The sequence below is a fragment of the Citrus sinensis genome, chromosome 6 (genome assembly GCF_022201045.2).
Source record: "Citrus sinensis cultivar Valencia sweet orange chromosome 6, DVS_A1.0, whole genome shotgun sequence".
Classification (NCBI taxonomy): Eukaryota; Viridiplantae; Streptophyta; class Magnoliopsida; order Sapindales; family Rutaceae; genus Citrus; species Citrus sinensis.
The window spans coordinates 10,987,346-11,095,885 of NC_068561.1; the positions used below are offsets into that span (position 1 = coordinate 10,987,346).

The 108,540-nt window shown below is 31.6% G+C and overlaps 3 protein-coding genes and 2 pseudogenes across 22 annotated transcripts; 4 read left to right on the top strand and 1 right to left on the bottom strand.

Annotated features, from left to right (window-relative positions):
* The first annotated feature begins 36,989 nt into the window (after positions 1–36,989).
* On the top strand, positions 36,990–47,160 carry LOC102625175 (NAC transcription factor 29-like; annotated as a pseudogene).
* A 1,683-nt stretch (positions 47,161–48,843) lies between these two features.
* LOC102607068 (syntaxin-71) lies at positions 48,844–52,774 on the bottom strand. Of its 2 annotated transcripts, XR_008055841.1 has the most exons (10): positions 52,428–52,774; positions 51,940–52,065; positions 51,341–51,500; positions 50,794–50,879; positions 50,593–50,661; positions 50,477–50,521; positions 50,320–50,382; positions 50,149–50,225; positions 49,279–49,346; positions 48,844–49,112 (listed from the first exon to the last, which is right to left on the bottom strand). XR_008055841.1 is itself a non-coding variant. In XM_006480555.4 (9 exons), exons 1-9 carry the CDS (start codon positions 52,581–52,583, stop codon positions 49,331–49,333), a joined length of 798 nt encoding a protein of 265 aa, XP_006480618.1. In that variant the 5' UTR covers positions 52,584–52,773; the 3' UTR covers positions 49,120–49,330. The 2 variants fall into 2 exon arrangements, 1 of the variants encoding a protein (XP_006480618.1); XM_006480555.4 differs by lacking the exon at positions 48,844–49,112 and having other exon boundaries at positions 49,120–49,346; positions 52,428–52,773.
* Positions 52,775–69,325: 16,551 nt separating this feature from the next.
* Positions 69,326–77,273, top strand: LOC102607362 (probable E3 ubiquitin-protein ligase ZFP1). Of its 18 annotated transcripts, none has more exons than XM_052443710.1 (12): positions 69,326–69,496; positions 70,155–70,556; positions 70,637–71,328; positions 72,234–72,347; positions 73,110–73,262; positions 73,343–73,439; positions 74,063–74,209; positions 74,851–75,600; positions 75,677–76,089; positions 76,343–76,441; positions 76,532–76,669; positions 76,945–77,273. In XM_052443710.1, the coding sequence occupies exons 7-12, from the start codon at positions 74,110–74,112 to the stop codon at positions 77,089–77,091; spliced, it is 1,647 nt and encodes a 548-aa protein (XP_052299670.1). In that variant the 5' UTR covers positions 69,326–69,496; positions 70,155–70,556; positions 70,637–71,328; positions 72,234–72,347; positions 73,110–73,262; positions 73,343–73,439; positions 74,063–74,109; the 3' UTR covers positions 77,092–77,273. The 18 variants fall into 18 exon arrangements, with proteins under 18 accessions (XP_052299670.1, XP_052299671.1, XP_052299668.1 ...); XM_052443711.1 differs by having other exon boundaries at positions 72,238–72,347; XM_052443708.1 differs by having other exon boundaries at positions 72,238–73,262.
* Positions 77,274–78,734: 1,461 nt separating this feature from the next.
* Positions 78,735–80,341, top strand: LOC102609575 (polyubiquitin). 2 transcript variants are annotated; one of them, XM_052443045.1, is made up of 2 exons: positions 78,735–78,986; positions 79,215–80,341. In XM_052443045.1, exons 1-2 carry the CDS (start codon positions 78,823–78,825, stop codon positions 80,197–80,199), a joined length of 1,149 nt encoding a protein of 382 aa, XP_052299005.1. In that variant the 5' UTR covers positions 78,735–78,822; the 3' UTR covers positions 80,200–80,341. The 2 variants fall into 2 exon arrangements, with proteins under 2 accessions (XP_052299005.1, XP_006480630.1); XM_006480567.4 differs by having other exon boundaries at positions 78,736–80,341.
* Positions 80,342–80,496: 155 nt separating this feature from the next.
* LOC112498618 (polyubiquitin-like) lies at positions 80,497–83,776 on the top strand (annotated as a pseudogene).
* Positions 83,777–108,540: the final 24,764 nt, after the last annotated feature.

Here is a 108,540-nt window from a genome sequence, read left to right on the forward strand (position 1 = left end):
TCGAAATTAAAGTGGGTTTTGTTGCAAATGTTGTTATTTTTCATTCATAAAATAATGTAATTTGTTAAAGTACTTAGTTTGAGTTGAGAAATGAAAAAAAAAATCATTGAAAACACAGAAAAATCGGATAAAAAATGAAGTACAAAACAAGTGAGAAAGACAGTGGGACATGTGCATGTCTCACATAAATGCAAACCCACTGATTTTATGGAGTATATGATTTTGGATTTGATTTGTCTCATCGTAAGTTTCGAAACGATATATTATACGCCTAAAACGGACACATGTAGCCCAAGTTATGGCTTTCGAAACATATCTGAAATTTAGTGCGACATGCACCTGTCCCACTGCTTGTCTCACTAAATTTAGTGAGACAGGTGCCTGTCTCACTAAATTTCAGATATGTTTCGAAAGCCATAACTTGGGCTACATGTGTCCGTTTTAGGCGTATAATATATCGTTTCGAAACTTACGATGAGACAAATCAAATCCAAAATCATATACTCCATAAAATCAGTGGGTTTATGTGCGACAGGAAGTGGGACAGGTGCCTGTCGCACATAAACACAGTGCGTTTATGTGAGACATGCGCCTGTCCCATTGTCTGTCTCACTTGTTCTGGACTTCATTTTTTGCCCAATTTTTCTGTGTTTTCAATGATTTTTCTTCATTTCTTAACTCAAACTAAGTACTTTAACAAATCACATTGTTTTATAAATGAAAAATAACAACATTTGCAACAACACCCACTTTAATTTCGAACTTAGTTGATAAAATCAATAGATTAAAGGTTTACATTGTGTAAGAGCAAAAACTAAGTTTAAGAAGCTCTCCAATTGATGATTATATCTTCAATTATGTAATGTTTGTTTGATGGAATTTGTTGATTTATTGAGAGTGATGAAGTTTGTGAGAGTGATGAATGTTTGTTAAGTTGTTGAGGAAGATCCATATTTAGTTGTGCTGGAATTGAAAAAGTGGCATGCCTTTGTAAATTTGATGAAAGTGATGAGGGTAATCTAGTCCAAAAATAGGGTGTTTGGCTAGTTATGATAGAAAAAACTTTGGGGAGTTAAAGTTGAGTTTGGGAAATTTACAAAAATGGCCATAAAACTTTTGCATTTTTGTATTTAGTTGTGCTGGAATTGAAAAAGTGGCATGCTTTTGTAAATTTGATGAAAGTGATGAGGGTAATCTAGTAAAAAAAAAATAGGGCGTTTGGCTAGTTATGATAGAAAAAACTTTGGGGGGTTAAAGTTAAAAAACGCAAAAGTTTTATGGCCGTTTTTGCAAATTTCCCATATTATGAGTATTATTTGTTAAATAGTTAATAATATCTTTTAGAGTTGATATCTAGCCTTATATCAGCTCTATCATGATGTCATATGTCAGATATTTAGACTTAAAACAAAAGAAAATTAACTCCCAAAATATACATCGAAAAACTCGAATCAGTGGTTTATCACTACGTCATTAACTGGTTCCCATAGTATAGGTTAATTTTTTTAAAAAATAACTAATAAAAAGGGAACTTAATTTTGAAATGCTTTTGTAGAAAATATAAAAGAGCTAGTATTTCTAACTTCTAATATAGCGTGGTAAATTTACATTACACAATTTGGCCTTTCCATGCATGAAATGAGGGATGCTACTGCATAAAAGTTATCAACTTAACTTATACAAAAAGCAGAGGCGACTTTAGCACTAAGTGAACAAAGTGGTCACCTAAGGTCCCATATTTAGGAAGGCCACAAATTTTAGGTATTTATTTATTAATACAATAATAATTATTATTCTAAAATTCTAATTTTTTAAGTTAGGAAAATCTAATTTTTAGGCATCTCCCTATTATTACTCCCCTTCATAATTATCCCTACATTTGATGAAATACTTTGTTTTAATAAAAATATGATTTTTACCATATGATAATGATTTTAATCCATTGAAACTTTTATTCTATTATTAATTACTCTATTACAAATTCAATACTTTCCCTTTCCAAAAAAAAAAATTTACTCTATTAACTCTATTTAAAACCTCAAAACTAATAGATATTAATTTAACGGTACTCAATTAAAAAAATTTTACTCTCAAATGTACAAAGAAAATTCTCCTGATCCTCTCTATAAAATTCATTACTATCATATGATCATCATATTCATCTCAACTAGTCAACTTTGTATCTGTTATTAGGGGTGGGCAAATTCGGTTTGGATCGGTTTGAGACATATTCTCAAACCGATCCAAACTTATCGGTTTGAAATATTTTCAAACCGATATCAATTTAAAATTTTTTCAAACCGAACTGATCCAAACCGACTGGATCGGTTTGAATCCTCGGTTTAAGTTTATTAACTAAAAGTCCACTTTTTTATATTATTTTACCTAAATTATTTGTTTTTTTTTTTTTTTTGTGTCCGTAATCCAAATTGATATCTCTTTTATATTATTCATATCTACTTTGATATCTACATAACAATTCAAAGATATATCCATACAAGTTTATAGCCTGTTCATTCAAAACAAACTCATAAAATTAAAATAAACTTGAACAACATTTGACAATTCAAATATTGTGCATCTTGTCCGTCAAAACTTATGGCCCAATTACTTTTGATTTGTCAAAATCTATATAAAATGATAAATATAATTAGTTAGATTACTTAACTTAGAATATAATGTAATTATATAATATTTTTGGATTGGATCGGTTTGAATCGGTTTGGAATCCTTCCAAACCGAAATCCAAACCGAGTGATGTCGGTTTGCAATCCAATAAACCGAAACCAATTTTTTTACTAATGAAACCGATCCAAATGGTCGGTTTGGATCGGTTCGGTTAAAATATGCCCACCCCTATCTGTTATCATTCCAATTATTTTATTTTAAATTATTATAACTCTTATTTTTAAATATATTGTATTTTTTATTTGTTGTATTAATATATGACTTGAATTAACTGTGAATTTTGTGATTTAAATAGTGCAACCGCAAATATTGATAATTGAATCAAATTTAATAAACATGGTGAACTCAGTGAATGTTCTTTTGAGAACATGTAGAAATCTTTTTGTTATTCGTTTTTTTTTTGGGATCTTATAATGTTGTTGATAATCGTTGAAATTCAAGATATTATTAAAGATAGTTAAATTTTTAAGTTATTTAATTTTTTTTAGAGTCATATTATTTAATGCAAGAAGGCCTCAAAAGAAAAATAAAATTGCAAAAGGCCTCCAAACTATTAGAGCCGGCCCTGGCTTAAGAATTAAAAGTTAACTAAATAATTGATCTCAATGGACGTCAAAGATTTTTCCTATCACTTGATTAACTTCTGATCTTCTTGTAAAATAATCATTCGACTTGGAACAATAAGCATAAGGCCAGTTGACTTCATCTTACAAAAAAGTAACCCTTTCATCGCGTGACCCATCAAACCATTTCAACATGCACCCACTATTTGATCTTTTATACATTTAAAATTCATAACAGAATTAAAATGTGTACATCAACATATGGGATATGTACAAACAATATAGTAATAGAATATTCAACCGCTTTTGGCTGCATGCATTCGGATCTTCTTCTACATAATTGATGCTTCCTCATCTTCCGGTTGGTATCCAAAGCTTATCACACAAACAACAAGAACCCATCGCGTGCACCCATGTTTTTTTTATTATTGTTTAATTTCATTTTTTTTATATCGAAAGAAATTAAAGAAACTCTAATTCCTAGATTTTGATTTGAGCAAGAGAATGAATATATTTCATTTTATATTTTATTAATTATTTTTATTTTCTATATCCGACCAGATACGACATCCCATTACATAGATTCCCTCCCATCTGCCCCCACAATGCACGTATTGAGAAAACCCATCTTCTTTCTTTATTATTACTTGTTGTTGTGTGATATTAAAATAGGAAGAATTATTTAAATAAATGTTGATGATTATTGAAGTTGTTGAAGAAATTTATCAGTGCCACAAATTGCGCTGTTTTGTTAGATATTCTTCAAATGGACTAGTACTTAGGCAGAATTTTCAGTTTGATAAGCAAGATATTTTGGTATCTATGAGTCTTGTCACAATTTTGTAAGCTGTGCAGTCTAATTAATCTGATTTTAAATTAATAAAATTGACTCTTGACGCAATAAAAATTTAAGCTAATAGGTTGGACTGGGATTAGATAAATGAACCAATTAGTTTTATTAGCTCATTTTACATGCAAAATACATAGATACTCAGTTTAAATTTAAGCTAATTCACTCTTGATGCAATAAAAATTTATGCTAACTTTACATGTATTAGCTCATTTAGGGTCGTGCTATACATTCTAAATTAAATTTTAAGTGACTTGTGAATATAGTAAATAGCAGTAATAGTGTGATGACATGATAAATTAACTTGAAACTTACAAAAATTTTGAGTAATGGAACCATAAATACTATTCCAAAAAATTTTGAGGCATATGATATATCGTTCATTGTGAATAACAATTTAAAGAAGTTTCATAGTAATTTTTTGTATCATTTCAAAATTCACTAAACAATAATATTTTAAAACTCAACATTTGAATTGGTTTTTATAAATGTTTGTTTAGTCCATATATTTTGATTTTAAGTGTTTGTTTAGTCTCTATAACTTAAAAAAAAAAATACTCCAAAACACTCTTGCAATTAAATATATTAAGTAACCAATGCATTTTTGAATCCAAAACAGACGCCATCTTTATTTTTAGAAATTAAAATTATAAAACACCGTTTAACAAACTAACTAAATGCGCCCAAGTAGTCTTGATTACATATGGTGTATAAACTCACGGAGAATATTATTTTAGTGGACTAAATTGTTCATCTATTCTCTGTAAGAGAATGAAGGATGTGATCATGTGAGAGAACGAAAAGAACGAAAAGATTAAAAGAAAAAGGAATATATTGAGCCTTTAATTATCTTTAAAAAAAAAAGGAAACTAAAGATTATCATAAATACATATAAATCTTGATTATTTCAGAATTATATCTTACAGATTACAAAGATTATGGAAATTTTATTTCAACATTTCTTTCCTTTTTGACACACCAAATCTTCTCTATTCACTTGCTTGAGTGAATTTTTTTTTGAAAGTAAAACCCTCACAGAAAGTGTTATTTATGTAGTTGTTCATTTTATAAGCTGCATTAAGAAATAATCATCTACTAACCTTAAAAAATTATCGTCAAAAATTAAAAAAAAATTATAAAATAAGTAGATATTAATTTATTTTTTTAAGGATAGATATATGAAAATATTTTAACAAACATTTTTCGCCAAAATTTGTAAGATAAGTTACTTTTAACATTTCAACCACAATCCTCAATAAATACCAACAGATCCTTAAATTTAAAATTATTTCAACCAACTCAAAAATACCGATCCTAATAATGAGTGAAAAATAACTAGCTTCACATAAAATGCGTGTTCAATTTATACTCATAACTTTACTGTTTGTTAATGTTACTATTTTTCCTTTAAAATTTTATATACCTCATTCTTTATGTTTGTTGATGCAGGAATGTGGCCAGGACACACTTGGCCTGAAGCTGTCGGTGCATAAATTATTGTCTTAACTTCATGTATATTCTCGTAATTCATTAATAAGAGAGGTATATATTAGTTAATTCAATTGGGAGGACAAAATTAATTATAATCTCTTGCTTATTGGTTTTGCAAACGAATATTGAATTCTATAAATTTTCGCCAACACAATATATTATAATATATTCTGAAATTGATAAATGTCTGTAAGATTTTTTATTAGAGAAGCTCAAAATTGAACCATGAACTAAAAGGAAAGACGCCACCACAGCTACATTTTAATAGAACAAAACTAAAATTTAATTTAATTTATGCAAATTGAATCATGCATGCACATACCCACTTCTTATTGGGAAAACGGGCCAAATCCTCCATTATTTGACAAAATTAATCAAAACCCTTTAATGTTTTAAAACAGATTCAAATCTATTTCGATATCAATATTTATAGTAATCTTATTCTTTTATTCTCGATGGTTGCTTGATGTTGGGAATAAGAATACCATTAATTAGTTCATTAATTAAATAATTTTTATTATAATTAATTGAAAAATTAAATTAAAAAAGTGTATGTATATATATGTATATATATATATATATTAAAAAATATTCAATTAATTATTTATGAATAAAAATTATTCAATTAATCAAATAATTAAAGTTACTCATATTGCCAACCTAAAACAACTACTAAAGATAAAATGATGAGATTAACAAACAAAAAAATTGACGCTTAAGGGAATTTAGATGTGTTTTAAAACATTACAAAAAAATTCGATTAATTTTATTAAACAACAGGGGCTTTCGCTATTTTTCCCGATACTTATTCTTCTAAAATATTTAAGATAACATATCAGGTATGATTCATGTTCACGTGTTAATCATAATGTTTTCCGTGATTAATTCATGGTGATATTTTAATCCACATTTTATTATAAAATAATAATTTCAAATTCAAAGACTCTGCATTTAGAAATAAAACATATTACAGCTAGAAGAGCACTTCTTTTTATTTCACTAGCAAAGTCCTGGAATATCCGGGTCATCTTCTTTCTTGATGTCGGTTAATTAGGTCGCTGTGCATGGATGAGATAAAATTGAGCATAATTAAAAAAAATTAAATTGGATTATAAATTAATGATCCAAAGCCACTATTAAATAATAAAAAAACTAAAACAATGATGCTGTGTATTAGTACGGACATTGACATATTTTTTTTTTTTTTTTTTACCTAGGACAATGACATACTTTAAATACTGAATTTAACTTGATTTGGGTTTCCCGCATTTCTGTTCTATGTATTTTATAATATGAGTAATGATAAATACTCTAAATTTTTTATTCTAAATTTTATCTCAAATGATATGTCATTTATTAAGTGATTGATAATTATTTATAAAATTTAAGTGAATTAATTGTACTGTCTCACTAATCAATTAATGAATATCACATTATTTGAAATAATTTTTTGAAATAAAAAATTTAAGATGTGCAGCAATACCGATATTTTCAATGATTAATATGTCAAAGTCTTATGTGATATGTTTTCACTATATCATGTGTCAGACTGTCTAAGAAATATTATGACATATATTCCAAATTTTCTCCAATAATTTTTATTTCGATCAGTATTGTGATCAATTGATTTTATTAAAGTAAATGTATATGTACTAAGAAATATTATGTTAACTTCAAATCCTCATGATTTTTCCGGCTAACGTACCTAAATTGAGATATATGGATGTATATAATTATTATACAACTTTTAACAGCCGTTGCTTTTCAAAATTTCAACTACTATTTATTTATTTATTTGGTCATGCCTCCCATTTTTATTTTCTTTTCGAGTAAATGCTGCTCTTGCTTTTACATTTTACTGCTCTTATGATCTAGCATGTGCAATAATTGGCTTTAAAAAATGAACCAATATAAATATTTATATTATCACTATAAAAAAAAAGAGTAATTATTAATAATAAAGAATTAATTTCCTCAAGAAAAGCATAACAAAGTATGTAGAAAAGTTCATAAAACATTAAATAAAAGTTATTGTCATTGTCTATTGATTTGTTTCCCATAAATATTTGTCAAAATGTTGGCACAAAAAGTTCGCTGAAAGAGTGTGCCGGCTATGGGTGTTACGAGTAATAATATTATGGGTAAAAGCTTGTTTAGTCCCTATATTATGAGGTTAATGTCCATTTAGTCCATGTATTTTTAAAAACACCTCAAAACATCCCTGCTACTAAATATTGACCCTTATGCCATTATTTTTTATTATTTTTAACTTGCTTTTACAATATTATATTTTTACAATAATGTTTCTTTTTTGGATATTAATAAAAAATTAAATTATCAAATTAAACTCAAAAATAAAATAAAAACAAAAAAGGTATATATTAATTTTTGTGGAAGCTCACGTATGTCTAAAAAATTAATATCTTAAAAAATTACATTATCAATTTTTTTAGAAAAATAAATATTTTATCTCAAGAGTGTGTTCCACAAAAATTAATATATATTATTTTATTTTATTTTATTTTTTGGTGTTAAACTGGTAATTTATTTTTTTCTTTTTAATAATGTCTAAAAAAATTATTATAATAGGGTTATTTTTTTCTTTTTTTTAATATCTAAAAAATTATTATAATAGGGCAATATTATAAAAATAAGTTAAAAGGAACAAAAGATAATGGCAAAAGTGTCAATAATTTAATGGTAGGGATGATTTGAGGTATTTTTAAAAATATAGGGACTAAACGGGTACTAACTTCAAAATATAGGGACTAAACGAGCTTTTACCCTAATATTATTTATCAGTGATGGAATCAAACATTTTATTCAGAGAGGACTGCTTCTAATAAATCTAATAATATATAAATATTAGAATTTATTTCCTTAAAAACTTATCCCAAACAAATTCTTTCATTAGTTTAAAGAAAAAAAAATCATTGGGGGCTTAATTAACAATTTACTTAGATTTAATGATATTTTACATTGACTATAAGAATGTTTTACAGTAGTTCTATTGTGGACTGAAGCCCCCCACCGACTTGTTAAAATGAAAATAGCCTCACCCATTTGATGAAGCAACATCTTATCAGAAAAAAACTTTTTTGATAAAAGAATTTCTACCCTAAATATGAAAACAAGCATGTATGTCCAATCTTTTTGAGACGTGAAAGGAATAAACACCGATTCATGTTGAAAAAGACTTAAGCTTGGCCGAAAAAAATTTGTTGAGAAGGAAAATTCAATGAGGAAAAAACATATAATAGAATCTAAACTGTTGATTTTGGACTATTATGTCAATTTTTTTTTAAAAAAGGACTATTATGTCTCCATAATAATGTTCTATTTCTTGGAATTTCGCTAAATAAAGCTAAGGTATGGAAGAACCATAACCAACAATAGCATCTTCACCGCCATACCCATTATTCTACTTTGTTTTTTATGTTGAATTAATTTTCTTTGCCCGGAGAGTAGAAAACACTCAATTTGATCTATCATTATGATTTATCTAACGATTTTCATGCTCCTAAATTCTTAAGCTAATAATAATGCTTACCAACACTAGAAAATGACAACCAAGTGGATAGCATATAATAATATCACATAAATGGTGGGTTACAAGTAATGCTTAAAATAATCAAGGCAACAATAGTTAATTAAATTTATTATGGGCCTGATGTTCGTCAATTATTGACAATAATCACCGACCCTAGTTTTCTTTAATGTTTTTTCAAAATTTCTACTCTACAAAATCTTATGATATATTCCCAAAATTGACATTTTGTTTGGAATTTTTCTATCTAGGATTAGAAGCCAAATTTGGATATGGGCATCTTCTAAGCATTTGTCATATCTGAGGAGATTTCCACTTTTCCTCTTAATAAGATTTTTTTTTTTAATCATTTACTACTCTAATATTTTCATAATATCTCGTTACTAATTCTGCCGTTAGAATTTAAAACAAAAAGGGACAAATGGGAAATTTAACCTAATTCTTTTTATTGAAAACATAAAATCTAGAGCATAAGAAGATAAAATATTGAAAATATAAAAAATTATCTCATTATATTTTTTATAACCTAATATCTATAGTTTTTACTGCGTAATAAAATCTTAGTTATATGTTTACCGTTGTCAATCGTAGTGATGGCTATTGTTTTGCTTGTAATGTTGTATTTGTGGTTACTGTTGGCGGCAATTTTTATATTTTATGGATTAGTTGCAATGTATGCGAGAATAGAGATGCATTTAAAGTGGTAATTACTAAAGAAAAAAAAATTCAATTTATATAATATTATTTTATTTTATGAATAATTAAAGATAAAATTAGAATAATTAAATAAGAATAAATAATTTCTTCTTATTTTTTTAGTATGTAACTTTTTAAAATTTTATTTTATGTTTTATCCATCAAGTTATTTGATTTATATAATTTATGAGTAATTAGGAGTTAATTTTAAAATTATGATGTCAGAGAGATAATAATGTATTATGAAAATGCTAAAAGGTTGTTGATAAATGGTGATATCTGCGGGGAAGTGGCAATCTCCCCGTCTCTTTAACTTGAAGAATGTTTAGTGGGTAGGTAGAATATTCATTTTGAATTTCATGCTTTTATTATGAGTATTGCTATTAATGGACAAGGATTCCACGTTGATCTTATTTTTGTGTTAATTTTTAAAAAGTTACGACTAACAGTTATTAAATAAGAATATACATATATGTAATTAAATACTAATAGTAAAAATATAAAAAAATCACAAAAATATCATTCCCAAATCTAAGTTTATTTTAACACCTCCTCCAATACCCTAATAAAACCCCAATCTCTCATCATCATCATTATCATGATTATTGTTGTTGTTGTTGTTATTGTTTTATTATTATGAAAAAATTATAGATTCTCCCCTCAAATATATGTAACGCTTAGTCACTTAAACTCAAATTCAAAAGGCTATTACACTAACCTCCTTCAAATATAGAAATGTTAGACTTAATAGGTTATCCCTTAATACCAACAAAAGTTGATATATTTTGTTAAATTATGATAAAAAGTCTATATTACGCCTAATCAATTTAAGTTGTTTTAAAAACCATAAACATACAAGAAAATGAAATATTCTTAGCTTGTGATATTACAATAATATCCTTGATAGTGAAGTTATTTACCTAATTTATTTTCTTATTTAGAATTTTGGCATAAACATAAGCTATTTATAGACTGAATTTTCTTATAAAATTTTATTCCATGATAACAAGGGAAAAATACGATAAACCATAAATTAAGCTTCACCAAACCTTCGAATACCATATTGCCCAATTTGCTTACATTTTTCAGTTTTTAAGTGAATAAAATATTAAAAAAAAGATAAAAAAAGAAAAATTACTTAAAACTACATAATTAACTCAACTTATTAAGGACATTATTGTCATGAAACATACAAAATATTTTACTTCATGGATGTTTATAGTTTGTAAAATGACTAAAATTAATTAGAGGTAATGTGGACTTTTTATTATAATTCAATACAATATGTCAATTTCTAGGGGGTTAAGTGTGGCATATCAAAATCTAGAGGTGGTAAATATTACAATCTTGTTGAGTTTGTATGTAAATATTTCTTACTTATATTTAAGGGGAAATCTGAAATTTTTCCTTCTTATTATTATATTATCATTTATTCATATAACTTAAGAAAATTATATAAAAGGATATTAAATCTATTAAGGGTATAAGATCTACATATTTTCTTTGACTACATATATTTTTTATATTTATGATAAATAAACAACGTACTCTCTCTTTTCAATTATATTTTTAGTAATTACATTAATAATCATAAAGGTTAAAATTCCAAGGTAAAAGCCTAAAGAGTAGTACTTAAGTTCTAATAAATAATCTCTTTTGTATTGTTAGTTTTCTGTGGTCAATATTTTATTAACATGTTTAGACCTATCATTTAGTTTGGTGTTTCTCACCTTTTTTCTCCAAGCGTGTAGGAAATTATTCAAGTCTTCTTATAACTTAAGGAGTGAGAAATGGGCCTTATGTGGACATATACATTTGGGCTAGACTATATACTTATTTGAGAGAATTTAAAATTAAATTTAAATGCAACTTTGATAAGAAAATAGAGTAAAATAATAATAAATAGATATTAATGAAACTATCTAACAGCATTTACACACAAAAAAAAAAAGATTTTCTAGTAAAACTATAATTCAAGTTGAAAATGATTTTAAAGTAAAGCAAATATTTTTCTTAATAATACATTACCGTATACAATAAAACTTCTTTATAGTCATAATATTAGAATCAATTATTTTTTAATTATTAGCAGGATATAACTTAATATAGGTATAATTAGAAAATTATTGGTTTGACTTAATTATTCTTAATCCAAGTAATATATAAGTAAAATCATTTTGAAAGTCTAAACGTTTGCATTCTATATTTGGTTTTCTCTCGTTATACAATTATTTAGTAAAAACTCTAAAAAATAAAATTATTGTCCTAGGTAATTTTAGAAAAATATTTTATTTTATCTTTAATTTTTAAAATAATTTAAGACAATTTTTTTATATAATTATTATTATATGAAGGTAAATTTTTTAAGATAATATCTAAAAAAATTGTAATTCATTATAATGAAAAATTTATTTTAACTAATAATTAACCTAAATTAGGATCATAATTTTTTATGATTATATAGAAATCATATATATATATATATATATATATATATATATATATTGGACTTCCAAAGTTCCAATTGTTAAAAAGAGTTCTTATGATCTTACTGAGATTTTGGATAAGAAGAAAACAAAGAAAACTATCCCCAACATTCAAGACCTCCAAAAGGAGATCAAAGAAATCAAATATGAGATTAGAGAATTAAAAGAAAAACAAAAAGGTGATTCTGAAATTATCCAACTTCTTTTACAAAAATAATTATAGGATAAATCGGATAATGAATCCAATTCTGATGATGGTGATAACAATGATCAAAGCTTAGAAAACATTGAATCTGTACCCAATGATTTTCTATTTGTTTTAAAACAAATCACCATGAGAAAATATTTGATTAAAATCACTTTAATTTTTTCTGATGATTTTGCAATTGATGCCATTGCCCTTTTTGACACTGGTGCCGATTTGAATTGCATAAGAGAGGACATTGTCCCCAAGAGATTTCATGAAAAAACAAAAGAAAGACTTTCTGCCGCCAACAATTCAAAACTTAATGTTAATTCTAAAGTTGAAGCTTTAATTCATAATGATGGTTTTGAATTTAAAACTTCTTTTGTTCTTACAAATAACATACACCATGCTGTCATTTTAGGAACTCCTTTTATAAATCTTATCACTCCTTATACTGTCAATTATGATAGTATATCTTTCAAAGCAAAAGACAAAAGGTTTGTTTTCCCGTTTATTGAAAAGCCAAAAACAAGAAATTTAAATATTGTTAAAGCATGTTCTGTCTATCAGAATCAAATCAACAATCTCCTCAGATCAAGACAAAGTGATTTAATGTTTTTACAAAAGGATTTAATTTTAAAAAGAATTGAAAGCCAATTACAAAATGATTTCATCCAAAAGAAAATCTCTGATTTTAAAGAACTAATTGAGAAAGAAATTTGTGTTGATCTACCTTCAGCCTTTTGGAATAGGAAACACCATTTGGTAGATTTGCCTTATGAGAATTCTTTTGATGAAAAACAGATACCTACTAAAGCTCGTCTAATCCAAATGAATATGGATTTAGAACAACATTGTAGAACTGAAATAAAAGACTTAGAGTCTAAAGGACTCATTGTAAAATCTAGATCCCCATAGTCTTGTGCTACTTTCTATGTAAACAAAAATTCTGAAATTGAAAGAGGAACACCAAGACTAGTCATAAATTATAAACCCCTTAATAAAGCTTTGAAATGGATTAGGTATATATATATAACGTTTTCCCTCCAACAGTCTACAGTTGGAAGAAAAGGATCCTTCTCTTCCTGCTTTTGCTCATGTTGGCTGCTAATGTAAATAGGATGAGGAACTCTAGTTCCATAGTCAACAGAGCTAATAGATGAACTTGGTATATCCAACAGAATAATTTTATCAGGAAACTTATTAAATTGCAATTGCAAAGATACAGACTTAGAACAAATCAATAATCTGCATGTCCAGATTTTTCAGCCGATATACCACTTTAATTTTGCTTTACCGAGTAATTATTAGATTCTTTAAACGAGGATGGTCAAATTTTTAAAGATTCTTTACCAATTATTTATTAAATTCTTTAGCAAACCTAGCAACAAACATGCATCTAAAAGGCTTAGGTGCTAGAAGGAAATAGGATCGAAGGATGGATGTGCTTTCGTTGGATTTCGATTATTAAAACTCAAAATAAACAATTGCTTGAATTGGGTCGGCTTTATTAAATAAATTTGCTTTGGATCGCGGTTGGTCAATATTTTAATAATTAAAACGGTACGTGGCATTCGGTTCCCTAGTCAATGCTCGAATTAAAGCCGAGCCTATAGGATCCAGATCTGACTTAGAACAGATCAATAATCCGCATGTCCAGATTTTCCAGCCGATATACCACTTTAATTTTGCTTTACCGAGTAATTATTAGATTCTTTAAACGAGGTTGGTCAAATTTTTAAAGATTCTTTACCAATTATTTATTAAATTCTTTAGCAAACCTAGCAACAAACATGCATCTAAAAGGCTTGGGTGCATACACAGTATCAGATCTAGTTCCCAGAAATGGTGCTCTGAGGGAAATGAGGGAGAAAAGAAGATTTACAACTGAGGATTGAGATCTGGTCTCGTTGCCTCAGAGGAACGTAGCAGTTTTAAAGCAGATCTAATACAGATCAGTCTGCAGAGGATGCATAAAGTTAAATTGCTTTAAAGTAAATTGCTAAAATTAAAGTGCAGAAATTTAAACATGCAAGCAAAGCTTTAAATGAAATTACAAATGCTTTAATGCTTTAAAATAAATTGAAAATAAAATGCTTACATTGATTGATTTTTCTTTGTAAAGAAGAAAGGGAAATTAATCGTGAAGGTAAGGAACTATTCTGTGAACAGAAAAATTTTCTTGAACCCTTCTGATTCCAAATTCCCAGAGAGAGAGAGAGAAGAAAAGAAAGAAGAGAGAGAAGCTCTAAACTTCGAAATGAAAAACCTGAGGAGTCTAAGTCTTCCTTCAGATTTATATACAAAATGAGCTTTACACTGTAGACTGTAGCGGAGCTATAGCATACAGTAATCTTTGGAATTCTGCATTGTTCACTGTAGCGGAGTTTGAAGCAAACAGCAAGCTTTGAATCGTATGTAACAGTGATCTTTGGAGCGTATGTTGAAATAGTGACTTTGTAGAAATACAATACGGGTGAAGAGACATGTACGCTTTCACTTGTGTCCAGGGGACCACCGGAAGATATACAAAAAAAGTAATTACAAGAAAATGGTAAAATGGATTTACTCTTGTTTTTTTTTACATCAGGACGATCTTTATTTGGAATGCTTTAATGGAGAGAATATGCCGAAGCAGTCATCTTCATTTTCATCACCAAAAGAAATAAAAAGTTCTTCATCTCCGGAGGTGCTTGAGGAGGAACTTGCAACAGATGTTTCAGATCTCGTGGCGAGAAGTTGTTGCATAACTTTAAAATACTTATCTTCAGTTTTAGCACTGGCTAAGAGAGATTGGGCTTTGGATTTTTGGGTAAGGAATGTTTGTTGGGCTTTGGAGTGTTTAATGGTGGGTTGGGGAAAACCTTTGGCAGAGAGCCAATTTTGGACTAAGGCTTCAGTCAATTTTGACTGTTCATCAAACTTCGACCACCATTTTACTTTAAATGTTCTTTGTAGTACAAGTTGGGTTTCTTGGGTGTGATATCTGAGATTCCACATCCATACCCATGGGAGGAAAAAATTTGTACAGAAACAGAGAAATGGGGGAAACCTTTTCTCAGATTCAGAATGAGTATAATGGGCTTTGAACAAATTTAAACAGTGGATTGCATTTGGTGTTAGGATATCAGGGATTGGGCCAAAATGATTCCACCATTGTTTAAACCAATTTGGAAGGCTTTGAACAGTTATTTTTTAATTAAAGAAAAATAACCATGAATGGGATTTCTTTGGGTTTTGGATAAAAAATGTGTTAAACCAAGCTTATTGGTAATCCCAGTAGGAGAAAACCAAACAGTCTGGTAAACGTATTTGGAAATTGGAGGGAAAACGTTTTTGATTATGGAGTAAGTCACCCCATTGTTTTGGGCTCAGAACTTTTAAGATGGTGGCCGTGTAATAGGCCGATTCAGATTGGGTTTCACTGAGAAAGAAATGTTTAAACTTTACAGACTCAGTGGTTTCTAAAATACTTTGATAATAAGGCTGGGGTTTTGTTAAATCTCACGGTTTAAAAAACTAGCCTTTAGGGAAAAACTTTGAAATTGCTTGGAAAGGATCAGTGTGGTAAAAACCATCTTCCATTGTTAAAACGTTTTGAAAATGGGTTTTATCATACCAATCAGAGGTTTTCTTTGAAGAGGCTGGTTGGGAAAGTACAATCTGAGAAGATAAATTTTCGCCAGATAAAACAACATTTTGACTTTGGGAAGGAGGTTTTGAAATCTCTTTAGAGGATGGGTTATCTTCCTCGGGGATTTGAGAAAGGGCTTTAGATTTTGAAATGCCTTGTAAGGCAAGCATAAGCTCGGGGGACTTTGTAATGGATTCCATCCACTCTTTTACTTGTTATTCAGAGGAGATAGCTTTGTATTGGGTTTCTTGTTCTTCTTCAACCATTTCAATCCAGGATTTAATGGGTATAGCTGAAGAAAGTAATTTTTCTTTAGAGGGAGTAGATTGAGGTTCTTTGGGGGTTTTTGTAGGTTTGGTATCTTTGAGAACAACTTTACCTTTGTCTCTTTTCTTCGGCGGCATTATCTGTTTTGCAAAAATTCTTTGGTTAGAAAATCAGGAATAAAATTTGTATCACCTTTGATGAACTCAATATAAAAATAAAAAACACTTAAAATGGCTTACCATCGTGCAAAAATTTGTTTTGATGCAATGTTTTGAACATCCTTTTCTAAAACATGTTTTGCAGCTTTGCAATCGATTCTAAGTAGAAATTTTTGATTTAATAAGTCATGTTGGAATTTTGAAATGCATAAAACAATGGAAAGAATTTCTTTTTTGATGGTTGAATAATTCTTTTGGCATTCATTCCAATGTGCAGAAACATATTGAACTATCTGTTCCTTATCATTATCTTTTTGCTTTAATATGCCTCTATAACCTAAATCGGATGCATCAGTTTCAACAATTTTAGGTAATGCAGGATTTGCAAGAAATAAACATGGGATGCTTTTTACAGAATTCTTTATAAGTCTAACTACTTTAGTATGCTCATCGGTCCAGGCAACAGGATTCTTTTTTAACCTATCATGCAAAGGTTTGGACATCCTGTTGATATTTGGACAGAAATCAAGAACATAATTTAGACTTCCCAGAAATCTTTGCAATTGATTTTTATCAAGGATTTTATCAGGAAACTTGTCTGCAAAGACAAGAGAACGCTCAATAGGGGTAATGGTTCCTTTGGAAATATGGTGACCTAGGAACCTGATCTTTGTTTGAAACAAAGAGACTTTAGACTTAGAGATTGCTAAACCAGCTTTTCTGGTAGCAAGGTAAAAGGTCTTTAGATGTTTAAAATGTTGGTCGATGGTTTGAGAAAAAATCAAAATATCATCGATATAAACAATGCAAAATTCAGAATAAGGGTTATAAATATCATTCATAATTCTTTGAAATTCTGAAGGTGCATTTTTCAACCCAAATGGCATAACAGTCCACTCATACTGTCCAAAAGGAACAGTAAAAGAGGTTTTATAACGGTCTTTTAGATGAATTTGAATTTGCAAAAAACCTGATTTCATGTCAAATTTGGAAAATATGAAAGCAGAATGCAATTTTTGAAGCAAATCCTTTTTGTTAGGTATTGGGTACCTAATCCATTTCAAAGCTTTATTAAGGGGTTTATAATTTATGACTAGTCTTGGTGTTCGTCTTTCAATTTCAGAATTTTTATTTACATAGAAAGCAGCACAAGACCATGGGGATCTAGATTTTACAATGAGTCTTTTAGACTCCAAGTCTTTTATTTCAGTTCTACAATGTTGTTCCAAATCCATATTCATTTGGATTGGACGAGCTTTAGTAGGTATCTGTTTTTCATCAAAAGAATTCTCATAAGGCAAATCTACCAAATGTTGTTTCCTATTCCAAAAGGCTGAAGGTAGATCAGCACAAATTTCTTTCTCAATTAGTTCTTTAAAATCAGAGATTTTCTTTTGGATGAAATCATTTTGTAATTGGCTTTCAATTCTTTTTAAACTCAAATCCTTTTGTAAAAACATTAAATCACTTTGTCTTGATCTGAGGAGATTGTTGATTTGATTCTGATTGACAGAACATGCTTTAACAATATTTAAATTTCTTGTTTTTGGCTTTTCAATAAACGGGAAAACAAACCTTTTGTCTTTTGCTTTGAAAGATATACTATCATAATTGACAGTATAAGGAGTGATAAGATTTATAAAAGGAGTTCCTAAAATGACAGCATGGTGTATGTTATTTGTAAGAACAAAAGAAGTTTTAAATTCAAAACCATCATTATGAATTAAAGCTTCAACTTTAGAATTAACATTAAGTTTTGAATTGTTGGCGGCAGAAAGTCTTTCTTTTGTTTTTTCATGAAATCTCTTAGGGACAATGTCCTCTCTTATGCAATTCAAATCGGCACCAGTGTCAAAAAGGGCAATGGCATCAATTGCAAAATCATCAGAAAAAATTAAAGTGATTTTAATCAAATATTTTCTCATGGTGGTTTGTTTTAAAACAAATAGAAAATCATTGGGTACAGATTCAATGTTTTCTAAGCTTTGATCATTGTTATCACCATCATCAGAATTGGATTCATTATCCGATTTATCCTGTAATTGTTTTTGTAAAAGAAATTGGATAATTTCATAATCACCTTTTTGTTTTTCTTTTAATTCTCTAATCTCATATTTGATTTCTTTGATCTCCTTTTGGAGGTCTTGAATGTTGGGGATAGTTTTCTTTGTTTTCTTCTTATCTAAAATCTCAGTAAGATCATAAGAATTCTTTTTAACAATTGGAACTTTGGAAGTCTCTGCTTTATTAAAATCTAGGGTTTTCAAAAGCTTATCAAGATATTCTTTTTGAAGATTTGGATCAGAAATATGTTTTACGAGCTCAAGAAAGGTTTCTTGGTCTTTAGTCAAAACATTGATTTTCTTTAGATAAAAATCTTTTTCAGAATCCCTACTGCTAGATGCAGAGGTATCTGAGTCAATAAGCTCATCGACCTGAAGGGGATCACTATCTCCCGACATGGAAAACTCAGAGTCAGAAGACTCTATAAGAAGATGGGCAACTTTAGAGAGGATTTCTTCATCAAGGCCAAGTTCATGAAGCTTTCGATTCATTCTGCAATACTTTGCAGTATGGCTTTTTATACCACACTTATGGCATATGGCTTCTTTGTAGTTGAAAGGGGCTTTGTGTTTAGGTTTAAAATCTTTTTTCTTAGAGAAGTTGGGCTTCTTGTAAGGCCTCTGGGGTTTCTTATAAGAAGATTTTCTAAATTTCTGGAATGGCTTTCTATAGCTTTTGGATTTGTAATGTCTCTTGTGAGGTCTGGAAGAACACTCACCATTACAATCTTTGGAAGTTGAAGTTTTAAATGGGTCATAATTGAATTGTTTACAGAAACTGCCTAATTCTTGCTTAGATTTCCTAAGCTCCCATTTAAGTCGTTTCTATAATTTCAAATCTTGACAGATCTTTAAACCTCTTTCGTTGACGAAACTGACTAGTTCACCATAGGTGAGCTCATCATAAGGAATACGATTGTCATAAAGGGCTTTAATGGAATTTCTAGCATTTTCACCTAGAAGAGTAGGTAAACCTGCTAAGAACTTTTCTTTCCATGTTATATGATTTGCATCATCTCTGAGAAAGAGTCTGGTGAAGAAGGTGGTTTTGTAATCTTAGAATTCACTAAGTTTCCTACATCTTAAATTATGTAGTAACTCAGCAATTTTATCTCTAAGGTGAGAAGGGTCACCTATGAAATGGAGGGATATTGTTAGGATCAGGGTGGCTACGGCATCCTGAATTGGGTTATTAAATTCGTCAAGAATGAGGGCTCTATTTTCATCAATTTGGATAGCATTTAGGATTTCTAATTATTGCTGCTTGGTGAGAAGGTGATCCCACCAACCTTATAAGAAGATTCTCTAAATTTTTGGAATGGCTTTCTATAGCTTTTGGATTTGTAATGTCTCTTGTGAGGTTTGGAAGAACACTCACCATTACAATCTTTGAAAGTGGAAGTTTTAAAGGGGTCATAATTGAATTGTTTACAGAAACTGCCTAATTCTTGCTTAGATTTCCTAAGCTCCCATTTAAGTCGTTTCTATAATTTCAAATCTTGACAGATCTTTAAACCTCTTTCGTTGACGAAATTGACTAGTTCACCATAGGTGAGCTCATCATAAGGAATACGATTGTCATAAAGGGCTTTAATGGAATTTCTAGCATTTTCACTTAGAAGAGTAGGTAAACCTGCTAAGAACTTCTCTTTCCATGTTATATGATTTGCATCATCTCTGAGAAAGAGTCTGGTGAAGAAGGTGGTTTTGTAATCTTAGAATTCACTAAGTTTCCTACATCTTAAATTATGTAGTAACTCAGCAATTTTATCTCTAAGGTGAGAAGGGTCACCTATGAAATGGAGGGATATTGTTAGGATCAGGGTGGCTACGGCATCCTGAATTGGGTTATTAAATTCGTCAAGAATGGGGGTTCTATTTTCATCAATTTGGATAGCATTTAGGATTTCTAATTGTTGCTGCTTGGTGAGAAGGTGATCCCACCAACCTTTAAGTTGACCAATAAAACCCGCAATAAGAATCTCTACAATGGCTTTGTCAGAAGTTCCTGATTAGGTTTTATAGGCATTGGCTGGCATGGTCATCTGTTGCAACAATCCTAGGATGTTATACTCGGACATTCCATCTATATTCCACTCATAGACAGAGGATGCATTATATCGAGACTGATTTAATGCACTAGGCCTATTGTCTATGGTCAAATCAGGTGGAGACTTGACAGTGGGAAAGGCTAGTTCCCAATGGATTTTATTGGCTTTCGGGGTAGGTTATTCTTTAAAGGCTTCTAGATCAGAAGAGATTGTAGACATTTGGTCTTGTTCTAATACTCCAATCTTACTAGACTGAGGAGTATCAGGGGCTATTTGAATTTTGCTAGATGAGGAAGAAGCAGCTTCTATCCTATCTAGTTGTTCTCTAATGGCTTTAGCAAAATCTGATTTTGACTCCTGAACAAGCTTTTGACTCGTGTTCGAAACCTGAAAAGGTTTGAAAATAGGCTCCTTAAGCTTTTTGTCAGAATCCGATTTTGATGGAACAGGAGAAACAGAAGAAATGGCTATGGTTGACTTTTGGAATTGGTTTTCTATACGGGTCAATTGCTTTCCAATAGTATTTAAGTTAGTATTACAGAAATTATTCTGTTGGATAATACTACTTAAATTTTCATCTGTATCATTTGGCTTTGGGATTTTGTAAGGTGAGGCTCTAATTTGGATAGGAGGTTCACCATGATCGACGGTTAAACTTCAAAGAGGTGGATGCTCAGATTCTATGGTTCTATCACTATCAGAAAGTTTCCATTCAGGAATTTTCTTCCTAACAGTAATAGGGTTTGATTCTTTAAAGGGATAAGAAATGTTGTTCTCAGAAGAATATATCTCGAACCAATCAAAAAACAATATATGAACTTGATGTAGGTTTACGAATTCATAATAGATTTGTTGGATGTCTTTTCTTTGGTTTAAAAAATTCTTAAAAAACCAAAGTCTTTTGTCTTTATTAATGTCAGAGTAAAAATCATTGTGAAGAAGATTTTTATCCAATTCAAATTCTTTTTTAATGACATTAATTACATTCTCTGTGACTGCTGAAAATGTAGGAGAAGTTGGAGGAGAAGGATCCTTCTCTTCCTGCTTCTGCTCATATTGGCTGCTAATGTAAATAGGATGAGGAACTCTAGTTCCATAGTCAACAGAGCTAATAGATGAACTTGGTATATCTGAGGTGGAAAACCTCGGTTGACTTTTTACTGGCTGATCAGGGAGAGTTATAACAGAAGGGATTTTTATAAATTTCCTTTATAATGAAGGGATGCTTGAGCACGACTCTTTATCAGAAAATCTGGTTGAGTTAGACCTCTTGAAAGATAGTTTGACTCTACCATCAGAATACTGAGTCACATTTTGCAACTCTGTATTTGGCTCAAGTTGTTTTGGAATCGCTGGTGGAGCGGATCCTTCAAGAACCCATTCTTCTGGAAGATTGACATCTTTCCATTGGATTGGTTTTAGAATAACAGTATTGACTTTAGACAAATCAGTCTGCAAGAGAAGAGTCTCATCTCTTTTTGACTGGAATTTATGTTGCGTGCTAAATGCAGAAATCATGGCTTTATAAGAAATCTTAAAAATTAATGCAACTGGGACAGATCCCTCAATCATATTGTAATTGTGGGTCTTGATTTGTAAAATCATGCTTTTTAAAATATTTTTGTCTTTAAGAGAAATTGTTATGTTTGGATAACAATCAAAAGATATGGGGCCTTTACATAGACTTGATTCAATACTACTTAGTAAAGAATCATCAAAAGAGATGAATCGAGCATCTCTAAGGACAGCGAGGATGGAAGTATCCAAGCCCTCTTTGGTTAAGGGTTTTATTCCTACCTGGATTAGTCCTATATGAACATAATTAAAATTATTTATGAACATAATTAAAATTATTTTCTTTTAATTTCTTTAATGAATGCTCTGAAAATAATTGAATTGTTTCAAATGGCTTTGAAAGAGTTATATCTCGTTCTTCAGTCTTTATAACATAATCATTTTTGAAAAAATCAACCTTTTTTGTTTTATAAATCTTTTCTTTATAAACTTTTGGAAGTTCCCAACAATCAATTGCTTTATCGAAGTTCTCAATAACGAATTCTTCTGAACTCACAACATGCTTTGAATCACTAGTCTTCCCAGAAGAAAAGCTAGAAAAGGACGATGCTCTACAGAGCAAAGCATCCATGGATAAAGAACTTATGGTCTATCTATGGTCTTGTCGGAATGGCTACAGGTATGGTTTTACAGCCCTAAGCGGAAATCCTTTATCCTAAAGCGAGACTTACTACCAGTAAGGAATTCACTACTCAAACAAAATTAAAACAAAACACAAGTCTTTAGCACAAAACTCTGAACTGTATTACACTATCCTCCCCTTGGCTTTGATACCAGAAGGAAATAGGATAAAGGATTTCCACTTAGGGCTATAAAACCATACCTGTAGCCATTCCAACAAGACCATAGATAGACCATAAGTTCTTTATCCATGGATCCTCTGCTCTGTAGAGCATCGTCCTTTTCTAACTCTTCTTCTGGGAAGACTAGTGATTCAAAGCATGTTGTGAGTTCAGAAGAATTCGTTATTGAGAACTTCGATAAAGCAATTGATTGTTGGGAACTTCCAAAAGTTTCTAAAGAAAAGATTTATAAAACAAAAAAGCTTGATTTTTTCAAAAATAATTATGTTATAAAGACTGAAGAACGAGATATAACTCTTTCAAAGCCATTTGAAACAATTCAATTATTTTCAGAGCATTCATTAAAGAAATTAAAAGAAAAGAATTTTAATTATGTTCATATAAGACTAATCCAGGTAGGAATAAAACCCTTAACCAAAGAGGGCTTGGATACTTCCATCCTCGCTGTCCTTAGAGATGCTCGATTCATCTCTTTTGATGATTCTTTACTAAGTAGTATTGAATCAAGTCTATGTAAAGGCCCCATATCTTTTGATTGTTATCCAAACATAACAATTTCCCTTAAAGACAAAAATATTTTAAAAAGCATGATTTTGCAAATCAAGACCCACAATTACAATATGATTGAGGGATCTATCCCAGTTGGAATTCTGTAGACTGTAGCGGAACTGTAGCATACAGTAATATTTGGAATTCTGCACTGTTCACTGTAGCGGAATTTGAAGCAAACAGTAAGCTTTGGATCGTATGTAACAGTGATCTTTGGAGCGTATGTTGAAATAGTGACTTTGTAGAAATACAATACGGGTGAAGAGACATGTGCGCTCTCACTTGTGTCCAGGGGACCACCCGAAGATATACAAACAAAGTAATTACAAGAAAATGGTAAAATGGATTTACTCTTTTTTTTTTTTACATCAGGACGATCTTTATTTGGAATGCTTTAATGGAGAGAATATGCCGAAGCAGTCATCTTCATTTTCATCACCAAGGGAAATAAAAGGTTCTTCATCTCCGGAGGTGCTTGAGGAGGAACTTACAACAGATGTTTCAGATCTCATGGCGAGAAGCTGTTGCATAACTTTAAAATACTCATCTTCAGTTTTAGCACTGTCTAAGAGAGATTGGGTTTTGAATTTTTGGGTAAGGAATGTTTATTGGGCTTTGGAGTGTTTAATTGTGGGTTGGAGAAAACCTTTGGCAGAGAGCCAATTTTGGACTAAGGCTTCAGTCAATTTTGACTGTTCATCAAACTTCGACCACCATTTTACTTTAAATGTTCTTTGTAGTACAAGTTGGGTTTCTTGGGTGTGATATCTGAGATTCTACATCCATACCCATGGGAGGAAGAAATTTGTACAGAAACAGAGAAAGGGGGGAAACCTTTTCTCAGATTCAAAAGGAGTATAATGGGCTTTAAACAAATTTAAACAATGGATTGCATTTGGTGTTAGGATATCAGGGATTAGGCCAAAATGATTCCACCATTGTTTAAACCAATTTGGAAGGCTTTGAATAGTTATTTTTTAATTAAAGAAAAATAACCATGAATGGGATTTCTTTGGGTTTTGGATAAAAAATGTGTTAAATCAAGCTTGTTGGTAATCTCAGTAGGAGAAAACCAAACAGTGTGGTAAACGTATTTGGAAATTGGAGGGAAAACGTTTTTTATTATGGAGTAAGTCACCCCATTGTTTTGGGCTCAGAACTTTTAAGATGGTGGCCGTGAGATGCCGCAGCCACCCTGATCCTAACAATATCCCTCCATTTCATAGGTGACCCTTCTCACCTTAGAAATAAAAATGCTGAGTTACTACATAATTTAAGATGTAGGAAACTTAGTGAATTTCAAGATTACAAAACCACCTTCTTTACCAGACTCTTTCTCAGAGATGATGCAAATCATATAATATTTCCTACATATGATTTGGAATCGCTGTTCTTCTTCAACCATTTCAATCCAGGATTTAATGGGTATAGCTGAAGAAAGTAATTTTTCTTTAGAGGGAGTAGATTGAGGTTCTTTGGGGGTTTTTGTAGGTTCGGTATCTTTGAGAACAGCAGGTCGATGAGCTTATTGACTCATATACCTCTGCATCTAGCAGTAGGGATTCTGAAACAGATTTTTATTTAAAAAAAATCAATGTTTTGACTAAAGATCAAGAAACCTTTCTTGAGCTCGTAAAACATATTTCTGATCCAAATCTGCAAAAAAAATATCTTGATAAGCTTTTGAAAACCCTAGATTTTAATAAGGCAGAGACTTCCAAAGTTCTAATTGTTAAAAATAGTTCTTATGATCTTACTGAGATTTTGGATAAAAAGAATATATATATATTCCAATAAAGAGATTTATTCTTATAGTAATTTTAAGATGCAATTATAAACAATAGAAAGTAGATTAATTAAATTTAAAAAATGCTCTTTGTCCTTGAGTGCAGGACCCATAAGGTGACAGCAATAAATATTACAATGTGGGACCTGACTGCTGGGCAATAAAAAGTAGAAAACACAAAAAGAACAACTTGTTTTGGACTGGAGAAATGAAAATGCTACAGTAAAAGCTGCTACCAGACATATTTTCTCGTATTTTATTTATGGAAAACGAAAAACAGTGATTCCGAAAAGGGTACCAAACACCCCCTAGTTTTCCATTCTAAACATTCTAAAAGTTGTTTTTATCCTTTTTTTTTTTTAAAGTAGTTCTTATCTATTTTATACTGACAATAATACTGCACAAAAATAATTCCAAGGTATTTTTGACAAGCTACTTGCACTATGTATTTCTTAAAAGAAAGTTGAAAGCAACAAGTGAAGGCACTCTTCAGTATTCAAATCTGCTCACATTGAACAAAAAATCTTGGCTACTTTCATCTACTAGAGTTTATATCCTGAGCACCTCTCAACTAAATAAAAAAACCAATTTACACACATGATACAAGAATTAAATAAGGTACGATATTTTAATAGATTAATTTCGGATTCTTCCCCGTAAGATGATAATCTCAAAAATATTTTTGAAACTGTACGTTGTAAGCTTTAATTTACCCCTATTTTTGTTAAAAAATTAAAGAGAAAAATGAGGGGTGTTGATGAAAATTTTTCATTTTCTTAACAAAAATGGAGAGTAAGGTAAGGTGTAAAATAGTTTGAGGAGCATCTTAAAAATTGTTATTTCACGATAGACATAATCCGAACGTAATCATGTTTCAATTGCAAAGCATATGTAGTTAATATAACTAGTTATCGATAATTAATTTATTAGCTCAAATTTGTATTTTTCTCACCTCAAAAGAAAAAAAAACGATACAATTTCATTGATCAAGTATACAACTAGAGTGAGTAAAATAAGTATACAACTAGAGTGAGTAAAATAACAGTAACACCTACTCAATTAATTAAGAGTGTATTTAATACACTGTATTATATTGCACTAGGCTGAATTACATTATATTGTATTAAATTGTAATGTAATACAATTTTTAGCGTGGTATAGGTTGCATTATGTAAACCAATATTTTTTGTTCTAATATTTATATTTTATTATTATCTATAATTAATTAATAATTAAATTTTTTATAAATAAAATAAAAAATTTCCACCACCGACCGTTGTACTTTAATGTCATTTAAGTTATATTTTGACACCATTAGAATCATTATTGTTGAAGCTACTTCAGAGTGCAACTATTACCAATAAAGAAATCTTTATTTGCTGTAGATCTGCAGTCAAAGTTTCTTTTTCTCAAATTTTTTTTACAGTAAATTTACAACAAATAGAAGCATTTTTGCTAGAAATAATTGAACTATTGCGTAGCCTCAACAAAAAATATTCTAATAATGCCTAATCCTAATGCAAAACACGATATTATGCTGCAGTCATCAACACTTGCGTTGGCATATATGAGTTTTTTATTTTATTTAATATTATTTAGTTTTACCTATTTGTTATTATTTTAATTAAATTTTAAAAAACTAATATGAACAGTGCTGTATTACACAAACTCAACTCCTCTTAGGTTTATTTAATGTGGCACTGTTAGCATTATGGTGTATTACACTACTCCATAATGTGAATAAGAAAATTTACTAAACAGGAGATTGCATTGCATTAACTAATGCAATTCTATGAAACAAGGTGTGTCAAACACAGGGGAAGTGCATATTAACTTTATCACAGTACCGAATAGTGAATAATTATCTGTTGTCAATCAAAAGAAAATTGATTAACCGGCAAGACTTCGCTATATGAGCTTTATTAAAATCCTTCTTTTCTTTTCTTTTTTCAATTAGGTTTGCATAAAAATTCAATTTAGCCGAAATGATAGAAAAAAGTATGATGTGAACTTCAACCTAACGAGTCAACCTACCATGCAGCGCTGTATCTCATACAGCGCATGCATGCAACCGGTACAACCGGTTTTTAACCGGATAATATAATGAAAATTATATTTTTATTTGTTTTTAATGTAAAAAAAATTATGAAAAAATTTGGAAAAAAAAGAATAAAATTTTAATTAAATGAGGAAAAAGATTGTAATAATTTAAAATTTAAAAATAGTACAAAAAATATAAACATATCACAAAATGGTTACATTCCTATTTATTTTGTCACATTCCAATATTTATAATGTATATTTCAAGTTTACTTTTCAAATTCCTATTTCTAGTAATGATTTATCTAAATTTTTGTAAGTTGTTTCAACTCATTTTCCCACTAGCTTTTGGTTATGTATTTCCACTCTTTTCATCAACTTTCAGCTTTTTGGATAGATATTTCAAGTTTATTTTTATATCTCTACAATTTGTTAAACTTTATCTAGTTTTTGGTAAATTATTTCAATTTATTTTTTCACCACTTTTTCGTTCTATATTCCTACTCATTTGATTGAATTCCAACATTTTGTTTAGAAATTTCAAGTTCAATTTTTAGATCTTTATTTTCTGTTAAAATTTATCAAATTCTTGTTAAGTTATTCAACTTTTGGGTTAACTTCTTATACTCTTGTTTCCACTACTTTTTGGTTCTTTATTCCAATTCTTTTAATTGATTTCTAATATTTTGGTTAAATATTTCAAGTTCAGTTTATAGATCTCAACTTATTGTTAAACTTTATCATATTCTTGTTAAGTTTTTCAAACTTTTAGGTTATGCTCCTCAACTCTTGTTTCCACCATTTTTTTTTTGTTCTATATTTCTACTCTTTTCATTTAATTTAAGTATTTTTCGTGAATGTTTCAAGTTTATTTTTTGATCCCTACTTATTGTTGGATTTATCATATTCTTGGTAACTCTTACCGAATTTTAGGTTAACATCTTCAATTCTTTGTTCTACCACTTTTTGGTTCTATATTCCTACTCTTTTTATTGAATTCCAATATTTTGTTTGGAAATTTCAAGTTCAATTTCTAAATTCCCACTTTCAATTAAAATTTATCAAATTCTTAGTAAGTTGTTTCAATTCATTTTTCCACCGGTTACTCGTTTTATATTTCCACTCTTCTTATTGAATTCCAAATTTTTAGGTTGATATTTCAAGTTTATTTTTTATATCTCTATATCCTATTAGACTTTATCTAGTTATCGTTACGTTGTTCCAACTTATTTTTCCACCACTTTGTGGTTCATTATTTCTGCTCTTTTTATTGAATTTCAAATTTTGGGTAAATATGTCAAATTTACTTTTTAGATCCCTAATTCGCAAAGGAATTTATCAAATTCTTGTTAAGTTATTTCAACTTTTGGGTAACTTCTTCCACTCTTATTCCCACTACTTTTTGTTTTTGAATTCCAATTCTTTTAATTAATTTCTAATATTTTGGTTAAATATTTCAAGTTCATTTTATAGATCTCAACTTATTGTTAAACTTTATCATATTATTGTTACGTTTTTCAAACTTTTAGGTTATGCTCCTCAACTCTTGTTTCCACCAATTTTTTTGTTCTATATTTCTACTCTTTTCATTTAATTTAAGTATTTTTCGTGAATGTTTCAAGTTTATTTTTTGATCCCTACTTATTGTTGGATTTATCATATTCTTGGTAACTCTTTCCGAATTTTAGGTTAACCTCTTCAATTCTTTTTTCCACCACTTTTTGGTTCTATATTCCTACTCTTTTTATTGAATTCCAATATTTTGTTTGGAAATTTCAAGTTCAATTTCTAGATTCCCACTTTCAATTAAAATTTATCAAATTCTTAGTAAGTTGTTTCAATTCATTTTTCCACCGGTTATTCGTTCTATATTTCTACTCTTCTTATTGAATTCCAAATTTTTAGGTTGATATTTCAAGTTTATTTTTTATATCTCTATATCCTGTTAGACTTTATCTAGTTATCACTAAGTTGTTCCAACTTATTTTTTCACCACTTTTTGGTTCAATATTCCTACTCTTTTTATTGAATTTCAAATTTTGGGTAAATATGTCAAATTTACTTTTTAGATCCCTACTTCGCGTTTGAATTTATCAAATTCATGGTAAGTTATTTCAACTTTTAGGTTAACTTCTTCTACTCTTGTTCCCACTACTTTTTTGTTCTATATTCCAACTCTTTTCATTGATTTCTAACATTTTACTTAGATATTTCAAGTTCATTTTTTAGATCTCGACTTATGATTAAACTTTATCCTATTCTTGTTAAGTTCTTCAAACTTTTAAGTTATGCTCCTCAACTCTTGTTAAACTTTGATAATGGTTTTATGTTCCTATTATTTTTATTATATTCCAACACTACCAGTACATGTTTCAGGTCCTTTTTTTATTAATAATAAATTACTTGTTGAAAATAACAATAATATCAATAAGGCAAATTATGGTTGACCCCTTACTATTTTAACAAATATCAATTTACCACATAATACTAAGAATTTTTTTATTGCAACCCTTCATCATTTTCAACATTTTGAGTCTCCAAGGCCTTTTTTTTTTCATCTTCATTACTTCATGCAATCTTTTGAATTTGATTGTATGTATACTTCAACTTTTAATTTTTATACATATCTATTCTCATTGTAATCATTTTAATTAATAGCGTTTAATTATATTAAAAATAAATCTATGCATTTATTTTCATTTTCTCTTTACTTTTCAAATTAATTGCTTTAGTTTTTCATAATGTCAACGGTAAATAAATAAATAACAAGTAAGAAGGATTGCAATTGCTATGCTTCTAAAGCTATGATGATATAAGTTAAGTTACAAAAATACTTTAATTTACAAGATTAAAGCTTAGTTAATCTATTTTAGTTGAACATCTCTATTTTTTTTTTTTATGTGTGCTTGTTGGATATTACTACAGTTATTATTATTAATATCATATCCTGTGGGATTTATAATTAAATATAATAAGAATGTACATATGTCCTATGCTATTTTTGCACTCTTTTAGATTATTAAGATATCATTAACATTTTGATTATGCAATTGATTTTTGCAAGTTACAAAACTTTTAAGTGTTGAAATATTATTTTTTGGTCGAAATCATTACTCAACACCTCGCGAGATTCGATCATGAGTTTCATCATCTATATTTGAAATTTTGACCTTTGTTCACATTTATGCTCATTTATCACTTAAATAATTATAATTTGTTAACATCATTTTTGTCTCAACGAGTACCACCCTCTTTTAAAAAATTTTTCAAATTTTCAGGACTTAACTAAAATAAATTTTCAATGTTTAATATGACTAATGTATGGCATTATGAAAATATAACGATATAGTAACAACATTTATTATTATGATCTAGGCGTGTTTAAATTTTTTTTAAATGGTTTATTGGCATTTGTTTGTAAATGAAATTATAATGCACTATTAATTTATCCAGTGCTCTAAAAAGTAAAGGAAATCAAAATTTCCATTCATCTAAACATGTTTTAAAATTTTTTTACATCAAATAAAACCAATATAAAACTAAATCAATTTACAGCTTCCGAAAGCTAGACTTCAAATGCTGCTATATTTCAAGAGTCTCTGCATACAAAAAAAGAAAATAATAATAAATAAATAAATGATATTAGAAAACAAGGTTGGGAAAAAATAAATAATATTTAGAATTTCCAATGCATGTCCTAACTTCTTGGGTAGGATCAAATAAGTTTTATTTTCAATAGGAAAAAAATTAGCATACTTGTTCTATCCAACCTTTATGTCAATTTCAGTTTAATGACAAAGTTATCTTTCGAAGATAAATGGAGAATACATCCACAATGAACAAGAACAAACTTGATTGCATGAATAATATAAATCATCAAATAGCATCATCTAATATTAATAGCCCTTTTATCATTTGTATCAAAAACTACACATTGGTGAGCTTACTACAGAACAATAAGCATAAACCAAAATCTTAACATGTTTACAAATAATGATAGAGGACAGTAGAATTAAAAAAAAAAAAACAGCAGATTGCATATCATACCTTCAAGGAGAGCTCGAAATCAACCTCACCTTATAGGACACTACAATAGTCTTGAATAGGGTCACACATTTCAGTTTTTTGTTGGTGTTTTCAGTTTTCAGTTCAGATTACAACCAGTTTGGGTTCAAGAATTCAACCCAAAGGGGTTGAAAAGTTATTTCAGTTTGGTTTGGTTTCAAAGTCAGTTTGGTTTGGTTTCGATTCGCAGTTTTTCGAGTCGGTTTGGGTTACAAAGCAGTTTGGATTTCTAATTCAGGTCAGGTCACTGATTTGCATTGGAGCAAGTATTGTAGAAAATGAACTGAAAACAACAAATGATGAAATATTTGGTTTACTAAAACAACAAATTCAAAATATTCAATTATAAATTACAACGATAAACAATACCAAAGGAAACAACTTCAAACCTGAAAACTCTTTTTCTGGCTCGATTTTGGATACTTCTTGGATGGCTTCTACTACTTTTGAAGGTCGTTATGTTTTCCTTTGGGTTCATAGTCTCCGGCATTCCTTTCCCTCACGAAGAATTCTGTGGAAAATACATAACAAGATTCGTAAATAAATCTTTTGGGGGGCAAACAAACGTTTAACAATTATCTTTTATAAAAGGATTTAAAACTACAATACCAAGTTGACACAACTTCGCATTGGCCAAAAAAAGAAACGATATTAAGAATTATGAACTAGCAAGTTTTCAAAAGTTCATTCTAAATCCAAATGTTAAGATTTAAAAAATTCAGGCCGATTCCATTCCATCATCAGCTTTAAACACTTGGCTCTACCAAATAGAATTAAATAGATTATACAGAACAATGTTCACTTAGCCCCATACTAAAGCCAGGAAAAACAAGCTCATGGCTCAAATTTACATTGGCCTGCATGTACTGTACACTGTAGTATATTACTTGGTGCCAAAATCTATATAAAAATAGTTCATATAATTTTTAAAAAATAAAATAAATCATCGAACTTCGCTATGTTCACACTCTAGATAGAGAACTGATAACTTATTTTGCATTTACATATATAGCAGAAAATAAATAAATAAAGGTTTTCCTGCTTGGCTTTGGTTTCTTTCTGGGCTTTTTGTAGCTTTTCATCTTGCTGCAATCCCTACCCATGTTTTTAATTCTGGTTAGAGAATAAAACAATTTCAAATAATAAAATTCTTATTTTTACACCTATAAATAGAGAAATTAAAAATCCACCTGCTTGGCTAAGAATTCCTCGGGTTTGTGGCTTTAGAAAATTGGGAATCTAGGAATTAGGTTTAGGGATTCGGCTTTCACTGTTTTTGCCCTTTTTTTTTTATAAGTTATACCCGATCGGTTTTAATGAATTTGATCCCCAACCTTCTCCATGCTTTGGCAGCGCAAGAGATGATGACTCTTTTTAACGGTCAACGATGGCCTCTGATTGAAATCCACCACTTGATTCGGCTCGCAGGTCTAGGATTTGCATACAGAGAAAGTGAGATGCGGTGACGACTACTGGCTGATGGAAAGGACCGTAACGGGCATAGGATGAAGACGACGATGACTGCTTGCTTGCTGGCTTGTGAGGGTTTGACGTGAGTGAGTGTGTTTGACGATTTGAGAAGAGCGGCTAGGGTTTCCAAAACAAAAATGTCACAATGTGAGTATTTATATTTTCGGTAGAAATTAGAAAAAAATGTGAAAGTTTTCAAATTAATAAAAAGGATAACAAAAGAGTGATGATGTATGACAAAACTTGCACGGATAAATTTGTTGTGACCATTCAAAATCTAAAAATTCATTTTTGTAATTTGTAAATAATATTTTCATTGAGGCGGTAGTTTTACCTGCCAAGATGAAATTTTTCTATGTATAAATTTTACATAAAAAATATATATTTTAAACTTTTGTGCTAATATAAAATTAATTTTCTACAAATATATTGATAATTTAATATAAATGAGATATATTACTTTGTAAGTATATTAATAATCACGTTGTAGGTACTAATTAATGCAGTTGTAAATCATTTGAATTAAAAACAAAATAGTTGATGTTTGAATCCATGGGAGTAAATTTAGTTGTTATTAAGCTAAATTGGCCACTTAGGCTTTAGCCCAGTAGTGAACCATTGACCTTATAGTGCGTTTACGTCATGAAATGGGAATGTGGTAGAATAGGCATGGGCTGAGAATGAGAATGAGCTGGAATGATAATGAGATTTTAATGTTTGCTCGGCAAAAATAAATGGGAATGAGAATGTGCTGAAATGTCATTGATGTATTTACTTGACAAAATAAATGAGAATGAAGAATGGGAATGAAAATTAATTTACGAAAATACCCATAGTATTAATAATTAATAAAAATAATTAATTTATCATTATTAACAATATTATCATTGTTGTTGTTATTATTACTATTATTATTATTATTATTAAAAATAATATTAACAATAATTAATAATAACCAAAATAATAAAGTCAATAAAATTTAATAGTAATAATAATAATATTATTATTAAATTTTATTAACTTTATTATTTTAGTTATTATTAATTATTGTTAATATTATTTTTAATAATATTATCATTATTAACATTTATTATTATTATTAAATTTTATTGACTTTATTATTTTAGTTATTATTAATTATTGTTATTATTATTTTTATTAATATTATCATTATTAACATTTATTATTATTATTATTAAAATTTATTAACTTTATTATTTTAATTATTATTAATTATTGTTAATATTATTTTTATTAATATTATCATTATTAACATTTATTATTATTATTTTTAATTAATATCATTTTTATATCTAGATAATGAAAATTAGATTATTATTACTATTAAATTTTATTAACTTTATTATTTTAGTTATTATTAATTATTGTTATTATTATTTTTATTAAAAATAATAATAACAATAATTATAAATTAATTATTTTTATTAATTATTATTTTTATCATTATTTTTATTGTTAATAATGATAATATTAATAATAAAAATAATTAATAATAACTAAAATAATAAAGTTAATAAAATTTATTAATAATAATTATTATTATTATTAATGACATTTAAAATAATAATAAAAATTTTGATAAATTAAAATAATAAAATTAATTGTGATTTGAATGAGGGTAATTTGGAAAATATGAAAAAATTAGAGGAATACAAAAGTAAACATATATTTCATTTATATTCCATCATTTTCATTTCCAACCCCGGGAATGGGATTCCTATTCCTTATTCCCAAATTATGTGGGACCCACACATTTTATTCCCATTCTCAAATTACATTTTGCCAAGTAAACATAGGTTTCATTCTTATTCCTTCATTCTCATTCCCCATTCCATGAAGTAAACACACCATTAAAGTAAAACATGACTATGAGGGCAATAGTTCGAGTCCCCATGACTCAAACTCCCTTAATTAAACATAATTATATGGAGATTATTTGCAAAGTTTTTCTCTCTTACGAAATGTGAGTGGAGTGGAGACACTCCTCCTCTGTGAGGGTTATTTGTCTGGGCACTTACTTCATAGAATTTAAAATGTAATAATATAAGTCTCAGTTTATATATCTAATTGTAAATATCAGTGTAATAATTTACTGTTATAACAGTTGTAAATATCTGTGTAATACAGTACCATGATGCTTAATCAGTTAAAAAAACTAAATTGAAAAAATTATATTCAAATTCAATTTCTTTTACCACTAGAATAAAAGTATATAAATTAAATTTAGCGAGAATTACAATGAAAACATATTTCATGTGGCAAAGATTATAACAAGCTTAAGACGTATAAATAAAAATGAATTTAAAAGACTATATTTCTCCCCCATGGCATAAAATGTTTTAAAAGTAAATTTAGTAAAACATACTGCTTACTATGAAAATGAATTTATATTTTTCATATTTTTAAATAATTTAATTTTTTTTAGTCGTGATATAAATTAACTTAATTTAAAAAAAATATAGATATAAATGTAAGATTGAACATATTTTATAATACTTGCACATCATTTAGTAGACAAATCATGTACCCATATAGTGAGTGCAATGTTACTCAAATAATTTAATTTAATTTAGAAATATAATTGTCATGCTTAAATTATATAAATGTAAGTATAACATAATACAACATTATTCAATATTACTTGCATTCAAATTGTAATTATCCATGTTATGTACCATTATGAATTTGATTAATGTTTAACAAAAAAATTATTATAGCAAAAAGGATTAAATAAAATAATTAATCTCACTTAAGATAGTATGAATTAATTTGCACAAGAGATTGATTATGAGTTTTATTTAAAAATATCAAATATAATATGCTTTATATTTTTGTAATATATGAATATTTTTTTAGAGGGTATACATAAAACATACTAATATTGGCCACTAATAATAACAACAACAACATTTGAGGGGTAACTACGATGTTTGGAATGATAATTATTTGATAGTTGGATAAATATTGTCCTCATTTTAGTAGGTAGGGATTTAAGTCCCCGAATGTGTATCGTGAGATCCTAGAATTGATTTCTTCTAAATATCTAGAAATAAATCGATTTCATTATATGTTTAGATACTCGGATTCTAATGTAATTAAAAGTTGATAAAATTATTTTGATAATTTTGTAAGCAAAATATCATTACATTTATTACATAATATTAAAAATAGTGCAATTAATAAATTAAAAATTATTTAATTAATATATAATTATTTCCATTTATTATATTTAAATAGTATTCTCATTAGTACATAAGTTACAGTTTTTAAAGCAAAATATCATTAAATTTATAATGCAATATTAAGAAAAATAATATAATTATTTTTATTTAAATATATTAGTCCAATTAATTTTATTTAATTATGTTTCTTTTAGGATATAAGTTAAATATATTAACTATATTTTCCATGAATAAAAAGAAAAAGGAAGTATTTTTTTGGTGTAAAGTTGAGGGGGTCTTTAATAATTTACTAGTTTGAATTGATTATCTTAATATTTCCTAAAACGAGGGAGTTCTATGATAGTTTCTTTTAACATTTGCCGCTTTACGCTATTAAAAGGAGGGTATCGGTGGCCGGTTACATCCGCATTATTAAAAAAACAATAAAGGCAGCTGCACGACATGCAGCACTGCATTACAGCCCGACCCCAACCTAACACATTTCCTCGAACTTATCGAAATTGATGACATGTTTTGACGAGCTCATTCCAAGAAGTCATAGATCCGGACAATTCATTAATTAGTCCTCTCTCTTTGAACCTCCACTGATTTACCAATAAAAATAATTAATTAAGCTGTTTAATTGCACCGCCAACGTCTGCATGGGATTAACATCAATTCTTATTCTCCTATATAACCTATGCAAAATGCTGCACAGTGCTCCCGAATTTGCAACTCTAGCAAGGAGCTAATAATATTGTTTCGATAATATCAGTAGCCTTCTTGTTTTTCCAGCTGCATCACTAACAACAACAAGCATCAATTAATGTCTTATTCCATGGAGAAAAATAATAATCTAGCAGCTCCCCCACATATTCAACTCCCTCCTGGTTTTAGATTCCACCCTTCTGATGAAGAGCTCATTGTTCATTATTTAACAAACAAAGTTGCTTCAATTCCTCTCCCAGCTTCAATCATCGCTGAAATTGATTTATACAAATATAACCCGTGGGATCTACCAAGTATGTATATCTCTGTGTATCTGTGCGCGCGTGCGTGTTTTGTTAATTAAGTATGCAATACACACACACACACACAAAGCCGCTATTTATTTTTTATCTTTCTAAGCAGGGAAAGCTTTGTTTGGAGAGGAAGAATGGTATTTTTTTCACTCCAAGAGACAGGAAGTATCCGAATGGGGCAAGGCCGAACAGGGCAGCTGCTTCGGGTTTTTGGAAGGCCACGGGGACTGATAAACCGATTCTTACTTCGTTTGGAACGAAGAGTATTGGAGTCAAGAAAGCTCTTGTGTTCTACGAAGGACGCCCTCCGAAAGGATACAAGACAGATTGGATCATGCATGAATACAGATTACCCGATACCATCGCTTGGACACCCAAGCGAAAAGGATCTATGAGGGTAAGCTCTAGCTAGCTGCAAAGTTTATATTTGTTATTATTTATATCAATGTCCATCATGTTGGGGAAAAATCAGGTTTTTAAAATTTTTATAAAACCTTTTAAGGACCGCTCTCATATAATATATAGGAATACGTAATTCAGAAATCGTACCTTGAAAATCTGAGTTGGCTTTTTCCGCTGAAGTGATTTAGGCTCCTAGATCACGATCCGCCACCACCACTCCTGTTAGATCACGATCCGTCACCACCACGCTTGTTAGATCACGAACTGTCTCCAATGATCTTCCAGGTTATGACTCAGGTTCGATCTGCACTTGACGTGTGGGCGCCTTTATCACTACCAAAGCAACTAGCACGAGAAAATTTTTCTCTCAACAATGGAGAGAAAAATCTTTTTCTCTGATCTGTATAAAAAGTGGCTTCTCTACCTTTCTTTAGGGAAAAATAAGCCTTATATATCTCCCTTTAGTGAAAACCCTATGCTCCAAATAATGCCCTAAATAAAACTCACGTTTATTTACTTTTTCAATAGGGGACCCACCTTGTAAAATAACATAAGGCCCCTTATACAAAAGCTAATTAAATGGAGCCTCCCACTAAATGATATATTTAGGCTTTTGACCCAAATCGCTAGTTATCTTACTTATTAGTCCAGTAGTGGTGCAGTCAATTAAATGAGCTAACCCGGGGATCATTTGGGAACATATAATAGTGGCTACAATAATTAGGCCTGTAATTAAACTAGCCCAATTATTTAATTCCAAATCTACTCCACTAAAAGATTGGAACTGACTTCCATAATTGTATGCTCGAATAATAATTCGTCCCAAGCCACATTGATTTCTTTACTGCACAATCCTTTGTACCACATCGTTAATTAAATTGATATCTCAACTGTCCAATCAATTTAATAACATCTTATTCCTTGATCCTTACTGGTTTTCTCTAATGATCATTTTCAACATACTAAATATGTTGACACACTCTGGCCAGAGAATTCTATGATCAAGTGCCGAAAACCCATCAAGAGATGTGTTGTACAAATTCTATATTGTTAATCCATAACTCCAATACTCATAATTGCTCCCACCAAGATACCGGGTAATCTTGACCACAAGAATGTGTCGTGCCCATTGGTAACTCAAATGGAATAACAATTACAATCATGAAATCATAATTAACTCAAGATTAAGATTACAGTAAAATCAACGCCTATGAGATTTAATAAGTCTGACAGTTATTACAAAGTTAATTAAATCTCATATGTGATCATGTTCAATGTAGTTGTACTACATTAATAAATTCATACATGATTAAGACAAATCATTCAATGAATTTATTACAGTCTATACCTAAATAAAGTGCCCAACTTTATTTATCAACTGCGAACTAAATTTATTTAATCATAAGATAACTTGTATTTATGTCTTCTGTGAATCCACATGGTGATCACATAAATACATATAATATGATTAAATGGACTTTAATACAAATATTAATGCAATTAAGATATTTGAATAAAATACCTCATTTATTTTATTAATCAGAAAAATTGTTTATTACAATTAAATAAACACATATGCTTTTAAAGAGCATATTTTCCCAACAATCTCCCACTAGCTCTCAAAGCATATTTGGCATCTCACGCATGCCCATGGAATCTAAGTGCAAGTTAAAAGGTTTCCCAGGCATGGCCTTAGTAAAAGGATCTGCCAAGTTTTGCTGTGACGCAATCTGAGTAACCTCCACATCACCTCTCTGCACTATATCCCTTATAAGATGATACTTCCTCTCAATATGTTTTTGTTTCTTGTGGTTCCTTGGTTCCTTAGATTGAGCTACCGCACCACTATTATCGCAAAATAGTTTCAGGGGTGCAGTTACAGCAGGTACCACCTCAAGATCTTGTAGGAACTTGCGGAGCCATACAGCTTCTTTTGCAGCTTCGGATGCAGCCACATATTCAGCTTCAGTTGTCCGGAAGTTGATTTTCTGGAATCCTTATCTGACATAAAGTCAGAATCAGTATAACCCACTGGAATGAGTTCATCACCAGAATACACAAGCATATAATTTTTAGTTCTTTTCAGATACTTCATTATATGCTTGACCGCAGTCCAGTGTTCAGGTCCAGGATTAGATTGATATCTACTAACCATCCCTACCGCAAAACAGATGTCTGGCCTAGTGCAAAGCATGGCATACATAAGACTTCCCACAGCTTCTGCATAGGGAACTTGTCTCATTCTCTCTATCTCTTCAGATGTTTTAGGTGATTGATCCTTAGAGAATGTAATTCCATGTCTGAATGGTAATAAACCAGTCTTGGAATTTTCCATGCTAAATCTAGCCAATATCTTATCGATATAGACCGCTTGAGACAAGACTAAAGTTTTATTCTTCCGGTCTCGTAATAATTTGATACCAAGAATATAACTTGCCTCTCCCAGGTCTTTCATATCAAATTGTTTTGCTAACCAACTCTTTATTGTAGTCAATATTCTTATATCGTTTCCAATTAGGAGAATATCGTCTACATAAAGAATTAGGAAGGCTACAGATTTTTCTTGAATTTTCTTGTACACACATGGTTCATCAATGTTCTGAATGAATCCAAGCGATTTTATCGCTTGATCAAATCTGATGTTCCATGACCGGGATGCTTGCTTCAATCCATAAATGGATCTCTGCAACTTACATACCATGTGTTCTTGGCCTCTTTGTATAAATCCATCTGGTTGCTGCATGTAGATGTTTTCTTCAAGATGCCCGTTGAGAAAGGCAGTCTTGACATCCATTTGCCAAATTTCATAATCTAGCACTGCAGCAATGGAGAGCAGAATCCTGATGGATTTAAGCATAGCAACCGGAGAAAAAGTTTCCTCATAATCGATTCCCTCTTTCTGAGTAAACCCTTTGGCTACTAATCTTGCTTTAAATGTTTCCACCCTTCCGTCTACTCCTCTTTTTCTCTTGTAGATCCACTTGCATCCTATAGGTTTTACCCCATTTGGTGTCTCTACAAGTTCCCAGACTTTATTGGAATACATAGATTCCATTTCTTGATTCATGGCCTTTTTCCAAAATTCAGCATCTCTATCTATTAGAGCTTCGTTGTAACTAGTGGGATCTTGTACATGTTCATCTGAGATAGCCGTATAGGTTTCTCCCAAAAGCATGTATCTCGCAGGTAACCTAGTTACCCTCCCACTACGACGAGGTTCTAAAAGTGATGGTTGTTCAGGGTTAATCCTGTGTTGATCATCTGGTTGTTGCTGTTCTTCCTGTTCTGTAACAGGCATTGAAAGCTGAGCATCGACCTGATCACCTGACAGTTCTTCAAGTATTACCTTACTCTTAGGTTTGAAGTTATTCATATAGTCTTCCTCAAGGGAAGTGAAATGTGTGCTCACGATCACTTTCCTATCTTGAGGACTATAAAATAAACCTCCCCTTGTTCCTTTGGGATACCCCACAAACATACAAACCTCAGAACGTGAATCCATTTTGTCTGCCTTTGGTTTCAGCACATGTGCTGGTGATCCCCAAATACGGACATGTCGTAAACTTGGTTTGCGACCTGACCATAATTCTATTGGGGTTTTAGGCACTGACTTAGATGGAACTAAGTTCAAAAGGTAAACTGCAGTTTCCAGTGCTAGTCCCCAAAAAGAGATTGGTAATGACGAATAACTAAGCATAGATCTCATCATATCCAAAAGAGTTCTATTTCTTCTTTCAGCTACCCCATTTTGTTGTGGTGTTCCCGGGGCAGTCAATTGAGATATAATCCCATTTTCAACCAGATACTCTTTGAAATCTCCTGAGAGAAATTCACCACCTCGATCAGATCGAAGTTTCTTTATGTTCTTATCTAATTGCTTTTCTGTCTTAGCCCTATACTCTTTGAATTTCTCAAGAGCTTCAGACTTATGACGCATCAGATAAACATAACCGTATCTTGAGTAATCATCAGTAAAAGTGATGAAATACTCATAACCTCCTCGAGCTTGTACATTGATTGGTCCACATACATCTGTATGTACCAATTCAAGTGGTACTGTTGCACGTACTCCTTTGGCCGAGAATAGCCTTTTGGTCATTTTCCCTTCTAAACAGGATTCACAGAGTGGCAATGATTCATTTTCTAATGGACCCAAGAGCCCATCTTTGATCATTCTCTGTATCCTATTTTGGTTTATATGACCCAAGCGTAAATGCCAGAGGTAACATTGGTTGGAAGAAATATTTCTTTTCTTAGATAAATGTGTATGCTCATCATTATTTATCACTGTGTCATGCATAGAATGGATCATTGGACTTAAATGATATAAATTATCTTCCAATGTACCAGAACAAATAAGTCTCTTATTATGAAAAATAGAAACAGAGGATCCAAAATTTACAGTGTACCCTTGCTTTGACAAACAAGCTACTGAAATTAAATTCCTCTTAATGTCTGGAACATAAAGACAATTATTCAAAACTAAAGTCTCATTATTAAAAGATAATAAAACAGATCCAGTCTTTATTGCTGACACGAACTGTCCTGTCCCTAACTGCAGCTTGACGCTTCCTTCACTTATTTTCCTGGTTTCCTGAAACCAATAAAGTGAATTACAAATATGATTAGTTGCTCCTGAATCCAACACCCAAGTGTCAATAGGATTCTGAACTAAACAGGCCTCAATTACAAAAAGATTTCCCATACCTGATTTCACAATCTTAGGGCAATCCTTTTTCCAGTGACCTTTCTGTCCACACTTGAAGCATTTGCCTTTCGGCTTGCCATCTTGCTTGGTAGACGGTCTCTTTTTCCCAGCTTTCTTCTTACCTTTGCCTTTCGGTTTAGGCCCAGAAGATGAACCTTTTTCAGTAATATTTATGCTTCCTAGAGATTCCTCAGCACGATAGATCTCTTCAGCAGAATGGAGTTCGTTCATCAATTCAGTTAAGGTCATGTTTCTTTTGTTCATATTATAATTGACCTTAAACTCCTTGAATGTTTCTGGCAGAGATTCTAGCACCATGTCAATCTTTGAGTTATCATCGATTTGTGCTCCCTGAATCTCAGCCTCATTCAAATAGTCCATCATTTTGAGGACATGATCACGAACTCTTGTGCCCTTCCCCATTTTACTGTTCATAATTCCTTTCAGCGCTGCTTGTCTCGCAGAGCGAGTACTCTGCCCGAACATCTGTTGGAGACTATCCATTATTTCAGTGGCAGTCTCCAAGTTCTGATGTTTGGTCTGCAGAATATTAGAAATCGAGGCTAGAATGTAGCACTTTGCCATTTCATTGGCCTTTTGCCATTTCTCATAAAGCCTCCTCTGATTTCTATGAGCATCATCCGTTGGAACTGGGGGCATGGCTGGGTTAAGACATATTTATAATTTTCAGCAGTCAGGACAATGAATAGATTTCTTTTCCAATCTATGTAGTTTTCTCCAGTGAGTTTGTTTTGACTCAGAATAATAGTAAGTGGGCTTAGGGAAGACATTTTCTGAAAAATAAAACATCCATGCATAAATAATTTGAAATAATATTCACAATAAATGACAAAAATGCATAAAACCATAAATGCATTTTAATTTATTGTAACGATAATCTAGTTCCGCTTTGACAAGCTATCCGGTGGGGAAGTCATGTCTATACTTACTAGACCCAATTACCCATTGGATTATTTACTTTCATGTAGAGACATGATAAATAATTATCGTTATCTTTTTGGGCCTAAATTTGTTAACAGAGCTTCGTTGGGAAGGTTAATAACAAATTTCAGTTGAGTGTATAACCACTGTTTCAATCTACGTATTTTTCATATCAATAGTCACCGTTGGGGTGAACAATCGATTGAAAAATATTTCAATTTTATCTTTGAAGAAGTTCATCAAATAAAATATCTAACCTCCGAAGGGAGCATCACCGTATCATGAAGTCGAGGTATATATATAATTTTATTATTGAACTAACAATGGAACCCGTGGGAAAATTATCTTGAATTTTCCCTCTCCCACTCAATATTTTAAAATTGGTTTTTCCTTTTTAAAACATACATATTGTTAATTGCATGCTTCCTATAATATTATCTAGATGATATCAAATATTATTAAGCATGTACAAATTTCAAACAATATAATGAGATTCATTATTAATGAATGACATGTAACATTATGCATAGAGTGGCACTACCTATTCTATATGACATGTTATCATGGCATGTTATCATCCAAAACATAACATATAGAAAAACAATTAAATAATCTTAATTCATGGCTTTCCTAATAATGAAAAATACATTAACTCTAAGCCTAATCTTCATTGGGCTTCTTGTCAATATCCATCTTCCATAATCTTGTTTTTGTTAATGGACTAGGGGAAATTGGGCTTTTTAATTTATAATTGGTCCAATTTTTAATTTTAAAAAGAAATAAATAAATAGATATTTTTATTTTTATTTTTATTATTAAAATAAAACTTTTGGACCAAAAATAAATTTAATGTATTTAATTTTGTCTATGCATTTTTAATCCATTAAGCCCAATTGAAATTGGGCCTAAAACTAGGATTAATTAAGCCCAAAACTATGTTTGGACTTAAATGCAAAAAATTAAAATTTTCTGCCCACAAGAAACAAATATGAAACTATAGGGACCTCCATGGTAAAAACCATGGAACCCTAAAATCACATTTTTCTTTTCCTCTTCTTCCCCAGCCGCCACCAGCAGAAACGGCCACTGTTCAGGCCAATCTCACCGGACAGCCGCTATCAACGTCGAGTTTGCCGTCGCCGATACGCTAGAAACAAACTAACCTTGCGCGCGCTGCTTGCTGGAACGCACGCTGCTTCTGCGCACGCTGCTGCTGCGTGTGCAGCGCGCGCCGCTTGCTGCGCGCAGCGCGCGCTGCTGGCAGCGTGCTGCAGCTGCCAGCCACTGCGCACACAGCGCGCTTGCCGCGCGCATGCGGCAACTGCTGGGCGTGCAGCTACCCAGGCGAGCCGCGCGCGCTGCTGCCCTCGCTAGCCGCGCGCGCTGCTGTTGCTCGTGGCTGCTGGCAGCATGCTTCTGAAATTTTCGGCCTCTGTTTCCTCTGATCTGACATCCGTGATTATTTTCCGTTGATTTACAAATTTCCTAGGCCAATTTTTGGCTTACAAAAATTCTATAACAGAAAAAAAAAAATCAAGAGGGAAACATGGTGATAATAAACCACCCCTCTTGTTACAGATCCAAACGAAAAATACAGTAGAACATCTAACCATGAATTAAGACAAACCATAAACATGCTTTATTCATATATTAAACAAATAATATATATCTGAATAAAATGTGCCACTCTAATACATAAATTTCAAGAATGATTTCATACAATATTCTTATATATTAATATGAGATTGCTCTGATACCAATTGTTGGGGAAAAATCAGGTTTTTAAAATTTTTATAAAACCTTTTAAAGACCGCTCTCATATAATATATAGGAATACGTAATTCAGAAATCGTACCTTGAAAATCTGAGTTGGCTTTTTCCGCTGAAGTGATTTAGGCTCCTAGATCACGATCCGCCACCACCACTCCTGTTAGATCACGATCCGTCACCACCACGCTTGTTAGATCACGAACTGTCTCCAATGATCTTCCAGGTTATGACTCAGGTTCGATCTGCACTTGACGTGTGGGCGCCTTTATCACTACCAAAGCAACTAGCACGAGAAAATTTTTCTCTCAACAATGGAGAGAAAAATCTTTTTCTCTGATCTGTATAAAAAGTGGCTTCTCTACCTTTCTTTAGGGAAAAATAAGCCTTATATATCTCCCTTTAGTGAAAACCCTATGCTCCAAATAATGCCCTAAATAAAACTCACGTTTATTTACTTTTTCAATAGGGGACCCACCTTGTAAAATAACATAAGGCCCCTTATACAAAAGCTAATTAAATGGAGCCTCCCACTAAATGATATATTTAGGCTTTTGACCCAAATCGCTAGTTATCTTACTTATTAGTCCAGTAGTGGTGCAGTCAATTAAATGAGCTAACCCGGGGATCATTTGGGAACATATAATAGTGGCTACAATAATTAGGCCTGTAATTAAACTAGCCCAATTATTTAATTCCAAATCTACTCCACTAAAAGATTGGAACTGACTTCCATAATTGTATGCTCGAATAATAATTCGTCCCAAGCCACATTGATTTCTTTACTGCACAATCCTTTGTACCACATCGTTAATTAAATTGATATCTCAACTGTCCAATCAATTTAATAACATCTTATTCCTTGATCCTTACTGGTTTTCTCTAATGATCATTTTCAACATACTAAATATGTTGACACACTCTGGCCAGAGAATTCTATGATCAAGTGCCGAAAACCCATCAAGAGATGTGTTGTACAAATTCTATATTGTTAATCCATAACTCCAATACTCATAATTGCTCCCACCAAGATACCGGGTAATCTTGACCACAAGAATGTGTCGTGCCCATTGGTAACTCAAATGGAATAACAATTACAATCATGAAATCATAATTAACTCAAGATTAAGATTACAGTAAAATCAACGCCTATGAGATTTAATAAGTCTGACAGTTATTACAAAGTTAATTAAATCTCATATGTGATCATGTTCAATGTAGTTGTACTACATTAATAAATTCATACATGATTAAGACAAATCATTCAATGAATTTATTACAGTCTATACCTAAATAAAGTGCCCAACTTTATTTATCAACTGCGAACTAAATTTATTTAATCATAAGATAACTTGTATTTATGTCTTCTGTGAATCCACATGGTGATCACATAAATACATATAATATGATTAAATGGACTTTAATACAAATATTAATGCAATTAAGATATTTGAATAAAATACCTCATTTATTTTATTAATCAGAAAAATTGTTTATTACAATTAAATAAACACATATGCTTTTAAAGAGCATATTTTCCCAACACATCATCTTATTAGGGTTAATACTGAAACATGCATCTATTATTCATGTTGCAGTTGGATGATTGGGTGCTGTGTCGAGTGAGGCAAAAGAGCATCAACTACAGGAAAGCGTGGGATGATCGAAATGGTTATAGCTATGAAGCAGCGCCCGGTTTTATCTCAAAAGTGAATGAGTTGAAGCATATGAATAATACAAACCCTAATGTTGAGATGGTGAAAAGTTATTTATACAATGATTGCTCCATGTTACCTTATATCTTTGCTTCTCGAGATTTTACTAGCTGCTGCATCGATACAGACTCGAACATAAGCTTTCAAGGCGGTGATAAATCTTGTCTTGCAGCTCATGATGAAGATAGCTTGTTCAACCCACTGAAAAGAATTAAGCTTATGGAGAAAAATCAGCAAGACGATTGTGTTCCGCCGGGCAAAAAAATTAAAGAGGGATATGTTCATAAGGAGGAAGAAATTATATTATCTGTGAGTAATGAAAGCACTGGGGAAACGAACATTTACGAAACAGATCATTCTGAGGGTAACAATTTCAGTCATGATCATCATCAATGGAGTCATACCATGCAATATCATCAAGAGCTCAATAACTTGGTTTTCACAGGAAAGTGACTCGAATGAATCATGCATCAATTACAAAATAATACGACATTAATTTGTGAAAGAGATTGTATCTCTATTATTATTGAAGATTGATTAAGGAGTGTGAGCGTGCTACTAAATAAAAGTTTGAAAGACAGCATGAAGCGTGGTATTGTGTGCATTGCAGCCTGTATAATTAATTACTAGTGTTTGCGAGGCTCGACTTGCCTGTGAAGTACTTAGAATTTTGTATAGAAAGAATGGTAAAAATATGCGTACATATATATTTTCAATTCATATTAAAAATTAGGTATGATTTTTAGTTTAGATTATGATGTTATTAAACATGCAATCACTAATTGTATTATTGATTGTATTCTGATCATCTAATCGATAATTTTTATTGCTATTTTGAATAAACAAAATAACTATAATAATTTTTTTTTTGGGTTAAATTTTGATTGTATCCTATCCTCGGTTAATATTTTTCCAAGTTTTCTTAGCAAGGGCAGAAGACAAAATATTGATTAGCGAACGATGACTTCGAACTGGGTTTCAGATAAATCGTGTAATCAAGGAGCAGCTTTGTTTATTCTCTTAGGAATTTATGAATAGTAGCTTTTGGTTTGGTGGTTTATTAAACAAAAATGAGAGTTCAAATCTTGAATTGGGGTTTTGCATAACTGGGTATCATTTTATAATCTTGCTGGGGTTCCCAGAGAGTGGCACTTTAATCCCTTTTAGAAATTATTGTTATAACTTAGGGTACGTGATAAATTTTTTTTACGTTGTGTTATTCCCGATGTTAAAATCCTAACAGAAAAATAACAGTGTTCAAGAGTGAAAGAGACCTTTTAAGTTTTAACAAGCAAAATAACTAACACAGATTTCAAATAATCATTTTTCACGCGAAAATGTCACTTTACCATTTAACCGTGAATTTTCCTTTACTGTCTTAACACTAGTGATAATGCTAAACATTTATTAGCAACCTCAGTGGCTAAAATTATCAGGACCAAAGTGTTATCACCCTTTTGTTTAATTTTATTCGGTTATACCATTGTTAAGAATTTTTTTCACTTTTATTCATTTCTAAAACCTATCTGGTACTGAAATGCTGTAATTTTTTCAAAAAACTATGTTGACGAATAAAGTTATAGTAATTATTTTATTTGGTAAATCTTGGTTATATATATAGAATTTGATGATATTCATAAACATAATTATCAAAATTTATCAAATATTTTAATATTGGTAACAATTTGAGTTAAAATAAATTGAAAAAGCAGTTGGGCCAATTTTGAAAGCCCTGCTGACCCGTATGGTTTAGCAAGCGGGTGGGATCCTCGCTGCTTAACCAAACGGGCTCTTGTGTTGCAAATCAATAACAATGACCAATTTCAAAGCGACTCTTTTCATTTTCAGGAATTCAAAGACACCTCCCTTTCTTTTCCCAAGTCGAAATAGATGAGGAAATTTTTACAAGGAAATAGCATTGACCTTACAAATACAAGATATTAATTATTAATAACGCATTGGTGCACAAAATATCCAATGTTTGACTTGGGTTCAGAGCAATTTCTTATCTAGTCAAATTTTCAGAGCATTAAGTAAATACATTTTGAACAGCAGAAATGATATGTCAGTCGACCTTACTGATCCAAAATTTTGTTTCTTTATATATAACCCCTTCCCAGCTTAGAAACACAAAACTACAAGTTATATGCTCAATTTTGTTTCTGATTTTTGTTTTTCCTTTCTCTAGGATGTTTTGCAAACACTATACTGGCCATCAATCCGCACAACATCCTCCGTTTTATGCAATCAAAATTTATTTCACACAATAAAATATCTATTCTGAACTATCCTATGTTTGACATTCCACCAATTGTGTTGCCGAACGCCGGTATTCAAAACTCTTAATATATTAAAGTCGGAATCCAGAGAAAGAATATTGGCTTAGACTATGGATATAAGGTACACTACACAAGAGCGAAAAGTTATTCACATGGACATAGACAAGTGAATTAGCACATAAAAGACAACCATACATTTTTCAAATGTGAGCAGTAATCCCAAATATAAGAGAGACAAACCAAATAGAAAATCAAGCACCAAAAATCGTCCACAAAAGGCAAAAAATAATACCAAAAGCAAAAGCCAAAGTGAGGGAAATCAGCGAAGTAGCTTTCATATCATTTCACTTCTTCAGCACACTGCAAATAAATAAAGCACATTCCATCAGAATAAATTTTGGACAGTAAATCAAAATCTAATAACAATAGTAAAAGCATAGAGTAATGAATCTATTACATAAAAGTTTCAATGGGACAAATCTGAATCATGAAGGATCTGGGCAAATTAAATATGCCTCAACAAATGCATTTACCCCCGATTCTCCAAAGTAAATTCACTAGTTAATGAGTCCTCCCCCACACTTATCTATTTGGTAAATGGTGGACAGCAATCAGTTCAAAGGATTAATTCAAACTGGCAAATATAAACACATTATACTCTGCGCTGGTATATTTTGAGGACACTAGGATCAAAGCTTAAATGCAGTGACATCAAATTCTCTCTTTGCACTCAACATGAATTCATGGACCAATAATTTCTATCCCTCCTACTTTGTCAACTACCTCAACATCCAATAATCGAATTACTGAACATGCAACATGAGACTGACAACACCATTTAAAGTTATCCAACCAACTTGTCAACTTCACTACTTAAATACCTCAACCACAAAAATATCAATGACAGGAATTATAAATTTTTTCTACAGCTGCCAGAATGCCAGCATAAAACCATGCCATCAATTCTCAATCCTCAGACTTGGTTGTCCTTAGCAATAATAAAATTAGCATAAGAATTCCAAATCATGGAGATCTAACTGAATGGTCTGTTAAATTCTACATATTCCTCAACAAGGGCATATGGGGAAAGCTGACACACTTAAGTTGATAAAACAGTGGCGATGCATAAGTTTAAGCTTTTATGAAAGAGTAAAGTGCTTACTTGTATAAATAAGCAGCAATTCCCAGAATAATACACAGCAAAACTATGTCAATACAGAAATTTCGGCTAGACCTCAACTGGAACAGAACCAGAGATTATGTTAAAGAAACATACAACTGGAGACAGTTAGAGAAATATGGAATGCGAAATTCATAAGTTAAAGGTCATTACTTGAGTAACAGTGTGTTTAAGTCTAACATTAGTATTCTTAAGGTCAGCTGTAGCCCGGTCCACCTGTAAAGAGCAATGAAGATTGTTCAACATAAACTCTATACTGCAACAAGATAAGAGTTTTGAAAGCATAGAAGGATATAAAAGTGCTGCTGACCTTAGTGTCAATTTCATCCATCAAAGGAACTTGTCTATCCACTTCCTGCAAATCCCCTGAAGATGGTGAACAAAATGTATGCAAATTAACTAATAGTTTAATTCAAGCCAGAATACCTCGTTCATATCATGGGCCATATTCTTCAAAGTATCCAGGCCTTCTGAAATCATATCCAAACCTTGATCCTGTGTGATTGTCAAAACAGATAAATTTCAAAAACCCGGGCTGGAAAAGGCATAAATTAGGAACCATACATGCTTACTTTTAGTTTACAAAATCATGCTGAAAGAAGCTGCAACTTGAGATATGTGACTTGCCTGCTTCATTTTACGCATCTCATACTCTTGCCTGAATTGACTCGACTCCTCAGTTTGTTGAAAGTATTCATCATCAAACCGCCCATCTACACAACAGGTAAGTAGACAGCAAAAATGAATCACATAATTTCCACACTAATAACATTTTCATGTGACTATATAATCTTCAAAGAGCAAAATAGACATAAGGTAACTAAAAATTAATGGGAAAAAGTTTAAATGCTTAACAAAAATTTAGAAATTGACCCCCCCGCCCCAAAAAACAAAAAACTTCAAAAATATTCAAGTTAGGTGAAGATTGGCTTTGCAAAATGTAATGCAGTAATATTTTTCCATAACTTTTTGTTTTGGCATAAGAAAACTAACGTAAGTACTACATTGAATGCACAATTATTAGATTTTCTTGTACATTGAGAAACAATTTCTTTGTTAAAAGAGAAATACTGACATGTATATTAAAATCATATCGCAATAAAAGCCTATATATCCATTTAACAAATGTGATTTAAGGTCTGCAAAATGAATCCAAATAAAATCAACACTGCACCTGAATCAAACTTGATCTCGGTACGGGAAGCGGAAGCCCCCCAACCTCCACTTTGTTTTGGTGCAGCAGCAGTCCCATCTGGTATAGCTTGGATCCTATCAGGCAATGCAAGTACCAAGTCATTGCGAGCAACTAACTCTTCTGTTGAAAGCCCTTTAACCTGCAATAAATTGTAAGATTTATGCCATCAAGAACTAAGCAATATTGGTATACTATTGTTCAGGTGTATGATTCATTCAATAAAAACGGCTTCACCTGAGAAATGGACTGATACTAACACATTTCCTTTCTTTTCTTAGACATCACATCCCAAAATCAGTATGCAAGGAATAAACAGGCACTCAAATTATAACCATATGAATATTTACAAGCAATAACAAACAAAGGACTATGAAGTACGCAACCTCGACACATATTAACGTGTAGGTGATGAATCAGTCCATCAATGCATGGGTAGTTCAACACTCCTTATCAAAATCATGCAATTGTGGGTATAAATCTACATGCTACTTTTAGTGTCAAATGCATGCCTTAATAATGAACAGAATCTTTTAAAAATACTTCAACAAATAACTATTAAAAGAAATGTTGATACTAACCTTCTTGATGGCCAGTCTCTGCAACTTGGGGACCTCTTCTAACAATCGAGCCTTAGTCCTACGAATTTCAGCGTTCAAAGCCACCACAGATGCCCTGTTTTTTTCATTAGAAGCAGACTCCGCCTTCTGTAGATCAAAAACTCAAATTTCGGTAAATCAAACAAATAAAAAAAACAAAATTTAGCTAATCCCTAATCCGCAAAATGTAGGCATACAAAACCATAGATCTTCACATAAATTACTCTACTTTAACAACTAATTATCTTAAATTGATCTAAATCGGAAGATAATCACTCTTGTCTTCCTTCTCAGCTTTCTCAACAACTGAGCGCGAGCATAATTATTAAAGATAAATCGGAATTAAATTGGAATTTGAACTCGAGAAGAAACCTCACAGATCTTCAATTAACTCTATCTCAGATCCTATACTTGACTTTTTTTTTTACGCTAGTATGAGAAGTAGAGGAAGAGGTAGAAATGGAACTGACCTGAAGAGCTGCTTCGATGTCGGCCTCAACGGCACCGTATAGGCGAGCAAAGGCATCGTCTCCGGAGACATTGGTCTCCCTCTGCTTTTCGACGTCGTATTTGTCGTACTTCTTGCAGATCGAGTCTACTCTCGTTAATATGTCGATCACGCTCATTTTGAATAAATCACTTCAAAAATGGTGAGGATGAGAAGGAATAATTCAAAAAGGGAAGAGAAGGATTTGAGTTCAATTAATTTAATTTAATTTTTTTTTTTTTTTTAGTCGCAGTTAGTATTTGCAAGTGCGGGGGTAACCAACACCGGAAGTGAGAGAACTTGCCTGAGCCTACACTACATACTACAGCCTGTACAATTCCGCCTAGTAAACGCGTTCGCAAGCAAGGAAGGTCGATCCAGGAATGACACGTCGTTTAATTGCAATGGGCTTTTGAACGTCATGTCGTTTATTTACTAGAAATGGCTAATAATAAACGAGTAAACGACACCGCAGCGCCGCTCCGGTTGTTTTTACGGGCGCAAATTCAAAAAAACCAGTATTATTTGTCAATCGGTGTAATTTAAATTTTAAAATTTTTTGAGGTTTAAACGAATTTTTTTCAGACTAATTTTAGAAGACAGAATTAAATTGCCCCGGATTATATTTAGAATTAAATTAGGTTGAATTAGAATGGATTATACATAATTTTGTTTTTCTTTTGGTACAACTTTTGACAGGACTTTATTGAATTGAATTTAACGAGGTTATAATAACTATTTAAATGGAATAAATATTCTTAAATTATATTAATAATAATTGAATTTAAAAATTTAGTATTCAACATTATTGTAAATAAATAATTAAATTTTTTATATTTAATATTCAATACTAGTCTAATAAATTTTGACATTTAATATAGTAAAAAATTATAGATTAAAACAATTACAAAGTTAATTTTTTACAATTAATATACGTAATATATTAGTTATATTAAGGAAAAAAGAGTGATAAATAGAACAACTTTTCACCAAGTCTTGTCCTATCTAAGGTAGAGGTGGCAAAAATATCCGTCCGGTCCGGACCCGGACCGTATCCGGGCATTGCGGGCTGGGTAATACCCGGCTCAGGTATGAAGCTGGGTCGGTCTTGGGCATCACTTGATAAACCCGACACCCGGATTTTATTAAAAAAATTATAAAATATATATTATTTTAAATATTTTATATTTATTTGACTCATTTATTATACATATATAAAGTTTTAAACACTTAAAGTTTATATTTTCATGTCAAATTTTATTGAAATAAATTTAAAACTTATAAAATTACCAAAAAATAAAAAATATATACACATAAAATATTAAAAAATATAAAATTCGGGTACCTGGATTAAAACCCGGCTCGGACCGGTTGCATCCGGGTAAGGTCCGGTCATGGCAATACCTAGACCTGACCCGGGGTTTTGCCATCTCTAATCTAAGGAAAAACCCACATGAATAAATAAATAAGAATTAATAGTTCCATCTTAGACTAAAATTTGGACAAATAAACTAGTCTGATAGCCAAATCTTTTTTTTTTTTTTGAAAAGAAATTATGCCTTTCATAGAATTAACTTGAGCACAAACACATAATGTCTGTTGGAATTTCATCCAACCATAATACAATTTTCTTCTTTTGCAAGGCTAATTTGACTAACTTATGAGCTATGTCATTACAATTCCTAGAGATGTGATGAGCTTTGAAGTTATGGAAATTCTTCCTTTTCTCCAGAATTTCAAAGATCAACCAGAAGATTTCAGCCATATTGCTTGTCTTCTTGTTTACTAGTTCAACTACTTCCAGTGAATCAGATTCGAAAATTCCAGCAGTAACACCAGCTTTTAAAGCTACCTATAAGCCCCACTCCATGGCTGCAGCTTCAACCATTGCCACATTCCTAGAAAACTTAGCAGTTTTAACAGTAGCAGCTTCGCAATTTCCTTCTGAATCTCTAATCACCACCCCTAAGCCTGTCACTTGATTCTCAGCATCCACATTTATTTTTTCCCAACCCTTTGGTAGAGGGCACCATTGATTATACTCCTCTACCTTCTGACTTGCAACATATGTCATCTCAGGTTGTTTAACTCTCCTAAATGATTCTACCACAGATTCTGCCCATGCAACTACTCTGATTGGATTTTCTTTTTTACCCTCAAACAACCATTTATTTCTTGCATTCCAAATAACCCATAGTAGAGCAGCCACTGAAGCTCCATCCCTTTTAGCTTGTTACTGGGGTAAAGCTTGCAGCAACCTAATTACATCCTGGTTTTGCTCTCCTTGAGAGCCACCTGTCAATTGAGAATAATTCCAAATCTTCCTTGCCATTTTGCAATCCAGTAAAGCATGCGAAATGGACTCCATTTTGCAGCGGCATAATTGGCAAGTTGGTACCTATAGAACTCTCTGCTTCCATAAATTTTTCGCTGTTGGCAGTAGGTCATGAGCCGCTCTTCACAAGAAGATTTTCACCTTTTCTGGGATTTCAAGCTTCCGAATCATATTCCATTGGAAACAAGTGGAACAGCTTGGTGATCTGGGAACTTTTTTTGCATACCCACTTGATAGCCATTCTTGACAAAATAAGTACCTCTCTTGTCGTAGTGCCATATTAGCTTATCTTCCTTTAGCCTTCTCGGCAGCTGGATTTGAGAGATAGCTGCTATATCTTCTGCTGTGAAATGCTCCAAGAGCAAATTTTCCTTCCAATTTTGTTCATTATCAATCAACTCTGCCACTATGATGTCTAGCATCATCATTGGGGCTGAAATTGGCTTAAAGGTTGATGGTTTGGGAATCCAATTGTTTTTATACACCTTCACATTCTTCCCATCTCCAATTCTCCATCTAGACCCTTTTTAAATCACCTGCCTCCCCCACAAAACACTTCTCCAAATGAAGGATTGTTTTGACCCCATACTTGCATCCATAAAGCCTGTATGTTTAAAATACATAGCTTTCAAAACTTTTGCAACAGCGAGTTTGGAAACTGAAGAATTCTCCACCATTGCTTTGCAACAAGAGCTTGATTAAAGCTTGAAAGGTCTCTGAATCCCAAACCACCTCTAACTTTGGCATGACTCATCTTCTCCCACCTCGCTCAATTGATGATCTTCTTCTCTTGCTTAGTTCCCCACCAAAACCTAGCCACTGCTCTTTGGATATCCTCACATAGCCCCATGGAAATTTTGAAAACACTCATAGCATATGATGGGATTGCTTGTGCAACAGCTTCAATCAGTATCTCCTTACCTCCACTTGAGAAATACTTATGTTGCCAACTACCAATTTTGTTCAAAACTCTGAGCTTGATTTCCTTGAAAAAACTCTTAGTCTTTCTCCCTATCATTGAAGGTAGGCCTAAGTACTTTTCATGCCAAGACACCACTTGCAGTTGAAAGATGTCTTTAATGGCTGAAATCTATTCATCCTTGGTGCTCCCCGCTGAAGTACATAGAAGATTTTTCAAAATTAAAGATTTGTCTGGATGCTATGCCATAGCACTCGAATAAGGCTTTTAAGTGTTTGCAGTTCTCCACTGTTGCTCTAGTAAAAATAAAGTTGTCATCCACAAATAAGAGGTGGGAGGTCTTTGTATCTTTGCCAAAATGAATTCGATGGATAAGTTTTTGGTGTTCTGCCTGCTCTAGAAGGCTTGAGAAAGCCTCAGCGCATAATATGAAGAGGTAGGGGGATAGAGGGCACCCTTGTCTGAGCCCCTTTTGGGGATGAATTACCCCTGTTGTTGTTCTATTAATAACAACAGAAAAAGAAACTATAGTGATACAATGCATAATTAAGTCAACCCATTTGCTAGAGAAACCTAACTTCAGTATTGTGTGCTTAAAAAAATCTCACTCCACTCTATCGTAAGCCTTGCTAATGTCCAATTTCAAAGCCACCAGCCCGTGTTTTTTCCCTTTACTGTGTCTAATTTTATGCAAACATTCATAACCAACAATGATATTATCAGTAATCAGACGATTGGGAATGAATGCACTTTGAGTTGGGGATTTGACTTGGTGGAGGATATGCTTTAGTCTATTTGCAATTGTTTTGGCTACAATTCTATAAATGACATTACACAGGCTTATGGGTTTAAAATCTATTACCGTCTGTGTGATTTGAGTTTTCAGAATCAATACAATGTGTGTGTGATTAAGTGGAGAGATTGTGCCTCTATCATTTAGGATGTGGAGGTAGGTAGAGATAACACCTCGTTTTACTGAGCCTCAATGCTTTTGAAATAAGGTTGCTGGCAGTCCATCCAATCCCAGAGCTTTTATTGGACACATTTGGGAAAGTGATGTTGTTATCTCTTCCTCTATAAAAGGCTTGTCCAAATGGCTGTTTATCTCCGAGTCCACCTTCGGTTTCAATCGTTCAAGGGCAGCCTCTATTTGCATTTCTATTGGATTGGAAGTTGCAAAGAGGTGTTTGAAATATTCACCAAATGCCCTCTCAATCTCCTCTCAATCTTTCATCCACTCTTCCTGCCGATTTAGAATTCCCCAAATTCGATTCTTCCTTTTTTTGGAGGAGGCTTTTACATGAAAAAATTTCATGTTTTTGTCTCCCTTATTCAACCAATCTGCCCGAGATCTCTACTTTCAATATACTTCCTCATCTAACAGCAGCTTCTCAATCTGTTCCTCTGTGTTTTTAATCTTGTTTACTTCTTCATTTTGTTTATACTGATACTTCAAATTTGAAAGTTTTTTCTTCAGCTATTTCAGCTTTTCTTTCTTGCCATCAAATTCCTTCCTACTCCATATCTGCAGTTGTGCCATTGAATTATTAACAGCCCTCTTGAAAGTTTCAACTAGATCTTCCTCACCCTAGCTTCTACACTCTATCCATTCTCGTCTCACTATTCTTTTGCATTCTTCATATGGTCTCCACATGTCCTCATAGTGGAGTCTTTGACAGGATTTCTTTTGGTGCCAATTAAACCGTGTCTTTTCTTGCATCTCTAACATAACGGGGCTGTGGTCTGAGCACCAAGAATTCAAGTTTGTCACCATAAGCTTATAAGAATTTTGCTCTCAATCCTCACTCCCTAAAAACCTATCAAGCCTTTCTTCGATCAAATGGGGTCCATATCTTTTATTAGACCACATAAAAGGATAGCCCTTGCAACTTAAGTCTACTAAATTACATTCATTCACCGCCTCTCTAAACTCAGCCATCATGTTCGAGTTTCTATCATTGCTCCCTATTTTTTCATTCAAGTTCAATATTTTATTAAAATTGCCAAAGCACAACCAAGGATAGTTAAACAAACCTGCTAGCCTCCTTAGTAACGTCCAGGTATACAGTTTTTGCATTAATTCTGGATGACTGTGTATTCCAGTGCATTTCCAATTATTCCCTTTCACCCCATAAATCACAGCATTTATATTATGGTTGTTGTACGATACAATATTGACATCAATTTCATCATTTCATAACAAAGCCAAACCGCCCCCCATCCCGATTCTTCCCACCTTAAGGCAGTTCTCAAAGCCTAGAGTTTTTCCCATATTTGTCTACCCCCACTGGCCTCCAGGCTTGTTGTAAAGTTGTTCTAATACCTTCGTGACTGATACTTCTTGTAGTAAGGATTTTGCCCACCAAGCAGCCTACCACAATCTTAACTCCTTTTTCATTCATATTGCCCCCAAATATAATTTTGTCTTCTTCCTCTTCTTCAAGGGTTATTGCACTACACTTCTTAAATAATTCATTTGTTTCCATTCTTTAAAGGAGGATCTAAATAACTTTAATGCAACGTAACCACCTTACCAGCTTCGTTTCTTTTATGTTCTTGACTCTTCACTCTTGACTCTTCACTCTTGTTTCTGTTTTCTCACACTCCTAATCGATTAATACTCACACCTACCCTTTAGTCCCAATTTAAGATTGAGGTCTCTGAAGAAAAAAAGAAAAGAAAGAGTAAAACTAAAGTCAAATTTACGCCCAACTAGTGTGCAGCTTTCCGAACCATAAGGATCCAAAATTTACTTCCATTCAGTGTTCTCTCATTCAGAGAGAAAACACTCTCGAAGGAAGATCCAGTAGAGCTGGACTTAACTTATAATGGAGTCTTCTGGCTATTGATCAGTAGTTTGTCTAATAGCCAAACCTAATGTCAAATAGAATTAATTTTTTTGTCCTAAAATCTAATTCAAGCACATAATTTATCCAACTCCTAAATATAGTATAATTTTATAATCTATAAATATATCATGATATGAGCTTTATTGAAAACTGAGATTGACTCGAAAATTTACTTTTATTAACGAGAAGAAAATCCTTATTATTCCATATTTTTGCAAAAGATAGAATGAGTTACTAATTAAAACACCTATTCGCCATCGGGATGGGCGCCCAATAGCATAATTTAAGTGATTTTAAAGAAGGAATGACATACATCCTAATTTTATCATAGTTTCCAAAGTAACCAAAGGGAAATTATCTATCCAACACTCGTCATTAGAGTTCATGAACACACATCCTGTTCTTGGACTGTTAAAATCATGACGCAATTTAACAATTGATTGACACTAAAAAATGATAATTTAAAAATGTATATATTAATAAGTGTAAAATTATCATTTTTTTCATTTTTAGTATTAATTAATGCGCTCATTATTCTTAAATTATTTTAATACTTCCCTAATAAATTCTTATGTTAAAAATAATTTGTAATATGTTAATTTTTATATTGTAAATATTTCAAGAATAAAGAGGGAATTAGAACAAAAAGCGGGAATAAATAAGAATTGTTGAGGTTATTTGGAATATATTATTGAGGAGATGTAATTAATAAAAAAAAGAAAAAAGTGAGCAAACATGTTTGTGATGGTTAGGTGACCATTTTGCCACTTGACCATCACACTTTTCTATGTAACTATATATTAAAAAATAAAATAATAAATAAAAAAGATGTGCCCCTTACCTTTTAAAGGAAAGGAGAGGAAGGGAATGGAGGAAGCTAAGACTGAGCATTAAGTGAAATTTCCTCTATTGTGTATTTTATTTTCTTGTAATATATTTTAGAAATTTATTAAATAAAATAAGTGTTTTGTTTTTCAATATGAGTGGCTAATGTTCTAAACTGAAGTGAAAGGTGAAGTTCAAGGATTCAGATTATTGATTAATTACTCTCTCAAGTGAGTCTTAAAGTTTATTTTATTTGTTGTATTTTTTTTCTTTTATCAGTTTCTTTTATGTCATGTTAATTTATAGATCTATTTATGTGGTATTTTGACATAATGTCAATACTTCAATATAGTTGTGGTACATTAAGTACTTGGTTCCATATTTATCACACTAATGGTTAGTTAAGAATTAAATGACATAATAATTAACTGAAAAAATAAATGTAAAATACAAATATAAGAGAGTTGTTATAATCATAATTTGAAATTTGAGAGTAGATCTCGTAACCTTAGCAGATTGATTCCTATTAATTTCTTTTTCCGCATTTAATTTTCTTTATTTAATAAATTGGCTACTAAATATTTAATTCTCTGTTGTTTGACCCTAGACTTTCCGGGTTATATTATAACTAAACATTCTTACACTTAGGAGTAAACAATATTTGTGAGTCATTATCAGTGATGGAGGTAAACATTTTTGTAACAATTGATTTAAGTCCTTAATGAAGAAATGGAATTACACATAAAGTTGCTACATTTTATCACCCTCAAACAAGTGGTTAAGTTGAATTAGCAAATAGAGAGATAAAACTAATTTTGTAAAAGACAGTTAACACAAACCATAAAGATTGGTCTCTTCAATTGACTGGTGCACTTTAGGCGTATCATACTGCATTTAAAACATTTTTAAGAAAGTCATCTTATCGGCTTGTTTATGGTAAACTTTGCCACTTATCAGTTGAACTTGAACATAAATCATTTTGGGTTATTAAAGCTTTTAATGCAAATCTTGATGGTGCTAGTAATGTGCTTAAATTACAATTGAAAAAACTTGAGGAATTAAGAAATGATGCATATGAGAATTCTAGAATTATTAAGGCAAAAACCAAAGTTTTTCATGATGAAAGAATTTTTCAGAAAATATTTTAGATTGGTAAAAAAATACTACTTTATAACTCTTGTCTTCATTTGCTTCCAAGTAAGTTAAAATTAAAGTGGAGTGGTCCATTTGTTGTAAAAAATATATATCCATATGGGGCCATAGAAATTAAGAATCCAAAGGATGATATCACATTTAAAGTTAATAGTCAAATATTGAAATCATATATAGAATACCAACCATGTGACGCAGACACTAAAATCAATTTTAGTGACCTACCAAATCTTGACTAAGTCTTTTTTTTTTTTAACTTTTTTGTCATTTTGCTTTACTGTTACTTTACCGTTAGGGTTATTTAATTTTTTATTTCTTGAATAGAGCGCATTTCGTTGTTTTTTTTAGTATGTTTATTTGACAATTGTGTTTCATTTTACCGTTTTTTATCATTGTCATGTGTATCTACATGAGAAGGATCATTTTCAAACATCTTAGAGAAGTTTTACGTTTAAAATTTTACCTAAGAAGCTTTCTCCGAGTTTGTAAATCACATCTTATTTGAGATTTATGACCACCAGTATTAATATCTTACGTTGACGATCTATAAAGACAACTCAAAGAAATAGAGGGTAGTATTTTTGAACTCCAATTGGAACTTGAGGTAAATTTAATAAAAAGATGAAGGTCGGTTACATGTTTGATTACATTCATTATGTGTTTTTATTTTGTTGTTTTCCTTCAGTTTTGACTTAATTTTGCGGATTTGATTCTTTGATAAGTTTTGATTCACTTTCCCGCATGAATGATGGATAATAGTACTCCGTGACTTTTTAAGTCGGCATTTTCAATTTCCTAGAATAATTGAAACCCCAAAATCAAGTATAGAAGAAATACAATATAAATTGCATAAACGTTTTCCTTCTATCCCTCAAAATACTCTTTAGAAGATTTACAAAATTCGTTGTGAACGACTGTGTTTGTTAATGATCAATGTGATTCCTGCTGATATTTATTGGTTAATTGAAGCAAATGTTCAATTGGCAGGTGAGTTTTCTGATCCATTGTTTCTTACATGTCTGGTTTTGGTAAAAGCACATTTATTAAAAGAAAGAAAAGATTAGCAACTTGACTCTAATTGTACTAACTATATAAAACTTGCTTGCAATAAATCACGTTGTAAAACTTTAGGAATGGTTTTTCTAAGTCGTGAAGATAAAATCAACTTCTTTAAGGATGGCATGAGTAAAGAATTGTTAGATGATATCTTACGATCTCTTGAAACGCATCTGAGCGGATATGTGTCCAAAAAGAAAGTGCACGATTTGGTCTTGGGAATCTGACTTAAAAAACTCTGTTTGTCGGTTTATAAGAAAACTGGGTGGGAAGCCTATTCTCAACTCATAGAGAGCGTTCAAGCCGTTACTAGACGTAAAATCAGAGGAAAATGGGAGCCAAAATCACAACTACCAGTAAATATTTTTTTATTTTACAATTCTTTTATCTTTTGAATTGTCACATCATCATCACCATCATCATTATTATTATGATTATTATCATTATTATTATTAGGTGTGATTTTATATCTAATCACTGTTTACTTTTTCTTTTTGCTTTTTTTTTTATTTGCTTTTGAATTATTGAACTCAGACTTTACGCATCATTTGACAAACACACCACCCCACTTACACTTGTGTATCATTGTGTCCATCACCAAGATCTTTAAATATGTGCTCATTTTTAAGCACTCACAAATTATTATTTTTTAGAATTGTTCCAATGGCAGCACCTTCGAACAAACAACTTAAGAATATTTGTATGCTTTCTAGATTTTGTTATGGAAAGTATAAGGAGTTCGTTCAGACAGCTGTAGATCTTAGTCATGGTATAACAAAGAGAAAATTACATCTTATATATGAAAGAGGTGATCGAGGGCTATCAAAACTTGTCTTATAAGTTGTTTTCGTTATAAACCTTCTTTTTTTTTTTTAACAATCACAATTTTCGTCATTTGAAATAATTTTATCGTTACAAATAACAATTTTACATTAAAACATGTTAAGTCAATACATAAGTTTGTACTTATATTAAAAAAATAAAAACGAAAGTTGCCACCAATTTAAAAAAAAACCAAAAAAAAAAGAGCTTGTTACTAGAAATAGAAAGAATACTCACGACACAATAATAAAAAATTGTGCGCATTGTAAGTAACACTATTGTGATGTAAGCATATACTAAATGACATCTATACATGTTGGGTTGATGAAATGATGTTATAAGAATTAAGGAAGATAAACATAAGATATAAAAATTAAGTTGGTAATTAGTTTTGTGTATATGTTTCACAAAGCCGCTCTTGTTTATTGTACGTTTTGTGTGCTTGTCCAAAATATATGATAGATTCTTGATGAAATGTAAATGACTAATACGAATATGAGAGCATATACAATAAAGTGAAAAAAATGCGATGCACATCCTATGACAATTTTGTAACAAATATGATGATAATAATTAATAAACTAATTCTTTACAATGGTTCTTTTGTTTTTATACAAATTAATGTTCTGATCATAAGGGTGTTCAGAATTCAAATTGAACCAATCAAATTAAATGGTCTAATTCAAATTAATCCAATTTTTATAATTTTTACTTTGTGATCGAATAGGATTTGATCATAATTTGTAAAATCCAATTACAAGATTAAACTATTTAATTATCTTTCTAAATCTAATATAAACCAATACAATCCGTTGCATATATATCATTTACCTTTCTAAAAGTAAACACGTACGTAAGTGAAGTTCATGGTTAAGTGCTAAGTACATTTAATACTTATTAATTTCACTTTCTTACGAGCACTACTATTAAGAAAAATTTTAACTTTATTTGTTTCGTCTTTATCAAAAAGTAGCCAAGTAAGTTTGATAATTGTTAAATTTATTTTTCTCTGTGAAACAAGCTAAGTGGAGAATAATATTTGGTAGGTAAGCATTATATCGTGTATGTTTCATACCCATAAATGCAAGTCAATTCCATTATCGATGAAATTATTTAATTACTGACTTTTTTTCGGGAGGATTCCGTCAATGAAATTATAATATGCTTTCATTTCATGAAATTTAATTAAAGACAAGAAATGCTCCTTAGTTTGGCAATGGACCATTTTGTGAGAGGGTATCATACGAAATCTTATAAATTATTAAAATAAATTGTGCATGCTTTAACTCTAAGCTATTTTTATAATTTATCCAAAGCCCACAGAGAGAGATGGTGGTTAAAGTCTACGAACCCATTGTCAAATATATAAATAATTTCTAGCATATTTCTTAAATGGGTTCGCTTTTATTGCAACAAGTGTTATAAATTTTCATTTTTTTTCCTTAACAATTACAATTTTTCGTCATTTGAAATAATTTTATCGTTACAAATAATAAGTTAATACATAAATGTTTGTATTTATATTTTAAAAAAAGGTTACCACCAATTCCCAAAAAAAAAAAAGAAAGAAAAAACTTGTTACTACAGGTAGAAAGAACACTCACGGCACAGTAATAAAAATTTATGCACTTTGAAAGTAACACCTATTGCAATGTAAATATATACTCAATGACAGTTGTATTTGAAAAAGTTAATATCAAATTCATTTGATCATTAACAAATATTTCTATAAGGATAACTTGACTTGTTGAACTCTTGTATGGAAGATTGGAAGACAAATAAGTTTAATAAATTTAATAGTTTTAGTATTTGTAAAAATTTTCAGTGGCCAATATAGAAAATTCTAAAAGAAAAAAAAAAAAAAGAGGACATGTTTTGTTCGGTTGCTTGGGTAATTCAAAATGGCAATAGTTTGGTCAAGTTTTAGTGGGTTAGGTGACGGTACCGTTCATGCTCTGCCACTAATTGAAATACCCATTCCATGTATCATAGTTGGACATAATCCAAGCATGACGATGATACGTAATATTCAAAAAATTTTAAAAAAAAAAGTGTGACGGTATGATTCATTCACATTCAAAATTAAATATTAATTTATTATAAATTTTGAAATAGACAAGTGAGAAAATTATTCTTTTATATTTAAAAAAATCTAAGAACTTTTAATTAAAAAATTTTAATTCTCTTATTCTTAAAGATGAGTACCATCTACTTAAATTAAATTAATGTGTTCACCATTTTTAAATAATTTCCCTTTCTCCTTTATTCTTTTTTAATAGTTACAATCAATATGAATCTACTAAGGTTTTATATAGATATATTTGTAGTATGGGCAACTTTTTTTTTTAATACTAGTTTAAAAATCTACTCTCCCTATTAATTATACTGGTTTAAAGGCCAATTTGGTAATAATATAAGTTTTAAAATAATTGTCGATAACTGGCTTATAGAAATAATCAACTATGAAGAGAATTAGTTAAATATTTGGTTAAATTTATTTTTAAAAGTAATGTGAATTTTAAAAATAATCATATGTATTTAGTAAATCTTACTATTAAACTATTGTAAAAATATAAATGAGTAAATTGGATATTATGTTCAATAAAATTTATTTACACGGTGTATAAATATGTATATAAAATATTTTTTAATGTGTACATATAATAACTAATAATTAAAATAATATTTTATAGTATAAAATTTATTTTTTATTCTGTTATCCGAATATAATTGTAATAATAATAATAATTCATTTAAAGTTTATGATTTTATTTCTTAATTAATAAGGATAGTTTTAAACTTTTATAATATATACAAGGGTATATATTAAATTATATTAAATATAAAACTGATTATCAAAATGTGATCATCAAAATGTGATCTTAAAAGACTATTCTTTTTTTTTTGTTTTTCAAAATTTATTATAAGATGAGATGATTTTTTTAAAAATAATTTTAAAAAAATTCACCAAACACTAAAATTAAATTTTAATTTTTTAAAATCATGTCTCAACTCATTACAGAACTTAAACTTAATTGATAGCTTGAATAATACTAATAGCACGGCCTACCATTAAATATTAATATTCTTCATTTTTTTAATTATATTTTCATGATTAAAAAAAAATTAAACATATTAATTTTGACAAATCTTTTGTAGACTGACAGGGGAGAACTGCTATACTGACCAAGGCGTGTTGACATGTCACACAATGGTAGTAAAATAGACTTTAATTTATGCTTGTTTTGGGAGAAATCGCGCAGAGTCGACTGCTGCAGAAGAATTAATTTTCTCTCTCGGAGTCTCTGACCCCATGATCATGCAAGATTCTCCCTTTATTGAGTACATCGAATTATCTCCATCATTTTACTGTATATTGAGGTAAGGCTGGCAAAATTTTTTGAATCTCGATCATAATTTGATATTTTATTTTGATTTATTATTTGAATTGAGATTTGAGATTCGAGATGTTCAAAAATTTTGATATAAATTGTAAAAGACTTAAAATTTATATTTTTAAAAAAAATATATGATAAGTTAGTTACACAAATGTGATGCGTTTGTTATAATATACACAAAATTTAGAGTGTAGGCAAAAAGCTCATATCATTTAAAATAATTTGAGATTTTGATCAAAATTTAAGATCTTAATTGGGGCAAAATTATATTGCAACAATAATACCATAATACTGTTGCAATATAACTAAATCTGATTGATTGAGACGAGATTAAAATATATTTTTATCTTATTTTATTATTTAAAACAAGCTCAAGATTGATAAATTTCGCCCGTCCCGTCATCTTGCAAACCCTATCTAAAGGTTTCATCTTCCTTTCAAAGAGTATGGGTGATTTTTCTTTGTTTCTTTCCATCTTTTTTTTTTCTTTTTTTTTTCAAAGGAGTTGGCGTTAATTGAATTAATATGATTTTCAGACGCCACGATTTACACCTTTACGAACCGAAAAATTGTTTCGTGTTTCTTGACGTGTCAAGATTGTGCAATGAGAAACGTCAAGACTGAGTTAACAGCACCATAATGGCTACGCGTGGCCGGCATTCATCGACCCAAAAGTAAAAAATTAATACTTCTGCCTTTTTATTAAGCAACACTATGGTCGCACCAGGGGGACTTTATAATCTTGTCTTTATGATATGCAATTACCAAAAACACCCCACATGTGAGCGTTTTTCGATACGGGCATTTCGACGGGACGTAACCCACGTCTCATTATCAGTTTGGGTAAATTTCATTAAATATATTTGACTAAACTGCGCATTTATTGGTTTAATTTTTGAATTAAGCAAAGACTCATCCAACGAAAATGATTTTCTTTAATATAAATTATGTGAAACGACAAACGGATTTTCTGTTTATTTTTCTTTTAAGAATTTCGAGCGAGAGAAATCTTTCATCTTTTTTCTTTGGATATTATCATTCGTATATCCTATAGATATTCTGTTATCAAAAATACTATAATACTTTAAGAGTGTATCAATCGTCCACCCTAAATTAACAAAAGTTATCTGTCGACTACCAAACCGTTAGCTGCCGTTTGAAAATTAACAGAATTATAGACAATTGACGATTTTATCCTTGAAAAGTATCACTGGTATATATTTAAATTCTTTTATTATTACTTGTATACCCTTAAATTATCACTTGTATCATATGAAAAGACCAAATTACCCATCTGGTGTTATTCTATTTAAACGGCAAGTAACAGTTTGGTGGACAGTAGATACATTTTGTCAACTTAGGATGAACGATTGATATATCCTCAAAGTATTGTAGTATTTTTTATAATAGAGCATTTATAGGATATATGAATGATAATTTTCCTTTTTCTTTCTTCTTCTTCTTCTTTTTTTCAAAAAGATATTTGATCTATTTTCAAATTAAGAAGTTTGTCCCATATTTGTGTCAAATCTTAAAACGGTGAATTTGAAAAATTCTACAATTTATCTCCTTAATATAATAATGTAGATTTTATTTGAAAAGTCAGCAACCAAAAGTTAAGACAAGTCATTGGAATATCCTTTAATAGCACGTGCGAATTCTTAAAAAAAAATTTAAAGACTTTGAAATTAAAATGAAAAAAAATTATATATAAACTTTTTTAGGACCCAAAAAATATATTTGATAACATAAAAAAATCAAAACAGTAGGGATGGTTAGTTCATATATATTAGAAATGATTATAGAAGGTTAAAGGTTTAATGTTTGAAGCTCTATTACACTAACGACTAATCTTGGAAAGAGATTGCCACTTCGGCCTTGGCCGAAGTGGTGGGCTGTTACCCTCACAAGCATTGTGAGGGCAGCGGTTCTAGCCCCCACAAAAGCATTGTGGGGGCTAAATGTTCTTTATATCCTTCTCCCTTACGAAATGCAAGTGGAGTATGGACATCCTCTCCTGTGAGGGGTTATTTGTATTGGGCATGTACTTCATAGAATTCATTGTAATAATGTAAGTCCCAATCATGTATATCTGATTGTAAATATCAGTGTAATACCTCTGCTACAATAAGCAGTTGTTGTAAATATCTGTGTAATGCAGTAATCTGATGATTAATCAGTCTAAAAAAAAAAAATCTTGGAAAGAGATTAGTTTAATTCAAACATAAAATACGAGTAAGACATCAATCAAAACTTCAAGAGAAGAATTTTAAAAGATAATGTCAATAAAACTTAAAAACTTAAATTATATAACTCAATACGTAAATTTATAACAATAGCCTAAAATTTTATATAAAAAATTCAATTCTAAATTTAATCAATATAAATAGAAAATTTAATTTTTAACATCAATCCAACACTAATTTTCAAATTTAAGTATGAATCCATCAAACCGTAAAAGTGTTTTCAATTAAAAAAGAAAAAAAATCCACAAACTAATATCCAAAAGTAACAACACAATTATGCAAAAGTAGCATCATTGCAAAGTGCAACAATTATCATCTCATATGCTTATTCAACACAAGCTCCAAGAACTCGGCTAGTGGTTCGAATATCCACAAAAGCATTGTGAGGGGTTTAATTCCTTCCTCAAATTTAAGTGAAGACAATCTTATCTCTTTTAAAATGTGAGTAAAGTTGACATCTCTTGAATATTATAGATGGTTAAAATATGGACAGTACTATATAAGATTTAATGTAAACTAGTCCCAATAATTATTTGATTCTAAATATCAATTGTATTATCATGTAATATGAGTAATAGTCTCATGTAACTCTAAAAAAAAAAAAAACAAGCTCCAAGAGCTAAAAATCTTCATTTCATTCACCACTATTAGCACTCATCCAACACGATTCCTATAATAACGATTTAAGATTAATATTTTCTAAACACTAATACTTTCTAATCACTAATCTAAAGAATAAAATTATAAAAAATATATAATAATCCATAATTATATAATGAAATTAATTTGTATATAATAAATATAATAAATATTAACATTATTAACATTTTAAAAAATATTTGAAAAAAATGCGTGTTGGCAGACACCTATACGGGTATTCGTTGGATATTTGACATGTATCAAACCCGTTTGGAGTCTAGTATGAGTTTTAATTTGTGACGCTAAACCTACTCGTAACCTGTAAAATTACTTGTAACGAACAGGTTTTGGCGGATAGGTTTGAGCAGGTTTCGGGTACGATTGCTATCTCTAGTTAAAATAAAAAATTTTAATTACTTTAATTGTTTAAAAAAAGTCAATTTTAATTTAATAAAAGAAGTTATTTACCAAAGTGCCACAAGGGGCCGAGTAAAATTTATGGCTTAATAATATCAGAGACTTTAAAGGATGTAACCATAATAAATAAAGAGTTCAAATACAGATTGAATCGGTTGCCGGTGAAGGTAGGCAGACTAGCCAATTTTCTCCTCTAATTAGTATATATTTTTACACAGACAGCGCTTTATTTCTGTGTCTTCATTTCAATAACACAACGCAACTCTTTCTGCAGCACCTCTCTCTCTCTCTCTCTCTCTCTCTCTCGCGTTAAAACTCTGCCGAAAAAAATAAAATCCTCCCCCGATTCTTCCTTCAGGCACGGCACGCCTCCGCCTCTTTAATTTATATCAAGGTACGTTTCTCCGGCGAGTTTTCCTCATTGATTACAGATGAAGGTCACCAACGCGCGTGTTTTTATTCGGTCCTTCAATTTTATTTTTTTGTATAAAATTTAATTTTCTTTATCCGTTGTCCGATCGTCGTTTTCTTTATCAAGCTTCTAACTTTTACGATTGATCTTTCCACCTCTCTGTCTGACTTGTCGTTTTTCGCTTTTGATTGTTGCGTTTTGGCTATCAACCGCACACGTGTTTTAAGTTTATCTATAGAAGCACAACTTTCTTCAAGAAAATACGAAATGTTTTAGAATTCTTATCATCGTCACCGCGATGATGATGACGACGACGATGATGACGATTGTCGTTGCCATATGTTGTATCTCAAGTGGTGGAGAAATTTTTGCTATGATGTGGATTGAATATAAACTTCTGATCATTTGAAATTTGAAATTTTTTATTTTTATTGATAATGGTGGATTATTGTTATTGCTTGTAATTGTCTGATTGTTTTTAATAATCTGAGAGAATAAAAATGAACGATTAAGATCTGTTTCATTGCTGGTAGTTTATCAATGCTTGTTGGATGAGGGACTATAGCAGATAGCCTCGGTCCTGGTTTTTAATCATGATTGCCTTAGCATCAACTAGGTTTAGACGGTTTCTATTATGCAGGTTTAGGGGCTCTGATGATCTGTTCAATATTGCTCATGTGTCTTGAGTTAGGGCACAGAAATGAACATTAACTAGTACGGAGGTTTTGGAACTATAACACGCCTACATCTACCGGTGAGAAGCTGTGATTTTGTGAGCTCCCTGTTATTGTTCGAGCAGACACTTCTTTCAAACAATAGTAAGAAATGCATTTATATATGTATCTATCCCTTGTAGGTTTTGGTCAGTGGTTAAGTAGGTCAGTGAACTTGCCTTCTCTTTAAATATCCTGATCCTCATTATCTTGTCTAATCTTAACACACGCTCAAATACCTTGCCCCATTCTTGGAGCATTAATTCATTTTGGTTTATAAGTTGCAGAGTATTATAAAACATTTGGCGACTGATCTCTTTGAGCCAGCCGTAAGTAGGATGCTTTACTTGGTGGATGGTTCAGTTAGTCTTTTATGTTTACATATTCTGAATTGCAAATGATGTTGCAGGAATTTTTGGGTCTTGGGGCAACTGAAGAACAGATATGAATTGCACACCTGTATTTTCTGAAGAATATTCTATCATTTGTACTGCAATTTCAAGAGCGTTTCATATTGACCTCTCCATGGGGAGAGCAAATTATATGGTGGTAGAGATTCCATTTCTGACTTCTTAGGCCTCATTGGAATTGGTTTCACAACAGCGTCATGTTGTCCATGAAATAGTAGCTGTATTGAGAAAAACCTAGTGATTATGCGAGGATGCTATGATCTTTAGATCTCTTATGTTTGAGATATATATTAATGATCCAAGAGGTTTGGCTAAGAGTGTATTGCCTGGAATTTAGGGAGTGAGATTGATTTGAAAGGACTAAGCATAACTGAGTATTTCATTCCTAGCATGTGGCATGCAGTGCTCATATGATGTTTTGGATTGGTTAATGTAACTTACTGGGGCATCTCCATGGCTGTAAGAATATGGGAATCAACTTTTTAATAAGTGGCGTACTGGTAGATGGGTTTTGGCCAATTATTGTTGCTCTAAGCCAGAGAATATGGGGTTTCATGTTGGATTTAACAAAATCTTTGTTTTTATTGAATGTCCACTATCTTTTTGGTGAAGTGGAATTGATAGTGTCTTAAAGAAACTTCATTTGTTGGTGATGGCGGAAGGCACTCAGTGGGACTTGCATTGTGGCCGGGTATGGATTTAGTTCTTGGGTGGATGTATGTGTTTGCAGATATAAATGTTAAGTGGCTGTTCTCTTCTTAGTCTTATTGTGACCTGATCCCAGTAAGGGATAGTTATAGCATCATCTTGCTGATAACATAAAAGAATAATGAGAAATAGCCTGGTGCCTTCTGGTTGATGTAGATGAGTGTGGAGGAGAAATTGTAGTTGTGACCAGTAATTAAGTTGTATGTTATGATAGTCCTTTCCTAGATGCAGTGCAGTTGACCCTTTTGACCGGAGGCTTGTCTTCTCATTATAAAAGAAAGAAAAATAAAAATACATAGTAAATTTTTCCATTGACAATTGCTGCATGATATTGAAGAACAATTGCCAAGAGAATGCCCCCGTTGTGTATTAGGATGTATTTTAACTGACAAGACTCACTCTGAGAGAGCGAGAGAGAGAGAGAGAGAGATTTCTGTAAACTTGTGTGATACACTTGTGTCACCTCCAGAATTCCTTATGTATATTGTTCTAGGTAATGCATCTCCTGTAATCTGTACTTGCCAGAGCATTGATAGTGAACTTCTTCACATTTGTGTTGATAAAATGCGTTGGCATTTGATCTTATTTGATCTTTTAAAGAACAGTTTCTTATTATTGAGAGTGGATTTGTTGTAAGATTTAATACTCTTAATTAGTGAAGACTTGCAACTTTAAGCAATGTATTGATGTGGTTATATTGACTGATCTTCTGCTTCAGAGTTGTTGAAAATATACAAAAATGACAGGGTTTTTTATTTGGTTACGTTCTTTGTTTGTATTAAGTGATCAATGATTATCATTTTTTAATTTTGTGTATAAAATTCTGGTTACCTTCATATCATTGACAGTGGTTTAACTAAATCTAATTTTTTGTTTATTGATTTGAAGACAGGATTGGGCAGGATTATAGGTCTAATTCATTTTCATCTAGGATCTAGAGTCTTTTCCAATATGTGTTTGACTCACTGGCTCTTTCCAATAGTGGCATTCCAGTCTGACAGTGTACGTTCAAATGCACTTGTACTGGTTTTAGTGTTTCTTATGAAGTTTTTATGATTCAATTAAAATGTAACAGTGTTGTTTATCTTTTTATTTATTTCTGCAACATCTCATTTACCTCATTTAGACTAAGTTATCGAAATTAGAATTTCCTATTGCATAAACAATGACTACTCTGTATCTTTGTAACCATTATTGTAAAAATGGTGATGAGATTACAAAGAATGGACTGTGCTTAGGGAGGTTGTAAATTGCTCTTAACTTTTCAATTTGACATTGATGCTAAAAATTTCATGGCTCCAATCCAAATAAGTGATTTAAATGTTTTCTTAGAACTTTTACAATTTGGAAAATCAAATGTTATTTCTTTTTCCGGATTTTGGTCCTAGTAAGAATTGGAGGTGATTATTATAGGGCTCATTTTTCTACTTCGAAGATTCACAGCTATGATTTGTCTTTCTAGTAGTTGGACGGTTGTTGAGACTTTGCATTCTGTTGTTACAAAAAGAGATTTGAACTCCATTGTGTAGTATTTAAAACACCCTCCTTGACTCTACCTGCTAAAGTGTATTTTTATGTTTTTAATGCTCCTTGGTTTCTATGACAGACCAAAGTCAGTTCCATTCGTTTTCACCTCTAGCTTTCTGTTGCATCTTCATACTGAGATTACAACTATTAATTTTCCTGGTGCAGACAAATTTTACTTTATCATGATGTTACTTTGTGAAATTTTTCTCTTCTTTGGTTTTATGACTGGTTTGAAAGGTGGGTAGAATGACGGCTCTCTTCTGCCTCTGATTTGCCTTGAGGTTGATTGAAATGAAAGACTATTCTTCTTCATCTGGTGTGCCCTTATGAACTTCCACACCTTTTTGTGGTTCAATATTAGCCTCAGGTGCTGAGACTAGAAAGAAAATAGTAAGTTTCTGTTTAGTGAAAGAATTATAGATGGTGACGCCATTACTTCCCTTACTTTGCCTCCTCTGATCCTAATTCAGGTAGGCTGACAGGGTAGGCTGATCCTGTCAGCAGCTCCAATCCTGATCCTTCTACTAATAAATCTTTAGCTCCTATTGCAACATAGAGGTCTATAGAGTGAGTACTTAGTGCCTGACTTCACATCTTTATTTAATTAATTATCTTGGCATGCTATTATTCTTGAAACTTTTTTTCTTTGTTTATGGGCTCAGACTTTGAAGGAGTTATATCTGCAACTCATCTTCAAATCGTGAAAAAAATAGTGGATACACTATTTTACCTTTTTAAAGGATAAACTGTGATGCTTTTAGGACTGCCTAACTTGTGATGGTTCTTTTGGGAAAAAACTTGTGATGGTTAGTTTCAGTACCTTAATTTTGGATAATTAACATTTTTTACGACGTAACTTGCTGATCTAACTGCTTGATGTAAGATGGGTGAAGAAGTAAAAGATAATTAAATTAAACCTTGAAGTTGATTGTCAATAAATTAATTGACACTGAGATTGGTATTTTTTTTTAAAGTAATATTATTCAGAAGTTTGAAAATTTTCTGAAGTTTGATAGTTAAATGTATAATTATGAAGTCATATGTTTGAAGATTAAGTTGTTTGTTATAATTGAATGTTCTATTGGTGGAGACAATAATATTGTGGTTTGGGATCTAATAATATTTTCTTAGAAGTATATGATTTTGTTATCATGTTCTGAATGTTAGAGATGTTTTCCTCTCTTGTGCAGGTTGATTTTGACACCAGGATATAATTTATTGTTGGCGCTTAGGTGATATGGGGCATAGACATTTATTTGGCACATCACAAATGTTTGAGAGTGGACATGATCAGAACTGGAATCATTTGCATACAGAGCAACCTTATGCAAATTTAGGTACTGAAACTTTCAATATCTTTAATTGCACATTAAATCAGTGGGAGTTTGGGACTGTTTTTGGCTTTGCCGATGTGAAGGTGTAGACATGTCTGCTACTTGTTTATGCAAAGTCAGCTTATTTTTCATGTAGTTATGGCTTCACATCGCTGGTTTGTAAATCAATAGAACAGCTCTAGCCGGAGAAGTTAGGGTTTTTGATTTAGATGCTATTAAAGTTTTTGATTTTTCTGTAGTCTTTTTATTAATGCCTCTATCAGGTTTTTGGTTTAGTGTTCTTCTGGTTCATTTTGTATCAATATAAGTTATTTTTCTTTTTTTAAAAAATTAAATTACGTCTTTGTAATACTGAACTGTTTACTCAGTGATGATTGTCACATCAAAATTGTGGGATTTTTTGTCTTTGTGCATTTGCATTACAGACGGAACAAATTTTGATTTTTTGAATAATCTCAACTATTCTTGTTTTGGCCTTGATGAGGTGTTCGTTTATTTGCATCTTCATGGACGGGAATTGGTTAAGAAAGGATGTAATAAACATGTGATGTCATATGATCTGATATTATGTTGAACAATTATTCTGTGGAGATTTGTGAACAATCTTCTTGCTCAAGATTTATGTTATTGGATTTATATTGCAGCCAGGGCTGGCACTGCTGAAAATGGCTCTTTCTTATTTTCAGGGGACAATATGTCTCTAGAAGGAGTGCATGTTGCTCCCCATTGGAACCCTGCACCCAGCTCAAGTGGGTTTACTTCAAGTCACAATGTTGACGTACCACATTACCAACCAGATGCTTCGGGCCCGTCCTACGATCCTTTTCTGCATCCGTCAAATGCTGGAGCCTTTTATCCAGTCCCCGAGAATTATGTGCCTCATGCTGCTGCTTCAAACTATGAAAGACAGACATTTCATGGCATTGAGGGTGGTGGTTTAGTTGATCTTACCATGGCCAACGGAAGAGGGCCTCATAAGCGAAAAAGCCCTGGTGTTCCTTCAGTTTGTGATAGAGGCAGCACAAGCAGATATTATGGTGCTGGAAGTTCCTCTGATATTCCTATACCTTCTGAACCGTGGCAGGAGAAACCAAATATAGATTCTCAACACATGCCTTGGGATCGTGTTTCAATGGCTCCCAATTACAGAAGTAGTGCCCTCTCAATTAGGAGTGAGGGTTCTATGAGGAATGTCAGAAGCCGGTCTGCACTTGATTTAGAATCCAACATTGCCAGAGCACATTTATCCATCAATCCTCCCCACAGTTCCTTTTCAACAGTCCATCATGACCATTCTAGCTCAATGGATCATTCACTCCAGCATTCTAGTGCCTTGACAAGGGAGTGGCCCCATAATAGAATGGCTCCTGCTCATGGAAGGATTCAAGTTTCAGGTAGTTACTGGCACAATATTCTTTTACATACATTGGATTTCTTATTAATTATAAGATTCTTGTTGGGAATTTGCAGATTCAGTTGGTTTTAATCATGAGACAAATGATTCCATCGTTGGAAGCACAGCAACAAATGCTTCTTTGGAGATTGGGGCATTTCATCATGATTTAATTTTGGGTCGAAATCCTGTTGTTTCTCAAAGTTTTCATGGTGCCCCAAATCAGTCTGTGAGGGGTGTTCGCAGTAGTTATTCACAGAGATCTAGCCCGGCTTTCAGGGCTTCTTCAAGCACTGTGCATTTGGGACATGTGGGATCTTCAGATGAAGGGATGCAGTTGGTAGCTGAAAGTTACTCTTCCAGACATTCAAGGCCATTGTCTGCCATAGCATGGCGTCATAGTGATAGGAGTGGTAGATCAAGGATGTCGAATGAGAGATATCGCTCACTTTCTGATGAACCAAGTCTACATGAGCGATTTTCTTCTGAGGTATGCACTTTTTGGGGAGGAATTTTGTATTTTTGCTACTTGTGAGAGCAGTCATTCTAATTAGAAATACAGTATTTCATTTTTTGTTATTATAGGCAAGCTAGTGAATCATTTAAACAACCATCCACTCCCCCACCGAACACACACACAGATAACCATACTTCAGATATATGGAGTCAGTATATCAATAAACAAATATTCCTCCATGTTTATTATTGTTACTCATATTCGTACTTTCCTCTTCAATTTGCAGGGTTTTATGATTGTGGACCGCTCACCTTTGTATGGGTCCAGGGGTATGTTAGATCAGCACAGGGACATGAGGCTAGACATAGACAACATGACTTATGAGGTTATTATAACTTTCCAGTGTCTATTACATTTTGACTTATTCGTAGAAATTGTTGGATCCTGAAACATCTTGAATGATTGTTCCGATCAGGAATTGCTGGCTTTAGGGGAAAGAATTGGGAGTGTCAGCACAGGCCTGTCAGAAGATTTGATATCCAGGTGCTTGACAGAATCAATATACTGTTCAGCTGATCAAATGCAGGAGGAAGGGAATTGCGTAATTTGCCTGGTAAGGACTCGGATAACTCGATGTTGTTTGAAACAGTAATCTTGTAATTAGCTCCGAACACTGTCTTTTCTTTCTTTTTAAAAAAGAAAAAGAAAAAATGTAATAATTAAAGAGAATGAAGTAGATATGAGCATGCAAATAGAACTTGAGCACTTTGCTTGCTGTGTATGTTTGGTCTCTTCTCTACAATTCTTGAGACTGAGCTTTGGTTTTAATTTGGGGAGGTTTACATTTGAATCTTCTATTAGCTCTAATAACTTTGTATTAATTGACAGGAGGAATATAAGAACATGGATGATGTTGGGACACTGAAATCTTGCGGCCATGACTACCATGTGACCTGCATCAAGAAATGGCTTTCAATGAAGAACGTATGTCCAATCTGTAAAGCTTCAGTTATGGCTGATAGTGAGAAGGAATAAGTATATTCTTTCTGTTGTTTACAATTTATGATTCCTGTATATATGTATAATGATATTTTGATATTCCCTCAAACGGAGGAAAAACAAACTTTTTAAGAAAATTTGTCAAAGGGAATGCTAGTGAAAGGCCAGTCCATTTATTTTAGGCTTCCATCTTATTATTTGGAGCCTTTAAATTTCAATGCCATTTTGTTTCCTTTTGTTATAAGAATGTGTTTTTAGGTGCATATGCTTCTATGTCATTTATGGCGTAGTGTTGGATAAAATAATGGACCATATTGCTTTTGAAAACGTGAAAACTAGTCATACTCTTTTGAGGGAAGCTGCTTTGAAAATAGAAGTAAAATTCCTAGAAATTTTTTGAATTGCACTATGGGCACTTAGTGGCACTTAATAACCCTATTATGTATTTACATTTTTAGGCATTACTGAGGGAAATGCATATTTAGGCATTACTGAAATTACCTAAAAGATATTTCTTTTTAATAAAAACTAGCTCATAATTTGATTCCAATGAAAACTCGGTAAACCCGTGTTACAATAGGTTTGTCTTTAAATTTTAATCAGTCTATTAACGCAGAAATTAAAACGACTCTGAGGTTTTAGTCTCTCATTTCACCCTCCTTTAAATCGACGTTCACGGCAGTCTAAAAGTTCCGATTAGGTGATTTTATTTTTAAATATTAAAATATATAAAATATATTTTATTTATTCGACAATCTTATGTATTTTTTTCATAATATAACTTTAACAAACCTGTTTATTAAAATAATTTTATAAATTTTTAATAAAAGTTCTTATAGACAACTAAATAATTAATTTTTTTTTGATAAAAACTCTATTTATAAAAATTCTACTTAAATAAGTTTTATTTAAAAATTATACCAAACGGAGTGTAAGTCTGTGTTTGGTATCAAAATATTATAACTTTTAAATTATAATTACTGTAAAAAAAATTATAACTATAAAATAAATATAGTGAATACGGTCTTTAAATAATAATTTTAATAAAATTAGTAGAGATATAATAGATTTTTCATTATATAAGTATGAAATTAAATCAACTTAGAGAGCGTTTTTCCCTAGAATAAAGCATGGGGAGCCACAGCGCAGCTACTCCAAACAGACCCTTAACTTTTAAGTTATAGCAGTTATTATTTACCTAATAATTGAGTACTGTTACTTTTAAGTCACAGCTGCCAAACCTTAATTCTAAAAGAGGTCTAAGAGTTCCACCTCACTAAACTATTTTTTTACACTTAAAAATATTAGGATGTAATTTTCAAAAAAAAAAGAGGAAAGTCTATTTTATTTTCTGAAATTATATTTTTCAATAAAAGCAAAATCGAGAGCCTATTACTTGAACCGGACTTGGTCCACGGACTATGAAAAGTTGAACATTGGTTAGAATCCGCTCAGCGAGAGTTTAGGTATTGGCCCAATTAAGAAAAACTTCGTTGGCCCAATTCCCGTTTTATTACCACAAATCGGTCGAAGATTCTGGATAGTTCAATAAAGGTCGGCAATTACGTCATCAAACTTTCGACCGACTAATCTGGACCATTCCTTTTCATATCAGAAATTCGCCCTCTTCTCTGAACCGTTCAACGCGTCGGTTAGCTTTGCTATATAACCAAGCACGAACCTCTAGCGCTTCACTCATCATTTCATCATCTTGATCGCAACAATTATCAATTCTTCCTTCGTTCGCAAGAAAAAGCTCTGTTCGATATGCAGATCTTCGTGAAAACCTTGACCGGAAAAACTATTACTCTCGAAGTCGAGAGCTCGGACACCATCGACAACGTAAAGGCCAAGATCCAAGACAAGGAGGGAATTCCGCCGGACCAGCAGAGGCTTATCTTTGCTGGAAAGCAGCTCGAGGACGGCCGCACCTTGGCCGATTACAACATCCAGAAGGAGTCAACCCTTCATCTTGTCCTTCGTCTCCGCGGAGGCATGCAGATCTTCGTGAAAACCCTGACTGGCAAAACTATTACTCTCGAAGTCGAGAGCTCCGACACCATCGACAACGTCAAGGCGAAGATTCAAGACAAGGAGGGAATCCCCCCGGACCAGCAGAGGCTTATCTTCGCTGGAAAGCAGCTCGAGGATGGCCGCACCTTGGCCGATTACAACATACAGAAGGAGTCAACCCTCCATCTTGTCCTTCGTCTCCGCGGAGGCATGCAGATCTTTGTCAAAACCCTAACCGGGAAGACGATAACCCTCGAGGTTGAGAGCTCAGACACGATCGATAACGTTAAGGCGAAGATTCAAGACAAGGAGGGAATCCCCCCGGACCAGCAGAGGCTGATCTTTGCTGGCAAGCAACTGGAAGACGGCCGCACCTTGGCTGATTACAATATCCAGAAGGAGTCAACCCTTCATCTCGTCCTCAGGCTCCGTGGTGGTATGCAGATCTTCGTCAAAACCCTAACTGGGAAGACGATCACTCTGGAGGTGGAGAGTTCGGATACGATTGATAACGTCAAGGCCAAGATCCAGGACAAAGAGGGGATACCGCCGGACCAGCAAAGATTGATCTTCGCCGGTAAGCAGTTGGAAGATGGCCGCACCTTGGCCGATTACAACATTCAGAAAGAGTCAACTCTCCACCTTGTTCTTCGTCTCAGGGGAGGCATGCAGATATTTGTTAAGACCCTTACTGGGAAAACAATTACTTTGGAAGTTGAGAGCTCAGACACAATTGACAATGTCAAGGCAAAAATCCAAGACAAGGAAGGAATTCCACCGGATCAGCAGCGTTTGATCTTCGCTGGCAAACAGCTTGAGGATGGAAGGACTCTTGCGGATTATAACATCCAGAAGGAGTCGACCCTTCATCTGGTTCTGCGCCTGAGGGGTGGTATGCAGATATTTGTCAAGACCTTGACTGGGAAGACTATTACTCTGGAGGTGGAGAGCTCAGATACTATTGATAATGTTAAGGCAAAGATTCAGGACAAGGAAGGGATTCCACCAGATCAGCAGAGGCTCATCTTTGCTGGGAAGCAGCTTGAGGATGGCCGTACTTTAGCTGATTATAACATTCAGAAGGAGTCCACCCTCCATCTTGTGCTCCGCCTTCGTGGTGGTGAATTCTAAGAATGTTATCTGCTTGCCGCCGTGTCTGTTCTGCTCTGCTGTAGCAGTAATATTTATTTTTCATTTGCTAGTCCTGCTTCTGTTTCAGTCTTTTTGTCACATCAAGTTTTATGTGGTAATGAATAAAAATTAGTTTAAATAATTTTCTATGCTCTATTATTTTCCATTGATTCTTTTATCATGGTGTATGTTGTACGCACAGAAAAGAACAATGAGTGTGCGTTGGTGTCAATGATCGAAACATCCTGTGCCTGTTACATGCTTGCTTTGTTATTCCTTTTTGGAAATCTGGGCTTGATATGGCACGCTTACAAAATGTGGGTTGAGTTGCAATTGCAAATATCTGTATGCTCTCTCTATTTAAGTTTATCTGACATGAAGCAATGGTCGGGACCTAGGTTTATCCCCGAGTTTGTTCCTACTTCACATTTATCAATTCTAGTCTTGCTTAGAGAATGAATTTCCAGCAGATTTTATTTTAATTGATTTGGAGAGGAATCCAGACCTATAGAACTGAACCTGCATAATCGTCACTCATTGGCTGACGTGCAAATTTCTGGAGGAACAGATACAATTGCTGTCTGAAGAAATCCAGGTAACATGTCTATGGCAACTGTGGTTGTGCTGGTTAAGAGATTGACTTATGTTTGCTGGAAAATTTCACTTGTTTGAATGAGAACATGCTGGAAAATTTCTGTTGTTTGAATTAGAACATGCTGTAGGTCATAGGTTTCCATTATTCATAATATACGCATTCACAGCGTGCTTTCTTCTGTTGTTTACAAACAGTCTAGGATCAGTATATTTCAGTTTGCAAGTTTCTTTTGCTGTTACACCTTTTGAATCAAGGCAGGTTGCTGGCTTTGATGTTCCAGATCATAACAGGAAGAGGCGGTAGGGGTCGCTTGCTTCTTAGATTTCAAATGTTGAACTTGTTGCTCGCATAAAAATATTGTCTATGTGATCGGAGGGAGTCCATGGTCCACCCTTCATCTCGCCCTCTTGATTTCTCAGCTCTGACGATATTGTGGGGGCATTGTTGATGCTTCTTTGTTGATGTTCCATGTATGTCGCATGGAATCACAGAATTTGATTGTAGAATGTGATCTGTTTGGTGGCTATCATATCTATAATTGTCTGAGGTTCATGCTTTGAATAGTGAAATATCTAGTGTTTTTGCCATTGAGGCATGCAGATCTTTGTCAAAACCCTCACTGGAAGATGATTACTCTTGAGATAGAGAGTTCAGATGCAATTGATAATGTCAAGGCCATGTTTCCCACTGGACGGGCAAAGTTTGGCCTTTGCTGGTAAGCAATTGGGAAATGGCGGTTCCTTGGCTGACTATAATATTCAGAAAGAGTCCACATTTCATCCTGTGCTTTGTCTGCATTTTGTGAAAACCCTCACCCACCCTTGAAGCAGAGAGCTGAGGACCAATCTATCAAAACTGGATCAACCATTTCAGAATAAGGAAGGCATTCCAGCAGAGGCTTGCTGTGAAGCAGCTTGAGGATGGCTGTACCCTTGCTGGTTATAAAATTCAGAAGAAGTCCAGTCTTTGTGAGATAAGTTGTCTGCTTGTTTCTGTCTGTTCTGTTCTAGATGGTTCCATGTGCTTAGTTTCTTTTGAAAATGCACTTTCTGTTTTCGATCAAAACCAGTTTTATGTAGTAATGGATAAAAATTTAGTCAAATAATTTTTTGCACTCCTCTGTTTGGTATTTGTTATTTTATGCAACGCTGAATTGCTGATTAATGGATGTATTGTAAACATTAAACGCACACGATAGAAGTCTGCACATTGGTTGGTCTCATTCCTAATGTTAATGACTGGAAACAAAAACTGGAAACATGTTGTGCTTGCTCGATGCCTGCTTTCTGATGTGAAACGTCAAAAGTCCACTGAATTTGGAGGACAGTTGGGCTAGCTTTTAGATTCAAACTGGGGAATTTTTTTTTTGGAGTGAGAAGAAGAAAGTAAGCCAGAAATTAGGTCAATTCTAGGGATTTTGGTTCGCTATGGTTAGATTTTTGATTTGGTGGTGAAAAACTGCCACCTATCTACTAGTTAACCGATTTGGAACAATGGCTTATTGGTTAGCTTAGTATCGGTTAATTGATTTTCTGGGCTGAGTTTGAACCTGTTAGCCAATTATATAAATTTTGTTCCATTCTAAAGACCATTGTTGATCTCTGAATGTTTCAAAACCAGTTTTATTCATGGATGATGATGTGAATCAATGTGAAAACACAAGAATTCATACATGTATAAGTGAGTTGGATTGAAAAGCATGTGAATAATTCATATAATTCATGCATACAATCTAATGAATATAAGCTGGTTCCGATGATTTAAAGTGTTCTCTTTTTTGGTGCATGGATTTTTATTTATTCGTCTGTATTGTTGTATGACACACACGTTGGTCAGTTGACCCTACTTCCAATGTTAATGAGTGAAAAATCTTGTGCTGAATCATTCCACTAATAGTAGAGTCTTGGCTTGAAATCATTCATACATATAAATATATAATTATCGGACGTATGTGCTTAATATGTTTTTTTACTTCTTTGATTTTGGGGTAGATTGACTCCTCTTGATTTACAATCACTAGCTCATTATTAGCAACGTAATGGCTCTGACTGATTCATGTTTTTCTTCCCATCAAATTGTCACTCTGGCTGGAATTATAATGATAACGATAGTAATGAAAATCTTGGAGTCCCTTTAGCATATGTGCGAAAGTACATCCATACATCCCGAGGCCATTGTTGACATGGAGTGGTATGGTAGGGACAGTGGAGGTATGGATTATTGTCTGACGAACCAAAACTCTTCATGAGCAATTTTCTGTGGTATGTATCTGTTATACCAGGATATTGTTTCTTTCAGCGCGTTTGAGAGGTTTATTCATTCTCGAAAATAGTTAAAATAACTGTATGTAAAGCGATAATCACGTTATTGAATGGAAGCCGCTGCGTCATTTCATCCAAAAAGGGGGCATTTAGTTCATTGCCCAGATAGCCACTCATAACAATCAAAGTTGGATGAAGATTTATTATTAAAAGTTGTAGACAAATTACCAGAAAAATAAGAGAAAAATTACACAATGAATTAATTAATTGGTTTAAAACAAAAAGAACACAAGGAATAAATAATTATGCTACATAATTATCAGTAATAGAATACGTTAGAGGTGGGATTAGAGAATATTGTGAAGACGAATAACATAGACATCAGATAAAATTACAATTTAGAAAAATGTGTATAGACATGACAGAAGTACAAACATTAGGCTGTAATTATCCTAGTTATGCTAGACATAAGAAATATAGAAAGCATAGGAAAAGATATGGTCAAAATAAGTCACCTTATAGAAACAATAGTAGAAAATTTTATAAAAATAAATTCTTTAAATATAATAATAATAAACAAACAGTCAAGAAGACATTTAAAAAAAGTATACAAAAGGAACCAAACTTATAAATGTTTTTTGTGTGGAAAGGAAGGATACATTAAGCCAAATTGTCCAGAAAATAAAAAAGTCAATCTATTAGAATTAGATAATTATAATATCGAAGAAGAAATTTTAGATATAGAAGAAATTCTTAATATAGATCAATTATCTGATAACGATAGCATATGTATAGTCAGTAATAGTGAATCAGACACTAATAGTAATTCAAGCTTAGAATTAGAATCAGACATAGAACTAGAAATAGACATTAATGCTCTTGAAACTTATACTTCATTCTTTGGTAAACGTTATACACATTGTAGTAAAAAAATTGAATTAGGACATAGAGACACAAACACAAGAAAATTCTTTTGTAATAATTGTAAAGATAAACAATAGATAGAAGATGAAACAATAGAGATAAATAGAGTAGGTAGTGAATTAATAAATATAGATTTAGAATTATTATTTAAAAAAGAAATTGTTTACACTAAAGCAATGATAGACACAACACATGTGCAAATAAATGTATTATACATGATAACTTAGTACCCAAAGAAAATAGGAATAAACTTAGAAACCTTGTAAACATTAGACAATTTATTGGAGAATTAATGCAAATTACATAATGTATAAATAATAGACCAATAAGAATAAATGGTGAAACTCATTTTTGCCACAAACATTTATTTCAAATCAAAAAGTAGAATATAAATTTTATATTAGGAAATAATGGTAGTATATTAATAACTACTAAGGGAGTAAATTTCTTTAAAAAATTAAAATTCATTCAACTTAAATACGAAACATATATCTTACCATATGAAAAGAAAACTCTAGTTGTAGAAAAGGACATAGATACATAATTTTTTGATTCTTTATTAAAAGAAGAAAAAGTAGAAACCACAAAAGACATAGCTAGCAATAGTCAATTAGAATTAGCACATGAAATAAAAAACTTAGATGACAAAGAAATAGACAACTACTTAGAAGATATACTTAATGTAGAAAAAGAAGTGGAGTGTTTAGAATGTGAAAAATGGCCAGAAGAAATTAGAAAAAAAGGTAGAAGAATTAGAAAAGTTAGAAATAATAGGAAATAACCCAATTAGAAAAGATAATAAGGAAGTATATAAATTAGAAATCATTAATCTAGACATAACAATAAAGACAGAAGATTTAGCTTATAGTTTAGAAGATAGAAAAGAGTTTAAAATGAACATAAATGAATTGTTAGAATTAAAAGTTATTAAGAGTAGTATCAGTAGACATAGAAGCCCTGCATTTATTGTAAATAACCATAGTGAACAAAAACGAGGAAAAAGTAGAATGGTATAAACTATAAAAGATTAAATGATAATACTTTAGACAGTAATTATAAAATGCCCAATAAAGACGAGCAAGTAAATTATATACAAAATGCTAAATATTTTTCTAAATTTAATTGTAAAAGCGGTTTTGGCAAATGCGACTCCACGAAGAATATGTTCAATGAATAGCTCTTAGTTGTTTAGAAAGATATTTTGAGTGGTTAGTTATGCCATTTGGACTTAAAAACGCCCCACAAGTATTTCAAGCTAGAATGGATAGAATATTAAAACCCTTATTCAAAATTTTGTATAGTTTATATAGATGATATTTTAGTTTTTAGTTAGAATAAATTCATGCAAATTACTCATTTACACAAAATTTTAGATTGCTTCAAAAATAATAATATAGTTATCTCTAAAAATAAAATAGAATTATTAAAACAAAAAATAGACATTTTAGGATTAATAATAGACAGAGGAACAATAGAATTACGACTACATATAGTTAGCTAAATATTAGAATTTCTAGATAAAATAGAAGACACAAAAGAATTACAAAAATTTTTAGGACTATTAAATTATAGTGGAAAATTTATACCAAATCTTAGTACGTCAATAAGACCCTTATATAATAAATTAAGTAAAAATGGACAAAAATATTTTAATAGTGAAGATATAAAACTAATTAAAAAACTTAAAGAAATAGTTAAAAACCTCAAACCCTTAGCATTACCAATAGACAGTTATTATAAAATTATACAAACAGATACTAGTAGCTTAGGATGGGTAGGAACATTAATAAAAAAAAACCCAATAAAGATAGTTCTAAGGATAAAGAAGAAATAACAATGTATACTAGCGGTACATTTATAGAAATAGAAGGTAGAAAATCTAGTACAAAATTAGAAATTTTAGGAATAATAAATTCTTTAAATTCATTTCATTTGTATATACAAAATGACACATTTACAATTAGAACTGATTGTAATAATATTATAGAATTTTATAAAAAAGTACAAAAGAAAAATTCTTTTATTAGTAAAAGATGAATATATTTTTTAGAAGTAATAACTAGTAGATGATATAAAACAAAATTTGAACATATAGTAGGTAAAGATAATACATTAGCAGAGTAGGTAAAGATAATACATTAGCAAATATTCTTTGAAGATTGATAAATTAATAATTATTTTGCAGGAATGAAGCGATATATGAATTTCGGTCCAATAAAACTTAGACAGTTCCCATCAGGAACAAATTTAAGTTTTAAGGGCAAGTTTCAGTTATTAGACAACCAACAATGCATTTTAGACAATTTTTGGTGTGTTAATAACCCAGATGATAAATTAAAGGTAGCCAATGCACTCATGCATTATTTTAGACAAATTAATGAATATGTAGACAGTAATCACTTTGTATTTTTTGTATTAGTTAGATGTAGACAACCAAGAATATATAGTCAATGGGGGGAGGTAGTTGATTTGATAATCAATTATCCTGATCCATATTATAGAGTCTTTTATACATTTCATGAAGCTATAGAATTCGCTAGACATGAAATAGGGCCAAATTATCATGTTAGTCATTTAATAAATCCTTTAAATAATGCATCAACTTCTTCATCTAGACAGTCAAATAATCTCTTAGAAAGTGCATCAGTAGCATCATCATCATCATCCATACAATTTTGTAATCATTGTGAAGTGATGACACAAACAATTAGAAAGCTTAATGATACTTGATATCATTTAGACAGTATACTACAAGCATGTAGACAAAAAATATTTGCATTAGAAAATGCTAAAGAAGAATTAATTAGACAGAATATTATATTACAAAATAAATATCAAATTCTGTTATTAGACCATAAAAAACCCAAAATACCCACAAAACCCATAAAATCCTTATACCAGAACAGCCATTAAATAAATTATTTGGCCATACCCCAGCAGGACAATTAAATAAAATACAACAACTTTCATCTTTTCTTGGTGATGCTGTAGACATAGTAAAAGAAAAAATTGCGGAAAACTTGTACACAGATTTTGTTTCTTTAGCCAACCAATTGTTTGATAGCCAGTTAAACTTCTTTCTTGAATTTGGATCCAGCTGGTCAGAATTAAACAATATTACTGCAGTTAGACATAATTTTCCTACTATTTCTTTTGATTACTCCCTAGCCAAAACTATAGACAATGAAGACATTCTATACAAAGCCCTTAGTTTTGGAATGATATGAATCATTAATATTTTTAGCCAAGATAGATTTAAATTCTTTCCACCAACCCTAAACATAGTCTTATCCACTATAAGACAAGCACCATTAGTAATCAATTTTAATTCTATACCACCTAGACCTCAAGTAATTAATACAACCAAAACTAGTGTCATACTACCAGCCTATCATGTCATTTTTATTTGCGAAGGAGCAAAAAAGTACAAGAGAAGATTTTATCATGATAGGCCCAACTTCTCTGCAAAAGATTTATATCGAAGAACTCATGAAATGGCAGCCTTCTATAAGTGGTTACATACTCATGATAGGATTATCGCCCAAGCACAATATTATACAATCATAGCCCAAAAGCATCTTGTCCGTGAGGAGCTACTCATTCCTTCACTATAAATTAAAATTTATAATCTGTAAAAACGTGAAGAATACTTGGAGGCGCTAGATGAAATAAATGACATGCCATCATTAGGACATGAATCAGAAGCTATGAGTCATCAGTCTTTGGATGAGGATATAGCTGAAGCAGTTGATGAAATGATGGATCGATATGAGGCACCACTAAAAAAAAAATAGTCAAAGTCAATGAAAAGTTAAAGTAGTCAGAGTCATGTGATTTCAATTAATTGTTGGCTTCTCGCCACATGTAAAGTGGCACTTTCAATTTTTGTCTTTTGTAACCTATGTCAATACTCATGTCAATAATGGTCCAAAGTCTTGAGTTGTATATACATAGTTTCAAGTCTATGTACAAAGGGAGTCGAGAACGAGAGTTTTGAGAGCAACTCAACTTGTACTCAAAAGCAAAATCAATAAGAGTTTCTTTTTCCAAAAACACTTAGCAATTTATTTAGACAAGTAACTAGCAATCAATTATCAAGTAAGTAGTTTTACTCTTTACTTTTATTTAGCTTTCAAGTTCATAAGTCTAGCCGAGTTAATGAAAATATAAATTATATTTAAACCATTAACAAAAAGCGGTCCTTGTTATCATTTAGCAGCAAATAAAATTTGGAGGGAAAGTTTTTGAAAATTAGGGTTTTTATTTTTGACAAAAAACAATAAAAACTTAGTAAAAGTTTCTATTGATTTTCTAAAAACTTCTTTTTAAACACAGTCTCTGTTGGCCCGTTTAGCTGTTAATGTGTTGAGAAGGCGTTTTGGGCGTGAGTCAGGAGTTAAAAGTGTTTTCAGCATGCATGTATTCAGAAGCAGTTAAATGAACTTTGAAAGGCCAGTTTTCGGTAAAGCAGCTTCCAAAAATTTTCATAAAGCTTTTTTGGAAATACTCTGCATATAGGCGGGAAACCAGCAACGTATATTTTGATGGTCAACCTGAATGGGGACTAGATCAGTTTGCACTACTGGTATGACAAGCCACGTACAAGTTTCTCCTAGTCAAAACATATTAGACATAAAAACACTTAATCCAGAAGAATTAGAAATTAAACATATTGTAGAAAGTTTAAAACTAGAAATAGAAACATTAAATTTACACAACGAGACTTACAAATTCAATTAGACACTATAAAAATAATTGTTAGTGAATGAGTTCAGATAAAATATTAATAGAATCTTTAGCAGAATTAAAACGAGAAATTCCACACTTAAATCCAGTAGGTTATAGTTACAGAGAATTTAGTCAAGAAAGTAATGATATTCAACAAGCACAAGCTAACACTATAGGCTAGAAGACTTAGACAATAGACTTAATACACTAGAGAACAATTTTCAAACCTTTAGAAAAAATAAAGAATCCATATCTAAACAATTGCTAAGTTCTAGATGAGATACGAATTCTTTAATCTTTTCCTAAAGGTTTGAAAATTGTTCTCTAGTCTATTAAGTCTATTGTCTAAGTCTTCTAGCCTATTATTGATTTTAACTAATAATTTAACTATAGTGTTAGTTTGTGCTTGTTGAATATTATTACTTTCTTGGCTAAATTCTCTATAACTATAACCTACTCGATTTAAGTGTGGAATTTCTCGTTTTAATTCTGCTAAAGATTCTATTAATATTTTATTTAAACTCATTCACTAACAATTATCTTTATAGCATCTAATTGAATTTGTAAGTCTCGTTGTGTAAATTTAATGTTTTCTATTTCTAGTTTTAAACTTTCTACAATATGTTTAATTTCTAATTCTATTGGATTATGTGTTTTTATGTCTAATAATTGAATTAATTTGAATATTTATTTCTTGCTAGGAAATCTTTTAACTTGACTATTAAAATATGTTAATAATTCTTTAATATAATCTAAATTTCTTCTTAATGTATTAATATTATTTGTTTCGAAGAATTTGCCTAGTCCTAATACTAGCTCTTTTAGCCTTTCTATATTGACTTCTAAATGTTGTACTAAATTAATTAATAAATCTACTATAAAGTTTTGTTGACTATTGCTAGTGTGTGGAATATGTTTGTATTGATTTTCTAAGTGCTCGATATTACAACTAATCTTTATTCTTTCTGTCAAATTTAATTTTTACTTTTTCTGATGGCTAATTTCTAAGTCCAAATAATCTAATCGCTGAAAATTCATAAACTAATTTGCTAGATCTTCTAATTTATTTGTAATTTGTAATACTAAATTCTCGTATTTGTCTAATAATTTATTTTGTTTATTAATATTATAATATTGCAAATTATGTCTTCTAAAATTAAATACTGGTAAATTTGTAAAAGCGTAATGTTTAATATTTATTTTTCTTTCTATTTCATGAGGTAAAAGAGATGTGTAATTTACAGGAAGCTTTAAATTGCCTTGCCTTTCTTCTATTAAAATGTTTAAATTTACTTGTTCAATATTAATTCTATTTAATTCAGTTTCTATAATCTATAAGGCACGTTCTAAAATTTCAATGTAAGGGTTATTTTCTATCCAACTATTAGAATCTTTTTCTAGAACAGAAAATGAATTTTTATAATAGTTTTCAAGAGTTTGGTCAAATTTAGCAATCATAGAAAAATATCATATGACAAATGAAGTATGCCTTGTAACTAATCATATAAAAAATATTTAAAACAAGAACAAAAGAGGTTCTCTGATATCAAATAGAAGGAAAGAGAAAAATGGACGCTAGGTTTTAACTAGGAGAAATCTATACGTGGCTTGTTATACCAGTAGTGCAAACTGATATAGTCCCCATTCGGATTGACCATCAGAATATATGTTGCTGGTTTCCCACCTATATACAGAGTATTCCCAAAAAGGCTTTATGAAAATTTGCGGAAGCTGCTTTGCCAAAAACAGACCTTTCAAAGTTCATTTAACTGCTTTTAAAAACATTTATGCTAAAAACACTTTTAACTTCTAACTCATGCCCAAAACACTTTCTCAACACATTAACGGCTAAACGGGCCAACGGAGACCATGTTTAAAAAGAAGCTTTCAGAAAATCAGTAGAAACTTTTACTAAATTCTTATTATTTTTGTCAAAAACAAAAACCTTAATTTTCAAAAACTTTCCCTGAAAATTTTCTTTGCTGCTGAATGATAATAAGGACCGCCTTTTGTTAATGCAATAAATATAATTTATATTTTCGTTAACTCGACTAGACTTCTAAAACCGAAAGCTAAATAAAAGTAAGGAGTAAAACTATTTACTTGATAATTGCTTACTAGTGCTTGTCTAAATAATATTCTAAGTGTTTTTGGAAAAAGAAATTTTTATTGATTTTGCTTTTGAGTACAAGTTGAGTTGCTCTCAAAACTCTTGCTCTCGACTCCCTCTGTACATAGACTTGAAACTCTTTATATACAACTCAATACTCTGGACCATTATTGACATGAGTATTGACATAGGTTACAAAAGACAAAAATTGAAAGTGACACTTTACATGTAGCGAAAAGCTAACAATTAATTAAAAAAGTAAAAACTGGCTAACTAGTACTTTATAGTGATTCACTCTCTATAAATAGTAACTGACTACTATTTTTTAGTGCTAACTCACTGTCGGTAAGAAAAAACAAAATGAAAAAGATGCTTTCACAGTTTTTTCCTTATTGGGTAGTGAGTAAAGGTCATCTGTAAAAATCACATGATTTTGACTACTTTAACTTTATATTGACTCTGAGTACTCCTTAGCTTTATATTGCTGACTAATTATCCATATTGTTTTCTATGTTGTTTGCTTCTTCACTTCCCAAGTCATTCCACAATTCAGCTTCTCGTTGGGCCAATTCTTGTTGTTCTCTTTGAGCTCTGATTTATGTTTTGAATTATTTGGCGTAGCGTTCCAACAATTTTGTATATTTTGTCTTGGCTAAAAAAGGTACTTCTGGAAGTGGATGTTTTGAGTAAATTTTTTGAATTGCATCTTCAGTTATTAAAGTATATTCTTCAAATTGAAAATGACTCAAATGGAATTGTGTACTGATTACTTTACTAATCCAATGTTGAAGTTATTCTTCTACACTAAACTGTGTATAGGGCCAAGGAAACTTTGTTCCATAAAATAAGGGTCTAAATTTATGAAATATGACTACTATTTTGTGTTGAGCTAGTATAATTCCAGACTCATCATATTCTGGAAGTTTACTGCCTATGATTAATTCAACAAACGGGTTATTTGTATTGGCAAAAGTGTTTGAGACTACTATAGCTATTTTTCTACCAAAAAGATTTGCTTGATCTGGGTCTGAAAATATTAGTTGACCTAATAAGTCATAATCTAATAACAAAGTGGGTGTTAAGACTATTTTTTTTTTTTGTACTGGATTTCTAAGGGTTCATATTTGGCTAAGTCTATACAGGTTGATGGTATACTATAAATAAGGTGGCATTGATAGGCAAATCTTTCTACGAGAACTGTTATGCACAAGGGTTTTCCCTTAGGGCATTTTACATTCTTAGTGGTATAATAGGTTTCCCATATAATGGTTAAACCATCAATATTTATTTCAGATATAGCTAAATCAATTAAGAATTTTATAATATATATATGTTTTTTTGTAGCTATTCTTGCTTCTTCTTATCTAATTTTCTGAATTAAATGTGTTGGAAGTGGATATTCTCTTTTTGGAAAAAGTGAAAACTTCCATTTTTCAAGTTCATTCCATTATTTTCTTATTATTGTTTGTTTATTTTATCTACTATGAAGTTGAGTATCTAATGTATGACTTTTATCTTGAAGCATGAGCTGTTTAATTAATTCTACATTAACACTTTCTAATGCACTTATCCTCTGGCTACATGAATTTACTTCATTGTCTAAATGATATTTAGTATCATTAAGCTTTCTAATTGTTCATGTCATCACTTGATAATGATTACAAACTTGTATGGATGATGATGATTATGCTACTGATGCATTTTCTAAGAGATTATTTGACTATCTAGATAAAGATGCTGATGCATTATTTAAAGGATTTATTAAATGACTAACATGATAATTTGGTCCTATTTCATGTCTAGCGAATTCTATAGCTTCATGAAATGTATAAAAACCTCTATAATCTGGATTAGGGTAATTGATGATCAAATCAACTACCTCTCTCTATTGACTATATATTCCTGGTTGTCTACCTCTAACTAATATAAAAAATGCAAAGTAATTACTGTCTACATGTTCATTAATTTGTCTAAAATAATATATGAGTGCATTTGCTACCTTTAATTTATCACGTGGGTTATTAACACACCACAAATTGTCTAAATGCATTGTTGGTTGTCTAATACCTGAAACTTGCTCTTAAAACTTAAATTTATTCTTGATGGGAACCATCTAAGTTTAATTGGACCGAAATTCATATATCGCTCCATTCCTGCAAAATAATTATTGATTTATCAGTTTTGAAAGAATATCTACTAATGTATTATCTTTACGTACTATATGTTCAAATTTTGCTTTGTACCCTCTACCAATTATTACTTCTAAAATATAACCATCTCTTACTAATGAAATAATTTTTCTTTTCATAGTTTTTCCTTTATACTTTTTTATAAAATTCTATAATTTATTACAATCAATTCTAATTGTAAATGTGTCATTTTGTATATACAAATGAAATGAATTTAAAGAATTTATTATTCCTAAAATTTCTTATTTTGTACAGATTTTCTACCTTCTGTTTCAGTAAATTTACCGCTAGTATACATTGCTATTTCTTCTTTATCCTTAGAACTATCTTTATTGGGCTTTTTGATTAATATTCCTGCTCATCGTAAGCTACTGGCATCTGTTTGTATAATTTTATAATAACTGTCTATTGGTAATGCTAAGGGTTTGAGGGTTTTAACTATTTCTTTAAGTTTTTGAATTAGTTTTATATCTGCACTATTAAAATATTTTTGTCCATTTTTACTTAATTTATCATATAAGGGTCTTATTAACGTACTAAGATTTGGTATAAATTTTCTACTATAATTTAATAGTCCTATAAATTTTTGTAATTCTTTTGTGTTTTCTATTTTATCTGAAAATTCTAATATTTTGCTAACTATATGCGGTTGTAATTCTATTATTCCCCTGTCAATTGTTAATCCTAAAAAGTCTATTTTTTTAATAATTTTATTTTCCTTTTAGAGATAACTATATTATTATTTTTGAAGCAATCTAAAATTTTGTGTAAACGAGTAATATGCATAAATTTATTCTGGCTAAAAACTAAAATATCAGCTATATAAACTATACAAAATTTTGAATAAGGTTGTAATATTCTATCCATTCTAGCTTGAAATACTTGTGGGGCATTTTTAAGTCCAAATGGCATAAGTAACCACTCAAAATGTCCTTATGAACAACCAAAAGTTGTCCATTGAACATATTTTTCGTGGAGTCGTATTTGTCAAAATTCACTTTTACAATCAAATTTAGAAAAATATTTAGCATTATGTATACCATTTACTAGCTCATTTTTATTGGGTATTTTATAGCTATTGTCTAAAGTATTATCATTTAATCTTTTATAGTTTATTACCATTCTACTTTTTCCTCATTTTTGTTCACTATGGTTATTTACAATAAATGCAGGGTTTCTATGTCTACTGGTACTCTTCTTAATAATTTTTAATTCTAACAATTCATTTATTTGCATTTTAAACTCTTTCTATCTTCTAAACTATAAGGTAAATCTTGTGTTTTTATTGTTATGTCCAGATTAATGATTTCTAATTTATATACTTCCTTATTATCTTTTCTAATTGGGTTATTTCCTATTATTTCTAACTTTTCTAATTCTTCTACCTTTTTTCTAATTTCTTCTGGCCATTTTTCACATTTCAAATACTCCACTTCTTTTTCTACATTAAGTATATCTTCTAAGTAGTTGTCTATTTCTTTGTCATCTAAGTTTTCTATTTCATGTGCTAATTCTAAATTGCTAGCTATGTCTTTTGTATTTTCTACTTTTTTTTTCTAATAAAGAATCAAAAAATTATGTATTTATGTCATTTTCTACAACTAGAGTTTTCTTTTGATATGGTAAGATATGCGTTTCGTATTTAGGTTGAATGAATGTTGATTTTTTAAAGAAATTTACTCATTAGGAGTTATTAATATACTACCATTAATTGCTAATATAAAATTTAATCCTAAAATAAATTTATATCCTACTTTTTTATTTAAAATAAATGTTTGTGGCAAAACATGAGTTTCACCATTTATTCTTATTGGTATATTATTTATACATTCTGTAATTTGCATTAATTCTCCATTAAATTGTCTACTGTTTACAGGATTTCTAAGTTTATTTCTATTTTCTTTGGGTACTAAGCTATCATGTATAATACATTTATTTGCACCTGTGTTGTGTCTATCATTGCTTTAGTGTGAACAATTTCTTTTTTAAATAATAATTCTAAATCTATATTTATTAATTCACTACCTGCTTTATTTATCTCTATTGTTTCATCTTCTATCTGTTGTTTATCTTTACAATTATTAGAAAAGAATTTTTCTGTGCTTGTGTCTCTATGTCCTAATTTAATGTTTTTACTACAATGTGTATAACTTTTACCAAAGAATAAAGTATAAGTTTCTAGAACATTAGTGTCTATTTCTAGTTCTATGTCTGATTCTAATTCTAAGCTTGAATTACTATTAGTGTCTGATTCACTATTACTGACTATACATATGCTATCATTATCAGATAATTGATCTATATTAAGAATTTCTTCTATATCTAAAATTTCTTCTTCTATATTATAATTATCTAATTCTAATTGATTGACTTTTTTATTTTCTAGACAATTTAGCTTAATGTGTCATTCCTTTCTAAATAAAAAACATTTACAAGTTTTATTCCTTTTGTATACACGTTTACCTTTTTTAAATGCCTTCTGGACTTTTTTTATTATTATTATATTTAAAGAATTTCTTTTTAAAAAATTTTCTACTATTGTTTCTATAAGGTGGCTTATTTTGACTATATCTTTCCCTATGCTTTCTATACTTCTTATGTCTAGCATAACTAGGATAATTACAACCTAATGTTGGTACTTCTGTCATGTCTATACACATTTTTCTAAATTGTAATTTTAATTGATGTCTATGTTTTTCTTCTTCACAATATTCTCTAATACTACCTCTAACGTATTCTATTACTGGTAATAATGTAGCATAATAATTTATTCCTTGTGTTCTATTTGTTTTAGACCAATTAATTAATTCATTGTGTAATTTTTCTCCTATTCTTCCTAGTAATTTGTCTACAAATTTTAATAATAAATCTTCATCAAAAGTTCTATCTATTTCACTCCAATATTTATAAAAATAATTAGCATATTCATCAAAATATCTTAGACCACAAATTTTTAATTGTTCTAAATTTCTAATGGCTTTAATCTATTTAATTACATCATCTTTTTCATCTACTCATAATACTAATTTTTTCATTAAATCAATAAAACTAATTACTGTAATATTTGCATTTCTTCTAATTTATTTTTCTTCATCCATGCTCTCCATCCTAAGTATATTTGTCGTTCTCTACTTCCTAAAGTACTTTCTAAATATATCAATTTATAGTTTGGGTCTACTATAATTGCTAATGCCTCCATAAAATGTCTAAGTAAATTACCTTCCCATTGATTAAATACTTGTTTCCATTGGCTAGGTTTATGATCTTCTAATTCTAGTACTAATAAATCTCTAGCTTGTGGTATTGTTTAATTTTGACTTAATCCTTCATTATATAATTTTTTCTTCTTAATTTGCTCAAACCTTTTTCTAATAATTTATCTGGATCATGTTTGTCTATTATGTCTTGTCCTTTTTATTATTTCTTTACCTTTACTAGAAATTGAAAGCGACCTTCTAATTCTTTCTGCCATGTTTACATATACTCTACCGTTTCTTACTAGATCCATTACTTTTATATTACTTTTGGTTCAAAAATGTCTTTAATGTCTACTGTTCTACACGTTAAGACTGGTCCACTTAAATTTAACTTTTCTCCTCGGTTTGTCAATATGTCTAGTTCTTTGTCTAAGTTATCTAAACAATTGCTAAATTCTAGGTGATCCAAATTCTTAATTTTTTCTAAAGGTTTGAAAATTGTTCTCTAGTCTATTAAGTCTATTGTCTAAGTTTTCTAGCCTATCACTGATTTTGACTAATAATTTAACTATAGTGTTAGCTAGTGCTTGTTGAATATTATTACTTGCTTGACTAAATTCTCTATAACTATAACCTACTCGATTTAAGTGTGGAATTTCTAGTTTTAATTCAGCTAAAGATTCTATTAATATTTTATCTAAACTCATTCACTAACAATTATTTTTATAGCATCTAATTGAATTTGTAAGTCTCGTTGTGTAAATTTAATGTTTTCTATTTCTAGTTTTAAACTTTCTACAATATGTTTAATTTATAATTCTACTGGATTAGGTGTTTTTATGTCTAGTAATTGAATTAATTGGATTATTTCTTTCTTGCTAGGAAATCTTTTAACCTGACTATTAAAATCTGTTAATAATTCTTTAATATAATTTAAATTTCTTCTTAATGTATTAATATTACTTGTTTTGAAGAATTTTCCTAGTTCTAGTACTAGCTCTTTTAGCCTCTCTATATTGACTTCTAAATGTTGTACTAAATTAATTAATAAATCTACTATAAAGTTTTGTTGACTATTGCTAGTGTGTGGAATATGTTTATATTGATTTTCTAAGTACTCGATATTACAACTAATCTTTATTCTTTCTGTCAAATTTAACTTTTGCTTTTTATGATGACTAATTTCTAAGTCTAAATAATCTAATCGCTAAAAATTCATAAACTAATTTGCTAGATCTTCTAATTTATTCGTAATTTTTAATATTAAATTCTCGTATTTGTCTAATAATTTATTTTTTTATTAATATTATAATATTGCAAATTATGTCTTCTGAAATTAAATATTGGTAAATTAGTAAAAGCGTAATGTTTAATATTTATTTTTCTTTCTATTTCACGAGGTAAAGGAGATGTGTAATCCACAGAAAGCTTTAAATTGCTTAGCCTTTCTTCTATTAAAGTGTCTAAATATATTTGTTCAATATTAATTCTATTTAATTCAGTTTCTACAATCTCTAAAAAAAGTCCTAAAATTTCTATGTAAGGGTTATTTTCTATCCAACTAGTTACAAATGTTCGTCTATTAGAAATAGAAACTAATTACTAATGGACTAATTAAGTCTTTTTCCCAGCATCAAATTACATGATGACTTCTTCTAAGATATTGAATGAATGAGCAGGCTGAGCGGGAACGCCTTGTTCTAGGTGACAGGATTGGTAAATGGTAACGGCATCCCGGGCTTCTGCGAAGTTTTGATATTTTAATGCTTCAAAAATGTTGTACTATATAATAAAGATTAAAGGCAGGTGGGGCCTCTGTGTAACGTGCTTGGTCAGGAATTGATAACAGTACCGAAGTTAGGTTCGAAGATAGGAGGTATTATTTCTTATTGAAAATGAAAAGTATCAAGTAAATGGTTGTAGAGAGTGACAAATTGTAAATATTTGACTTGCCCATGATAGATTGGTACGTTGACTTGATTTAAAGATAATGTAACGGTTAAATACTATGGCTATTTGGAAACCTCGACTATAAATTAGAAATATTTACACTAAATTTAAAATCACTACATTTAATTTCTTTATATAACAGTTTAAGTTATTTTATAATAAAATATTCATGTTACTCTTAAAATCAATTTAAGTTATTATATTAACTATAAACATCCATCAAAATGAAATATTACGTATGCATTATGGTAATATCATGTTATTAAATTGAGTTAATTACTTTTTGTAATTTTACATAGAATGTGGGAGCACTTGGGTCATATGTTTTCTTTGCTTCTATTATTTTTATCGCCTTTTTGTAATAAAAAACTACAGTATTTGAGATGTAACAGTAACATAAATTGAGTGTTGTTTTGCTCCTTTTATGACTTGTTAATCTTTATTTGTCCTTAATTGAAGACCTTACACCCTGTTCGGAGTGGAATTTAAATGAGAATTGAAAAAATACATTGTAGAGGTAAAAACTGCCCTTTCAAAATTATTATAAAAACAAGTTTTAAAACTTCTAGTCCTACAATTTAAACAAATCACCAAAATATTTTAGACAGAAACATAGCCCACAAGCTATTTTAGGCAAAAATTGGAGTCGTGTTTAAAGATAATCTTTTTCAATCATTAATATTTTAATAGGGTTTTTAATATTTTTGTTAAACCAAAAATCCTTCTAAAAAATTATTTTACTTTGATTACTAAGAAGGATCAACTTTTTTGTTGATACTTTAAATATAAACTATATTTTCGTTAGGTAGGTAAGTTCCTGAAAAATGGATAAAGTTAAAAAGAATTAAGAAAAATAAACATGTTAATCTTGAGAATGTCTCTTTTTGTTTATTTTTATTTCTCTAAATACGGTTGGATCGAGATATTTGTTGCAACTTTCTAGTAAGATATCTATCATTGAATATTTCCAACTTCAGCATATTTAACTTGAAGCAAGGGTTACTATATTTTATTGAAAGCTAATTAGTGGTCAGATAATGGATATTAAATAATTTAATGCCATTTTTCCGTAGTTCTATGGTGGATGCTGCTTTCCATTCATCCTGCATCCGTGCTTCGACATAACTGCTACTTGATATAATGCCAATCCACTCAACTAGTTAACTTACTCCCTGCTTGAGCCTCCGCCATTATGGCTTGGGCACATCCTGCCGCTGCCATTCACAATGCTAATACACTCTTGATTGGCTGATTCGGTGCCATCATCTATTGAAGACATGACCTATCTTTGCCATTACTTGTTGGATTCAGGCGCCTATTGTTGAATTTCTCCAGCTTAAGCAAGCTTAACTATGAAGTTTTGAAGTAAAGGTTGCCATTTTCCTTTGAACCAAAATGGACATTAATCATTTAATTTTTGGAAAATGCTTGGTGTAGAGAAGAACGAGAGAAAGACGAGAGAAACAATAAAGAAATGGGTAGAGAGAGAGTGAGTGGGTAGAGAGAGAGAGAGAGAGTAAAATTCTCTCGTCTTTCTCTCGTGCTTCTCTCTCTCTAGCACTACTCTTAATTTTTTTTCTTCTATCATTCTAAAGGTGGTCGCTGGCCCTCGTAAAGCTACACTGACTAAAGCAAACTAGCTGTAGTAAATTGTCGGTGACTGAGTGTTGACAGAAAAAGACAAAAAATAAGATATGCCTTCACAATTTTTTTTTCTATTTTTTCTTATTGAATAATGAATAAAGAGAAGACATTTATAAACTTTATAAAATAAAAAGTTGCAACATACTGAAAATTTTGTCTAGAGTAACTAGCTAATCTTCCATTATGTTTTCAATATTACCTCTTTCTTCATCTTCTAATTGGTTACACCATACTGCTTCTCGTTGGGTCAAAATTGCCTGCTTGCGTTGAGTTTCTATTTCTTCTTTGAATTCTTTTGCATGATACTCAACCAATTTTAATTTTATGTATTTAGTCTTGGTCGCAGAAGGTAGAGTAGATTTTTTTGAATTGCATCCTCCGTTATTAATTATAGTCTTCAAAATCATAATGTGTCAATGGAACTGCGTGCTACTTGTTCAGTTTCTTCAACGTCTAAGCAATTCTTCTACATTAAAAACATTTACATGGAAACTAGCCATTGAGAAATGCTCTCAACCGAAAACTCTCTTGACAAGAACAGCCCCCCTCCCCTTGAGGATGATAGATCGACCAAGAAAACCAAATTCAGAGCACAAGGGGAGGATGGAGATAATCCATCTATGCTATCCTTTCGAGATAAACTAATGGAACAACAAAGGGGGGTGATTGATGCTGAAGTCGGTAGAGAAGAATTCATGGGGAGGGAAAATGATATTGAAATTTAAAAGGAGGATGTGGTCATTGAACGGGAAGGCTTTTTACCTTCGATTTCTTTTTCACGAAAAGTCCATGAGCAACTCATAAAACCATGGCAATCTACTGTGGTGGTGAAACTTCTTGGCCGCATGATTGGATACAAAGTGCTTTGCTCACAGTTGGAAATCTTGTGGCCTAATATTGGCGGATACTCTGTTATAGATTTGGACAGTGGCTATTTTCTCGTTAAGTTCAGGAAGGAAGATGATGCTGATTTTGTTCTTATTTAAGGGCCATGGATTGTTTCGGGGCATTACCTGACCGTTCAGCTATGGTCGCCTCATTTCGATAGCTCGAATGAAAAGATTGATAAAATCACTGCATGGATAAGGCTTCCAGGTATGCCTCTACATTATTACTATAAAAAGATCATTAGAATGTTGGGGCATGTCATTGGAAAGGTAATCAAAATTGATTATAATATGGAATTAGCGACGAGAGGTAAGTTTGCATGTATTGCAGTGGAAGTATCCCTTGAGAGTCCTTTAATCTCTCAATTTTTATTGGATGGAAGAATCCAAAGGGTCGAATATGAAGCGCTTCCAACAATATGCTTTGGATGTGGAAAGTATGGACACACCTCTTCCTCATGCCTGGATAAATTGATTTTGAAAGCAAGAGGGGAGAAGATGAATGATATGGCTTTAGGTGAAACTACCAAGGGAAATTCAGATGTCTCGCCGGCGGTGGTTACTCTAGACAATCCAAGATTTGGTTTTTGGGTGATCATGGCTAAGAAAGGAAATTATAGAGGAAATAAGGGCAGATCAGATGCAAAGGAGCCTAATCAAAATAGTTTTGGGAAACATAGTGTAGGTTCTAGATTCGGTGTCTTACGACAGGAAGTGAGTTAGATAATGATTCTGGGGAGATTTCAAACGCAACTATCATCATAGATAATCACGAGAAGACCGTTGCTCGTCCTAAAAATAAGGAAAAGATGATCTCATGTGACTCTAAAGGCTCCACCCAAACGATGCTGTCTTGAAGCAAGGGAAAACCCGTGACAAAAAACAAGAATGCTGCCACGTTTGAACACATTACCCTCAAACCTTTACGTGAAATACACAATATACCCCCCACAAGTGGTTCTAGCTCATCAAATCAACACCCTATTGAGTCCATAGAAAACAATATCTCACACAACAAGTCCAAGTCATCTATGACTCATTCTCTTGAACCAACTCTAATCCCAACTTCTTTGGATCCTAAATATCATTCTGCAGTAATATTAGAAAACAAGTTAGAAAATGGGACCATCCAAGCCCCCCCTTCGATTCCTCCCAAACCAAACCCCAATGAGGAGCCTCCTGATATAGGTGATAGGGACATGGATAAGGTGGAGGAGGACTCATCAGACAGTGAATATATGGAGGAATCAGAGGATGACGAATCTGAGACATCAGATGAGTCTCAATTCTTTATTGAGGAGGATAATATAGAAGTTAATCAGCAAGGCTTTGAGCCTTTGGAGTAAGTCTGTCCTTTATTTTATTTTTTTGCTAATGAATATGTCTTTCTTGTTTTGGAATTGCCAGGGGGCGGCCTCGCAGTCGTTGAGACGAATGTTCAAGATGTTTGTTCAAAACTATAAACCCAAAATTGTGGCTCTTTTTGAACCTCAGATTAGTGGAATTAAAGCTTATGACTTTATTCGTTTCAGTGGTTATGATCATTCCCATCAAGTTGAGGCGGCTGGTTTCTCAGGTGGAATTTAGTTATTATAGAGAGCGGGTTTAAATGTCACCATTCTTATTAATCATAAGCAATATATTCACTTCCAAGTGTCTGACTCAAGGGGTTTAATTACCTGGGTCACCGCGATTTATGCCAGCCCAGTTCCTTCTCTCCGAATATTTCTTTGGAAGGAATTAAATTATTTGGTTGAGACTATTCATGGTCCATGGATGCTAGCAGGTGACTTCAATGCCACTCTTTCAACCTCAGAGAGTAAAAAAAAGCACTAATAGTCGTAGTTGACCTTGTAAAAATTTTCAAAAGTGGTTCCACAAACACGAATTTTGCGATCTCCATTTTACTGGACCAAAATTTACTTGGAAAAGGGGATCACTTTATAAACTCTTGGATAGAGCCATTTGCAATGATATTTGGTTCAACAATTTTAACAAGGCACGAGTGTTTCAATTACCAAGATTGGGGTTTGACCATCAGCCTATCCTTCTTAATTTGAATAATGAGGGTACTGGGAACAAAAGTTTGAAACCGTTTAGATTCCTTGCATCTTGGCTTACTGATAGTCGTTTCTCTGGTTTTGTGTCTCGGGTATGGAAGAAGAATGTTGACTATAATGTTCTGGTAAAGGAGTTTACTGACAAAATTAATCATTGGAACAAGAATGAGTTTGGAAATATTTTTAAGCGAAAAAGGGAAATCTTAGCTAGACTTGGTGGAATTCAAAAAGCTCTGGAGAGTCACCATTCAAATAATCTGTTAAATTTAGAGACTCATCTTAGTAAGGAGCTTAACGATATTCTCAATCAAGAAGAACTCTTGTGGCTTCAGAAATCTCACAGCAATTGGATTCAATTTGGGGACAGAAATACTTCATTTTTCCACCAGAAAACAATGACTAGGAGAAAACAAAACCAAATTGTCTAGATGAAAGATGACAGGGGCCAGTGGATTTCGGATGAGGATGAGCTTAAGGCTCCTATTAATTTTTTTCACTAATTTATACACGGTTGACACTAATTCTATTGAAAGTTATTTTATTCCTAATGATTTTCCTTACCTTGATACAGATAGGTACCATATTATGAAAAAATCAGTGGATGACGAGGAAATTCGAGACATTATTTTTAGCATGAAGCCATTAAAGGCGCCGGGAATTGACGGCCTGCATGCTATTTTTTACCAATCTCAATGGGAGGTGGTTAGCAAGTCGGTTTGCAAGTAAATCAAAGATATTTTCAATGGAGAGACCGTTCCTGGAAATTTCTTGAAGATATTAATCGTTCTTATCCCAAAAATTGACAATCCAACTAGTTTAAAGTTTTTTCGGCCTATTAGTCTTTGCACGGCTATGTATAAAACTATCACTAAAATCATCGCTAATAGATTAAAGACTGTTCTCCCTAATCTTGTAGGTCCACATCAAACTAGCTTTTTTCCAGGGCGGCACATCACCGAAAACATTATAATCGCCCAGGAGATTATTCATAGTATGAGACGGAAGACGGGCAAACGATGATTCATGCCTATTAAAGTAGATTTTGAAAAAGCTTATGATAGATTAAGCTGGGATTTTATCAAGGAGACTTTGGTTTTTGTGGGTTTTCCTACGAACTTTATACGAATTATCATGGAGTGCATCACCTCATGTTTCATGCAGATTCTTTGGAATGGCGAGCTTACTGATTTTTTCAAGACTTCTAGAGGGATTCGCCAGGGGGACCTAATCTCTCCTTACATATTTGTTCTTTGTATTGAAAGACTTAGCCACATCATTAATCGAGAAGTGCAATAGGAGCAATGGAAACCCATAAGCCTGTCTCGGAAAGGTATACCCTTTACCCATATTTTCTTCGCTGATGACCTTCTTCTTCTTTTAGAAGCTTCCTCTGAGCAGGCGAAGGTGGTGATCAAAGCTCTGAATAACTTTTGTAACATGTCGGGAGAAAAAGTTAGCGAAGAAAAAACTCAATTATACTTCTCAAAAAATGTGGAACCTGCTTTGTTAAAGAAAATAAGTGAACTAAGTGGCTTTTCAACTTTAAAAAATTTGGGGAAGTATCTAGGTATGCCGCTTCTTCATGCTCGGGTTACTAATAAAACCTATCAAGCGATTCTAGGTCGAGTAGATAAATGTCTCTCAAGATGGAATGCAAAGCACCTTTCTTTTGCTGGAAGGTTTACACTTGCTCAAGCGGTAATCCAAGCATTGCCAATTTATTCTATGCAAACCACAATGATTCCGAGAGGCACTCAAGAAAAAATTAATCGCATTTCTTGCCATTTTATATGGAGTGGGAATAACGAGAAGAATAACATGTCTATGGGTAGCTGGGATAGAATCTGTCAACCAAAATGGCAGACGGTCTTGGCTTAAAAAATCTTTTCCAAATCAATGAGGTGTTATTGATGAAGATTGGGTGGAATATTATTGTTTCTCCTACAAGCCGGTGGATCAAAGTTGTATGCTCTAAATACAGCGTTGAGAATGACAATCTCCCCATTGAGGTACCTATAAAATATGGTTCTTATGTATGGCGTACAGTGGGTACGGTTTGGCAAAAAGTCTTGAATGGTATTCGTTGGCAAGTTGGAGATGGTTAAAAGATTCGGTTCTGGAAAGATTGTTGGGTAATGAAAAATGTCATCTTGAAGGATTATGTTGTGATGCCGGTTTCGAGTAATATGCTTGATAACTCTATTAGGGAATATGTTGACAATAATGGTCAATGGAATTGGGTTGCTTTTAGCAATTATCTCCCTCACAGGTTAGCGCTCACTATTGCTGCCATCATGCCTCTATGTGTCGAGGGGGGTATGGATCGTATCTTTTGGAGTTTATCGACTAAGGGCAACTTTATAGTAAAATCAGCATACCAAAGTATTTCAAGCAAATCCTCCAATCGTATCGGCTCAAGATGGGACCTTATTTGGAGCTGGAAAGGACTACAAAGTGTTAAAACTTTCCTTTGGTTTGTTATTCAAAATAAGTTAAAGACCAAAGTTGAGCTCACTAGAAGACATATTTTGGCAGAGAATCAATGTGCGAGGTGCAAAGTAGGTGTGGAAGACTCTCTTTACGCCCTTAGAGATTGTGTGGCAGCCAAACATATTTGGTTAGCTATTGTCCCTTTTAGCCTACGAGATAGTTTTTTCTCTTTATACTTAAAGGATTGGATTCTTACTAATTTAAAGCATGGTCGTTATGATAGTAATGGAGTGGATTGGTCTGTTATTTTTGGCATAGCAATCTAGCGCTTGTGGTTTTGGAGGAACCAAACTCTGTTTAAGAATGTGCTAAGGAGTAATCACCGCATTATTTTAGATATTATGACTAGAGCTGAAAATTCCCATAAAACTATGATGACTTTGATCAAGCCTGGAGCTTCAAAGATTGTGAAATACTTTGGCTGGAAACCGCCTCCTGAAAATGCCTTCAAATTGAATATTGATAGGGCTTGCAAAAAGATGAACATGGCAGCTACGGGTGGGTTGATAAGAAATGCTATTGGGAATTGGCTTGCTGGATTCTATGTGAACATTGGCATTAGTTCGGTTACTAATGTTGAATTCTGGGGTTTATTCTATGGTCTTGATCTGGCTTGGAAGTTAGGGGTTCAGAATTTGTTGGTCGAAGTTGATAGCAAGTGCACCATTGATCTACTTGCAAACACGAACAATAGTCCTAATAGTTTTTATTCAGTGATTCAAAGTATCAAGAGGCTCTTGGATAAGGACTGGCATGTGTGCATTAACCACATTTATCGTGAAGCAAACTTTGCAGCGGATTTTCTTGTGAATTTCGCAATGAGTCAACCTCTTGGCTTCCATTTCCTTCACAACCCTCCTCGTGGTGTTGTCCATTGCTTAATTCATGACATGTACGGGAATGTTTTCCGGCATTTTGTTTCAGTTTATCCTTGTTGGCTTCCCTTTTATATAAAAAAAAAAAACGTTTACATGGCCAAGGAACTGCTACAAAAAGTAAGGGTGAATTTATAAAACCTTATTAGTATTTTTTGTTCAGCTAATATAAGTCTTGAGTCACCCCATTCACGTGGAAACAATAAAGATATTCTAATTCCTTCAGTTATAGTAATGTCCATATTACTATTTCTTACTAGCTCCATTTGCTCCATTACTTTTTAGTATGACTTTTGGTTTTAAGCATTAATTATTTTAGGTGATATGCTAGTAATATTTTGTTTTCCTAGTTAAGTTATCTAATTCTTTGTCTAAATTATCTAGTGAATTATATAGTTGTACGTTTGATGCAGCTTTTTCGTTTTTTCCTAAATGGCTGGAAATTAGTTTCTAATATGATTAATCTATCTTTTAAAATCTTCTAATTTAATACAGGTTTTAATAAATAATTTAATTATAGTGTTGTATGTGCTTGTTGTATATTTTCTTGGTTAAATTTTTTACAACTATAACATATTGGGTTAATATTTGGTAATTCTCTTTTTAGTTTAGCTAAGGATTCTATTAAGTGTCTATTTATATTCATTTACTTACTATGATTTTTATTGAGTCTGACTATACTTGAAAATCTCTGTGTTTGTTTAATATTTTCAATTTCAAGTTTTAAGATTTCTACCACATCTTTAATCTAATTTGACAAATTTAGGTGTTTTTATATCTAGTAGTTGTATTAAATCTATTATTTCTTTCTTGTTAGGAAATCTTTTGATTTAGTTATTAAAATCTAATAATATTCCTTTGATATAATCTGTTTTAACTAGATTGTGTTTTAGTCAAAATTAGGTCAAACACAATAAATTTGCATTTAAAGGTATGATGCAAAGGTTATCTAGGTAGTGTCGCTTGTTTTGGACTTTGATGAAGCTTAAGGAATGAGAAATTGTGGTCAATTTGCATGGTAAGTGAGGAACTTGAGAGAAAGTGGATTTAGACCTGAAAAACCTTTAAAGACGAGGAATCAGAGGTTAGAAGTGGACCAGTGGTGGCCTGCGACCATATTTCAATGCTGAAGTTAGTTTATAATGAATGAGAGGTGTAGTTGCTAACCATTAACAATGTTGAGAGCTCAAGATTGAAGATGATTCTAGCTCTTTCATTTATATGTGTATTAACTTAGTTAGAGAGAGATAGCCCATGCATTTATATAGGGATTTCAGAATAACTCGGATCCGGACCGGACCCGGATGAACCCACATAATCCAGACCGAGTTGAACCCGTACCGGAATGTAAAAAAATCCAGGTCCGGAATAGATTTTAGTAACCCAGACGTATCCAGGCCCGGTTTTGGGTTTGGGTAACCCGAATATCTGGAACCCGGACCCGAATATCTTTATTTTAATATTATTTTTTTCATATAAATAGAAAAAAAGGATGCCCTAATTTCACAACCTAGCCACCTCAACTCCTCTTCTCTTCTCATTCTTTTCCTCTCTCTTCTCTTCTCTTCTCTTCATCAAATCATCGTTTTCCTCTCTCTTCAACTCTTCTCTTCATCAAATCATCGTTTTCCTCTCTCTTCAACTCTTCTCTTCATCAAATCATCGCCATCACTCATCATACCTTCGTTGTGTTCATGTTCATCAGCACCATCAGCCTCCATTTGGCCGCTGTTTTGTGGTTGTGACGTTCATCGACACTTTTGCCAATCGTAAATTCGCGGCTATGATGTTGTGGTCGATGTTGTCGTCATCATCAATAGCTGACATTCGCTGCTTGGCCGGACGCCGATCCTTGAAGTTTGTGAACTGAAGTCGTGAATCGTGAGGTTGAATGTAGACATGAATTTTGTATTTTTTAAATGTTGTATTATATAGATTTGTATTTGTGAATGGTTTATTGTTTTGAAACATTGAAAATTTTAGAATTTGTATTTGATTTTTAAGAATTTGGGTTGTATTTGATTTTTGTAGAACTAGATTTGTATTTTTTTTAGTTTTTTTTTATTTGTATATGATCCGGGTTTAAAACCCGCAATCCGGAAACCCGAATTTTTTTGGATTTAACCCGGACCGAATCCGTACTCATAAAAAGCGGGTTTAAATACGGGTCCGGTACAAACATTTTGGTGTCCAGGTCCGGAACCGAAAAGGCCAAACCTGGACCCAGAAATTGCCATCCCTACATTTATATATGGAGTGCGCCTGGTGGAAATTCATGTTATCATTCCACTTCGCATTATTCTATTGCCACTTACCTTCCCTTTTTTATATTTATAGCTATTCGGGCCCATAGAACGTGCTTGGAGAATAAATTGGTTTAGTATTCATGTAAATGGTCTATTAGGCCAATCGAGAAGTTCCGTAAACACAC

Bases quoted from the DNA above. Each gene is read 5' to 3' on its own strand.
- LOC102607068 (XM_006480555.4), bottom strand. From the start codon at position 52,583: ATGAGCGTGATCGACATATTAACGAGAGTAGACTCGATCTGCAAGAAG. The intron at 51,501-51,939 runs GTTAGTATCAAC...AATTTATTGCAG, and splicing joins AGAGACTGGCCATCAAGAAG to GTTAAAGGGCTTTCAACAGA. The intron at 50,226-50,319 runs GTAATGACCTTT...GTTCTGTTCCAG, and splicing joins TTAAACACACTGTTACTCAA to TTGAGGTCTAGCCGAAATTT.
- LOC102607362 (XM_052443712.1), top strand. From the start codon at position 74,110: ATGGGGCATAGACATTTATTTGGCACATCACAAATGTTTGAGAGTGGA. The intron at 74,210-74,850 runs GTACTGAAACTT...TTTATATTGCAG, and splicing joins GCAACCTTATGCAAATTTAG to CCAGGGCTGGCACTGCTGAA. The intron at 76,090-76,342 runs GTATGCACTTTT...TTCAATTTGCAG, and splicing joins ATGAGCGATTTTCTTCTGAG to GGTTTTATGATTGTGGACCG.
- LOC102609575 (XM_006480567.4), top strand. From the start codon at position 78,823: ATGCAGATCTTCGTGAAAACCTTGACCGGAAAAACTATTACTCTCGAA.